General features: G+C 38.2%; 1 protein-coding gene across 1 annotated transcript; it reads right to left on the bottom strand.

Annotated features, from left to right (window-relative positions):
- Positions 1 to 21,395: 21,395 nt before the first annotated feature.
- On the bottom strand, positions 21,396 to 95,214 carry ptch1 (patched 1). Its single transcript, XM_052020157.1, has 24 exons — positions 94,683 to 95,214; positions 93,339 to 93,531; positions 71,075 to 71,264; positions 70,720 to 70,789; positions 70,514 to 70,605; positions 66,640 to 66,838; positions 66,268 to 66,389; positions 65,136 to 65,283; positions 63,238 to 63,369; positions 62,818 to 62,973; positions 60,330 to 60,428; positions 59,046 to 59,171; positions 55,688 to 55,806; positions 53,937 to 54,342; positions 53,035 to 53,347; positions 44,908 to 45,050; positions 43,293 to 43,476; positions 37,438 to 37,718; positions 35,540 to 35,677; positions 31,276 to 31,418; positions 28,872 to 28,971; positions 26,451 to 26,705; positions 24,477 to 24,998; positions 21,396 to 24,218 (listed from the first exon to the last, which is right to left on the bottom strand). Exons 1-23 carry the CDS (start codon positions 94,857 to 94,859, stop codon positions 24,477 to 24,479), a joined length of 4,308 nt encoding a protein of 1,435 aa, XP_051876117.1. The 5' UTR covers positions 94,860 to 95,214; the 3' UTR covers positions 21,396 to 24,218.
- Positions 95,215 to 108,183: the final 12,969 nt, after the last annotated feature.

Below are 108,183 nucleotides of genomic sequence, written 5' to 3'. Positions count from 1 at the left end.
CAGGCAAAAGAACCTAAAGCAATGCCCGCTGGTAGTTAAAATCTGAAATGCACTGCCCGAAGTAATAGTTGAGGCAGATTCAATTGTACCTTTCAAAAAAGAACTGGATAAGTGTCAGAACTATAGAGAGAGGACAGAGAAATAGAACAAACTAGATTGCTGTGGTGTTCAGTCAGTACAGACTTGACGGGCCGCCTTCTATGGTAGTGGCATGATGAGAATGGTTCATATTGGCTTCTTGGAAGATATTAGCCCATCTGCTCCTTCACCATTTCCTCAATCAATTGCCAACAAAACCAGAAAATCACCTGAGCTGGATCAATTTTCCATCTGATCCAGACCCTGCTGTAGCCTTAGACAACCTTCCTCATTATCCACAACACCAACAACTTTTGTGTCATCTGCAAAGTTACTAATCATACCTCCTAGATTTACATCTAAGTCATTTATATCACAAACAACAAGGGTTTCAGTGCTGGTCCCTGAGTACACCATTAGTCAAAGATGTCCATACAGAAAGGTATTCTTCTATCACTATCCTCTGTGTCCTTGACCAAACCAGTTTTGGATCCAATTAGCCAGCTTGCCTTGGATCCCATGTGCGTTAACCTTCTGGATCAGCCTACCATATGAGACCTTGTCAAGTTCCTTACTAAAGTCCATATAGATAATATCTATTGCCCTGCCTTCAGCCATCTTTCTAGTTATCTCCTCAAAAAACTCAATCAAATTAATAAGGCAGGATTTCCCCTGCACAAAGACATGCTGACTACCCTGTTTGGCTCCTACCTATCCAAATAAATCCCCTCCCTTAGGTTTTTCTCTAATAATTTCCTTACCTTTCATTAACTATCTTGAAACTTACAGAATTATGGTCACTTTTCCCAAAGTGTTTCATTTCCTAAGACAAAATGGAGTATTGTCATGTACATACTAGGTACATATTGTCTCAAAAAACTTTCTTGGATGCACTTAGCAAATTCTGCTCTTACCCAAACCTCTTGCATTAAAACAATCCCAGTCAATATTGGGAAGTTTAAAATCTTCCTCTACTATAGCCATATTGTTCTTCCATCTTTCTGTGATTTGCTTATATAACTGTTCCTCTAATTCCCACTGACTATTGGAAGGCATTCAATATAATCCCAGCAAAGTGATTGCCCCTCTCTTACAGCTAAATTCTACCCATGTGATCTCTTTGGACAATCCCTCCATGACATCATCTCTAAGTACTGACTAAGCAGAACCTAATTATGTTCTCTCTAATCAGTAGTGTGAACCCCTCTCCTCTTTTGTATTCCCCTCTGTCACATCTGAAACATCTATACCCCGAAACATTGAGTTGCCAGTCCTCCCTTTCCCTCAACCACGTCTCTCTGATTGCAATAATATCGTAATTCCAAGTACTGATCCATTCTCTGGGCTCGCCTGACTTACTTGTGAGTCTCTATGCATTAAAGTAAATGCAGTTGAGCCTGCTAGCCCTTTGATGACTCCTAATCTGCCTCTGTCTCCTGTGGTCACTGGACTTGCTTGATTTATCTTCCACATTTTTCTCCCCAGCTGCTGCATTGATACTATGCTTCCTACCCCCTGCCTTATTAATTTAAACTCTCCAGAGTAGTGTGAGCAAACCTCCCTTGCAGATTCAGTGCAACCTGTCCTTCTTGTACAGGTCCCACCTACCCCAGAAATGATCTGAATGATCCAAGTACCTAAAACCCTCCCTCCTGCATCAGGTCTTTAGCCACACATTCATCTGTCTTATCCTACTCGTGCAAGCACATGGCATGGGGAGTAATTCAGAGATTATGACCCTGGAGATCCTGCTTTTTAGCCTTTTGCCTGACTCCCTAAACTCACTTTACAGGACCTCATCCCTCGTTCTACCTTTGTCATTAGTACCAATGTGTACTATGACCTCTGGCTGTTCTCCCTCCTCCTTCAGAACATTCTGTACCCAGTCCAAGACATCCCTGACCCTGGCATCAGGGAAGCAACATACCATTCTGGAATCTTGCTCTCAGCCACAGAAGCATCTTTCTGTTCTGGTTACTAATGGGTCCCCCAGCACTACTACTTGCCTAGGCTTTTCCCTCCTCTGCTGTGCTTCAGAGTTAACTGCATTGCCACAAACTCAACTGTGGCTGCTGATTTTCTCTGAGAGGCTATTCCTCCCCAATAGTTTCTAAAATAGTATACCTGTTTGAGAGGGGAATAACCACAGGAAACTCCTGCACTACTTGCCTGCACTTACTACCCTTCCTGGTGGTCACCCATCTCCTTTCTGTACCTGCAGTGTGACCAACTCACTAACCATACTAGCTATGACGTTTTCTGCATCCTGGATGCTCCATAGCAAGTCCAATCACAGCTTCAATTACTCTGTGATTCTCCCTTCACTAGTTCTCCCTTATCAATTCTACCAGTTACATCCTCAAAAGGATGTAATTTTGTTAAGTATGATTTCCCTTTCATAAACCCATGTTGACTTATCCAATCTTATTAATGCTTTCCAGATGTTCTGTTATTACATCTTCTACGATAGATTCTAGCATGTTCCCCATTGTTGATGTTAAGTTTAATGATCTGTAATTCCTAGTTTCTTTTTCTCTCTCCTTTTTAAAATAGTGGAACTATATTTGTCTCCCTCCAAAATGTAGGAACTGCTCCACAATATTAGAAGATTACGACAATGTGGCATGCACTGTTTCCAGGGACACTTCCTTTTATTCTCTCAGATCTAGATTATCAGTCCCCAAAGATTTGCCTGCCTTTAGCCATATTAATCTCCCTAACCCTTTTTATTTCCTAATATTGATTTCTTTCAGTCCCTCTGTCTCTTTAGATTTCCTAATGTATCTGGGAGATTACTTGTGCCATCCTTTGATAAGATAGAACCAAAACATGTCAAATGTAAAGGGAAAGTACACAGTTAATGGCAGGACCCTTAACAGCATTAATGTACAGAGGTATCTTGGGGTCCAAGTCCAGAGGTCCCTGAAAGCGGGCACACAAATTGATAGGGTGGTAAAGAAGGCTTATTAGTCGAGGCATTGAGTTCAAGAATCAGGAGGTCATGTTGCAGCTTTATAAAATTTCAGTAAGGCCACATCTGGAGTATTGCATTCAATTCTGGTCACCCCATTATAGAGAGGATGTGGATGCTTCGGAGAGGCTGCAGAAGAGGTTTATCAGGATGCTGCCTGGATTAGGGGGCATAAGGAGAGGTTGGACAAACTAGGATTGTTTTCTCTGGAGTGGCGGAGGCTGAGGGGAGACCTAATGGAAGTTTATAGAATTATGAGAGGCATAGATAGAGTAGACACCTGGTATCTTTTTCCCAGGGTCGAAATGTCTAATACTAGAAGGCATGCATTTAAGGTGAGAGGGGGAAAGTTCAAAGGAGATAAGCAGGGCACGTTTTTTATACAGAGAGTGGTGAGTGCCTGGAATGCGCTGCCAGTGGTGGTCGTGGAGGCAGATATGATAGAGGTGTTTAAGAAGCTCTTAGATAGGCACATGAATATGCAGAGAATGGAGAGATAAGAACCATATACAGGACTCATTAGCTTAATTAGTTTGGCACAACATCATGGGCTAAAGGGCCTCGTTCTGTGCTGTACTGTTCTATGTGCTTAGTTGTTCTGCCATTGCTTTCTTCCCAACTATAAATTCCCCCATTGCTGACTGTAGGGAACCTACATTTGTTTTCACTAATCTTCTTCTCTTCATTTAGCACCTCCACAATCAGTTTTTATGTTCCCTGCAAGCTCTCTTCATACTCCATCATTCCCCTCTTTATCAATCTTGTTCTCCTTTGCTGAGTTCTAAATTGTTTCCAATCCTTAGGCCTACAGTTTTGTCCGGCAATTATATCTGTCTCACCTTTGGATCTATTACTATCTCTAATTTCCGTAGAAAGTCACATTTCAGGCCACTTTTCCCAATATATTTTTGTGCCAGACAGGAATGAATGATTGTTATAATTCATTTACGCATCCTTTAAATACTACCCATTGCCTATCCACTGTCAACCCGTTTAATAAATCCATTTATGGGGCTTCCTCTTCCCTGTGGTGAGCAGCTGACCCATCTTTGAAGGTGGCTGTGAGAACAAATGATAAGAACCCAATCTTGGTTCACTCCATTCCAACTGGGGGAGCATCCAGATTCAGTGATGACAAGTTATTCTGTTTAGTATGTCTTTCACTGCTCTAATGTGTTGGGGATACACCTATAAGTATCCCTCTTTTGCTATGTAAAACGATGAAAAATCTACTTGTTATCTGATTTTGTTCTCTTGGACAAATTGTAATATTTAGTTTCCAGTGGTGCAGAGTATATAGGAAGGTATTAAAAAGCAAAATTATTTCTGTTTCCATAGTCGTAGCACTGTGGAGTACTTGTTCCATTTCTTAGTTACTAAGAATATGTACATTTTTTAACTTTTATTTTTCTAATAATTTTACTGGCAGATACATAAACATGTTGGCTTCAATAATTTTTCCAAATTTTAAAACATATTTTATGGCATAATCTCTTCTTCTGTGAGCTCTGAGGTGAACTCACTAAATAATATATCGGGGTCCAAGTCAAACATAATGTCCTAGAGCTCCATCCTTTCATTTTACAGTGCTAGTTATAAAGTAATGCTTTAATGTGTTTGTGTGTGGGAGTAGCTGTGGATGTGCTTGTGTGCGGGTTTGTGTTTAGATATTTATAGATCTGTGTGGCTGTATGTGTGAGGTGGTAGGAGAGAGGAGGGAGAAGGAAAGATTAAATTCAGTGAGGTGGCTTTTTTAATTTTAAATTTTGCAGTATTTGGGTTCTCTGACTATCATGTGAACAAAATTACCAACACTCAGGAGCTCCAGCAAACATGGTTGTTTATTCAAATGACTTCTCCAGACTAATCCTGGAAGCTCCTACAAACAATGTTGCAACACAGAAATCTGTCAGCTACCTGACACTGTAGTAAAAAAAGGTAGAATCCTTAAAGTAATAATTATCGCTTTATAACTGATATTATATACAGAACAAATTCTACTAGAACGTAGACACAAGATCACAAAAAAGCTATTAAAACCAACTAAGAGAAACTATAAATGAAAACCAAAAAACTGCAGATGTTAAACATCTGAAATAAAAAACAAAAAGTGTGGAAAACCAGAGCAGATCTAGTAGCTTTGTTGAAAGAGAAACAGTTAATGTTTCAGGTCTGGGACCCTTCATCAGAACTGGGAAAGATAGAAAAACAAGTCAGAAGCAGACAAGGTAGGGCAGGGATGTTTCGAACAAAGGGAGTATCTCTGGTAGAGTGAGAATGGGTTAATGGAGTTAGTTAGAGCAGTTGGAAGCACATTATTTTCACAAACTTTTCCCCTTTTTCCGAAGAGGCATTGGTAGATTGGGAACACTTTTGCAAAGTCTACCCTTACTGCTGCAATATCCTAGGATACATCCTATGAAGCTGGGCAACCTACTCACCTTCAATATTGCCAGCCTCACCATCATCGCCACTTTTTAGATATTTTTGCCTTCTGCCCCCACCAAGTATTCTCTATTTTCGTTGCAAATCTGCCCCACTGTTCCTAATCTCCATATCTCCATTCGTTACTTCAGCCAATGTAAGTACCATCTATGAAGTGAAATTTTCCAATCTTATAAAGGCTTAATAATGTTGTACTAATGTCCTTAAGTTCTATAATAAGTCAGGGTTAAATAATCTGCATTGCACCTAAAGATCAGTAATTGGTATTCTACCAAATCTTATTTATCTGAATTTAAAATATTCATAATTTAACAGCATGATTTCCTGAACCAATACTTCTAGATCACTTTAAGTGATACAATTCTCCTTTGTTTTCAAATAGGGTCTAAATAGATGCCACAGATTCTGAATTGTTTGTGAATATTGCAGAGAAGTTAGAACTCAGCACATGTTAGACCTTCCTATATATCCAGTAAATGGTGTTCTATTGACACAGGAATAAATTTTCTTGGAAACAGCTAGGCAAAGAGCAAACTAGACTGAGGAATGCTTCTAAAAGCACCCTTCTGATGTACCTCCATGCTCACTTTATGGGTGATCCAAAACCTCCCCTTGTAGGGACATGCCTACTAAGAAACTCTTTTCTTTCAGACTAAAGGGTAGTTTGGAACTTGACAATCCAATTGTACATTTTAATGTGAACTTTATTATGGGAGAAGTAATTTCTGTGAAATCCAATTTCCTCAAAAGCATTATTTAGGAAGTATCTTAAAACTTCCAAAACCTAGGAAAATAGAATTGCTTTTATGAATTTCTGATCCCAGGGCACATGTTAGGAATTAGTATGTGGAATTCTACAACATTCACTGCTTTTTAAATGGTTAAGTAAGGAGATGTGTAATAGTGGATCCCACTGTCAGAAGCCACATAGGACATAGTACAGCACAGGATCGGGCCCTTTAGCCCACAAAGTTGTGCTGAACTAATTAAGCTAATATTGCCTAATTAAACTAATCCCTTCTGCCTGCACATGGTCCATATCCCTCCTTTCTCTGTATATTCACGTGCCTACTCAGATCCTCTAATGGGTAAACTTCATCGATGCCGGGTACGAATCATTCATCACAGTTCCATGATGCAGGGTTTTGAGCCAAAACATCGACAATTCCTTTCCCCTCACAGATACTGCTCAACCCGCTGAATTCCTCCAGCAGATTGTTCGTTGCTCCAGATTCCAGCATCTGCAGTCTCTTATGTGCCCTCATATGTACATTTGTTTGACTATAAGCAATGGAACTGAATTTTAGAAATGGAATTCCACATATATTCACTACTACAGTGCACATATGACACAGGATGAATTTCAATGCCAAAAACTTTAATATTAAAGGCTGATTTTAAGTTTTATCTCAGTTACAGGGGTAAATGTGAATCAAAACCTTTCCTAACAATCTAGTTGGTACCTCCCTTTGCCCCCATCTACTCCAGAACCTGAATATCTAACCCAAGTTGATACTTTACACAGTACTGAGACTGCGATGCAAAGTCAGAGGTAATGTTTCTCTAATAAAATGAGAAATAAAAGGTACCTTCTGGCTCTTGAAGTAGATGGAAACAAAACAGTAATCTTTTGTCTCTGGCATTTTTCCACCAACTGGATCCCATTTATCCCCCAGCCAACACTATCCCAAACCTTGTGGTGGCAAATCTTGTATTTTTGTGGGACCTTACTGTGTGTAAATCACTTTACTGTACGTATTTGCCTAGAGTGCATAAGTATCAGCCCTGATAAGCACATTTAAACTTTCCAAAGTCATGTTTGCTGTTACATTAAATGACAATAATAACAAGTACAGCATAATACATAGATTTGCTTTAATCAAAGTTGAAAAAAAGCCCACATAACAGTAATTCCTATTTGAGGAAAATTAATTTAACTTGTGTGAAGAGTTCATTATAATTTGTGATGAGATCTCTAAAATTAGCACTAGAGACAATATTGTTCCAAGTTAATACAGGATGAACAGCAGTCACAATAACAAACCAAGTACCATTTGACTTCCTGCACTACTGCAACAAAGAACTCTTTTACCTATAATAGACATGCATAATGGTTGAAGAGTATGCAAAACAATACAAGTATTCTGAAAATATACAGTGGAAAACAGTAGGAGTGCTCTCATTTCCAAACAAGATGTGGTTGGTAATGACTGCCAGAGCAGTTCACAATTCCCATGAAATTTCACACATAAACTGTAATAAAAAGCTATATCGGACTATAATTTGTCGGAACATGACACCTACTTCCTTCCTCCAGTGGGAGTACTGAATAGGCTGTTACTGCAAACAGAGGCAATTTCATCTTTTTTTCCCCTTTAGTTATCATTTCAACATGTTATATTCTGATTTATAATGATTGGTCATGTCTATCTTGTGAACAAGGCATTAAAGACAAAACAAATGTTCCCAATGACACTTCATTAAGCTTACATACCAACAAATGTGATCTATAATAAAACAGAAAGTAAAGTCAACATTTCAGTTTGATGGCCTTTCATCAGAACCCTGATCCAAGTACTAAGTCAGGCATCATGGTTAACAGCCTCCAGCCATGTGTAGCACTGTGCATAAAGCACGGTCATTTCTCGAAGGGACCAACAATGAAATGGTCTGCTGGTCTCATGTGACAAGAAGTATGTTCTGGCCACAAGCTTAGCTTGTGTTGACCTCAACAAATTGGAATAACTCACCATCCAGGAAAAGTTCATAGATCCACATGTTCCTTCTCTATTTTCTTTTGTTTTACTCTTTTTATAACAAGGTGAAAAGTGTTAGTATATACCAGCAATCTGGTTGACTTTTCACTGCCATCTGAAATGTCCAGCAGATCCCTCAGTTCAGGGGCCAACTAGGAATGGGCAATAAATGACCTTGCTAGCAACATTCAAATCTCATGAATGAATGAGTGAATAAAAGTAGTGTTGACACAAGAGACAGCAGATGCTGGAATCTAGAGCAACACACAAAGGAGCAGGAGGCACTCAGTGAAGAGAAGTGGCACTCAGTGGAGCATCAGTGAGGGGAAATGGACAGTTAATGTTTCAGGTCTGAGAGACAAAGGGGAGATAGCCCGTATAAAAAGGTGGAGGGAAGGGGTGGAGCAAGAGCTGGCAGGTTTCAATTCCAGTTCACATTCCTACACCGACATGTCGGTCCATGGCCTCCTCCACTGCCAGGTCATGGCCAAATGAAAATTAGAGGAACAGCACCTCATATTCCACCTGGGGAGTCTCCAACCCGGCTGCATGAACATCAAATTCTCAGACTTCCAGTAATGACTCCCCTCTATCCCTTTTCCCCTAATTTTCCTTTTTGTTTCTTCTTTCTCTCTCCTGATCCAACTGGCCCTCATCACCCTATGTCTTTCCCCTCCCCCAGCATTCCCCCTGCATCTGCCTATCACCCACACGTTCCTCCCACCAGTTCCCTTCCACACCTCCCTCCCTTTATTCCAGGTTCCTCCATCCTCTCCTATCATATTGCATCAGCTTCAGCCCTTTGTCACTTCCACCTGTCATCTCCCAGCTTCTGACATCATTTCCGCCCTCACCCTGCCTATCACCCCCCTCACCTGGATCCATCTATCACCTGCTAGCTCTTGCTTTCCCTTTCCCTCCACCTTTTTATACTGGCTATCTCCCCCCTTTCCAGTCCAGGTGAAGGGTCTCAACCGAAACGTCGACTGTCCACTTCTCTCCGTAGATGCTGCCTGACCTGCTAAGTTCTTCTAGCACTTTTTGTGTTGTTGCAGGTGGTAGATAGATCCAGGTGAGGGGAGTGATAGGCAGCTGAGGGGGAGGGGGAGGGTGGGAAAGTAAAATGTTATTTTAGTTATCCAGGTGCTGACTTCAGGGGAAGTTCTTTCCAGAGATCAGCAATGCAAAAGCATAATTTTAACAATTATCATGCTGACTTTTCGTCCAAGCATTACAGAACTGAAAGAGAAAAGACAATGAAACTCTATGGAATAAGCTAAATATAACAATAGCTGTGACTGCCACACCACTAGCCTAGAAATTCTATCACATTGTGCAATGCTTTTGTGTACTACCCAATAGAATATTTTTTTTAAATCTTGTTTAAACTAACTGAAATTAGGTACAGGTCCTCTGTGACTATGATGTATTCATACGTCGAGGCCATTGGGCATGTGCAGCCATGGCAACTGATAGAAACTTGAACTCTGAAGCAGATCTGAGTTGGAGAGCTGAGGCCTGCCTTGATATGATGCCTGTCTTGAGGAAATTCCACACTTGCAGGTCCTCCCATATACAGGCTGTCCCTGGGTTATGAACACCTGACTTATGGGCATCATACATATAAATTTAAATTTTTTTATATTTAAATTTTTAAAAAATTTTACTTACAGCTTGGTAACAGGCCCTTCCGGCCCAATGAGTCCACGCTGCCCATTTTAAACCCATATTAACCTACCCGTACATCTTTGGAATGTGGGAGGAAACCGGAGCACCCAGAGGAAACCCACGCAGGCACGGGAGAATGTACAAACTCCTTACAGACAGCAACGGGAATCGAACCCCGATCGCTGGCACTGTAATAGCATCGCGCTAACCGCTACGCTACCATGCCACCCCATACGCTACCGTGCTACTGAGCATATGACTGAGCTCCCATAATATTATTAAATTCAAAATTCCCATGTACATATGTATGTTTAGAAATTGTACTTTATTGTTAGTACATGCTTTTCATGCCATTCTTTACAATACTATGGAGGCATGGTTACCATATTGAGTGAATTTTGTGTATTTTCTGACTTATTCACAAAATTGGCGTGTGGACGCCTGTAAAAATGGAACCCATTCATTATTTGGGAACAGCCACTGAGTTTTTCCGCTGCTCCTCCTGCACATTCTGAGTAGCTTGACTGCTTGCATAGCACACTACACTACTAACCATGGCAAATCTCCTCTGCCTCATCTTGAAGCAGTACTTCCATTTCACTGATGAATCCTTGAACAAAATATTAATACAGAGAATACATTGGGAACAGGATAAAAATGGTTGGAGAACAAATTTTCAAATTCCTGCACGCTGGAATTACATTAGTAGTACCAATGCCCCACCATTACTAAAGAAAATTATTCACCATTGTTGCCCGAACAGTTGTTCAATTATGGAGTGAGACATTTCCAACAAATTAGACTTGCTTTAAATGTATTATTTTAACACATTTGTTATGAAATTTAAAGTTATCTCCTTAACTTATACATTAAAATGCATTATGCATGAAACATTTTCACATGAAAGAATTAGTATTTGTATAAAGTCTTTTATGACCTCTGGAAATCCCAAATGATTATAATGCTGGAAAGAATAGCAACTAAATTTCATCCAGTAAGGTCCCACAAACAACAATGGCATCAACCCTATTAGTAATATTACTTGAATACTACACATTAGTCAAAATTATGACAGAATTCCCCTCTTCTTCTTTCTCCACAGACCTCAGCTTATGGCACCTCAGCTGTAATGCAGAATCTCTGGCTAGGTTACAACTTCAATCTCACTAATGAAATATATTCTTAATGTCTTAATCAAGGCTGAACATAAGACTGCTAACCTTGAACCAAGAGTACCAAACCACTTTTTATGTAGTTCCACTTGGTACAGTTTTCATTAACATCACACTTTCCATACTATTTCTTGAAACACTCAAGTACATAGTCATTGAATCTGATCATTTTAAATTTTATTTTCATTTATTTTTGTAATTTTGGTTCCATGTTTTAGCATCAGCAGAAAATGTATTTTTCTCTATAGATAACTGAATTTTGTGAGAACATATTTTATCTCCCCAGATGTTTTTGAAGGTCAAAGCAACATCAGTTTTACGCTTAAATACACCAGTTTAATTTTATGACATTTCTCTTTTAATTTTTCTCAAGGTAGGTTTGAAACAGGACATGGCGAAGCCAGGCACAATACTTGGCCAACCCAAAATCTATTTGGGGACTTGGCATCTTAAAGTGCTATGAAGGGCAAAAGGCTGCAGCAAACAGATATGGAGATTTTCAGATTATTTGTGTAAATCAGCATGCTTTGAATTTTTTTGCACCTTAATATTCTCCTTTATCTTTCTCCTTAGCCTTGAGGTCATATCTCAACAGAACACCTTCATCTACTTTCTCAGCCAATTAATGAACAATCTTCCTAAAAGTTAAAAACTTTTTGATTCCAAGAACTGGCTTTGTAAATATAGAGTCAAATTACTGATAAGGATTACTGAGACAGGATATACTGATCCAATTTAGTTTTACAATGAGACAATATTTTGCATGGGATTTTTTGACAATCATAGTTGGGAATAAAAGGTATCTGATAAATGTTAACTGTAAAAAAGGAAACTAATTAACATGCAGCTGCAGATGAGCCAGATATTATACTCTGCACTGATGATATTATATTCTTGTTTTTGTGACATGGTTCCATCGATGGTGATAAGGCTTTTGTTGAACTGATAGCCTGTTTGTTCTTAACTACATGAGCAAACCTGGAGGATCCCTCTCCAATCTACCTTCTGCGCTGAGGCATCCAGTGGAATGGCAGAAAAGTGTTCTGCCGCACATTGTGGCATGAGGTTTTCCTGGAAGTACACTCATCTCCACACTGGTTTTGGGTATTCACTGCAACTACAATACATTGCTACTTTAAGAGGCAGTGGCTAATGTCAATATACTTGAAGCTCCTGAAATTGCACCCTCTGTTGAGGCAATCCAATTGATATAAACTATGGCAAAACAACATTAATCCTATTTTCTATTAATAGTTTTCTAACATTGCTGTTTGAAATCAATTATTTTTTTTATTTCAGAAGCTATATTTCAATACATTTCAGAGTTTGCTTCAAGAAATAGTATGAAAAGTGTAATGTCAGCGAAAACTGTATCATGTTCGAATGCCAGTTACCGCATCAAACCTGTTCATTCAGCACAACCAGTATGCGTGGTCATTTTAAATGCTAGTCCAAAACATTTCCAATATTCCAAAATGCCTTAATTCCCTTCCTTTCAACAAACTTGTTAATCTATTGCTCAATATAGACATGATCTCTGGTTTAAAGTATAATTCTGATATCACATCACACAACACTAGGAATGGTAGGATAGAAAAATAAACCTGAAGCAATGATAGGTCTCCTTGTTGTCAACATTTCTTAAGGCAATCAAAAGATACCTTCTGATTTGGGTTTAATGTGATTAGTCCAGTGGCTGCAATTATATCTGGTAATGTTAATCTGCCTTACTGCTTAGCACTACAACACCCTGCTAAATTCACAATGCAGCAGCCAAGAGGAAAATTGCATCAATTGATTTATGTGTTATTTTATAAGATGTGATATTGAAAGTTTAAAAAGTTAGAGGTCAGAACTTTGAAGCCAAAAATTATTTGTTAATATTTGTCAGTAAGAATTTTTAATTGGCTGCTGCCTACATAGATTTAACAGTTTTCATCAACTGGTGGAATTCACCATAGCTTAAGCTTACCTGAGGTTAGCACCAGTGTCAGACTTATTGATGTTAATCATATATCAGAAAGATACGAAATAAAGTCTTCAGTCGACAGAAACCTGATTTCCATTTGCAAATTTCTAAATCAGCCTAGAATTGATCTCTTAAATTCCACCTCACTCATGAGATGGGTTTTAAGGTGTTGTCAATTCCCTGTACAAACTGGATACAGATTAGTTTCGAAACTGTTCCATTTTTAATATTTATTTTCTCTACTATATACCATGACTAACCTTTTAAATTTAAATAGAAAAACTGTGTAGGTGTGCAAAACAGAATTATACTCATGGAGTTTCCCTGTTAAGATCAAGCATTGTGAATAAGAGGGTTCCATGCAGATTTATGTATTAAGTCATATTTCTCAAGGTCTCACTTTAAACAAGACACAATGCAAACTCTATTATCATCTGGGATCAGGAGAGGACATAAGAGGGCAAGGAATTCTGGTGAGCCTGGGCATGGCCCAGCTCTGCTGCCGAACAGAGCTATTAAGCATGATGGGCTGGTTCAGAGAGTAATGTTGACCTGAATATTATTAATAAATGTATTCATGCAAATAAAGAAAAAGTGAAGGAAATGTCACTTTTGCTGTAATCCCTGATTGAATGCCATGTTGGACAGGATCCAGCTGGGCATATTGGGAACTGAGAGAAGACTGTGTCTCCTCCACTTTCTATCACATAGTGACTTTGATATTGTGTAATGGGGATTCTAGCAGAAAAAAAGCTGGAAAGTTTGAAATTCCTTTCTCACCCATTTTAGTGAAAGTACTGACCAATTTATTGAAAAAATATTCCCTTACCAAAAGAGAGAGGAAATTCATTATCTTGCATTAAGCATTTGCATAATAGTATCCCATAAAATAATTACATAATTGAAATGCTTTTGAATTTGTCTCTTCTGACTGAGAATGGAATGAAAATACTGTACTAAAAATTTGAAAATTTTATGAATAAAGTAATATGTTAAAGTAATATTGTATCTATTTAATCAGATTCACAGCATGTACAGACTTGCTTCCAGTTTACAAAATTATACTTTTGATAAAAAAGTTGGCAAAGTATATGAATGCTCTGTCACTACTGATTCAAAAGATCAGCGCAGATAATGAATTTTATCTGGTACAGAACCTAAAGTTAGCTTCCTACTTTTCCTACTAACATCTTGAGGATCTGAAAAATCAAATACAAACAAATCAATTCCATTTTAATCAGTTTCTGAAAATCTGAGTTTCAATTCTCATGGAAATTATAACAGATAATGCATATGAAGCAAGTCAAGACTTGAACTCTGGGTGCTCAAGAGGAAGATATGAAAGCTGCAAACCACTAATGCCAGTGCACTTATATGGAGACTTCCATGTTTTATTTAACCTAGTGCGACTGTGCCATTAAGATAGTAAAAAAAAATTTGGTATAAGCATATTAAATGTTTATGCATTTTGTGCATCAACAAAAGTAGTTTAAAGCTGTGAAAAAACACAGAAAGGCAATTCTTTCAATATTTGCACCAAATTATAAATGAGATTAATTCACAAAGACAGAGGCTCTTGCAAATTATTGCAAATACATACACAAGACAGATGGCATGCTAGATGGGGTCATGAATTATGTGAACACCTTGCAATGACAGCCAATATGTACTGCTCAGTAGTGTAAGAGGAGCAATTGTGAATCAATGGTCTATTTCCTACTTTTTCCCCAATGAAAAAGAATAAATTCTTGCACTTATATAGCTTTTTCATAACTTCATGAAATCATAACTGCATTAGAGCCAATGAAGTACTTCTGAAATGTAGCTGCTGCTGTAATTTTTGCACAGTGGTCTCCAGTACATAGCAATCACTTATTGACCAGAAAATCTGTTCTTTTTACTGATATTAATTGAGGAATAAAAATTAGCCAGCAATAACTGTCAGGTAACCTTGCATATCAACCTGGGGAGCAGATATGTTGCAATGGAAGTGAAAATTGAAAGGTTGTAAGATAGTTCACTGATTCATTCCCATTTTATTCTGATTTGGAAGACCAATTGTACTCCCAACATTAAAAGCTACATGGCAACATAACAGGATGATTCAGATTTCACAGACTATAAGCCATGAAGCAAGAGGCATTTATATGTATTAAACGAAACTGAGATTAACTATGGGTTCAATGAATGTTCTGTGCAGTCAAGTATTTTGATCAAATTATATTGTGTGTATTCTTTCCTTAGTTTGTAATGTATGTTTATTAGTTTGAGGAATGTCTATGGACATTTACAGAATGAAGCACTTTTCAACTGTAGTATCCAGTTGGACCAATCATCATGCCAGTACATAAATAATATGGTAAATTGCACAAGATAAAGGTGCTACCAGACTGTCCCAAACTAATTTGTATCATTCTGTTCCCATATCTGCAAAATGATATCTGCATGATTGTCAAGTTTGCAATTAATGAGGACATACAATTTTAGAAAAGCCGTCACCTGGTCATGGTCCAGTACTTTGTTTTACAGTTGTTTCCTTTACATAGGAAAAATGCACAAAATTATGGAACCATAGAACCATAGAACAATACAGCACAATACAGGCCCTTCGGCCCACCATGTTGTGCCAAACTTCAAACCACACCTAAGACTATCTAACCCCTTCCTCCCATATATCCCTCTATCTTAAATTCCTCCATATGCTTATCTAACAATCTCTTGAACTTGCCCAACGTAGCAGCCTCCACCACCATCCCCAGCAGCGCATTCCATGCACCAACCACTCTCTGGGTGAAAAACCTCCCTCCGACATCTCCCTTGAACTTCCCACCCATTACCTTAAAGCCATGCCCTCTTGTTTTGAGCATTAGTGCCCTGGGAAAGAGGCGCTGGCTGTCCACTCTATCTATTAATATCTTGTATACCTCTATCATGTCTCCCCTCATCCTCCTTCTCTCCAATGGGTAAAGCCCTAGCTCCCTTAGTCTCTCCTCACAATCCATACTCTCTAATCCAGGCAGCATCCTGGTAAATCTCCTCTGCACCCTTTCCAATGCCTCCACATCCTTCTTATAATGAGGTGACCAGAACTGGACACAGTACTTTAAGTGTGGTCTAAGCAGAGTTTTGTAAAGCTGCATCATTACTTCGCAGCTCTTAAACTTGATCCCATGACTTATGAGAGCTAACATCCCATAAGCTTTCTTAACTACCCTATCCACCTGTATGGCAAATTTCAGTGATCTGTGGATATGAACCCCCCAGATCCCTCTGCTCCTCTACACTGCCCAGAATCCTGCCATTTACCTTGTATTCTGCCTTGGAGTTTGTCCTTCCAAAGTGTACTACCTCACACTTCTCTGGATTGAACTCCATCTGCCACTTGTCAGCCCAGCTCTACATCCTATCAATATCCCTCTGTAAGCTTCGACAGCCCTCCACACTATCCACACCACCGATCTTTGTGTCATCTGCAAAATTGCTAACCCACCCTTCCATCCCCTCATCTAAGTCATTAATAAATATCACAAAAAATAGAGGTCCCAGAACCGATCCCTGTGGGACACCACTAGTCACAGCCCTCCAATCCAAATGCACTCCCTGCACCACAACCCTCTGCTTTCTACAGTCAAGCCAATTCTGAATCCACACTGCTAAGCCTCCCTGGATCCCTTGGCCTCTGACCTTCTGAAGAAGCCTACCATGCAGAACCTTGTCAAACGCCTTACTAAAATCCATGTAGACCACATCTACTACACTACCCTCATCAATCTTCCTGGTCACCTCCTCAAAGAACCCTATCAGGCTAGTGAGGCAAGATCTTCCCTTCACAAATCCATGCTGGCTTATTATTTTCTTGGAAAGCAAAGCTTCTGTTGCTTTTATGAATCAGTGCATCAGTGGTAACCTTGAAGAAAAAAGTTGGTTACACAAAATCATAATTCTGTGGTAATTTTTTACAGCTATTGGCCCAGCTCACTAAGTAGAATTTGTTGACAGAATGAGGTCAAGGTGGCATTGTTATAAAGCACAGAATATGAAGCCATTTATTCTCAGGCATCATCAAGTCAGTAACTATATGTCTGAGGACTTAGTGCCTGGAATAAGTTTATATGAGCACTAGACAACTGAGATGCAGTGGTGTCTACTTTTTTTGTCTCTGTAGAAACTGTTCATCCTTATCCAGTTTCATGACTGCCTTCTAAATATCTTTCCGTTGTGTTTACTGCAAATGAAGCAGCTGCTGTCAACTACAGTAATACAAGAAAGGTCTGCAAAAGGGGCCTTTTAATGACCAGATGCAGCAATAAACACAAATAAAACAAGTAATGCACCAAAGATATTGCAGATTCAGGAAAAAAAAGTCTTAGTTTAAGTGCTAAGCTGTTAAATATCAAACTCCTAGAGGCCTGGACAGGAAATCCTAACCGTTGCTGTTTTAAAAGTTCAAACAGAACTAAAAGAGCAAGTAAACAAAAAAATAGATAACTGACTTTAGCATGTAACTAAATATGGTATATCTAAAATAAAGTATAATAGGGATGTTGGGTCAATAAGTTTGTTGAATGAATCAGGCATCAGGATCTGGATGTCCAATTCAGTACCCCAAGTATAAGAAGGCGCTTTAGGAGAACATCATCATTAACTGGGTGAATGACCAACCTATACATCACACTATAAGATAACTTTATTAGTCACATGTACATCAAAACACACAGTGAAATGTACCTTTTGCGTAGAGTGTTCTGGGGGGCAGCCCGCAAGTGTCGCCACACTTCCGGCGCTAAAATAAAGATGGAGTAATTGACTTGAAATATTAATTTCTTCTCTCCATAGATGCTGCCTAACCTGAGTAATTTTAGTTTTTTGGTTTTCACTTTAAAACTGTCCTGGAGGAAGTTCAAATAAGTTCTTCCTACTCTGCATTCTTAAAATAAACATGTTTAATGTGAAGTTATGAACACACACTTCCTTAAGGATTTGCATGTACCCCTTCCGAAAGTTAACAAGTTTATTGTGCTTGTGCATGCACCTTCCCCTGGGAAGATAGGTTGCTGGTACATTTCTGTCCTATAAATACTGTGTAAAACTAGCACCACTGATCCTTAAGTAGAAGATTTACCCAAAATTATGGACAACTGTAATAATTAATTATCCTAGACAAGGAAAATTTGTTCTTTCCCTCACAGCACTGAATAAATACCTTATATCAGTTCCTAATTTTTTTAGACACGTGAACATTAGAAACCTGTGATCAATATTAGAGTGAATCGACTGAAGCAAACGTCAATATATAGAGGGCCCAACTCGGGAGGGTGCAATACTGGACCTTCTCTTAGGGAATGACGTAGGGCAGGTAACTGAAAGAGGCAGTCAGGGAGCACTTTGGCTCTAGTGACCATAATTCTATTAGTTCTAAGATAGTGATGGAAAAGGATAGGACAGGCCCACAGGTTAGAGTCCTAAAGTGGAGCAGGGCTAATTTTGGGGGAATTTGGCAAGATTTTACAGATGTCAACTGGGGAAGCTTGTTTGAAAGGAAAGGAATGAATGGCAAATGGGAGGCTTTTAAGAGTGTGATTTCAAGAGTCCAGGAGCAGCACGTTCCTGTTAGGTGAAGGGTAAACCTGGCAAGTTTAAGGAACCTTAGCTGATGAGAGATATTGAGGCTGTGGTCAAAAAGAAGGAAGCATATATTGTGTTTAGGAGGTTGGGGACGAGTGGATTCCTTAATAACTATAAAAAGATTAAGAATACTCTTAAGACGGAAATCAAGAGGGCATGAGAGGGAATGAGATGGATCTAGCAGGTAAGGTTAAGAAAAATCCCAAGAGGTTCTATAGCTATCTAAAGAGTAAAAGGATGGCTAGGGAGAGAGTAGGTCCCCTTAGAGATAAGCAGGGCTGCCTACGTCTTGAGCTGCAGGAGGTGGGTGAGAATTTTAACAAATATTTCTCCTTGGTGTTTACTGCGGAGAAAATCATGGTTGCTCAAGAGATGAGAGAAACTAGTGGAGATGTTTTGGAGGACATTTGTATTACTAGGGAGGAGGTATTTGCAATCTTGCAGCGCATCAAAGTGGATAAATCCCAAGGGGCTGACCTCAGACTTTGTGCTAGAGAAGTTGCTAGGCCCTTGTGGAGATTTTTGCTTCATCGTCAGCCACTGGTGAAGTTCCCAATGACTGGAAGGTGGCTAATGTTGTTCCGTTGTTTAAGGAAGGTAGTAAGGACAAGCCAGGGAACTACAGGCCGTTTCAGCCTGATGTCAGTAGTGGGGAAGTTACCTGGGGGAATTCTTAGGGACAGGATCTACCAGCATTTGGGTAGACAGAGTCTGATTAGGAGGAGCCAGCATGGCTTTGTGCGTGGAAAGTCATGCTTGACAAACCTTTTAGAGTTTTTTGAAGACGTAACCAAAAAGGTAGATGAGGGTAGGGCAGTGGATGTTGTCTATTTGGACTCTAGCAAGGCCTTGGATAAGGTCCCGCATCACAGGCTGGTTGGGTAGGTTAGGTCCCATTGGAATCCAGGGAGAGTTAGTTAGGTGGATTCAAAATTGGCTCAGAGGTAGGAAACAGAGAGTGATGGTTGAAGGTTGTTTCTTGGAATGGAGGCCGGTGACGAGTGATGTGCCACAGGGTTCGGTGGTGGAACCCTTATTATTCATTACTTACTGTATGTAATGATTTGGATGCGAATGCACAAGGCTCAATCAGTAAGTTTGCAGATGACATGAAAGTAGGAGGTGTTGTTGATAGTGAAGAAGGTTATCATAGATTACAGGGGAACTTGATCAGTTAGGGAAGTGGGCTGAGAAGTGGCAAACGGATTTCAATACAGATAAGTGCGAGGTGATGCATTTTGGAAAGTCAAACCAGCGTAGGACTTATACTCTGAATGGTAGTGTAGACTTACAGACTTAAACTCTGAATGGTAGGGAGTGTAATGGAACAGAGGCACCTAGGAGCACAAGTACATAATTCATTGAAAGCGGTGTCACAGGTAGACAGGGTGGTTTTAAAGGCGTTTAGCACACTGGGCTTCATCAGTCAGGGCATTGAATATAGCAGTTGAGACATTATGTTCAGTTGTATAAGTTGTTGGTGAGGCCGCACTTGGACTACTGTGTACAGTTTTGGTCACCCTGTTATAGGAAAGACGTGGTTAAACTGGAAAGAGTGCAGAGAAGATTTACAAGGATGTTGCCAGGACTGGAGGGCCTGAGTTATAGGGAGAGGTTGGCCAGGCTAGGTCTTTATTTCTTGGAGTGTAGGAGAATGAGGGATCATCTTGGAGGTGTATAAAATCATGAGGGTCATAGACAAGATGGATGGTAACAGTCTTTTCCCCTGGATAGGGGAGTCCAAAACTAGGGGGCATAGATTTAGGGTGAGGGGGAAAGATTTTAAAGGGACTTGAGGGGCAACTTTTTCCACACAGAGGGTGGTGAGTGTATGGAACGAGCTGCCAGAGGAAGTGGTTGAGGCAGGTTCAATAGTATCATTTATGAAGCATTTGGATAGGTACATGAAGGGGCGGGGCTTAGAGGGATATGGGCCGAATGGAAGAAATTGGGACTAGATGGGTGGGCACCATGGTCGGTATGGACTCGTTGGGCTGAAGGACCTGTATCCGTGCCGTGTTGCTTTATGACATCAGACATCTCAGCATTAAACAATATGCACATTGTTACTGATGCACCTGAGCTTGTATAGTGTGAACTGTATGAATGCATTGATTGCAAATAAAAAATATTTTCAATGAAATAATTTGCAAAAACAGGATCAGTGCAGTTAGAGTGCTTCAAGATAAAACTGGGACAATTGTGTCGGTGATTTGGCCCTTTTATATGCATAATCCTCTGAAAATGGAAGCAAGAGCTGGAAATCAACCCATTTTCAGGAAAAAGGGGATCCTAATGTTACATCCCTTTTATTCAGGCAACTAGTCCTTTAAATCAGATTATAACATCCTCATGGGTGCAATTTCCTTCAATATGAAGTATTGTTAATACCTGGGGGATGAAGGACAGAGGTGAGATCAGCCAAAATTCTGGTCACCTCTGACATTCTGCTGATTTGTCTTTTACAACTGCACACTGCAACCAGGCATTCTTACAATTGCTTGCCTAACCCAACCCAAAAGAAATTCTCAGGGACCATACAGTTTGGATGAATGAATAAACTGTTTTTGGTGCCAGATGCATGTTTTCTAACCTGAATTCCCCCTAACAAATCATGTGGTATGTAACTGTAAATTCAAAACATTGAAACAGAAACCAAGTATCAAGGACACCATACCAAAAGGTAAGTTATATTATTTTTATTTGTTAGAAATTCTATCAGTGTTTGAACATTAATATTTAGGGAGCACAATATCCATTTCCCATGATGCAAAATGGATAAAATACACAAGGCACGTTTTCCATGGAAATCAAAACCAAATTATGAAACATTTCGAATAGTTGCTTTCTTTTTAACACTGTAAAACATCTTCTCCAATTGTAAGTTATAATGAAAGTGTGCATTGAAACTGTCTCAGTTACGATCCAACACAATGGTATCATTACATATAAACTCTTTAAAAATATACTTCTGTCAAAAGACTTGATGACTACTATGTACACTACAAAAATAAATTTTCATATAAATAAATTATATGGCATACATTTATCTTTGTAACTGAAATGACACAAACTCACCCCTACCAACACTGGCAGGCGATGAAACCCAGTTTGAATATTTTTCCTTTTGCATCCTCATACTAAAATCTACGTTCTTAATGTAACTGTTATATATCTTTCCTATTTAGTTATTAACATTAGTAAGCACTTTATACAGATTAAAATCCATTACAAAGTAAAACATTACTGTAATAGTGTTTCAAACAGAAAAAAATCCCTGCATTTTTGTTATAAACTGGCATACAAATTCTGTAAGAAACAATCTTATGATACAAAAATATAAATATCACAAAAAATACAATTTTTCTTAAAAACATAGTTGCCAGCCATTGAGAAATTCTCCCTTTGCCAGTATGACTATAGGAGAAAATGTCTACATTGTGCAGAAGCAGCAGACAGTGGAGGAGGGAGAGGAGAAAATACACAAACATATATCTGCTTTTGATAGACTCTGTGCTATTAAACAAGTAGGGGGAGAAAAATAACTGGTGAGAATTGATGTACGCCAAGGCAAAAGCAGTGGGAAGCCACTCTGAACTTTTGACACCATTTACACTATGGCAGCTGAAGTTAGTTCCAATTAACACCATACAATTTTTTTTGTGAATTCTGGATGATAATGGGTCACCGCAAGTGCCATATTGAATATCACACACTTTTCAATGCCAGAGGTTTTTTTTTAAGTGTATAAAAAAAGGCAATTAAGGTTAACCCTTAGTGTGCTAATGGCAGTAGCTTATTTCAACATTTAAAAGAGAAGACAAACTCAGCTTACCTGAAACACAATTTGGCATCATCTGTTACTTCAATCAAAGTGGCATAATTGAAAAAGATACACATAATTCAATTTCAACTTTTAGTGTTAGTATTTAGTTTGGCTGTTCATTATAAACCTTTCCTAATTTTCCTTTCCATAAATCTAAGTTAGGGAGATGTATAAATGGTGGTAGATCCAAAATCCATTACATACTATTGGCATGAATTACTCCAATTTTTTTTAATGAACATATTCTTGTTAATTGTATGGAATCCCCTTGTATGTTATCTTAATGCATTTAATTATGTAGTTATTGTTAATGGATTAATAGATGCATTCACAACATGAACAGATTAATTTTACGTGAATGTCTGTTACAAATATTATAAAGGCAATTTTATCTTATCAATGGTCATTCACTTTCACAAAAAAAAGCCTAAATGAGGCATCTGAATAGTCATTAACTGACTATTATGCTTCAAACTCTGTTGTCAATTTGATTTTGGAACATTAATCAGAAAGAAAACGATATACCAGCAGTCACGACCTAAGGATCCCTCTAAACACTATAGCCAAAGAAATACTTCTGAAGTGCAATTGCTGTTGGAATGTAAGAATTCCTTGTAATTTTTTCATATGATACATTTATACATACAAAAAAATTAATTGAGGTTGCTTTTGGAGAATTATGACCTTGCCTGCCCACCTGGTTTGAGTACAATGATGCCAAACATGTATTACAGCAGATGAATTTAACATTAATATAAACCAGTGTTTTTAAGGGATAGTTCCCATGCATCTCCCTACATATTTACAAATAATGATGGAATTGGAGTTGATCCTCCTTTCACAAGTTTACTTGGCTGGGTGTATTTTTACAAATATACAAATCTTTGCTAATGAGAACAGTGTATGAGCTTAATGGTGGGAATTTTGCAAAAACATAAATTGACAATAAATAAAAAAAATTAAAAACTGTCGCTTTGTTAGTCTGACAGTTAGAAATTGCAGATACAGTTTATCATTCGAAGAATCCGAGGGTGTCAATAAATATACACATACACACACACACACACACTAAGGGTTAAATTAAAACAACAAGGACATGTATAATACACCGCAAAAGAGTCAAATAACTACAACTATCAAGGTCATAAAGATTAACGTGCTTTTCTTCATATCTGGTCATTTTAAGAACCACGCATAGCGTGTTTGAAAGTTAACAGTGACATTTTATACTACCACAGATCTGTGATATACAAAATTAAAATATTTTAACAAAATGTGTACCTTTACAAAAAATCCTATCACATGAGCAATATTTGCATAGAATAATTATACAATTATACAATATTTCAAGCAGCAGCAACATATGCTGACATTTATGACTAAATTAAGCTTAAATGTGGCACAGATAAACAGATCAATGTACATAACATATGGATCACACAAAATTGTTCCCAATCCATTCACAGGAGTTTTACAACTCCTAAAATTATACTACTTTACATTGTACATTTGTATAATACATATGTGTACATCCTTTAAATATTATAGAGAAGCAATATTTAACAAACAATACAATAGATTAACAGTTACAGTAAACTGTTTTCACAATTCAGGATCGCCTGTATTCATAGCCTGCAGCTTCAAGAATCAGACTATGCAAATTAATTGTTTTCCCATCTTTGGCCATCTGTACATCATAAATTCCATACTAGAAAAAGTAAAAGAAAGCAAAACTATTAGGTGATGATAACAATACTTTCACATCACATAAAATATATACTGTGGTTTTCAGACTGTCATCTTTCTCAAGCCCAATGGGATTTACTAATACAAATTCTACCTTCTAGAAGAAACCAGGAATTGTTTTCCTTTTCTATTTAATGTAATTAAGAAGATGGCAGATCAACAATCCAAAATATTTTTAAACAATATTGCATCTTTCACTGAACTTCCCTCCGAAACTTACCTAATGTGTTCTGTTTCCATTGCTCTGTGTTTCACATTCAACGTCCTCCAACTCTAAAACTTCCACCTTTGAGTCCCTTTCATAATGTGCATCAAAGGGCACATGAGGATCAACAAATGCTCCTTCAGTTTCACTGTACTCCTCATAATGTGGGCATCCTCCAAATACATTTTGGCTGGGGATTGGAGGATGGACGGCAACAGTAACCGAGGCTGTGGCAGTCACAGTAGTGATAGGCTGGCAGTATGTTGGTGCAGAAACACCACTGGCAGTGAATGTTGGATTCCTAGTCTTATGGAAATGTGACCTATGATTTGAATGATCATTATTGCTGAGTCTGGGATGCCCTTCATGAGCAGTTTCAAAAGCGTCCACGCGCGGTCTGTAAGGAGGCGGTCGAAACCCCTCCCTTGCCTCCAAACTGTGGTCCCTACAATTCCTCCAGGATTGCTGGTGTTTGATGTTCTGTGCAGGTGGTGCCCTTGGTCTTGGTCGATGGAATCTGGATTCTGGCTGAACAACCTGAAGATAAAATGAATTATCAATGGTACGGAATTATTCACAATAACAATGCAAAAATTCACCCTCCCTCTGAGTGAAGAAATTTCTCTTTATCTCAGTTCAAAATGGCCCACCCTTTATTGTGAGTCTGTGACCCCCTATTTAAAGCCACCAGCCGGGGGAGAAACAATCCACATATACTCTTTCGAGCCCATTAAGACATCTGTGCATTCCAATGAGATCACTTCTCATTCTTCTAAACTTTAGAGAATAGGGGTCTAGCCGACTTAATCTCTCCTTGTATGATAAATGTGTCATCCTAGGAATCAGCCTAGTTAATCTTCACAGCACTCTATCCATAGCAAAAATATCCCCCTTTAGATAAGGAGACCAAAGAATATGGAAATAAAAAACCTACAGACGCTGGAATTCTGAAATAAACAGAGAAAGTGCTGCAAACATTTAGTAGGTCAGACAGCACCCATGGAAAGAGAAACAGTTCTAACTTCATGTCTTTACTCCAGGTATGGTCTCATCAAGGCCCTACATAATCAGACTAAAGTGCCTTTATTCTTAAAACTCAAATCCTTTTGCAACAAACGTCCACATAACATTGGCCTTCCTAATAGCTTGCTGCATCTGCAAGGTAGGTTTTAGTGACTTGTGTTATAGGTATATCCAGGTCCCTTTGAACATCAACTTTTCCCAATCTCATACCTTTGCAAAAAATACTCAGCACTTTTTTTTAAAAAACTGAAATGGATAATCCCATGTTTTACACACACTGTACTCTGTCTGCCACATTGCTATACACACACTCAGCATGCATACATCTCCTTGAAGCCTCTTTGAATGTTCATGGCTACTCACATTCCCACTTAGTTTCATGTTATCAGCAAACTTGGAAATGTTACATTTAGTGCCCTCAGCCAAATGAATGATATAGATTATGAATAGTTAGAACTGAAGAATCAATCCTGGTGATATCCCACAACTTACAGCCCTTACCTCTTTACCACTTTGTCTTCTATTGATCAACCAGCTCTCAATTCATGCTAGTAATATTACCCTATGCTCTGTTCTTGCTTACTAACCTCCTGTGTGAGATCTTATCAAAAGGCTTCCAAAAATTTAAATACATCACATTCACTAATTCTCCCTCATCTACAACACCAGAAACATCCTCAAAGAACTCCAATAGATTAGTCAATCACAATTTCCCTTCACAGATGCAGGTTGATCCTGTACCATCAGATTAGTATTTTCCAAATGTCTTGATGTCACATCCTTTATCATAGATTCCAGGCCAACAGGTTTTGAATTCCCCCTTTTTCTCTCTCCCTTCTTTGTTAAATGGTGGGGGTCACATTTGCTACTCTCCAATTTATTGGAACCATTCCAGAATCTATATAGCTCTGAAAGAAGACAATACAGCAAAGGATGTTATTTTTTCCAAAAATTAGCTTCACTTACTGTAGACCTGGGGAAGACAGGATTTTCAGTTGCTTCCACCATAATTTGATGTGGTGGTGCAGTAGAACTGAGATTGGATTCATAATGTTTAAGTTCTTCACTAATCCCAGAAACTGTAGTTTGAGAGCTGAATTCAGAATCTGAAGAATCAGATCCATTATTCCCTTGTTCAGGTGGAACTGCAAACCTCACAACTCGAGGTGGTGGCTCTGGTGATGGAGTAGGCAACCTTGTTCTTCCATCGGAAGGTGAGATCTATGGACAAAAGTGTGAGGAATGATTAGTGTCCCGGGAAATTTTTCTCACTATTATAGTAGGTTATAGTGAGGTGAAATAAAACAAGGAAATGTTTGAAATATTCAGCTGATGAGGCAGCAACAGAGTTAATAATTCAATTGATGACCAGAACTAGAAAAACTTGAGAATAAAATGGTGGAAGGGCAGAGAGAATGAAACGCGGTTTGTGAATGGGTGGAGACTAAGAGAATTGAACGACACATGTAGTGCTGGTGCTGGCTGAAGGATAATGGCAACAGTTAATGATCAACAAAAGCTGGAAATGTGTGATACGAGGCTGGAATGGCTGATAACGTGAAAAAGTTGAATTCATAAGACCTAAAACTTTTAGCACTTTCTCTCTTCCACAGAAACTACCTGACCTACAGAGTTTTTACATGTGAAACATTAGATGGGAAAAACATAATAAATAGAAATAATTAAATGATTTAGGATCTTTGAAATTGGATAAATTGCTAGCCCCAGTTGAAATATGTCCCAAATTGTTGAGAAGCAAGGGAGGAAGATATAGAAGTTCTTGGCATCATTTTTCAGATCTCCTGTTCTACAGGAATGGTGCCAAAGGAATTGTGGTTGATAACTTTGTACGAGTTACAGGCCAGTTAGTTTATCTTTGTTGGTGAACAAGATATTAAGAAAATGCCAAGGGACAATATAAACCTTTATTTCAAAAGGCATGGATAAAATAGGGATAGTTAGCACTGATTAGTTCAAAATCCTGTCTGACCAAATAGGCTGAATTTTTTTTTGAGGTAACAAAGAGTTTCAGTGAGGATTAGTAAGAGAGACTGGTGGGTCAAAACAAGAACCAGAGGAGGATTTTCTTGAGCAAGAATGAATAGGCATCAGTTGTGAAAGGGAAGAGTGACAATGAACAAGAAAACTCAAATTGACTCAAAGGAGTCAGTACGGATAGATGAGCAAGTAGGAAAGATCATGGGAGCAAAACCTCAGTCTCATGGAAGAGATTATCTTGGGAAGAGAAGGGGGTTGATGAGGGAGAAATTGCAAAGTGATAAAGGCTCAGTATTTAATTAGCTGGGCAATGTTCTGTTGGACAAGGTGCAGATAATTGCATTCTCATCTTCAGGACAGAAGACAGCAAGATTTGAGCAGCTAGGCTTGCACTCCAATACAAGCCTGGGGCAATGCTGCACTCTTAGGTGAGATAATAATCTAGGGACTCCATCTGCTTTCTAGATTTTAAACACTAGTATTTTGAAAAGCAGGGAAATTATCTCCAGTACTCTGGCCAACACTCACCCCTTAATCAGCAACACTAAAAAAAGCTGGCCATTAACACATTGCTACTTTTGGGAGATTACAACATGCATACCGACTGCTCTGCTTTCTACATTACTATCATGACTACATTTCAAAACTGGCTGTTAAGTGCTTTGGGTTATTCTTAGATTGGGGAAGGTACTATATTCCTGTTGTGGATGGAGAGGGAGCAGAAGAGGGATAAATGGAGGCACTTGCATGATGATCTGGATTTCGGAAACAAAGATATCCGTGAGTTCTACTTGTGTGAAATTTGAGAAGTGCAGGGACAGAGAAAGGAAGAAGGTTTAAGGGGTTGCTTTGCTCTCATTCATCAACAGAATGAGCTTGGGATTGGTTTGACTAACTAGTAAGACAATGGAAAGTCAAACATGGCAATTGATGGCAACATCAATTATGTACGAAGTACGCTCAAGTTTCCTTCCTCAGTTGACCAAGCCACCGTTTGATAATGTTGACATTTTCCTGGTGATATGAATCTAGATATGGGGGTCAAAAATGCACTTGGTGCTCTATGGATCTGTTCAAGCTAGCATTTAAATCCTCATAAAAGCTTTCTCTTGTAGATTTTGCATTCCAGCAAAAATTCATTATCTGCATCTGTGTGGCTTCCTGGTAAGCCACATTTTTATGGTATAAATTCACTAATCCTAGTGCCATGCTTTAAGATTGCATGGGTCAGAGATCAGGCTACAACACTGTTGTGCTGGTTTTCTGGCTTTGCTTCCTTCAAGCTTGCCTCTGGTGAGAATACAGTATTAGCAAGTTTACCTTCATTCCAAAATAAACTCATTAAAAGTATGTATAGCATAGTTATCATGAAGAAAATGATAAACCTACCTCTGGAAGTGGTCCAAAGTAGGATAGCAGCACCGGAAGCAAGACTAATCCATTGAGAACACCCAGAATGGTTAAAATAGCTAGGACTGCAAAGAAGTACCTGTAATAATTGTAAAGAACAGCGCAATTAATTTCAAGAAACTCCTTAAAATGCAAATCATTTTCACATATAAAACCAAACCTTAGTGTTCAAAGAAAATATCACAGCAATTATTTACCTTTCACATCACTGAGGCTATATCCTACAACAACAGTGTTAGTTGACCAAAAGAAGAGAAGAGTAGATTAGTTTGTTAATTATATTGACAAACAGTATGGACTGTTATTCATGAAGTTTGTTACACACACAGAAGAATATGGAACGTGAATTGAATGACTAAACAAGTTCAAACAACATGCACAATGAAAGAAGCCCTATTACCTTAACCCCAGCAGAAGCAAAAACAATAAAGGGTGCAGAACTTAAACTATTTAGTCTAGAGGCAGGGGAAGCAAAGTCTCAGGCAGCTAATCCACTGTGAAACACTGCTATATCTCACAAAATAATCACTAATTAACTCTATAGTGCATCATCTCACAACACTAATCAAAACTTCTAACCTACACCACTCAGAGATGCTGAATTGTAGTTTGACCAAATAGCTCAAATTGGAATGCATTATAGAGCATGAACCAGGATTCTGCTGCAAAGTGCTACCAATTCAACAGGAAGATTCTAGCACTGTATTTCATAAGAGCAGTTCATAATAGTAAAACTGCACTACAAACTAAATCTTTTGTAGTATAATTTAGCATCTATGAATACTCTTGTTTTGCATCAGGCATCTCAAACATACAAGTGTCCAAATGGTTATCATTCCACTGCTTAAGGTTATTTTCCAGGAATCTTCATGAATGCAAAGGTAAACTTTTAACCAAAAGAGAATATCTTACTCTTTGGTATTCATTCTAGCTAGGAGAAAGCCTTGTAGATACACTTATGAATAAAGGCTTCAAGGGCATTGGATAAGGCTTTAAAGGACATAGATAAGGATCAATCTAATGTCTCATTATACAGCAGCACAGTTAGTTTTACTATGTCCAAATGCAAATTTTTCTTTGTAAAATAAAGATTATATCAAGCAGCAGTGACCACTTGCCTTTTAAACCATCAATGATATCCATTTGTGATTTTGTTAGCCACATGCAGACTTTATCATTATAACCCAATATAAATCATATCATACAAGATATATTTTGATCCACTGTCTTACATTATTACAAGCAAAAAAGGTATTTTGTCTGTTCATTTCAAATGTATTGCAAATATAAGCCAACTTTGTCATTTGGCTCATTGGCTGCTCGAGTTTGAAAACTAGCTAAAGCTGCTATTGGGCCCCATTCCCAGCCTTGCAACTAAATCCTGTGTTTATTTTGTATTTCACTTATAAAAGCGTGCACAGACCAAGCGCAATTCTGCTGCAGCTAAATGAGGCAAAGGCGAAAAATTCAACAGGATTCTCTCTTTAAAATAAATAAACTACAAAAGATTTAATCCATAATTAGAATTCAATTATATAATTTCATCTATAATTAGAGAAAAGGCTCCAGCTCCCTAATAAGTCCAGTTGCAGAACTGAGCTTTACTGTACATGCATCAGGCATCTCAAACATACAAGTGTCCAAATGGTTATCCATTCCACTGCTTAAGGTTATTTTCCAGGAATCTTCATGAATGCAAAGGTAAACTTTTAACCAAAAGAGAATATCTTACTCTTTGGTATTCATTCTAGCTAGGAGAAGCCTTGTAGATACACTTATGAATAAAGGCTTCAAGGCATTGGATAAGGCTTTAAAGGACATAGATAAGGATCAATCTAATGTCTCATTGTACAGCAGCGCAGTTAGTCTTACTACGTCCAAATGCAAATTGGACGTAGTTTTACCGTTCATATATAATCCGCTATCTCACTGTTTGGGATTCCTGATGGTTCAGCATCTGGCTCATCAGATAAAGTTTGCCATGCTCTTTTCCAGCTCATTGGGGCCCTGCTTCCTATACTTCCTTTCAATTCACTGGGGCCCTGGCAAGTTAGAAGGAAGCACTGGAACCCAAGCCCCAGCATATTGGAATCAATCATTCATTTCCCATTGTTGGAATTATAAGATCATAACAGACTTGACATAAAAGGTTAAACAGCAAATGGGGTAAAATAAGTCCTAATTGGTAACCATTATGTACACATCAGTTTTAAAAAAATACATTTTAGCCTATAAATTATCAGAAAGTAAGGTTTAACAGCAAAACAGTTTACAATATCACTGACAAAACATTACAAGATTTAAAATGAGATGACCATGCAGTTCAAAAGGAACATGGAAAATGAGGTACAGAACTTACGGCACTAAATAAATAGCTTCTTACCGTACAATGAAGTCAAATTCAGACCCAGCAAGCATGAGAACTCCAAGAAGAGTTGACACAGCTCCATCCAGCACAGGTGCAAACATGTGCTCCAGTGCAAGAACTGCCCGCCTATTTTTGTCTCCTATGGCGGTTAAAAAAGCCTGTGTGTGATAAAGTCAATGCAATTAAATGTGGTATTTACTGAAGTACATTAAATCAAATCTATAAAGCTCAATGGCTCAGCAGCTACTATGATTATGCCTAACAAACTAAATATCTTGGGTACATTTTAACTAAACAAGAAAAAAAACATCCTTCTTATTTAACTATTTTTATCCAACTATGTCCAAGAATTTAAAAATAGAGGAGTACAATTTATTTAACTTTTTTGGGTTTTTATGGATCTTAGTTATGGTGAATGGTTAGGAGGCTGTTCAACCCAGAATATTTGTGCATTACACAAAAAATGTACATTTGATATTTTGTAACTGTAAAATAAGATGACAGATAACATCCATGTAGTGACTCCTTAATTCTATCATTTGAAATGTTTCCTTTTTCTCACCATTAAATAAACCAAGCATTATTTAAGTTGATTGTTATTTATGATTTCACTCTGACAAACAATGTTTTACTTGGAGTACTAGGACAACAATTTTCAAAGGGCCATCCTCAGTCACATCTAACCTTATTCAGAGAATGTGCTTTAAAAGTCAGATCCTACTATACTGAACATATTCTGACTCGTATATTCCTGGAATATCAAATGAGCACATTGCACCACTATGTTAACCCGAAATATGATTTTACTTTTATTAAAACCTGCAATTAAACTTCCATTTAGTGAGGACATTATTTCTTTACTTCTTTGAATAAACTTTTTCAAAGACGGATTTCCTCCAGGCACATCCCCAAACCGATACATGAAGATTTTTGTCCAGTTTAAGAGGAGATTCCAATTTAACCTACTTCACAGTCATATTCAAATTAAATATATTTGTTACCTGAAAATAACTAAAACACCTTTTTCGTATTTTTATGTATCAAACTATAACCATCAATTTTTCTATTAAGAATTCCTACAAGCAAGTTGTTCAGGAAAATTCACAGATTTTTACGTGTCTTTAATCCTGAGAATATAGTTGCTCAGAGTGGCTTGCGGCAAAGCTGTATACATGAGAAACAAGGGACTGCAGATGCTGCAATCTAGATGAAAAACACTATGATACTGGAGGGACTCAGCAGGTCAGGCAGCATCCATGGAGAAAAGCAGGTGGTCAACGTTTCGGGTCAGAGAGGACGGGTTACACCTGAACCTGAGGGCGGCCAATATCCTTGCAGCCAGGTTCACTAGGGTGGTTCAGGGGGGTTTAAACTAGATTGTGAGGGGGAAGGGAACCGGAGGAGTAGGTCAGAGGAAGAAGGGGATGGGGAAAAGTCAGATCTGACAGGTAGAGAGGCTTTGAGGAAGGAGAAGCAGAGTACAGGCTATAAAAGTAGTAAGGCAGATGGGCTAAAATGCATTTACTTAAATGCAAGAAGCATCAGGAATAAGGCAGATGAACTGAAAGCTTGGATAAGTACATGGGACTACGATATTATGGCTATTACAGAGACATGGCTGGCATCAGGGCAGGAATGGATATTGAATATTCCTGGTTTTCAGTGTTTCAAAAGGGATGGGGGGGGGGGACGAAGAGGAGAAGGGGTGGCGATACTGGTCAGGGACACTGTTACAGCTGCAGAAAGGGTAGATAATGTAGAAGGATCCTCTCTAGAGTCAATATGGGTGGAAGTTAGGAACAAGAAAGGAGCAGTTACCCTCCTGGGAGTATTCTAATAGGCTCCCCGGTAGCAGTAGGGACACTGAAGAGCAGATTGGGAGGCAGTTTTTGGAAAGATGCGAAAATAACAGGGTTATTATAATGGGAGACTTCAACTTTCCAAATATTGATTGGCACCTACTTAGTGCCAAAGGTTTAGACGGGGTGGAGTTTGTTAAGTGTGTCCAGGATGGATTCCTGACACAGTATGTTGACAGGCCGACTAGAGGGAATGCCATATTAGATCTAGTTTTGGGTAATGAACCGGGACAGGTGACAGATCTATCAGTGGGTGAGCATTTGGGGGTCAGTGACCATTGTTCCATAACCTTTAGAATTGTCATGGACAGGGATAGGAGCAAAGAGGACAGGAAGATATTTAATTGGGGAAAGGCAAATTATGAGGCTATAAGGCGAGAACTTGGGAGTATAAATTGGGATGACATTTTTGAAGGGAAATGTACTATGGAGATGTGGTCGATGTTCAGGGATCTTTTGCAGGATGTTAGGGATAAATTTGTCCTGGTGAAGCAAAGAAGGAATGGCAGGGTGAAGGAACCGTGGGTGACGAGAGAGATGGAACAACTTGTTAGGAAGAAGGCGGCAGCATACATAAGGTGTAAGCAGCAAGGATCAGACAGGACTCATGAGGAATATAGAGTAGCAAGGAAGGAACTTAAAAAAGGGCTGAGGGGAGCAAGAAGGGGACATGAAAAGGCTTTGGCGAGTAGGGTTAAGGAGAATCCCAAGGCTTTTTTCTCGTACATAAAGAGCAGAAGGATGGCTAGAGTAAAGGTAGGTCCGATTAAAGACAAAGGTGGGAGGATGTGCCTGGAAGCTGTGGAAGTGGGTGAGGTTCTCAATGAATACTTCTCTTCAGTATTCACCAAGGAGAAGGGTCTTGATGATGCTGAGGACAGTGTGATAAGGGTAATGTTCTATAGTATGTAGATATCAAGAGAGAGGATGTGTTGGAATTGTTAGAAAATATTAGGACAGATAAGTCCCCGGGATCTGACAGAATATTCCCCAGGCTGCTTCGTGAGGCGAGGGAGGAGATTGCTGAACCGTTGGTTAGGATCTTTGAATCCTCGCTGTCCACGGGGATGGTACTGGAGAATTGGAGGGTGGTGAATTTTGCCCCCTTATTCAAAAAAGGTAGTAGGGATAGTCCAGGGAATTACAGACCAATGAGCCTTACGTCTGTGGTGAGTAAGCTGTTAGAAAAGATTCTAAGAGATAGGATCTATGAGCATTTAGAGCATCATGGACTGATTAGGGACAGCCAGCATGGCTTTGTGAAGGGAAGATCTTGCCTCACAAGCCTGATAGGGTTCTTTGAGGTGATCAGGAAGATTGATGAGGGTAGTGCAGTGGATGTGGTCTACATGGATTTTAGTAAGGCGTTTGATAAGGTTCCGCATGGTAGGCTTCTTCAGAAGGTCAGAGGCCAAGCGATCCAGGGAGTCTTGGCCGTGTGGATTCAGAATTGGCTTGCCTGTAGAGAGCAGAGGGTTGTGGTGGAGGGCTGTGACTAGTGGTGTCCCACAGGGATCGGTTCCGGGACCTCTATTTTTTGTGATATTTATTAATGACTTAGATGAGGGGGTGCAGGGGTGGGTTAGCAAGTTTGCAGATGACACAAAGATCGGTGGTGTTGTGGATAGTGTGGAGGGCTGTCGAAGCTTACAGAGGGATATTGATAGGATGCAGAGCTGGGCTGACAAGTGGCAGATGGAGTTCAATCCAGAGAAGTGTGAGGTAGTACACTTTGGAAGGACAAACTCCGAGGCGGAGTACAAGGTAAATGGCAGGATTCTGGGCAGTGTAGAGGAGCAGAGGGATCTGGGGGTTCATATCCACAGATCACTGAAAGTTGCCTCACAGGTAGGTAGCGTAGTTAAGGAAGCTTATGGGATGTTAGCTTTCATAAGTCGTGGGATCGAGTTTAAGAGCCGCAGTGGACGGCCAGCACCTCTTTCCCAAGGCACCAATGCTCAAAACAAGAGGATGTGGCTTTAAGGTAATGGGTGGGAAGTTCAAGGGAGATGTCAGAGGGAGGTTTATCACCCAGAGAGTGGTTGGTGCATGGAATGCGCTGCCTGGGGTGGTGGTGGAGGCTGATACGTTGGACAAGTTCAAGAGGTTGTTAGATAAGCATATGGAGGAATTTAAGATAGAGGGATATGTGGGAGGAAGGGGTTAGATAGTCTTAGGTGTGGTTTGAAGGACGGCACAAGGTGGGCCGAAGGGCCCGTATTTTGCTGTACTGTTCTATGGTTCAGGTCCTGAAGAAGGGTCCTGACCAGAAATGTTGAACGTCTGCTTTTTTTTCCCCCACAGATGCTGCCTGGCCTGCTGAGTTCCTCCAGCATCATAGTGTTTTCCTTCAAGCTGTCTACACTGGGTGCATTCTATTTTGACAAAAGCAGAAGTAAATGGAAGGACCTTTTACATACCAGAGCAACGTGAACAGTGAATTCCACCCCGATTCCAACAGAGGCAATGAGGATCACTACAGGAACTGCACTCAGTTTTATTCCAATGAGGCCCATCATTCCAAAAAGTTCCACTGTCATCAGTGCTAGGACCAACACCTAAATGGGGTTTTAAAAAAACATCAAAATATGTCGGCTTGCTATGGTAATTTTGTAACTTGACTGGATATACCTTTTCACAACAACGACGACATATACAAATTTGATGTTAAGCTCTTCAAAAAGAAAAATGAGTTTTTCAAAAGCAATTTGAAATGTTCTACGAAGAGACTTTTAAAACCTCATATTTTTGAGTTTGACAGACTCTAATGGCATTCTCTACATGAGGCAGCAAGCAAATCCCTTATTTTGCAAACACTGTGCCTCCATTATCATACTGCAAATATTTGAAATTTATACTTAACTCTTATTCACCAACAATCCACACTTGACAGTACCTTTAACTTATAGCAGTTCATAAAAGGTGAATTAATTTAAAAAATGACAGAGCCAAAGATGATATTAAGGAGTGTGATAAAAAGCCTGTGGGCCAATGAGCTCAGAACTAATCGTTTAGGATGTGGACTGTAGGTTTATGGATGAGCTGAGGTTTATGGAGGGTGGATGATGAAAGGTCTGCCCGAGGACCACTAAAATGGTTGAGTCTGGAGCAAGTTAAAACATGGATCAGTGTCAACAGCAGATTGGCTGAGGCAGAAGCAGAGAAAGACAACATTACAGAGATGGTGTCTGTGATGGAAGGGATGTGAAGTTGGGGAAGCTCAGCTTAGAATTAAATAATTTGTGAAATCTTTGTACAATACACCCATATTGCCATGGTACAGCATGGTAAATGAAGAATAGGAATGGGGAGCAAAGATGGAGCTTTCTGGATCTCCAGAGTTGCAGAACCAAGAGGAGTGTGTGCAAGATTCTCTGGCCACAGATGAATAGATGACGTTGCAACTGGATGATTGTTACCCTTGTGGCTGAAGAGAGGCAAGCAAGGAGGATGCTGTGGTCATCTGTGTTGTGCAGGGGCAAAAACCTAATTGCAGAGATTCAGAAAGTAATCTAGATCATCCTAAATACTTTGTAAGTGAAGATGAATCTGGGTGTACAAAAAGCCTCCAAAGACCAGAATGCCTTTATTGGCTGATGAGTCTCAAATTACTGGAGTCTCTTTTCTCCTTCAAAAAGAAATTAGCCAAGTTTGAGTTTAAACTAAACAATTAAATTGAGACAAAGTCATGACTTTTTTCCATCTAGCTGTAAAACAAAGAAAATATATATGCCAATAGAAATAGTTGATAAATCTACACAGAATTTCAATGATGTTTCATAGTGAAAAGCAAAATCCAAATGCAAAATATTTTCCTCTTAGGTTCTGACTAACTAATCTATTTAAGAGGGACCTGCAGTGTTTGGTCTGAAAGCATTTTAAATTTTAATGAAATTAAAGGTAATATCTTAGATCACTGAACACTCCATCCAACATGTTGCATACTAAACGTTTTCCTTCATAAAACATACTGGCATACACAAAGTTTGCGACAGTGTCAGTTAATTAGTTCACATCTGGTACTATTAACAACCTCTAATGCTTCCACCAATTTTGATCTTACCCTGAAGTTAGTCAAAGCAAGAGCACATTTATTTCTTCAGGTGACATTCTCCTTGCTAAACTTGAAACTAACTCTTAGTTTTTCTTTCCACTGATTAAATTTTCACCCGTCGTCAACTTTCCAAGCCGAATAAACATCTCATGGATGATGTCACAGGCATACCCCACCAGAGGCCCAGACATAAACAAAACCTTTCTCGACTAAAGAGCTATACCAAAAGGAATTCAGCAGTAACAAAGCTCCTTCTAAACTTACAATGATCCCAGCCGTCCACGGGTTCAAGAGGAAAAGGGCACACACCAGGAAAGTACAAGCCAAGACCACGCTGATGGCTAGCAGCAGCCAATGTCGGAGCCCAACGTATTGTTCCCAGAAGAGAAATGGATATCCATTTGGATAACTGGCAAGTCCTTGGTTAGTGAAGTTGCTGCAGATATTTCTGACTTTTTCAATAGCTTCAACAAAGTCCGATGTTTCACGCAGTACATTGAGGTAGAAAGGAAACTGGGCATATTCAATGGGCTCAGCTGCTGGAACTAAAGAAAATAAACCAGTTTACATTTTAAAAAAAACTCACATTTTCATTGCTATCTGCATTGTGCAAATGAGAATTATTTATGTGTAGATTCATTCTACTATTGTAAATCAGAATTACTCAGCAAGTAAAAATTTCCTAAGCCTACAAAGAAATAACTGTCCCTACAGTTCAGATCAGGTCCAAGTTCAGTCCCTAAGCCTGTGCCAAGTTTGCTAATCTTAGCCAAGCTCTTGAGCTTATGCAATCAGTAGCAAAGCTCCTGGATGGAAGTGAAAAGATCTTATTTCTGATTGCTATACATTTCCTCCTGATGTTAGTGCCTATGTGACAGAATGAAGACAGAATTAGGGAAAGGAGGATAAATAATTAGAACGGGAGTGAAATTGAACTTTGAGCAGGGCATGAAACAGGGAATAGCTGATTTAGGGGGAAAAAAAAAATCAGATGCACCATGGCAAGTAATCCACAAGTTGGTTCTGCAATTGCACCCTTGCCAAATTTCAGAATCACCCCCAATCATTCCTTTCTAGTTAGCTTTACAGCATCAATCAAACTGCTGCATTATTATTGTAGCAACCTTCTTTTTGCCCTTTGGTAAAACATTGAAACTTGAAAGTGAAAACTTTTCAGCTAAAGATACCTACCTGGCCCCCCAAAAATAAAAAGTGGAACAAATTGTTCTATCGTTTAAAACCAATGTGCTATAAAACTCAACTCCTCCACTCCACAATGCATTGCAAAACTAATCATACAAGAGTTTCTTGCCAGTATAATCATTATAAAATCTATACACGTGATGTAAATAACATTTGTAAGGAAAAAATCAATATATTTCTAAAATATAATAACCACGTTTCGTATTTTATATACAGAATCAGTTTTTTGAGTCCAGATGAGGTTTACGTCTGGGTGGCCTCAGTGGCATAAAATTTAAATATTCAGACCTAATTAACTGGTGAAACTAAGTTTGATCATAAAACATGACAATTAAGCCTTCGTTAGAAAATCAAAATGCAAAAATCTCTATAGTTGCATGTCTAACTGTGTTTTTATTTAACCAAGTACCTTTCCTTTCTTTTTAAATACAAGACTTTTATCAAAAAAAGAATCCCCAACAAAACCAGCATTTAGTTTTTGCTGCTGTGTGTTCCAAACCCTGCAGGGTCATTCAACTGACTTGCTAAACATGATTTGCCCTATTATAATCTCAACTATAAATTTTCATTAAGACAAGACTTGGCTGGCTGCCACCAGGCTCCAGGGTTTGGAATACAGTGAAACTTCATTATCCAATCACGTTTTCAAGAGCTCACTCGGCAGACCAATAACCTCAACTAGCAAGCAGTCACATAACTGAAACCTGAATGGAAATTAAATCAATCCAAGTTCCCTCCTCGAGACATAAAGGACCCCCCTCCCTGGCCAATACTCCACAGAATTATCGTGATGAAGCACAGGTGTGCAAGAACCCACATACTGGTATCATATCATTGACTAATGGTTATGGAAAAGCCTTTACAGTCTGTGGAGGGAATAATACATGTTCCTTTTCTACAGGAAATAAAATGAATTCTAGAACAAAAATACACATGTAATATTTTCCCTCACTTGACCTTCAGCTTTCTTTTTGTAACAGTGATAGGGTTTACATAGAAGTTGAGTTATTTTTGAAAATAGAATTTAGGCAGGGGCACCAGAATGCAATTCTGTGCATTCTTTTTAAATGATTCATTTACTATATTATGATAAGAAAATAATATTTTAGAAATAACTATGATGGACTTCATTAAAGGTTTTCCTGTCATTTTCCACACCTTGCTCCAATTTACAATTTCTAAGCTCCCCAAGGCATTACAATTCTATAATAAGTTCCAGGTTTCACTATTATTATAATGTCAAGATCATCGGATTCACTGTCATAACATCACAAAAACATCAATAACTTTGAGAATTCTGTGCCTGCATAGTATATAGTGAAGTCCCAAAGTTTTTAATCAGTGGTTCATCCTTTCTCTTTTGATTACTTTTTTTAAAATCACCCTTCATGAGAAAGCAGTTCAAGTTGATATGAATGGGGTATTCATAAACTAGCCTAGGTATAAATACCCTAAAAATGTAAAGCTTCGTTGCATGAAATTTCAGCAAGTTTGTAATGATGTACTATCTACAAGGAGGATGGTAACACCTACAATCATTTGGAGTCTCTCAAAGCATCTTTGTCAGCACCTCCCAAACATGCAACCTCTACTGCCCAAGAAGGACAAGAGCAGGCTCCACTATGAGTTACATACCATCCTGACTTGAAAGTACATAATCACACCTTTATTGTCACTTGCCCTGATTGCTGGAAATTCCTACTTAACAATGTGGGAGCACTTCCAGCAGGAGGATTGTAGCTGTTCAAGAAGGTGGCTTACCATTGCCTGCTCTTAGGATGAGGGATTTTGTTGAACAGTAATTACGGGTTTTGTTTTTCAGTTATGGGATATGGTCATTCCTGGGAAGACCACCTTTCTTTCCACCCCTCCCTGTTTGTCCTTGAGAAAGTGGTTAGCCACTGTCTTGACAGGTTCAGTCCTTATGGTGAAAGTGGTTGAACTATTTTTAAAAAAAAGCTCTGCAAAATATTTTTTAAAAACTTTAGTAAAAGTTGTGCTATTCCCTTCATGGTTCGATGTCTATGACAATTCTTTAATGGAGCAGGCTGCTCAGTAAGTTTATTGACATCACAGCTCTGGATACTCAGAATCCCTTTGAAATGACAGCTGATAGAAACTGACATTGCACATAATCAAAGAAGAAATAGGAGCAGGAGTAGGCCATTTGACCTCTTGTGCTTGTTTCACCATTCACTAAAATAATGGCTGACCCTTGCACCTCAGTGCCACTTTGCTGTACTAACCCCACTTTTTAGAACAGCATATTTGTTCCTGGGATGTGAGCATTGCTGGATATGCCAGCATTCATTGTCCAAGCTTAACTGTCCCTGAACTGAGGAAGCAGTTAAGAGTCAACAACATCGATGTGTCTAGTGTTACATATAGGCCACAAGAGAAAAGGACAGCAGATTCCCCTCCTTCAAGGACATTAGTGAACTAGATGGGTTTTTGCAATAAGCCAATAGCTTCATGGTTGCTGATACTGAGATACTGATAGCTTTAATTCCACGTTTATTTAATTATCCAAATTTAAATTTCCCAGCTACTATGTGCGACTGAAACACATCTCTGACTCGATGGTCCAGAATTCTGACTGCTAGTCTAGTAACCTAACCACTATGCTAACAGTACTCCTTGATTCTCTTAAAATCTTTCCATCTAGTCTTAATCAAGGACAGCAACTAGACCTCAATATCCCTGTTGGGTAGACAATTCCAAAAATCCATTACCCTCTCAATGAAGGTTTCTTCTCATAGAACATAGAACAATTACAGCACAATTCAGGCCCTTCAGCCCACAAAGCTGTGCCGAACATGTCCCTACCCTAGAAATTACTAGGCTGACCCATAGCCCTCTATTTTACTCAGCTCCATATACCTATCTAACAGTCTTTTGAAAGAACCTATCGTATCCACCTCCACCACCGTTTCCGGCAGCCCATTCCATGCACTCACCACTCTCTGAGTAAAAAACTTACCCCTGACATCTCCTCTGTATCTACTCCCCAGCACCTTAAATCTATGTCCTCTTGTGGCCACCAGTTCAGCCCTGGGGAAAAGCCTCTGACTATCTACCCTATCAATACCTCTCACCATCTTATACACCTCAATCAGGTCCCCCCTCATCCTCTGTTTCTCCAAGGAGAAAAGGCCGAGTTCCCTCAATCTGCCTCAATTCTCTCCTGAATGGCTGATCCTTTATTTTGAGACTGTGACCATTGCTTCTAGGCACCACAGATGTAGCAAAAAAATTATCTACTCCTGGTCAAGCCCTGTAAGAATGAAATCACCCCTCATTCTTCTAAATTCAAGACAAGATAAATTCAGTTAGCTTAAGATCTCCTGATATGATGTATTCCCAGGAATTCATCTGGTGATCCTTTGCTACACTCTTTCTATCACAATTTTAACCTTCCTAGAGACAAGAAAAACTCCTTAATGAATACACAATCTACATTAGACCAGCAACCATAAAAAATGAAACTAAAACATGATGATTTCTAATGATAAAAATCATTTGCTTAGCCAGGCTGCAGATATTTTATAGCAAGTTTCACCCTATTTTGTAGTGTCAGTGTTGGCTTAGTTTCCAGTATTTCTACTTCCAAGATAGTGAGTTCAAGTCCCACTCCAGTGAGGTATAAAAGCCAATTTTATATTTTGATGCATTTCTGAGTAAACGCAACATTGGCAGTCTGGCCGTCATTTGGATGAGATGTTAAGCTGGTTTCCCATCTCCTCTGAAGTAGACAAAGAAAGGCATAACAAAAATGTTAAAATATTGTAAATGCCCAGACGACTCAGAGCCCATTGTCTATCACTTTGATTTCCAAACTGACCTCTCCGTTTGTGGCCCCTTGCCACAAGAATTGTGTCCAACATAAGCTTGAGGAATAGCATCTCACCTTCCATCTGGGCACACTGCAGCCTTCTGGACTCATTTCTGAATTCTACAACTTTAGGTAACCCGCTTTCTCTGTTCATAGCAAAACTTCCCATTTCTACTCTAAGTCATCCATTTATGATATTGGTTTAGATTTCTCTCTCCATTTGCAGTCGGACCTGCTGGGCATGTCCTCCAAATCCTACATTTTGCATCTTTTTACATTGCTTTGCCTGTATTCCTACTCTCTAACTGTCCTCACCTCACAGCTTTTATTCCATTTTTCTCCTATTAACCTTCAACCATATGACCTCTACAACTTATCCCCATGGCAATCCTGGCTTCACCCTATTAGAGATATTCCCTTCATCCTATCTATCCTTCCCTCAACTTCTCTGCAACTTTAAACTAAGTTGTTTTCTCTCTTTTCCAGTTCTGCTGAGGGGTCTTCGACCTGAAATGTCAACTCTGGTTCTCTTTCCACACCCACTGCCTGTCCTGAGTGTTTGCAGCATTTTCTTTTTGTTTTAAAGCACTTTTCAAAGAAGAACAGGTGAATTATTCCTAGCCAAAATTTATCCTTCTGTTATCATCACTTCACAGCTTATCAAGTCATTATGCCATTGCCAGACATCAGTTGTCAAGGGTTAAATAAAGACAAGTACTCTCCATGTTCCCTGGAATCTTGCAGTGAATGAGCAAGTGACATCATCATGTATTGGTATCAAACAAAATGTGTAATTCTACCAACAGTGGTGTAGAGGTAAAATTAAGTGTCAAGTGGAAGACTGATAAGATCCTGCTCATTTAAGATTTTCTCCACATATACACTGAATTTTTTGGTCCCTGCTTTTTTTTCTTTGTCTTAATCTGATTTTGATCTAAAAATAACACTTTTTTTGGGAAAAAAAACTGGCACGACAAAACTGAACTTAAAAGATCTTTAATTACAACTACACAATGGGCTAGAGAAAATGATTGAGTTTAAGAAATTAGGTCCAAAACAAGAGAAGGAAAAACAGTGGACTTACTTCTAAGTGCAGTTTCTGGCCTGTTGTCTGCCTTGTCGTGAACCCATTCAGGAGGATGCGGCCGAATGTTTGCTTGAGAGGCAGCATAGGCCACAGGGTCATTACTGACCCAGGCAGTCAGGTAGATATAAAAAGCATTGGGGTTGATGATTCCATCAGCATTCACTAATCGCTGTTTAGTCAACTGCAATAAGATGAGAAACTGCTTAGATTACAGTATTTTTCTTTTGTTTTTCTTTCATTAACATACCTTACAGCCACAGGGTAAAAGAACAACCACCATAATCCTCACATAAAGCAGTCTTGCTGTCAAAGGGAATGTATTACAACCAAATTTTACTTTAATTAAAGCTTCAAAATATATCACAAATTCAACAGCGTGTAGTATTACATATATAAAAAAAATATTTGTAGCAATATAATAGTTAGAAAAACCTAAAAAGAGAATGAAAGAAAATTTGGCAAGAGTCCCTATGCACGTCTGTGTGCAGTTAACCTCTGTTGTTAACGCCAAAGGAAATGCCACCCAGCAAATGGGGGAGAGCTATAAAAATAAAACAACATCTGTACAAATTTTGCTAGCACTTGCTTCATCTGACCTGTGTATATTCAGATAATGCACCACGCCTAAAAACAGACAGAAGCAGAATCCTGCTTGGATCACCCGTGGAGCAATCTTCTTTAGAATGTTCATCTCAGACAGAAAACAGCATGGATTTTAATGTTAAAAAGAGTTGCTTTTGTTGCCAAAATTTACACATTTTGGAGGGGGAAATGAAAAGTTAAATGAAATATATGGAAAATGTACAGTTTATCTTCTAAGTGCACTTGTCATGTTCTGCTTTTAGTTTTTCCTTTGAATGACAGAAGTACTGAAAAAATATTTGATTCACAAGCTCTGGATTCAATTAATCCACAGGATACTCAACAACTGTACGTCTTCAGCTGTATATGGAATCAAACAGTGCGGCTAGCAACCCCTGTGGGCATGGCACACTTTTCTCCCTCCCAGGCGCAGGAAATTACATCAGAAGTTACATTCCCAACACTTGGTCCCACCAGCTACACCTGGTAAAGAATGAACTACTGTATTTAGAGCTTACTAGGGTAAATGTTCATTCAGGATAACTCTAAATCAGTATTTTGTGTCTTAATTCTTACAGTGTTAACGGGTATGCTGTAGCCTGCAGTAAAGCAACATGTTTTACACCACATAATAATTTTAAACAATGTACTCTGTAAAACTGTCACCTTGAATATAGTGGAGAAGGTAGAGAATAAGCAGAACTACTCTCAGAACATTATTGATGGTACTTTGCCAAAAAAAAGGCAAAAAAGACAAATGGCTAGAACGAGAAACTAATTGCTTTTTCAGTGCTTAGTACTATTTCCACTGAGACTTCACATTTGTAATGAAAGCAGACAATAAAAAATTGCAATTCTGTAATCTTGTGTGCAAAAACCATGTGGAGAAATAATGTATTACTACAAAAGGGGCCACAAAATTGTTTGAGGAATTTTGGGTTCACACTCAGCAACTCAAAAGGCAAAAGAAATTTGGCTATTTTTTCACTCATCAATAAAGCAGGTGTTAATTTTTTTTGTAAACCCTTACCCGACTTAAGTCAATTGGCTTGTGCCTATTGCCAGTCTGAATTAGCAACTTGTATGCCAGAACACCATCATCAGACCCATTTTTGTAATTGTTGTGAGTAATCTTTCCAGCTTTCCATTCTCTATCAAAGGTGTCTTGCAGACCTGGTTGCCAAGAGGTTGAAACATTTTGTAAATAACAAATAATTTGCAATTCCAAAACATGTTATTTTTCACATAAGGCACTTAAATTAATGAAATGACTTCTTAGAATAACTCAGACACACACCCACACACAAATATATATTATAAATATATATCAATTACAAGGGGAGGCATGAAAATGTGAAACAACTTTCTGCATAACTGTCTTTTTTTGTAGATGAAAAGAAAGCTTATTGTTTAAAAGTTTTAATCATTTTGACTGCTGAGACCACAGTCCATTCCTGTTTAAAATGGCAAGACCTGTCATTTACATCTGTAAATGAGTCATTCCTATAGTTAACATAAGATGTAGGCTTTGAAATTTATATGATTGAAAATGCATTTTTGGTTGGACTGAAATGTGGTAACAACCACTTCCATGTCATTTCACTTCACTCCAGAAATTCAATAGGCCATTTCCCAAGGGGGTCATGCTTGTGCATTTGACACCAGTTCAGAAATTGGCAGTTAGTAATTGAAAATACCCCCAACACAAAGGTTAGGCTAGAGAAGAACATTAGTCTGAATCACAATCCTGATCTTTAGCAACAATGATTGCTGAAAACAATGTTAGTACAGATATAAAATTAAAATAGCCTTGACTACAGATTGCCATGAGGCTGAATAGCTTACAAAAATGAGACAAGAGACTGCAGATGCTGAAATCTGGAGCCAAAAAAAACAAACTACTGGACCTGCTGAGTTCCTCCAATTTGATTTTTGAACAGTTTGCAAGTTTGCTTGTTTGGACTCATCCATGAAAAGAACGCGCAAGATTAAAGGGCTACTGTTGCACTTGGAGCTTTAACCCACCAGAAATTACCATGATCAAGAGATGCAAATAATGAATACAGCAGCACTATTACAAGAGATTTATAATAAGGAATATTTTTAGTGTATAATTAGAATTCTGCATACAGAAAGCTTACTATCTCAGGTGGAACATTTTGAAAAGATTCAGAATACCACCAAGGGTTTCAGAATTGGAGGGTAAATGCATGTCACAGAAAATCCCCGAGTAGGAGAATTGGACAGGATAGGGTGGGGTTGGGTCAGGGAGGTGGGGAGCTTTCTTCAGTGATATGTGCCCACCTATAAAGCCAGGAGATCATAGAATTGTTACAGCACTAAAGGAGGCCATCCAGCCCATCATCCCAATGCCACTCTCTACCAGAGGTGGTCTCTAATCCATTCATTGACACTTTCTTCATCACCTTGGAATTTTTCTCCACCATATTTGCATCCAATTCCCTTTTCCAAGGTCACATTGGAACCTGCCTCCACCACATCTGCATGCAGTGCATTCCAGATTCCAACTACAAGCTGTGAAAAAAATGTTTTTCCTCATGTCACTCTTTATTCTCTTCCCCATTATTTATATAAATGTGATCTCTAGTCCTCGGCCCCTCCACCAAATAGAATGGCCTCCCACTATCCACTCTGTCCAGATGCTTCATTATTTTATATACTTTCAATCAAATCCAGAGAAACAATAATTTATCCTTGTACCTGTAGTCCCTCATCTCAGTAACCATTCTCGTAATGTTTTCTGAACCCGCTCTAATGCCTTCACATCCTTCCAATAATTTGGTGACCAGAATTTTGTAAAGTTTCAGCATAAGTTCCTTGCTTTTATACTCCATGCCCCTATTAATGAAGTGCCTTATTAACTGCTTTCTCAACCTCCTCCACCACCTTCAATGATTTATCCACACACAGCCCAGGTCCCTCTATTCCCATAACCCTTTTAGAACAGTATCCTTCATTCTATTTTGCTTCTTCTCTTTCTTCTTACCAAAATGCATATTTCTCTACATTTCACTTCTTCTGCCACACATCATTAAATGCAAGTCTTAAAAAACAATGGCCTCAAACAGTAATCCCTAGAGAACACCACTACTTCACCTTCCTCCAGTCTGAAAAACTATCAATCATTCATCATGACTCCCTGTTGTTTATTACTCAGCCAACTTCACATCCATGCCATCAATGTCGCTTTAATGCCACGTGTTTCAAACTTGCTACAAGCCCCGAGCCCAACCTTTTCGGGTTTTGATATAAATTATCAATTCCTTTCCCCTCACAGATGCTGCTTGTCCTGCCAAGTTCCTCCAGCTGATTGTTTGTGGCTATAAGCCTGTTATATGGGACCTCATCAGAAGCCTTTTCAAGTCCATATACATCACATTGATGGCATTACCCTCATCAACTCTACCAGTTACCTCATCAGAAAATTCTGTTTTAAATGGCTAAACATAATTTGCCATTAATAAATCCATGCTGGCTTGCCTTATTCCATTTTTCTCCAAGTAGCTACTAATCCTGCCCTGGATCAATGTTTCTAAAAGGTTTCTCACCACGGAGGTCAAAGTGACTGGCTTGTAGTTGCAGGGCTTATCATTACTCCATTCATTGAACAAGGGAGTAACATGTACTACTCTCCAGCACTTTGACACCATCCCTGTATCCAAAGAGCTTTGGCACATTAACATCAAACCTCTCCATTTCCTCCTATACTTCCCTTAAAATTCTAGGATTGGCTTTCCTCCAATTAATTATTTTTCACTTTGGCTTCCTCCTTGTCCTTTTCTGTGAGCTAACCCAAGTCTTGGTGCACTTGATCCTCCTCACTGCCTGGGAACCCAATTCAACAACTGACTCCTTCCTTATTGGACCAGAAAAATACTGCTCTAGAAGACCATCCTGGACATATTTTAGAGACTCTCCAACTTCTCTGCCTTTAACCCAATAACTATCCCAGTTTACACTGGAATAATTAAAGTCCCCCCACTATAACTACACTTTTTGCTCTCCCCCAACAGCTTAGTTCAGATAAATTCAACAGCTTTACAAATTGAGAGACATAGATATACACAGATTGGTGAAGAAATTTAGAGAGATGATTCTTTAGAAACTACTTAATATTAAAACCTTTGAGTCCTGAATACATGTTCCTTGAAGTTATAGCATTATAAAGCTCAACATAGCACTACAGGGTTTTCATGAGGCTATTTGAAAGGAGTGCAAATCCAGCTGCTTTGGTTAATAGTTGTTAAAATACCAAAAAATAAACTTCACATGTTAAAATTTTCATTATATATTTTCAGCATCACCAGTACCAAAGTACTTATTCTGCCCCCAAATGTTTAAAAGACTGCAGTGTTAAAAGGCAGAGGTTCCATTTTAATCCAGTTCACCCACTGGGCGTGATCCCACACACCAATCTCACCTCATGCCCCTTCCATCCACCTCTCACTTCAACCTTTCCTTCTGCTCTCCACAATTATAACTACTAACGTTTGACACAAGAAGGCTGCCCACTCTGCCCAATTTAAAATGCAACTTACATCCCAATGATGTCACCAGGCATGCTAGCTACTTAGACCACTGACCATCTGAGAGGCGCACAGACACAGATCTCAGTGAAACTTGGATGGAAGCATCATTGACAAAGGAGGGATCAGTAACTTTTGCTTTTTAAAGGTTCCTTGGAAATAGCTGCCTCTTTTGGCCTCATAAGATGATCCTCAGCCTCCCGTGCCCTTGATCATCTCATCCTTGTCTATAATTTGTGATTTTTTTCCTCACATAGAGACTCCCTCCATGCCTCCCCAATTTTCTCCCCACACCTCACTGAACAACATTGATAGCCTTGGGCACTTGTTGCTGTTGATTCCCTGCACACGATTGAGATAGATGGGTCACCAGCAGCTTCAGTCTCCAAAACCTCCAACCTCATTTTCAATATTTAATATGTCTTTACGCTCTCTGCACGCATCCTCCTTTATGGTTACAGGTTTTAACAAAAACTTGGTGCAGACTAGTGTGTGCTTGATAATCACAGCAACTTTTTCTAACAGCAATATTACACTACTAGGTTTCACAGAACAGGCTGGAGGAAAATGTGTACAGCACAGGGAGAAAACAGTATGAACATCCAAGTTAAAAAGAAAAAGGAACTCAGCCGTTCCTCGAGCACAGCATGAGTTAGCACTGTGTCCTCAATTCATTCCATCTGTTTGACTTGGGCAGCACTTACAAGTCGTGAGATCTGTTGCCAGCACGTGTAAAGATCACAGCCAACACCTATTCATTCTGAACTGCTATTTTCCTCTGCACCCTTTTAAAAAAGCACCGAAGATCAGTGGCTGTTCTAAGCAGGTAATTTGGATCAGATTTGGAACAGGAAGCCACAACCCTGTACAACGAGCCTCTGTGTGAGCAGATGACAAACCGCATACCCGACATTTAGACCCACCTCACAGCTGCACTGAAGCTGTAATCAAAACCATCATTACAGATCTGATAGGTTAACTACAGCTGTAAGGAGATAAGGGTAAAGGAGCCAGGCACAAATGCCATTGCCTGAGGGCTGAGCTTGCTCATTCCAGATTGGGAAAAAACTCCCACGTAGACTTGCAGACTCCAACCTAAAACAAACTGGTTTGAAACAATGGCAAGAGCTTCAAAAGCACACACAGCACACCTGCCAAACTTGATGCACATTCCCAGACATGCCTTGGAATGAAGAGGAACCAATTCGTAAATACCACCTAGGTGATTTCAAAGCACTCCACTCAGTGTGGCCTTAGTTTGCACACATGCTTTCAAAGCTTAGTTTCCCTAAATAATAATCACGCAACTGGATTATCTTCTAGCCCATCAACACAAATACCTACTGGCACTACAGTAATGAACACGTGTGTCCAATCAATAATAAAAGATAGCTGCCCAGAAATTGGACACCACAGGGCTCTTTTCCCAGCATCATGTGATTTTTAATTTTTCATTTTTAATCTGGAATGAATCGTATTTGGAATCATCTCCAGATGAAAATGACAACCTTTGCAAAATTGGATGAGGCATTTCTTGTAGTGATCCACACTGGTATGTCTGACCTTTAGGGACACAGATGCCCATCCAATTGCAAGACAAGTTTGACATTGCACCATTTACCTATCACCAACCAAAATCAGAGTTTTCACATCAAGAGAATGACATTCACATGAAACAAGGAGCACATCCCACAGGGGTCATCAATAGGATGGGCATTCAGTGGTGTTCATTCTGACATCGATGTGTAGCACAGAGCATTTGGCAGCTTTGTTTTACAATACTCAAGATACATGTAAACTCACTATTTGGTCCATTATTAGACTTATTTTAAAAAATGAAAAACAAATGTGCAACACGCTACAAACTGCTTCACAGATCATCTCACAACATTGGGGTGGTGACACTCATGTATCGGTCTCCATCGGAATAGACAATCACAAATGGGGTGAGGGGAAAGGCTAGTCACACACACAACATACCTAAATGGGTACACCTCTAACAGCCCAAACAGTCTTTCATTATTTTAAGAGACCAGAACACTTAGGGGCGAAAAAAGACACTTCCTAATTTTATCATGAATTACAATAGAAAAGACTCAAAATTATTTGTGCAGTCCAGCTCAGTTCATAAAGACAATCTTTCCTCCTCTTGCAGTCAAAGGTTGATGAATGGTTTTGATGCCATTCATTACAATCCTGTTACACCTTCTTGTTCTTACCACTCTTCTATTATCTACCTACCACTGTCATTATGAATCAGAGTCTTCATTGGCCACAGCTCCTAATCTGGCAATACTATCACAATACCACAATTCCCACCAGAAATCATAGCAGAATTCAAAACCAGAAGGAAGAGGCAATTTCTAATAGGAACCAGGAGTGGCAAATCAGTTAGTGAGACAGAATTAAGAGATGAATGAAAACAGAAATATCATGGAGTTGATGAAACCAAATGACTTTTACAGGTTTACCAGCAAAACGAGCAGGTTCACACCTAAAATGGATTAATCTCAATCAGTTAATCTGCATTGATGCACACACGGAAGCACAGTTTCCAACAGGGGTCACTAGATATTGATAAAAGGCAGGCTCTGTCTGATCTTTCTCCTTTCAGATTAGAGGTGCTGGGCCATCTGTCACAACCACAGAGTTGCAAATGGTTTTGTTTGTAGTGGCATATGCAGTTGTTGATGAAAATTTCATAACTCAGCATTTAGTAGGCAAATATCAACAATTATGTCAAAATTACACCCAACAGTTAATGAGACAGGCACTTGATATGTCATTCTCAAATGACTATATAGCTACAGAACATGTGGAAATATTGAAAACATTTGTTCTTCCTCTACAAAAAAATTCTACAATTTTTCAATTAAAAATTATACAGGCTATCCCCAGTTTAAGAACACCAAAAGCCTAATGTACTTGTACAAGTTCATTCCTATGAACTAGCTTCTCCTCTCTCTTTCCACTTTGTAATGGTTCTTTCTTATCAGTTTTATGTGGTTTTGATGCTATTCATTACAATACTGTGGCGATTTTATTTTCTGATAAAATCAACATGGACGTCTGCAAAAACAGAACCCACTTGTTACCTGGGGACATCCTGTATGTTACTGTATCATCCACTTGCTTATATGGCTTCTGAAAATTTATACCTTTTTAAAGAAATCAGTTATACTGTCTTGACTCTCTCTCTTACTATCTTCCAGAAACACGTTTGCAATAGAAACTTTCTCTCCTCTAGCAGGGTTCCCATGACAGGTCATTAACTGTTTCGCTCTCCAAAAATGCTGCCCAATCTGCTCAATATTGCCAGTACTTCGCGTCTGGATGTCAGATTTCCAGCATCTGCACTATTTGGCTGTGCACAATTAGATGGAAATACAAAATCTTGCCTATAATAAAAAAATAAGGGGAAATCTAGGTTCAAGCACCTTGTAATAAAATGGTTTAGTTTCCTCCTGATTAAGAATATACAGCAGATATTACCAGCTTGTGTAGGCATTCATGCAAACATGAAAAGGAAGAAATCTGTTGCACTGCATCTGCAAGGTATTGAAAATATACAGTGAAAGCAGATGGGTTTTACATCTTAAACTAGTTCTAAACTATCTGAATAGCCTTGCAAAGATGAAGCATCTACCTACTCCAAACAAGGCAATCATCCTAAGGGAGGCAAATGGTCAGTGGTTGTCATCTAGTCATACAGTGGGAAACAGGCCTTCAGTTCACTGGGTCTGCACTGACCATCAAGTAACCACCTTTAAAAATCCCAGTGTTCATAAGGAGTTATGATATGTCCTAGTGTGTCAGAAGTACCCACCAGATGAAAGTCAGACCATCTTCCCTTTTAGAGCTATTCATAGGGAACGCCAATGAAAAATTACAGAACAAGCCATGTGCGGTGGGGGTGGACGGAGGGGTAGTGGGGGGCACAGAGGGGTGGTGGTAACTACGTGTTAATGCTGAGGTGTGGCCGAACACTCCTTGGCTGGGCTATTCCTATTGCACTTTCCAGAATTATTTTCTGGGGGTGAGTGTCCAAGATACATCTTTTGCAGCACAGAGAATCCCCATTGAAAGGCAAATCAGTACAAGTCGTCCAAGCCCACAAACTCCAGCCAACCTAATAGCAGAATGAGCACTTAGCACGCAGAATGAAACATACTCTTTTGTAACAGATTTTTGATGTCCAGCAATCTTCGGAAGATTTTGACTGACATTCTACATTAAGGATCAAGGGTGACCTGCTTGTCCTTAAAAAAGCCTTTCTCATGATTCTACCAAACATAATTGGACATTGGAATAAATTACTTTGTTCTAATAAGAACTACATATCATTTACAACTTGTATTTATGTGGTGCTTTTAGCACAGTAGAACATCAAGAAACAGAATGAAACAAAAATCAATAGCATATTCATACAAATATCAATTGGAAATTCTTCTTCATTATGTGGTAAAAGCTCATACATATATGCAGATCCTGTTGTTGGCTATGTATTTCTATTAGGTGCTTTTTTGAAACTTGTACAATTTCTAGTGAATTTTTAATTCATCTACCCTAATCCATAATTTAAAATAAGAGAAAATGATCACTGTTCTTACCTTGTAACCAGTCACGAAAATAGTGCAGCCACATTCTTGGAAGTTCTCCATTTTCTTCCAATAAAATGAATTTCACATTTCTGAAGCTTTTGTGCAGCTGATACAGCAGATATTGGGCATTTGGATAGTCTGTTTCTTCTTTAGTTACAATGTACATGTTGTAGAAAGAGAAGTATTTAAACTGTGCTGCAATAAAGTCATATTCTCGTGTGTCACGTGGAACAATGTCTGTAAGATCCAGTCCATCTCTGACTGTTGTAGTTCCATAGAGACTGATCCCAAGTAAACCCAAAAAGAGAAATATGACTGCAATCTGTGATAAAGGAAAAAAAGGAGTCACATTAAGAAATACACAAAATTCACATAGAGGAATCTGCAAAAAACTATTTAAGGCAGTATTTTGTCACAGTCCAAATAAATTATATAACCAACACTAGTGATAATTGATACAAAAAAAATTAACTGGTGATATATTCATAAGCAATGATAAAATTTATTATTTCATTTGCAGGTTAGATCTCTCTATTCCTCTAAACTTTTATGAATTAATGCAAGTCTCCCCCTCATATTTTCAAAATGTGCACAATTTCACTGTATCAGTCTGAGATCTGTCAAATTCATTGGTTTGTCTATGGCTTGCAATACTGTTCACAATTAACCAATCATCTTCCTCCATCTGTATACATTGTTAATCTTCCTTGAAGTAGTTGCAGTATCTTCACATTTCTGAATGGAATGAAAATCGCAAAGGTTTACGAAACTACTGCCCAGGAAGCAAAGATCAAAATTTCTTACTTCATCTCCCCATGTGGCTATATACAGATATTTTATTGTAATATTCTTTTAAATATTACTGCAACAAACAGCATATAAACAAAAAGGGGTTTGATTCTAGTACTCACCTTTGTTGTTGGTTTTAGCAATAGCGGTGCGTAATGTTTTTCAGCAAAAGAAGAGAGAGTCCATTTAGTGCAGGGTGGATCTACACAATTATTACTGGGGTCTGTAAACTGGGACAGAAGATCCCGGGTTGAACTGGCAGTATCTGGACTCTGAGTGGTAAGTGAATCTTGCGTTGTTGGAGTGACTGGCTGAACGGAAATCTCAGAGCGAGGTTCTGCAGTTGTATAATACGCCTGGGTATGAGGATCATATTCTGTGCGCAACTGGACTGTCGACTGCATGGTAATTTGGGTCTCGTGGGTAAAATTTTGATTGACGTAAGGTGGTGGTGGTTGACGAGGATGGTTGTCATTCGTATCTCTATAAGCTTGTGGCTCAATCTGAATCACTCGGTTGGCACAAGGACTGAAAGAAAGAAGAAAAAAATTAATGTGATGGCAGTGCAGTTATCACATTCAGTTCAACTGTCATTTAATTTCTTACATCTTTCATTCTGCATGGAACTCCAAGGATTACCTAACATGCACCAGCACATTACACTGAATTCTGGGCTTTTTCTATTGGTGCAGTGGAAGAAGTCAGGGACAATCTCCTACATTTAAGTCTGATTATCCTGATACAAAAGGTCAAGGAAGTGTTTAATGGTGGCTGAAGGGCTAATAAAACTAGCCCACTTAAAAAAATGGACAGACCAAAACATTCTCTTCTGACTCACTGCAAACCAGCTACGCCCTCTATATAACCCAAAAAAACTTGAACTGGATTTTAACTTAGGAGTCAGGGAAGGAGTATGGGGCTGATTTAAGGTCAGGAAACTGAGAGAACTGGGTATTCTGCAGGACCTGCCAACTTTAACAGCAGATTCTGATGACCATTTTAAAGTCTTTACTTCAAGCCAATCACCAGCCAGACCGAGAGGCTGAAGTGTTGAGTGGAGGGATGGATGGACTGGAGAGACTGAGCATTGGTGGGGGAGGGGGCTGGCAAGAAAAAGTTAGGAGTTCTGAGCCAGGCAATAATGAAATGAATTGGTTGAGGTCAGGATTTTTACATTTTAGCTTCCTAGTAGATCCTGACACCCCAGTATTTGGGGGTTAAAGATCCCTCCAATGTGAGAGAAATGTACAGTAATCCATTAACTTGCAAAAGGTCACAATGTTATGGTGAGGCAACCAAATAAACCAGGTGGCCTTCAGCTTTACTGCAATGCCAAAACCAAACTCTGGGTCATCCATGATCTACTATGTGAAGATTCCGTACTAATTTTGCTGCAACTGAACATCATTTAAATTGAATGCCATATTTGCCTTGCTGCTCTAGAATCAAGATCTTAGTTGTTATTCAGAATTGCTGATTATAGATGCTTTTCCCTCAGTTTCAACTAGGAATCCTACATAATCTTTCTAGATCAATGTTACTAAATAAGAATTCTGTAAAATGGCTTGACAAATTTAAGCATTTAAATATGAATGGAATTAATCAGTTCTACTAAAATGCATGGGAAAAATCAGTAATTCTCTCCTGCAGACCATAACTTTCTGATTTATCTCTTACTTTTTTCAGGGCCAAGAGTTTATTGCTCTTCAGACAATTGTGCTTCCAGTAAATTATTCCGTCAAAAAGCACTATAAAAACTCATTCTTGCTGCACTTCTCAATAAAAGCAGCATTGCAAAGCTATAGGGTCTTTTATTTACATACCACAGAACCTCAAGAAACTTAGAAAATTTAACTTTTTGGTTGCTTCCTACCTTGTAAAACAGCAGAGGATGTCAAGCCTCCTCTCCTCCCTGCGATAAAGGTCCATACTGAGAATGGCAGGGAAGATGAGCAGAACCATAGCAAAGTTAAAGACCACAACAACAGCAGCCTGAAAACAGAATTGAAAAGTAGTCCATTTGAGAAAAGACAGACATAGTGATGAAAGTATCTGCACACATGTGTACTACACATGAAGTTAGACATAACTTAAACTTTTAAAGACAGGACTTAAAAATGTTGAAGAACAAAAGGTTTACATTATCCTTTGAAGGGCAATTTCCATAATTACAACTCAAATTAACAAAATCACAACCATTCATGAAAGACTGAGTATTTTTTCTTCACGAGAATACTGAACGCTATATTAAAAGAAAATTCTTAAAAACCATTCTCAAAAATCTCTATTCTCTTTAAAATGGGGCTGTGTTGACTTTGTTTTTGCCTTTTATCATTTGTTATTTGTAATTTAGTGTGCCTTATCCAAATCTTTGGATTTATTACTAAATGCAACTTACACAGCATTTATCAACAAGTACAAAAGACTGGAGTCAAAACTCCATGTACTAATGTGCTCTGCGCCACAACTAAACAATAAGAACAACTGTGAAAGGGTAGCGCTGGTGTGAACAGCAACACTGTCTCTACAAACCTGTGATTCCTTTCCCTCAATCTACAGGCTACCTACAATAAATATCACAATCATATTTGCAATTGTGTGTTTTCATGGCTTAAGCGTAAAACTGTTTCTGACTTTGCTTCTTAAATACACATCAACCCCAAATGTAAAATCAATTGTCCCTGTTTTTCCCAGCAAAATTTTTAAAACTGTATTTCTTTTCTTTTGAGACAATGTTTCAGTGCAGCTCTAAAGGGAAAAAAAATGTGATATCCTTTAAACGCATTTTCTATATAAAATTAACAACTTTGAAAGTGATAGGGATTAAGCTTTAAACCAAATGAATTCATGTCTCTGTGGTTTCAAACACAGCATCTATTCTCACTTTTTCAGAATTCAAATAAATCAAACAACTCAAATATGCATCATCAATAAGCCGTTCATAGAGAAACCAGTTACTTCATGCTAAGGTTAAAAAGAATGAAAGCCTGTGCATGAGATCCACAAAGAGAAGCCAGCATGACTGGTTGGTGGGGCCCAGTCCAAGGTACAGGCTGTATATGCCATTCCCGGTGGACCACCCAGAGAGCATGGGTATACTGCATAGCCAGAGGTGATGAGCAGATGATGAGGCCTGTCATCCACAGTTCCCACCTTACTTCTGCCTGCTTGCAACTCTGCTAGATCCTCCTTTTGTTGTTCTTTCAATACCCTGTTCTTAACTGCTGGAACAGCTTTTCTTCAGAGTGCAATTCTATTTGTCATACAATCAAGGCAGGGGTCTACAAAGGTTAAGGAATTGGGGAAGGGGGCTATGTAGGTCATTCACTGCACTTACTCAATCTGCCACAATTGTGCCAAGGATTTCACCACCACCACCCCCCACCCCCCACTTCAATGCACTCCAAGGTTTTCCAATGAATGCTAAACATACTATAAAATTGTATACAAATGCATTTAGAAGTGCTTCATCCAGTCTTCTTTACAGGCCTGTGCAAGTTCCACAAAATTACCAAGCTAGATCTGATTAGCTTAAAATACACTACCACACTGTTTGTCAACTGTAACACCATAACCTGATCAAACATAGATTTGTTACATAATCAACAATACAAAAGGAGAAAACTATATCAAACATTCCAAGAGAATAACAGTGGGGAAAAAAGAAACCACTGGCATGCAAGACTGAAAGCAGACTGCATTCACAAGAGCTAATCAGGAAACCATTTATTCTCCCTCAGCAACCGGATTGCTTTACAGATACTGGGCCTCAAAAGACATGGATGCTTTGATAATTATCTCACGTTGTCTTAAGGAAAAGGTTAAAGTCAACTCCCTTTCTGACCATATAAAATCAATGGGGGAATTACTACTCTTTATTAAATCATAGGGGAAAAAAGAGAAACCAAAATGGAAAATGAGAAACGTTGCTTTCTGTTTTAAAGGTCCATTCAGTGCTACTAAACGTGTCTTTGGCAAGCCAATCAAATTGATTTGAAGAGGTGGTTTGGTAACTCAAATCTATATCATCAAGATGAGAAGGGTGAGCATTTGTTTCTGATCAGTCTATTATGACAGCCCATTTTATGCAATGCTTTATATAAAAAAAAGCCCCCAAAATTTTGTGCCCCTCTCCAATTCAAACCTGTGACTGTAACCAAATGGTCACATTATCACTCTTGGTTTCAAATAACTAACTTTGTGTCTTTGTATCTTGCTGCTGTGATATTATCCCAAGATTCATGAAAAATTACAACCCTTCACTTCTGTTGGGGAGGTTTTAGATCAAACAGCATGAAAAATGAATGGAGACACAGGTTATGAAAAGCAAAAATGCTCTTCTGAAATAGTACAGTTAATCTCCACTGCAAATGTTAACTGACCTCATAAATTGTTTCCATGTTAAGCTAGAGCAATTATGCATCCAATAAGCAATATTGAAAATGAATAAGATCCTCCCGATGTCAACACATCAGCTAACTGGCAAGATCTACCTTTGATGTTTCTGGATTTGATAAAAAGCTACTTGAAACAAAAAAAAGTTATACTTAGCTCTTGCACATTTTTACAACATGGGTTTTTAGCTCAGATTATTGTGAATTCATTGGGCTCCTGGCCCAATTATCCAGATACTTTATTGGCAGTCAGATTATTGTAAAAAAAATTATTTTGCAGGCATGCAGAGAAAGAAGATTACTTCAAAGTGTCTAGAAAGATAAAAGTTAAATTATAATTCTAACTGAATTCAATTTGACCCTCAGCAATAAAAGCAACTGACAACAAAAATAAATATACAAAGTATTTCAGTCTCAGTGTTTATAGTTCTGGCAATTAAAGCATTGTTATGTCATTAAACACTGACCACATTCAAATGGCAAAACATGACCAAAGTTTCATGACAACTGCAAACGTATGAGAAGCAGGACTACCATAGTAAGCTGCTGAGTAAAGCCTTCTCTGCTATACTTCTGTCTGCTCCTTGACAATTTCGTGCATTTCAGCTATACATTTTCAACCGAAAGATAACTAGTGAGTAGTTTTAAACTTACTATAGTAACAGAATTGATAAAAGTGAAATTCACCCGAGCAATTTGTTGTTTATTGTTGCTCAGAATTCCTTTTGTTTTACACAATTTCTCTGACTATATTTTCATACAACATAATACTTAGTTCACTCATTACATGTATATGACTTTTAATACAATCCTTCTGAATAGTATTGTTTCACATACTTGTAAGGAAAAGGCTCGTAGGGCAGGAATAGGTATTAAAGCAGCCATGAAAAAGGCAGTCACATTGCTGATGGAAGTAAGGGCTACACTTGCTCCAGTTCTCTTTAAACATTCTCCTGTTCGGTCCTGTGGGAGATAAGTGAAAGAATTTCCAAACACAATTATGATGGTTATTCCTCAAAAATATTAAATGATAGAACATATTAAAATTAATACACTCTTTCTGAATACATGGATAAAAAGTACAGCACTGGTACTGTTCAGAAAAAGTAACATTAGTGAATGAAGGGAGTTTAGATTACCATCTTGGCTTTGGAAGCCAATGTTATTCAAATACTATACTAATTACAATCAACTTTCCAATTTAGAAACTGGAAAAGTTTTTTTTAAAACTTTGTTTCAAGATACCATTCATGTTAACTCTTTAAAGGCTGTAGCCACCATACCAAAGATACATACACTGCTCTTAAAAAACACATTTGGTTTTATAGGCTGATAGCTCACAAAACTGAATGGACATCATTTTTGAAGTCATAAGCTCCTCTTTATGTCAGAAATTCTGCGGATGCAGAACAGCAACCTTAGCCTCCTCCACTGTATGAAAACAGTTAACTCCTTTAAGGTAATCTAATTTTATGATAAATCTTTCCTTCGGGAAAAAATACATCCCAATACTATTGTGCTGAGGAAGCAGAGAGTTCATTTTTTTCATTAAAGCCAAACAATCCACGTTATTGATACAATTATTCCTGTGGAACTGTTGGCATATCTGCAGGGCTATAAACACAGGTGCTACCCCTCTTTTTATACATAAATAAGGGTGCAGCAATAAAATACAGGACCACACACTAAGTCAGTCTGTCATTCAAAACCAAAAGGACAATATTTTTCTTCCAAAGAAACTGTTTACTATCTGAAACCACTTTAAAGCAACTGCAGAAGCATGATGCTTCAAGCTTGCTAACAAAGAAACTGAAAAGTCAATCTCATTTTGGGAGAGGTGTGGTTAGGTTAGGGGCAGGTGCAGAGAAGAGGTAACAAACCAAATGGAATAGAAAGTTCTTTTTGACCACCACTGTGGAGCTGCAGAGGCCCACACCCAAGATAAAGATTAAACATGTCCTTTGTTACAATTAAAATACTGACGACTACTTTCTATCCAAAGTACAGATTGCAAATAAAACACGTTAACTTGTTCTAAAATACTATTGTATGATTAGAAATAAAACAAAAGTAAACAGATTTCAAAATGATTATCAGTTTCCAACAAGTTCTTTCTCTTACCTCAAATGGAATTCTTTTATTATGTCCTGTTTCACTGAACGCATGCGCCAAGAGGAAGACATCATCCACTCCAACACCAAGAGCAAGAAAAGGCAAAACCTGCAGAACACAGCACACCAATAACATCTCAATTCACTAAACACGAATTTCAGATGCTGAATTAATAATCTATTAATGCAGTTGCCAATATTTTAACTGATATCACTGGTAAACTGAATAAACAATTGTCACTGAATACTTTTATTGTATATTTTATTCCATGAAGTGCTTGCAACACTTAATAATTCAATGCAAAAACCAACAGACCTTGGGAATCAAAATTCTGATCTGCCTGCTTTGCTGGCAGAAGTACTGTAGAGCAAGCTGTATGTGTGCCCAAGTTGTCAACATTATCGTATACTGCAGGGACAAAGTCATTTGTGTAGACAGATCAGGCAACTAAGGTACCCAGAGAGCACACATGTAGAGTCCATCATGATCCAGCAGCAGATAGCTCAAAATAACCCTGCAAGGTTATGTCTGAATCTTTCAATGTGGCAGAAGATTAAGAGTCCCCTAAATCTTCGATCTCCTGAGAAATGCTTGAATTTAGTGACAAGTAACGATGTTTGCTAACAGTTTGGTACCGTTCTTATCTGGCAAGAGTTCTGCTGAGGTGTTAGAGGGATGTGCTGGACAAATTCCAGATGTGATACAGGAACTCTCCCAAACACACCCCAATGATATGGGGTGCGGGGGAGGGGGAATGTGGATTGATGATTTTCCCCACGGCCTCCCATACCTGAAATATGGGACGGAATCTCAGACGAACCAGGTTCCACCCCATTCTCTGGCCTTCTGTCCGGAGATCCACTGGGGTTCCTTAATGTTTAAGTATTAAGAATCAGTACTTTGAGACATTTTTCTATGTCAAAGGTGCTATATAAAGGTGCTATATAAATGAAGATGTTGCTGCAGTAGCAGTAATGAAGACATTAAACTCAAAAAAATATGCATTACAAGAGTCAGGACATTTATTCCATTAGCATTTAATCTCATTGTCATCCTCAATAACACACTGTACATTTCTTGACTTGTAAAGTTTAAGATTTGGAAATTAAATTGTGTGTTTAGATTTCAAAGGAACTAATTTACACAAAGGTTATGCTTTGAGTCAATAATTGAACTGCTAGTGCTACATTGTTCGATAAACAATATGCAGTGATACCAAAATGACCAAAGCAACATGAACATAGTGATGTAAAATTTTACTGTCATAGTTAGTGACAAAATAAACTGTCCCCCGGGTAAGAGTACTTCAGAGTCACCAGTTCAAGCAAATCTATGGCAATACTCCTTGGTTTACTCCAGATGTAATCAAAACACTGCTACAAGGTCAAAGATAGCCACAGTCTATGACTCATTCTATTTAAGGGTTTCATTTGTCTTCAGTGATAAAAATCAAAACAATTTTCTTATGAGTAATGGCTTTACTGATTACTATTCATGTCTATTATCTGTGACTATTATCTATGATAAGGAGACTACTATCTATGATGTGGCTTCTAGCTGATCTGCCATGTTAACCTAGATAGCCCGTTGAAAGTTAGGTTTACTATTATGCTGCTGAAAATAAGGGGAGACTGTTTGGGAATAAAAATGCTGGATTCTGGTTCATTGATGCTGCTCTCCTTGTATCTAAACGAAGCAAGCATCAGAATAAACACTTTTTCTATTTGGCATTCAAAATATCTAAAAAAGACAGCAATACTCTGAGCAGGAATATGTTACTTTGTCACATTGCATGACCCAAATGATTTTGAAAACGCAAGTTTTAATTTTTAATTTTGGCAGTTTTGAAACAGAACCCAGATATGGAAATTAAAAAGGCTTACAAATTCTGTTCAGGATAAGATTACATAAAGAGCAAGCACTCAGAACATTAGGTACCTAGCTCTGAAAGCAACCTATTTAATTCCCTTTCCTGAAAATATATTCTTTACATGATTGTATTTTAAGTTTCTCCAAGGAGCCGTTCAAGTAATCCAACTGCTGAGTGAAACACTGCAGTAAATGTGTTCTGCTGACATTTTTGGGTCACATCTACTTCTTTGTACTTGTGACATTTTCAAGAGTGCTTTAAAAAAAAACTCAAATTTTCTTAAAGAATCACTGGAAAATCTAAAATTCAGCAGAGTGTCCTCTAATGAATCAAACTGCAAAGTTACTGCGCTGTCAACAGTGGTTGGCTCCAATACTCCAATAGGATTTTAGCTGTTGAGTTTGCTGAATGAAAGGAAAACCTAGCCTTATCTACTCTGTAGACAGAGTATCATGCAGCTTGGAGAAGCCAACATCAGGTTATTAATCAATTTACTCTCCAAAATAAAAAATTGATCTGTGGGACACCCCATGGAATAAATTACTTCTAATGGATATCACAACATAGCATTAGTAAATATGACTGACGAGGTAAATTTTTCACAAATTACTTGACTTTATATTATACCTGAGTTGTTGCAGCATTAAAGGAAATTCCAATCAAAGAACAAAGGCCCAATCCTGCAGCCACTGACAGTGCAACCAACAAGACACCTGCTAGCCCAACAGCACCCTGGGACTTGGCACAGTCCCATCGTAGCATGGTTAAACAGGCATAGGCAAGCTGCAAGCAGAACAAGGAAGAAACAAACATTGAAATCCAAATTATTCTGATGTTTTTCAAACAAGAAATTACTTAAATTCATTTCTGAATCAATCACCACAATAAATTCATACAATTGTCCCACTCACACACACGAATGCCATAAACTGTGATAATTTTATGAGGCTGCGCATAACCAGTGCTTAATTAGCAAACATTATTTTTGAGTGATAAGCAGTGTTGTTACTTGCATAGCTACACCTTGAGATGCATAGAATGACTTGCCATTAAAAGATAGCCACCAGCGACTCGTATAACACTGACACTGGAAAATGACTTGAGGATGTCCTCGAGGGTAGTAGTAGAGAACGAAAGAACCTTTTGGGTCGAATTCTGTGCAACACTTTGATGGACAACCTGCAATAACAGCGTAATATAAAAGAAACTTGGAAAGCAGATATTGATTTGATTATAAAGAAGCATTTTCGGTGAAAATTCTGTTCAAATTCTATAGCTTTCTTGTAGCAGAAGCATAAAAAGATGTGAAAAAAATTACATCATTTAAAAACTAATTAATTAAAACTGAACATTCAGAGCTTCCACATTATACATGAGATAATTTTTGAAGTGTGCACCCACCCTAAGTAATACCAGAAAATGAGATAAACTACTGCATATTTGTCACCTTCGTTTAACTGCAATCCTGATTTACAGACATTTAATGAACCTCCTATTCTGCCTGTATGCAAAACAATCTTTGTTTCTTTTTCCCCCACCAATAGTAAAAGTCACAGCTTAGGCAATTCATCAAGTTCTTCTTCACTCAACAAAAAAAAATTCTTCAGAGCTCCTCATTCACGCTTCATTGGCTGGCCAGCACAGAGGGTCACAGGCTGCTTTACAAAGGTCACTGCCCGGGAAACAAATGCCAGATGATGTCACATGACCCTAGCAATGGGACTGCAGCTGTGAGAAGAATCTGTGCCTAGCTAATGTTTTCCAGACACCTTTTTTTTAATAAACAGAGTAACAATCACAGTGGGCGACTGTTGCTCAATTCAGTGTAGGCTTTGTTTGTTTCCATATTATGCTAGTAAATGCAGTTGCAAACAAATATTATTGTAAATATGTTTGAAATTTTAACGTCTGTTTGCATTAAACATGTATACGCCATAGGTAGTATTGTAAAGAAAAACTATACTGATGATTCTGAATCCCAACAGGTTTACCTCAAATCATGCACTGCATAGCATAGAAGTAAAAAAAAACTGTGCAAGCAAAAAGAGACAGAAGCAGGCTGCACTGCAGGAAGCCACATCTGGAGGCTAAATTGACCATTTGACAGACACATCCTTCCTATTACACATAGCCTTACATGCAAGGTTTTCTAAACTGAAATGCATCTTATTTCCAACACACTATTTAAAAAGAAAAATACACAAAAGCTCATATGGGATTTTTTAACTTCAGGACTGGAATTTTAAAGATTTCATAATTTTTGATTCATATTCTGGAGGGTTTTATTTTGTTTAGTAAGGCCAGGTAATTTTGGTTACTAAAAATTACTGGAAACACATTAACTTTCAGGTTCTATTATAAATCGCAGCCAAATAGGTTAAAACAATAAATAATCCTTGTACATAGTCTTTCGTTGCTGGTCATCATTTTTTTTTAACCAGTTATCTAGGCATATCACTGACTAGTGTATTGTGCAAAAACAAACATGATTTGTCATTAATTTAAGCACATCTGAAAACTGTTTTCTTAATGCAAAATGAAAGTTTGACACAATATATTGCTGTAAAAACCATAAAACTGAATGTTTAAGTCAGTCTTTGGGCATGTTCTCCCTATTAATGGAAAAAAAGTTAAAGCCCTACTTAAGAATTATCATAGGGCAGTTTTGTACAAAAGAGCTGGAAAAAGTGCAAATCTCTGATAAATGTTTCAAAGTATTCATACACCATATCTTTCTCTGAAGTGCATTGACTGGTTTTGTGTAGCACTAACACAGCAATCATATTGCACACAGCAAGAGTGAACAATGATATAAACAAATCAGTGATGAACAGCAAATAAATACAGTAGTAGTTGCCCCTTCTAAGATGTTAGTTACATGCTGATGTTAGTTACAGGTTTCAGCATGTACAAATAACAACTATTACTGCTTCTTTCCAGTTTACCTCAACATATTTCCTTTGCCAGGCCTCTAGAATGGCTGCAGCTTTGTCCAGATTCCAGTTGATATCCGAAACGTAGTAATAACCCTTGAAGTGCTCATACATCTGCTTGGGGGTCATTAACTGAAACATGGTCTGGAAAGCCTGGGCACTGAAGACAGGCACAGGGAGACGGGGGATGGGGACAAAAATAAACATCATCAACTCAGTTTACAAAGTTATAAATGAAAAGCTCAAGATATTCTAGCTACTTTTCTCCACCCTCTAAAAATCTGACTTTTTCATTTTAGTGACTTGTAAATAAACATTCAAATGCATGACCACAGATTTTTTTTGTGGTAGAGAAAGAATTGCATTTTATTTGACAGTTAGCTGTCCTGTTTATTACTAATTAGTTGACTGAATTCTATATAGTATGAAGTAAAAGTAAACACCACTCGAAATTATACTTTTTTTTAAGGGGCAAGGTACTTATTGTTTTCCTCCTTTTTCAATGCTTACTTCTTTCATGCTCTTTCATTAACAAACAATGTCTCTAAGGCAGAAAGCCATAACTGAGGACAGGATGATCATCGTCAATAGTGATCCAATCTTGATATTCAGATAAAAATAAAATGGGATTCAAGCAGGAGAAGGAAACCCCCATCCCTTTATAAGCATCGACTTCTCTGGTCCATCGAAGTCTATGACTAAGGATACTAGATTGCACCCTTTTTCAATTTTAATACAACATCCACCCTACCCAAGTAATAAGTCATATAGAAGGCATCTGTTGGATCCATCCAGGATAAAAGATTGAAAATAAGCATGCATATAATTATTTTATAAACTCCTTTAAATACAATAGAAATCTGACCATTTTAGAAAACTTTCTTCCTTTACTAAAAAGCAAAGATTCATTGGTGGTCCACTAAATATCTATAATTTGGGCTATTATCATGGCAAACCTTTCTAATTTTAACAAAAAAAAATTATTGGAGCGCTTCCTTTCTCCCATTTGCTTTGTGAATATTTAGAGCATGGAATGAGGTCCTGAGACAAGAACATCTCATATGCATACAATCCTGTAATTTAAGTTAATTATAACCTGGTTTGTGTAAAATGGTTCCTCTGCCATTCTGGTTCAGTTGCTTACCTGCGAAGTTTTCCGCTGCTGTTCTTGGTGGTACCGCCTAATATTAGCTCCTCTTGCCAATGCATGTACTTTTTAGACAGGCCCTGGCAACCACCACTTAATACATGGGCAATATCAAGGGGCTGTAAATATAAGCAGCATCATCAGGCATATGATTATATAACCACAATATGATTATGTGACTAACTCGAGAGAGAGTTCATTAGAATTTTCAGTTCTAATAGCAGTTTATTACCTTTGGTACAGCAGCACTTGAGAAAGATAATTAAGTTAGATGCAAGTTTAAAATCCATTAATAAATACACATTAATCCTGACTTAAAAGAAACGACTGTACAGAAACACAAGTCGAATATCTACAGTTACTGCTTACTGTTGTTGAGTTTTTGTTAGGCGCAGTATATGGGCAGTCGGGATCTGCAGGGTTTAGGCAAGGGCGATCCATGTAACCACGTCCCACACCAGCTTTGGTCAGCATTTCTTCCCAAATATCCACCTCATGCTTTAAGTTCTTTAACTCCTCCAGGAATTCTAAGGGGTCAAGATTTGTCCATTGCAACTGTGGCTTCCCTCTGTCAAGAAATAAATTGCATCTTTAAGTAAACTTTCACTAGAGATAGCTGCTGCTTATGAACTTACTTTGGCAATTTGTGTTTTACTATTTCACCATAGGTCAAAAAATAACAAATAGCTCAATCATTTGGGAGGCACAGTGGCGCAGCAAGTAGAGTTTCAGCAATACAGGTTCAATCTGACCTCCAGTGCTGCTGCGTAGTCTTTGCATGTCCCCCACGTGACCACATGGGTTTCCTCTGGTTGCCTCAATTTCCTCCCACATTCCAAAAGAGATGATGTTGCTAGGTTAATTGGCCATAGTAAATTGCCGCTAGTGTAGCTGCAATCTGGGAAAGAAAGAATCTGGGAGGAGTTGATAGGAATGTGAAGAGAATAGGTTACAGGGAAAGTTAGTTGGGGGAATGGGATTGCTCTATGAGTAGGTATAGACTCATTGGGCAAAAATCATTTCCTATCTTGTAAGGGGACATGGTATGAAGTAACTGGCTCAAACACTCATAAGACCATTAACACTAGAAAATGCAAGGCAATTAAATTAACTCAATTTATTCAAAAAAATCTACATTACACAGAACTCTCCCATATCCCTCACAGATAGTCTTCTTCACTGAAATTAATAGATTTGCTGCACCAGTGCCAAGTCTGACCTTATAGAGGTCCAGCACCCAGAGTTTCCAGTATAATTGCAGAAAGCTGCAGGAAGTCCGCGTCTGCTACTAGACTCCACGAGTCTGACATTAGAGCGCAGACAGACTGACAGTGACAAGGACCTCTCAGGATGTTGGGAACATCCACATTTTCATGAGTGAGCCTCAGAAGTCACATGGATTGTCAATCTAGCCTGCCTAAATGTAGTACACTGCCAGTATAAATTAATTGTTTTTGCTTAAATATTCTTAATAGTTTAATGTTTTTAAGTGTTTTAACTTTCATTTTTAATAATTTCTGCTTTTTTAATTATTGGTTTTAGGAGTTTAATTTGAGCTATTATTAAAACATTCAGAAACATTCAAGGTTCTTGAAAGGTTTGACAGTTGACTAAACCTGAGGACATGGCTGAAGTTTTTTTTAAGCTGTTTCACAGGCTTGTTGTAGCATTACATATTGTGCAAAGTCATTTGAGAATTAAATTAGTGGATCTGGTAAATGTATGTCCAGGCCTATAGAATAGGTTAGAAACTAAAGGGGATGGTTCACCACTGGTAGCAAGTTCAGTCATATTGTATTGCACATGAAGAGGGCTAGGATTTCATGTTAGCAGAGGATGCCCGGTCTCCAGCTATAGTCAAATTTCTATTCTGTTTGTAGCAACAAAAAGCAATGTTAAAATAAAAAGCGATTTCATAATTTTCACTGCCAAACAGAAAACTAATTAATAGAGTATTGGAATTTTTAAAAAGTGGCAAATTAATAACACCGAATTTACCACTTAGCTGTTAAATTTAAAATCTATTCCACCATCTTCTGCTGTAAATTTTAGCAATACATTTAGTCTGGTATTTTCAATCACATTCAATGAAGCTTAACAATCAAGTTTAATAACTGTGAAATTAATATCATAAATACAATATTTTAAAGAGATTAGACATGATATTCAAAGAATGACTGCATATAATATCATAATTCACTGTATCATTGGAAAAACAAAATTTTAAAAAAGTGTTTTTTGAAGAATTCTTGAGAGGGCTCAGTGTTGTTAAAGGGTTGAAAAGGTGATATTCAGGTCTTGTGGTACTCGATTAATTTCAATTTTTGATCTGCATCAAGAGGGAGGCTAATGCATTTCCCAGGAGACGTTATAGAAATTCAGATGAACTCTACCACCTCCTGGCAGCTTCCAGCAGCAGTGAAGGGCTACAAGTCCACCCTCTACCATACACCAGACTTAGGTGAGAACCAAGAACAATAAAATTAGTAAGTTGTTAAAAAAAATCCTCCCAAAATTAAAGGATGTTGAGGACGAAAATGTGAACATTTATATGTTGGAACACAAGTTCTACTATGGTATTCGTATTTCTTCAAACCTGATCCATGTAAACACCAAAAATTTGGATGGTTTCATCCTCAGAAAATTATTAAATAATTCTTTTCCACAAGGTTTCATCCATTTAATATAAAGAATAAAGTCATATATTTTAACCAGATAAGCTCTTCCAAATTCTGCCTTTACACTACCTTGGCTAATACCGAGAGATAAATTAGTTATAAATATGAACGTTCTGCCAGCCTGCATACACCAGTTTTTTCTGCCATAAGCTGTCATTTTTACACATTGACAGGGTAAGAAAATAGCATCCGACTGAATCAACAGATCATGACATAATGTCTTCTGTATTACAATAATAAAAGCTGTTTTTATTCTCGAATCATGGTACCTTACCTTTATTACTGCTAATGATACCTTACTTCTTTATGCTCTTTGACAACCTGGCAATTGACCAACATCCCCCCCTTCTGAATTTCTTCCTGCTGCTGACAGATTAGAGAAGCTTTTGGCTGGGTTACTTTGTGGTTCAAACCACATTGTATCTGCCTACCCAGGCTTGAGTTATTATTTCAATTCTCCCAACCAGAAAACACAAAACCCTTATTTACAATTCAATTTTTACATTATCAGTCCCTTGTCCCTGCCTACCTTTACAACAAGTCTCCAGCCACAGAGGGGTAAAAAAACATGATTTGAGTTGGCAATCAGAATTTTGTAAATCTATACATTCTGTGAGTAAACCACGAAACCTAACTGACTGATAAACAGCCACATGTGAGAAAATATGTTTTCATTACTCTCTGCTAATTGATGTCAGCAGCCAAATGTCTTTGTTGATTGATGGGAACGGGTAGTAGAACAGAGACAAATGTCACCAAATTATTAGCTATGCAAACCAAGTAGAAAGGTTGTAGGGTAAATATTCGTTCAAGCCCCACTTTGGGTGACACCAGGAGACCTGATCCTTGCACAAAAAATGGCCCTTGAACCAGTTAATTGGCTAAACTGCTGGTTCTTGTCAGGATGGCATTGAAGAAATGAACACCAGGCCACTTGCCTTGTCAGTGATCAGGAGGGTTTGAGTGGTTGTCAAGTGCTATTTGGAATACCATAGACTTGGGGAGCAGGCCTATTTCTCCTGGATCAACAGCAGAAGTCAGTGAAGAACAGGTGCTGAGCCTATCATGGTGCACCATGTCTGATTTCTCCATGACTGGTGAAAAGCCTACACTCTCAAGGATTCTAATACCATCTGCTTAAAATATAGCCCAACTCTGTTTAGGTCTCTTTGGAGAACAAGGTCTTAGTCCCTTAAAGTAGGTGTCATTGCACCCATTTTTGCCTTTAAAGTAAGCACATCATGGTTCCAGTCTTAACTTTACTGTTTAAAAATGTTAGCTCGAGGCATAGCTAAATAAACATTGATAATGGTATAAAGGTGGAAGTTGATAAATCAGCAGAGCCTCCTGGTTCTAAAGTTTTTGCCCTCACAACAATGATGGAACTCATAAAAGTTTTGAACGTATTTATGGACTGTTTTATACTTTGTAGTTTGTTTTGCCTTTTAAATGATCCATATACATTTTTAGTAAAAATATAAACTATGAACAAGAAAACTCACAAGATATTAGCTAAAAATCCAAAAGGTAACACTTATAACTGAAGGCAATTAAAATTTACTTACGGTAGGTAGACTGTTCCTAATTGTAATCTAGCACCTTCCCAGAAACAGTCCAAGGGTGTGATTATTAGACAAGGATACAATTTTTCGATAAGCTGATAAAAACAGAAGGATCACTCAGCTTAATGACGATAGCAATTATCAAAAGTGAAGTAAAATTATATTACTTTGCATAATAGTTTTACATTTTAACAGTGACCGAATCTCACCTGGTCCATCCAACCCGTTTCTGTTACAAGTGCTCCTGATTTATAACATAAGTGGTCTAAGGTCCACGGTCTAAAGGAAAAAAGGGAAATAAAGACCAAAAAGTATTAAAACACGTACACAAGATAAAAATGTGCGTGCAGGAAGATTAGAGGGCAATTCAACAAAATGTCTGGACTAGACTTCACAGACTTGAAAATGTAGCACTTAAATACATTTTCCAGTTCGAGTCAAATTTCTTGGAAGAACAAAGATTTCCTTTGAGATGGGGAAATAAAGTTCTTCACGCAAGGTAGATAACATTGAGAGAGCAAGGTAGATAACATTGAGAGATGTAATTAATTCAACGTGACTTACTTGTTGTACAAATAAACTTGCACTCTGCTGGCTTTAAGTGCAGAGTCAAGATGTTGCTGCAGTGCTTCAACTGTTAGAATATTAGCACCTTCCTCAGGTGGTGTTTGAATCATGATCTGCGGATTGAACATGGCCTCCTCTCCTATCTTCTCTCGTGTGTATGATAATTCTCGACTCACTCTGCCACCAACTAAGGAAAAATACACTAAAATTACTTACTAATATTGGAATACAAAATGCATACAATTTCATAGTTAATGATTACCCATAAATTTAATTTAATTTCGTAATTCACATTTTAATCAGCACACATTGCTGCATTTCTAATGCAACCCATGACTGATTTTGTCATAACTCCTTATAGTATTAAGAAAAACAGTGGGAATAAAAATTGCTCAATTAAGAAAATAAGAATTAAAAATAAATTTACATCAATGCTGTTGGCATTAGATTCAGATTGGCCTAAATTCATGGGTATTCCATATCTATGTAGGCCTTGCAACAAAATAAGCTCAGAATAAAGCAACAAATGGTCATTCCCCATTCCAAATAGCAGTTATACATAGGTAGCCATGTCCATTATTTGCATGTTCCTGAAAGATGCATGCCACAGGCAAAAATCATATTCAAAATAGCTATACAAACTTCTCAGACCTTACTTTACATATATAGCTAAATTCCATGACCAGATTACTGTCTCATGCCTTCCTTCAACACATCATAATTCTTCTTAAAATGTTTTCCAAAAAGCCCATCAAATTACTGTCATCCTTTTTTTGCTTTGGCATTGTACTGCTTGGGAGGATCAGAGAGCTTGGATGAGATTGCATTCCACCAGCACAGCCTTTTCTTTAAATTACTGCGAAGCAAACAGGGCAGGTTCTATAATAGAAATGCAATCCACCCCACCCATTTTATTTTCTCCATTATACCTAGAGAAATTTTAATGGTCAGGTGGTTTACCCCAATGTCTCTTGCCAAATCATAAATACAGCACTTCAGCACTAACATCCACTTAATTACGCTTATTTACTTTTCAAGATATCTTCATAGTTACATATAAAGCCATCAGTTTATAATCCAGACAATTCAGCACCTTGAAGGAACCAACTAAAAATCCTCAATTTATTTGAATATATGCAGCTTGGATATTAACCACCCATTATGTAAATTGGTACACTTCTAAAGTTGATTGCAAGAAGGAAGTCTTATGGTCTTGCATTTATTTTTAAAATAAAACCTTTGTTGTAGGCATGTACAGAGTGAGCATAGAGACATTTCAAATTTCATAATGCTAAGAAATATTGCATCTGCAGCTTCAAAATGCAGATAGATTCTGTAGAATATAGAAAATGCATTATAGTTTTAGTTTCTAAAAATTGCATATATTCCAGGTTTTTGTTTCATTTTATTGAAAATCTTAAATATGTTTGTACTTTCTATACATAAAAGTTAATTGTCAAGTTTTTACATCAACATTAAAAATTAAACTACTTTTCTAAATATTTATAACTATCATTTCCAATTTCAACATTTGCTTGTCAGTTTGTTGATGAATCAATAATTTATCTGAAATCTTATTTGTCATTTTTCTTAGTAACAGTAAGTTATAATGTCCAAAGTTTAAACAAGATATTTTTAATTTTATAATGATTAAATTTGTCATTTACATTCTTTAAAATTTTACTTTATATTCCCAGTCTCTATAAAAGAACTGTCAACTACATTCATGTAGTTTACAAATTTTGCCAGCATGTAATAGGAGAAAAATAAGTTTTTTGTCTCCCTGTGAATATTTGGGAGCTTCAAACGAATTTCAACCTAACCAGAGAATAGGGTCTCCAAGATGCATTTTAGGATAACTGCATTTTTCTATTATAATGCTTATATAAGGTATAAGGTATAAAGTATCTTTATTAGTCACATGTACATGGAAACACACAGTGAAATGCACCTTTTGCGTCGAGTGTTCTGGGGGCAGCCCGCAAGTGTCGCCACACTTCCAGCGCCAGCATAGCATGCCCACAACTTCCTAACCCGTACGTCTTTGGAATGTGGGAGGAAACCGGAGCACCCGGAGGAAACCCATGCAGACACGGGGAGAACGTACAAACTCCTTACAGACAGTGGCGGGAATTGAACCCAGGCCACTGGTGCTGTAATAGCATTATGCTAACCACTACACTACAGTGCCTGCCACGGAAGTTGTAATTTAGTTACCATTTTAAAATGGGAGTGAAGATTATATCGGGAATGGATTTCTTTTCTCTCCAAAACGTTGTCAGTCCTAGATATTCATACTGGATGATTTCAGATCCAAAGATCTGTTGCAATGTTCCTGAAACCACATAGTCTCACTTACCAATACTTCTAAATCACTCTGAAGTAGTCCTGGAATTTGAAATCCTAGCACAGTGTCAGACTCCAGTCTGCTATCAATCTCTTTCCTGATAGTACCAACTGAAAGAACATACCTTTTCATTGGAAACACACGACTGATTATGAGCAGCACCACCAGGATGCTCCTGTGTGTTGGATGTTTCAATATTCTCTACATTCAGATGAATGCAGCTATTAAGTACATCGTTAGCTCAGAATTTTTAATCAGTTTATCGGCTTCTTCTTCTGAGGGAGTCTGTGAAGATTGAGGATGACCTCTTCCAACTTTTTTTTGGGTTACAAGGTGCTTATTGAGGCCGATGTGGAAACAGCAGACTCTTCCGCAGGTGATAGCTGATGGGGTTGGTGGATGGATAGTTTGAGGTGGTCAGATGATAAGAGGCATAGATCCAGTGGACAGTCAGAGACTTTTTTCCAGTGCGACAACGGCTAACATGAGGGGACATAATTTTAAGGTGATTGGTGGAAGGTAAAAGGGGGATGTCAGGGGTGTTTTTTTACACAGAGAGTGGTGGGTGCATGGAACGCACTGCCAGAAGAGGTTCTGGGGGCAGATACATTAGGAGCATTTAAGAGGCTCTTAGATTGACACATGAGTGATAGAAAAATAGGGGGCTATGTGGAAGGGAAGGGTTAGATAGATCTTAAAGCAGGATAAAATGTCGGCACAACATTGTGGGCCGAAGGGCTTGTACTGTGCTGTAGTGTTCTATATGTTCTATGGTCTATATGTTCTATGGTCCATTCCTTATGCAAGGCCTCTGTGTGCTCATTTACATGAATTTAAAATTATTAATACCATCCCAAATGCTCCTCTACTTTGAGTGCTCATGGAGCAGATTCCCAGGAGCCAGTGGGGATGTTGCCATTTTTCAAGGAGGGTTTGAGCACATGCCTGAATCTTTTCCTCTGTCTGCCTGGTCATCTCTTCGCATGACTGAGCTCAGCAAAGAGTGTATTTTGCGAGCCTAGGACTAGGAATGTGAACAACATGCTCTGCTCAATATATCCAATTGGGTACAACGTGGGACTCAATACTGAGGAGATTGGCCTGGGAGAGGACACTGATGTTGATTTGCTTATCATTCCAGTGAATTTGTGGACAGCCTTGGTGTCATTTTTCCAGTGCCTTGAGATGCCTGCTGTAAATCATCCAGGCCTCCGAAGAACATGGAAGGGCAGAAATTATTGCTACCCCGGAGACGATGAGTTTTACGATGTTATGGATGTTGAGAGCAAGGGCCAGCCTCTAGTATACTTCATTGAACGAACCAGCAGTGGCTTGGAGCTCATATATACTGTAGCTTGTCTTCTAAGCTTTGGGTGACCTTGGTCCTGGAGTATAGTTGCTGAAGGTTGAACGGTTTCTCTTTAGTTCTGAAGATTAGTAGCACTCCCACAGGAAATTTGTTGGAGGTGAAATGCAACCTTGTGGTCAGATAGATTCAGAAAATCATTGGGCACTGTTGCAGCATTTGAGATGTTAAACTAAGGGCCCAACTGCCCGCTCAGAATGACAGAAGTTCTCATGTCAACACTCACAAATTTTTTTTTGTGTCTTTGCTTCTATATACTGTTTAATCAACATCAGTAAAACAGATGATCTGAATATTATCACGTTGTGATTTCTGGGAGCTCACTACTTGAAAACTGGCTGTTGCATTTCCTACATTACAAGAATGACAGCAGCTCCAAGAACTTCATTAGGTGAAATCTAACCAGTTTCACTGTAGCCATTCCTTTGGAGTTAAATATTCCTCAAAAACTGATATTTTCCAGAATACTACATTAATCAAACTTGGTAAACCTGGGAATTTATGTCTGAAAGTCTTCTACCTAAGAATTTTATTACAAGAGAAACATACAACATGCAGACTAGAAACAACATTTCAGTACTAAACAACACAATGAATCCTCATATTAAGATTTGATTTTTAACCAAATATGCGTTATTACATAGCCTGGAAGATCTTTGAAATGAGCACACACTCAAAAATGAGTGAGAAATCATAGAAAGGTTAAAAAAACTGAGAAATGACGTTACCGATTGTTTGCATTTTGCAAAACAGGTGTGAAAGGATGAAAAGGATTAACTCTGTAGGGACAAATAATTTATTCATAGTGTTAATGACAGGCTAATTCATACCAAGGACCAGGTATGAAAAGATCTAGATTTTATTTTTATTTAAAATCCAGGTTAGTTAAGGTTTACAGAATTTTTTTGCAGAGCAAGTGACAGTAAATCAAGATTCATTGCACTGGTAAATTAGACAGAAAGTGAATATTTTAAATTCCAGGATAATAAATAGATTAATAATGTATAAACTAAGAAAAAAAGTTCCTGCCACTATCTCTCTCATGACCATTTATATGAGTTTTGGTTAAAGGTGAAATTGTGACAATATGCTCATGATTGGCGAGTCATGTCTCCGAAGTGTGGCCTGAAAAAAAACAGTGGAAGCATGCAAATGGTCAACTAATTTGTTAAATAAAGTAATGTAAAATGTTGTTTTCTGCACAACGAATCATTGTCATCCAAAAACAAAACAGCACAATTTTGGCATCAGAACGCTGCAAGTTATCCTCACAACAGGTAAGATAAACAAAATGAGTTAGAGATATTCAGCATTCACTATAATAAGCTATTTTCTTTACTTCAAATCTAAATTACTGTAGGGACCTGGAAAGTAATTTTGTGCACCACATGCCATTATTTCCCATCATGACAATTACTTCCTGGTTCTCATTAATCACTATATTGTGAAACTTGAACTGCATGTCTTTTTTACTACTCTCAACCTTAATTTTCCATTTCTGTAAAGAGTTAGGCTTTGCAGTAGTAATCAGCATTTTGCAAAAGGAGCCCAAAGTGATTCACTTACACAATTCATTAACAATCACCCACACAGAGCTTCCATTACTCCAGCAATGAGACAGTCTGCGCTAGTGCTTAGTATCAGTACTGCTGTAACATTTTCCAGCACCACCATCAGCCTAATCAAAGAAAAACTGAAAGCTGAAAGAGAGCCTGACATCCATATGGATAAAGTATTGCCTAATAAGATATGTTAAATCCTCAGCAGGGTCAGGACAAAAAAAACTTCAACTGCAGAAGCTAGCCTTTCATTCAATACCAAAGGTACTCTATTAGGAATTTTTGCTTGAGATGATATTTCCTTTTGGGATAAATGGAATTTAACACTAATTTGCATCAAAGACAAATCCTGACCAGGACAAGCAAGTCATTCTTCATCGTTTCTCAAAATGACCAACTGTTTACTATAAACAGTAGTTATTATTTCCCAAACAAGCTGCTGTCAAATTCCATTAGAGATCTGAAGAGGTTGGATAGTTGATCAATGTTATATGACATTGCCTTCACACTTGGAAAAAGGAAAATTCTGAATCCCACTATTTGAATACACTATACAATCACACAAGCAATTGACTCCACAGTCTTGGCCCCTCTGATTGCACTATGCAGTATTTTTGGTGCAATTAACCACAAAATGTACAGAGGTACCCAATAGCAATTTATGGTCTTCCAGTGCAAGATTTCAATAAATATCCTGTACTTTTGTTACTTTCAAATGAAAGTAAATCTTAAATCCAGCACAGACATTTTCATCAAGAGTTACAAATTCATAATTTTGGATGTTTTAAACTGGATTGTCTTGTCCATCTTATGACATCTAATTTTATATAGACCAAAACAATGAAAGGACGGGAGCAGAAACAAAATTTGGAGCAATGATAAAGTAAATATTAGTACAAGGTGGACAGGATGTGGTGCTTCGAAGCTGGAAGATAGTATCGATGGTCCATAATGTTTATGATATTTCTTTAAGTCAACCCAAGCCAAACAGTATTTAATTTAAACACTCTTCATTTCCCACTTAACATTGCACTTGACAGACCAGGAATTGGTGGTGGGGAATAAAGAGTGGCTTTTGCTGCTCAGGATTTTAATAGAGGAATTCTGAAGTGCAGACATGCTCGTTGGTAACATGGAAGTTTTAAAGTTGCTGTCAATGATTCTCTGCTCCTCAATACAATGTACTGTTTTGTAGTATTTACTAGTATAATATGCAAAAATCTGCCAAAACCTTCAAATTATATACTTCGCATTGTTTAAAAAACCCTGAAAATGTATACATTTGTGCAAGGGGCTTTTAAAGTGTACTAAGCAATAAAACCACTTGGGTCCTAAAGGAAAGCTGATTTTACATGTGAACTGTCATTCTCTCATTTTTCAAAAATCAAAGATTTTCTTAAATAATAATTTATTTTTAAACATAATCAGAAACTGCTCAAAGTACTTGGGTCAGGCAACATCTGCAGAGAACCGAAACAGTTTCTCTCTCCGCAGAGGCAGCCATACCTGCTGAATCTTGCCAACGTTTTCTGTTATTTCAGATTTCCAGCATCTGCAGTTTTTTTGCTTTTCAATTTTATTTTAATAGTTTTTGTTATTATAGTTATTTTATTTGTTCTCTACAAAACATTTTTGAAAGTTACTTAAAATTAATGGTACAGAAAAGCAGACCACATAGCGATATTTTCAGTGCTAGGTGTCTGAAAATCTATTCTTTTCCTGGAATGGTTCATGATCATAAACATTTCAGGGTCAAATTGTGCCACTCTGGTAATTCCACAGGGTACTTCCAGATGAGATTCAAGATTGCTGTGGGAAAACACCTCAAATACACAATCCCCCGTCACTTAGTGCCAAACCCACAATACCGATAACCACCCAACAACCTCACTGATTGGTACAGTCTCCAACACTGCCAACCCACCCAACAACCCCCACTCCCTTACAAAGTCCCCAACTCTCCAAATGGCACACTTCCCAACTTCACCTGGCCCCTATTCCAGCCCTGATCTCTCACCCCAACCCCCATCACCCCATATGGGGCACCTGAATAGTAGAAATCACAATCCCAGGATGATCTCAAATCAGATTTCTCACCCTTCCCCAAATGAAATTCAACAATTAAAGTAAATTGATGCAAGTGTTATCTTGCACAGCTATTTAAGTTACATTATGTGCATTTCAATGTATTTACACTTATTGAAGCCATATTGAACTTCATTGATTCTAATCACTGAAAAATATTTATTGGGTACTACTTCTTACGAATTTAATAGTTTGCCATTCCCTAGAATTGGACACATTTTTAATAGACCCAGATTATCTCACAACCACCAGGAGGCAATTCAGCCCAGTTAATCCATCAATCCCATTCCCCAATTTATTTCCTTGTAACCTATTCTCTCTCACATGGCTTGATTTCTCCTATCACTCATCTACGCCAAATGCAATTTACAATGTCCAACTAACCAAACTACACTTAACTTAGCCACAAGAGTCTGAGGCTCCACAATGCATTGGGCTGATTACCTTATGCTATTTAAAATGTGATAGAAGGTCACCAGTTTAAAAATCACTCTGTGGTTTGTGTAACGAAGCTTTCTCTCATGTTTTTATCTCCTTACAATATTGTTTATCAGCAGAGGATGATCAACTTTTTTCTTCTACACCTACCTTTCCTAATTCCACAGGTTTCAGCTTACTAAGTGTTTTTTTGCTGTTTAATGTTTTTTCAGACATGAACACAAAATCATTAAACTTCAGCTCAAATGTGCAGAATAATCAAAGTGTGTGAACATGGGCCTCTCTCTTAAAAACCAAATTTTTCAGCATATACTATGTTATATGTCAAAGAACAATTATAAATTAAGGCTGTAAGTGATAAGACCAGATTGATTTTCACACTACAAAATGATCATGGGCCCATAATAACATCTGAAATGAAACACCGCATCCTTACTTTGAAAACCAGTTGGCCCAAATATCTAACAAGGGCATCCTTTCAATTGCCTTTACTGCCCTATCTTCTTCTTGCCCTGTAACCCACCTCCTTTTCATTCTAGCCCATCCTCATCAAGCTCATCTTCCTTCTGGCTTCATGACAACATTACCAATATAGTCTTCATTATTCAACTTCCCTTACTTGCCCCAGCCCGGTCAGCCCAGTAAATGGTTCCTGTTCGTGGGCACTGTTCTACTCTATTTGAAAATCATAATTCCTTCCTCAAAAATTGCACTCTTGACCCCTCTCTTGTCACCAACTACAACCTTGCCTCTCCCACAAATCTGTTTAAAACCCTAGAATACAATTTGTACACCAGTGAATAGAACCATAATTCCCCAGCTCTTTGACATCTTGGAATCAATGACCTACAAAGCTTCCTTCATTGTCAAGCTCTCTAGAATTGCCGTTGCTCGTTTCCAGTCACATCTGTCCAACTGCAACCAGAACATCTTTTATCAATGGCTTCCCTTCCCACACCCATAATGTGTAATTTTGGAATTCCTTCCAGGACGAATCCTAGGCTCCTTCCTCATTCTCATCTATATGCAAACCAGAAAAATAGAAGCAGCTTCCACTTGTTATTGGCACCTATAACAAGGCAAGTTCATGCATCAGAACAAAATGAACACAATGTTGACAATGCATCAGTGGTACTCGCCCAAAACCAAAAGGTGAGGGACTAGAATCATTCATATTAATCAGCACTCCATTACAAAGAGGAATTTCAACTCTCTGATGTACTCTGTCATTTCACAAACTCCAAGGTCAAGAGTTAACTTACAGGTACTGCCTCAAGTGCAGTCATTTGTATTGAAAGATATTATGACATGAATTAATAATAAGTGTTCAGGAAACTCCTTAAATAAGCATTGCAGTAATAATTTACTTCAATAAATTGTAATGAAAGGATTGAGTCCTGGATTACATAAACATTCTAGTTCTGTTTTAAACTACAATATGGCTTTAGCCATTTCACTTATTGGCCAAATTAAAGCACTGTTGAAAATGCTATGGTTTAATGAAACAATTTAATACCATCTGCTGTTTTCACCATCTGTTGCTGTGAAGTTTTACTCAAAACTGTTTTGCATTGGTGCAGAACTTCAAAATTTCTTTTCATATTCACTCTCCGCCAATCCTGATCAGGTCAAGTCAACATTTCCTAATGTGTAAATCTCAATGATGCCACTGCCTGCATGGTGTCATTGCTTATGTCAACCGTGGTAGTGCCGTTAAAAGTCATTCAAGCAAACCTCCATGTTGTATTTCTGAATTAAGGTTGGAAATAACTTTTTCCCCTCAATATAATGCCATGCTTTTTTTTCCCTGTGGTAACCATGGAATTTGCAATTTAATACTTGAATATTCCACCTGCCATTCATGAGCTTACTTGGACAATTTCAGCAACACCAGGACAAGTTTTCTGCCACCCTCAGGCATAAAAGGTATCTAAAGTAGAACAACTTTTAAATGAATGAACTGAGTGCCCAATCTCACCTATACTGCGAGGCACAAAACTGAGTATCAACACAGGATAAGAATAAAATCAGAAAGTGAAGCCCTACTGATCTGTATTACTGGCTGGCCAACAGCAGCATTAATGGTGATAAAAACACCAACTTTACCTTCTTTATTACAGAGTGTTAAAATACCAATCCCCATTCCTAAAATGGCACGAGTGGGGGGGGGGGGGGGGGGGGGGGGGGGTGATGCGGTGGGGGAGAAGAGTATATGTTTAGTTAGAATCTCCTTTTCCACTCTAGTTCAACACCAACAACAGAAACTTCAAAATTAATCACATTCTCAATGTCGTTGATACAGGATATAGAACAGCACAGTACAGGCCCTTCAGCCCACAACGTTGTGCCGACATTTTATCCTGCTCTAAGATCTAACCCTTCCCTCCCACATAGCTCCCCATTTCTCTATCATTCATGTGTCTATCTAAGAGTCCCTTAAATGTCCCTAATGTATCTGCCCCCACAACCTCTGCCAGCAGTGCATTCCATGCACCCACTGCTCTGTGTAAAATAACTTATCCCTGACATCCCCCTTGTATCTTCTTCCAATCACCTTAAAATTATGTCCCCTTGTGTTAGCCATTGTCACCCTGGAAAAAAGACTCTGAGTGTCCACTCGATCTATGCCTCATCATCTTGTACACCTCTATCAAGTCACCTCTCATCCTCCTTTTCTCCAAAGAGAAAAGCCCCAGCTCACTCAACCTATCCTCATAAGGCATAATATAAATGCAGTCCAAGATCTTTGGACCTGCTCTACCAGCATAAGTTTAGCAAAACTAGCACTGATGATTCCATCTTCAAACCCTGCTCAAGTTTAAAGTTGGGGATTAGTTGATTTTTATTCTGATTGTGATGTCTTAAACACTATGATTTTATACTGCTGGAGGAGGGACAGTAAAATGGGACTGCAGGCAGGTCTGGCAACCCTCAAGAAAATAAAAATTGATCAGGTCTGGGATCAGATATCTGTTATATTACCAGATTTCTGATTGCGATGCTGGGCTGGGCAAGCCGGGACCCCTGGAAGGCCTCATTTTTGCCACTGAATAGACCTGCACACGGAATTCATCATTGTGCCCAATCTGTTCCTCAATGGAGAATCTAAAGTCAGAAGAATTTTAATGGATAGAACTGTCCCCCCAACACCACCACTCCAGTTCCCAGGCTACTCTGATACTTATGTTTGGGGCAAACAAAATCCTTGCTCCACCACATCCCATTTCAATTACCAACAAGTAAGAATCCAAGTGAAAACTGGGTCTTGGATGATGTTCCACTTCACTCATGCTTCTACAACTAACTTCCAACTCAGCAGTGCCATTTGAGGTCCATATTCCTTCAGTCAACATAATGTGAAATTGAAAAGAATTCATCTTTACCATCTACACAACATTAACATACCACTATGGGTGAAGCAGCACTATTCAAGAGCATTATTAAGAGTATGCACTTTGATATCAAAAATAAAGATAAATGTTTCAGCTTTCTTTCCTGAAGGAGACAAATCAGGTTGGTTACCATCCTATGGATGCTGGTACTTTCTGATACCATGCATAAACTAGTTCAATACTGACGCTTAGCTGAACTAATTCTGCCGTCAGTCAAAGTTCAGACACGCCCACTTTCCAGCAGGTGTTTCTGATCACAAGCAGGAAACTTGGTTTGATTTTATTTTCCACCTTAACTGCTGGCTTGGAGACCAACTGCAGAGTCTGCTTAACTGGATCACTTAACTCAGCAAAGATCAGAGATCAGACTTGAAAGCTTGGTCTACCCGACTGTGCACCCCACCACTCAGTGCATTTACTCACTGCAGCAACATAGAACTGAAGATGACAGTTTTGTAGAATTCAATTTTAAGAATTTGGTTGAATTATATATTATAGTAAACATTCACAATCGTAAAACTATGAAAAATTAACTTTTGCATTCCCTTTCAAAAATATATTTGATTTCTTTTGTTGACAACATTAAGCATCAAAAGAATTAGAATTGAAGTCAAAAGGAAGAAAAAAAAGATTTACTTCAAACATTTACACTTTTAGACACAATTAGTTTTGCAGAGTGTCTCAGGAAACACAGCCACTAGTTTAAGGCTGCAACTTCATGTCAATACACTCACTTCTGTTGCGTCACACTGACCCCATGCCTCTTTTGAAGCTGACATCACCAATCAGTTCTAAACAGGCCTCACCTCTCAGCAACAAAGTCTCTTTTCATTGGTTTTCCACTGTAGGCCACATGGGCAAACACAATGGCCGCCTCCAGCTTCACACAAGCTCCCCAGTCTGTATGGATCATTTTGGAGTGATTTATAACCAACACTTTTCCTTCTGCATCTGTGCAGGGAAACACACATCACTGGGGGCCACTTTCATGATTTTGTTGCGACTAGGATTAGTTGGATTAGGGACTGACTCATAAGGACCCCCTGCAGCTATGAGGAAGTTTCATCGCAGGATCAGTGTGATGCTAACTATTCTCCACCACCAACACCACAAGTCTGTCATAAAATATATACAAAAGTAAAAACTGCATGAACAATTTATAACAAATGATGGATTCCACTGAAATATCTGTTTATATTCTCTTAATGTTTGTTTCCTTGTCATGGAGCATGAAACTTGCACTCAGTTTTCCAATCAAATTAATAAAAATGTTCGAAGAAATATTTTAAAGAAGAAAAAAATGTTTTAAATGTTTACAAGCAGTTTCTTTCACACTTCATTCCAAATTAAAATAGTTGCTACTTTTCAAAAGTATTTCACAAACTTAAAGCCTTTTAGAAATTGAAATAGGTGCAACACTGCTTGGAAATTCTGATGAAAAATAGTCATCGATGAACAAATACAGGGATGCACTGAAGGTGGAAATTCACTGAAGAAAAGAGAAACTTTTGGAGCAATCATGATGTTTTCCAAAGTGTTATATGTTATACTTCTTTTGCTCTTCTCTCTCGTTCTTTTTCTCCTCTCTTCTGTTTAGTGCATTCACTATCAAAAGAAAGGGGGTAAGCAATGGAGGCTTTGACCTGCAGCTGTAACACAATACTTTCACACAGCCCTGTCGACCCCCTGACATAAATTTTACACCGCAGCTGGCATTTACACACTTAACATTTCCATATGTATAGCGTGGTCTGTGCTAATTATGCTAATCACCTGTCTAACTCTCCACAGCGAAAAATGGTTGTATTTAGCAGTCCACTGCTTACAAATACAGCTTACTGTGTGGCTGAAATGTACATTCAGACAACCCTGAATGGTAAGATTTTTCCACGTTGCTGGCTTCATTCAGACTGGAGAAAAATTTATTCAAGTCAACTGGTTTCGGCCTGCAACAAAAAAGTTACGAGAAAAAAGTGAGTGTGCTCCTGCCCTAACATTCTAAGTCTGCTTGCAAGCAAAATGATAAATCAATTGGTGTGGGAAACAAACGAAGAGATATATTTTGCAAGGCATGTGAAACTGTTGCCTTAAAAAAATAAAAACTACTAGGTCCACCCATTTCTTCCCAAGATCTCAAACATGAAAAACGTTTGTTTCTCTTACAGCAGGTATTGAAACAGAGGAAAAACTTGAGAGAAATCAACTCTTCTATTATAACAGAGAGAATAAATTAATTACCACTCAACAATAAAAGAATTTTAAACTTGTCAAAGATAATTTGCTATAACCATTTTTTTGAATTCTGAAGGAATAAAAACACTTATACCTTTAAAGAGAAAATGATACACATTTTGAGGTCCTTACATATTACTCACCTGCAGTGTTTGCTGATGAATAAATCAAATAAATAGCATGTACATGGATGTAACAGCATGACTGTTGCTTTTCAAATTTATTTTTTTACATCAAAGACTTTGAACAGTTTTAAACTGGATAATTCACTTTGAAGAAAACTTCTAGCAGAAATACATATTGTTACTAGAATTTGAAAATTTCTTACAGGTAATAAACTTTTTCAACAGTGAGACAATTACATTTGACCTAGATTCTACTTGATTTTAAATTCAGTTGCAGTTCTTTGGCAGTCCAGGGCCTTATAATAATTCAAATGTTCACTGTCAGTTTTGTTCCAAAACCTGGCTCTGCAGCCAAAACAGAAATAACACTACAACTACTGTGGTCATTTCACAGCAGAGAGGTTTTTTTTAAAAGGGTGGGGGGGGGGGGGTGGTGGCTGTGGGGGGTAGTGCGATGGAGGTTTAGACCACCCTGATTCCATGGCACAGTACTGTGTTTACATTGCAGTGCTTGATTGTGTAATACATATGGCATTTTTGGGCAGGATTCCTGAGCCTCGGGCCAAAAGTCTTTTAGTAATACTATTTTAAAAACTGTATACTAGCCATTTATTTTCTTTTTCCTTTTGGAAGACTTCTATTTGGAATATTTATCACTAAGCACGATAGCATCAACCACTTTGCCCTCTATTCCATCAAAAATGGGCTTAAAGTACTTTTTAATCTAATTTAATCATAAACACATAACACTGAAACATCTTAATCTACATATATAGCAGGCCAATCTGTTGCCAAAACACATTCTCAAAAATGTAACAACATGTAATTGACCAGTTCCTTTCAACCACCAATATCTCAGCACAAGGTCCAAATTTATCTGGACAAAGTTAATCCCAAAGCAGGACAATGAAAACAGAATGGAAATAAAGGCATAATCTATGTTTTTCAATTTGAGATCAGCTGTGGCCAAGATGTAGCGAGTATCCTGGTGGACATAGTCTATCAGCAGGTCACAGGGAGGTCAGCTTTGAAGGAGAAATCCAAATGAAATATAAACATGGCATCGTGGAAACCAGACAAATCTCCCATAGCTTTGTCCAGCCTGCACTAATCTAGGCATCAGCTGTGGAGCAAAATCTAAACAAATGGATCACTCAGTTCATACATCTGGAAGCTGTCTTATTTTAGTCTTCAAGCACAGAAATGTACAGTTTAAACAGTGGTCCAGCACACAAAAAATTTTTTTTAAAAAGCATGCTTGGATGCAAGCATCTTGTTGAATTAATATTAAAATTTACATACATTGTTCTGGGCTGTCCAATGCTGTACAGAGGGGGGCTTTGTATTTGTCAGACACAGTGCTTTTTATCAAGTGCATATTATGCAAAGTGAGATATTCAATCATAACACAATATTGAGGAATTTTCTTACGATTCCTCACACAATGTGCATTTCTGCCACACTTAAATGTTACTTCACTGACCCATTTTACATTAACACAAAATATAGAGTATGATAGTGTAATAGTTGTGTTACTGGACTAGCCCCTCGAGTTCTGGACCATTGATCCAGAAACATGCATTCAATCCCCACAAATGGCAGCTGGGAAATTTAAAATTGAGTAATTTAATAAATCTGCAATTAAAAGAAGTTTCAGTGACGATGATAATGAAACTACCAGATTGTTGTAAAAGCCACCATATGGTTCACTAATGTCCTTTGAGGACAAAAATCTTCCAATGTTATGCATTCCGGCTTTTACATAGCTGCAGATCCGCAAATGTGATTTGACTCATAACTGCATCGTCAGTTCAGGGGCAATTAGGGATGGACAATAAATGCCAGTATTTCCAGTAACATCCACATTTGGTGAATGAAAATAACCTTAGGAATGCAGCAGATGCTAATTCAAAACACAAGTATTTAAAATATCTAGATTATTGATTTACAGCAGTGAAAGCACTTTTTGATGAGTGAATTTTCCAGTATGTTACTAAACTGTAAGGTGCAAAATATTAAAATGTTATACCATAATCTAGCTGAAGACATTCCTGTTTACAAGTGTTAAAAAAAGATTAATGTTTCAACTTTGAACTCCAAACTAGAAACGACTATGATATATTACAGCTTCTTGATTAGTTTGACCAGTTAAGGCAGCTAAATCTATTTAAAAAAGCCTCAAGGCCGTGAACTAATAATCTGACCTCAATGTGCTAGTCAATACTAGTCAAATTATTTATTACAGCAGCTATAGAAAAAATTAACAACCTTTTAAAATGATAATAAATAACATTTTTTTAAATCAAAGGTTAGCATTTCATATGCTCAAGATTCCATTTTTGGAACTGCCCATTTATTAACAGTTTACTGAACTGTTGGCCATTATTTCAACCAACAATTCCCTGGGTCAAAAGAGCTTTCTTTGATCCAAGGGCATCTCTGAAGAACTGAAAGTATTAATGAATGTAACTTTGAAATTGCAAAGCTGTCAACTGTTCAAAATCCACTAGTATGAACTGTATACCATTGTGGAATAAAAAATGGGGGGGGGGGGGAATCAAGCACTAGTACAAACATTGGTAAATGGGACTAGCTTGAATGGGCTTCTTGGTTGGCATGGATCAGTTGGGCCGAAGGGTCTGTTTCCGTGCTGTATGACTCTATGACTATGACACTCTACAACTGTGTGTCCTCCAAATGTAGACTCCTACAAGAAGAACTTTTATATTGTCTTTCACAAAATGAAACTTTCCAGGTACTGTACAGGATTTAGGGATTCAGAAAACTTAAACAAGAGGAATAGATGTTTGGGAAAATGATTTGTACAGTGTTCAAATCTTGATTTCACATGCTGATGCTTTTATAGCTCAATGCTAAAAATTACTTTGCATCTCAATTAAAATGTAAAGCAACTATTTCTACCCTTCATATACTAGATGCAATGTCACATTTTAAATACTGGTTGTGACTTTTGGTGCCTTGCCTATATACTAGAATAAGTACTTAGGAGAAAAGTAACTGGAGAAAAGTTCTGGGATTTGGGGGTGAGAATTTTTTTTTGGTTCAGAACCTTAAAGAGTAACAATCTAATCACTAGCCATAAAAGCCATTGAAGTCAATGGAAAAGAATTTGTAGGAGTACAACCAGCAGCCAAGATACTCATGTGAAATTAGTATTCACATCCACAGGTGAATCTCATCCTCTTAGAGATGATGCTTCAATTGAGATTAAGATGAATGTGACCCAAATCATTAAAATGCTGAGGAGCATACAAAACATAGATAACAGCAGTTCTGATGAAGGGTCATTGAAATGTTAATTTTGTTCCTCTCTTCATAGAGTGCTGTTTCATCTGCTGAGCGCTTCCAACTCTTTCTGGTTTTATTTCAGATTTCCAGTATCTGCAGCTTTTTTTGATTTTCAATAGATATCAGCAGGGAGTTTGGCCAGCACTGAAAATGCAGTGCCAATTTGAAATAAACAAGCCTGAAACAAGACCAAAGAACGGAAGAATTCTACTCTGCCCCAGCCACAACACTCTTCAGGTCTACCAGGCATGCAAAAGCAACAGCTAGTGAATACATTTCTGAGTACACACCTGGAATTTGGAATAGAATTTGAGGTTACATGTTTACATACACATTGACATGATCAGCAGCACTAAGAATATAAAAATATATTTGCTCACATTCATATAGCTCTGGAGACCTGTTATATACTTGTCTCAGAAAACTGAATTCTCCAAAATTTGGTGTTGGAAATTGAATTGGGACATTCTACAGTCAGATGCCTGTAATTTGAACAATGGGTGCATGGATGATCATCAAAAATGTGAGGTTAAGAAAGTAACTTATTATGCATTCAGCTGCATTAAGTTTGCATACTGTCATGTCAGTGCTGCCCATATGACTAGTGTTAATGTTTATAGCATGCTAGGGCTTAGTTACATGTAACTACACTCCTAATTGATTGTATTCAATTTTGTTAATGCTGACTGCCATGCCACAAATTAGGATGTATGTCTAGGTTTATTTTGCACAATAAATAAAAGCCATGTACACTTTCAATGTTACTATACCTTTGGTTTTGAATCAATTATTTCTGGTAAATTCAGGTAGATTGTTCCACAAAACTGGGAAGCACAGTAAAGAGCAATATTAAAACAAAAAGAAAATCCTAACCATTAAATTCACTTCACGGTGACATGGTGTTGTGGATAGGAGGATCTTGGAACTGCTGGGAATATCAATAAAGAACAATTAGTAAGTTTCCTAAGAGGAACCTAACCATTAAATTTATAACATAGCAACATAATGTTGTGCAAGGGAAGATCCTGGACCTGGGAGACCTCATTTGTCAAATAGTTTGCTTACACTGAGATAGAGATGACATGCTGTAGGCAAGAGTATTATAGGAGAGTTTGGGGACTATGCATGCAAAACTCTTGATGGAGTGAAGTTGGAAATATTTGAAAAAACAATTTATTCTATAATAGTCTGTGAAAGACATGGCCTCAATGTGCCTCGGGGTCACTTTTCTCATTTTGTTCATAACCTGCTCCCAAATGTGTTGTAATTTAGACACGTAGTCACTGATTAATGTAACAATGTAATTTTAAACTTTTTTTTAACCAATGTAGAGCATTTTACTATTTTAGAATGATGATCAAATAGTACTTTTATTGCTGAAATGTTATGATTAGTACACAGTAGCAGAAAAAAAACAGCAATAACCAATACAGAAAACAACCAAATACAAGTTAACTGCAAGGTGCAAGGATCCTAATTTGAAATATTCTTTTAAGATCAGTTATATTTATTAATGACATCTAGTTCCAGAAGTAAACAAGTCTATACAATGCAGGATAAAGGATACAGTGTGTCTTAGTATGATATGGCACATGATTTGGTCAATGAGGTCCCCCTCCTAGAACATATTATTAAACAAATACAGAACAACTTTAAGTACATTTCTTCATTTTTCAGGAAGTGAGTATTGCTGGCATGGCCAGCCCTTTTATTACTTATCTTTAATTGCCCTTAAGAAAGTGATGGAGAGCCACCCCTTTTTGGGATTCTGCAGTCCTTCTGGTGAATGAACCCTCAGTGTTATTTGGTCAGGAGTTGTAGGGTTTCGACGTAGCAATGATGCATAAATAAAATACTCCCATGTCAGGATGCTGCACAACTTGGAGGGGAATCTGTAGTTGGTGGTGTTCCTACGTACCCATTACCCTTGTCCTTCTCAACGTTAAGAGTTTGCAGGTTGGGAAGTGCTGTCAGAGTAATCAAGATGAGTAACTGTAGTGCCCTTTGAAGGCAGCACACACTATAGCAATGGTCCAATGGTGGTAGATGAAATGCCCAGCAAGTGGTCCCAGATAGTGTCAAGCTCAAATCTTGTTGAGTGCTGCACTCATCCAAGTGGGGAGCACTGCACCCTGTTCTTAACTGTTTCCTTTTAAAGTGGTAAAGTCTTCATGTGTCAGGAATTACTCCCCCCCAGAATACCCAGTCTTTGATTTAACTGTTTGTATCATGGCCTTTTACAACAATTCCAATGCACTGGAAAGCAAGAGGCTGCAGAGAGCAGTGGAACAGCCCGGTCCATTGAAAAGGCAGCATCTATCATCAAGGATCCCTACCATATGGGTTATGCCCTCTTCTCGTTACAGCAGGTACAGAAGTCTTAAGTCCCAAACCACCAGGTTCAAGAATACTACTTCTCTATAACAAATCAGCTTCTTGAACTGACCTGCACAACCCTAATCCTACCTCAGCAACAGAACACCACAGACCACCTTCTGCAATATTATGGACTTGTCTCTGTTTTTTTGCACCAATGTGTCTTTTTTTCCCTCTCTTTACTGTCTTATATAATTTATGTATATTTTACACATAATTTTATGTTTTGTGTGTTGTCTGAACTCATGTACCTATGACGCTGCTACAAGCAAGTTTTTCATTGTACCTGTACCTCACCGTACTTGTGCACATGACAATAAACTTAACTTGATCTTGCAGCAATAGTATTTAAGTGACTGCTGTAGCTGAGTTTCTGGTCAATGGTGACTGCCAGGATGCTATTGGTGGGGACTCAGCAATGGTAATACCATTGAATATCCAGAGGTGGTGAAAGACTCTTTTTGCAGATAGTCATTGCTAGTTGTGTGGCATAAATATTTGTTCTTTTTATTAACAAGGGTGTTTGTGCTGAGGGTTTCAATTAGATAAGATGATCTAAACAAGTTTTTTTATATATAAAAAGGACAGCAGCAGTTTCAGGTACAATATAAACAGTGATATTTAATATACATTCTTTTTTTTATATCAATCGACATGTAAAAAGCTGAACAGAAGAAAAATCTTTTTTTTAAAAGCAAGCCTAAGAGTTCCTTCGATTCTAGTAACAAATGACATTAAAGTTTCCCATAGAGAGTAACTATGTAACAAGGTAGTAGAGAGTAACAAGGTAGAACAAAATTCTCTTCTTAGTGTTGACCATGCCACATTGCTCAAGGGTTCCAGTTAGTGAACTGAACTGGAAACTGTACACACACTGATGCAGCAAGTATTGGTGGAGATGCAATGGCTAAGAAAGAAGATTTATGAAGCCGAGAAAGTTGTTCCAAAAGGTCAATTATGATGATCACATTAAACTTCTTCTCAACAAATTTTATCCTTATCTGTGTGTAGGACTGTTCATAACTTCATATAAATTACACATTTATTCACTTCTATAAGACTCTCAAGTTTGTTGAGAGAAAATGGAAATTTTCCAGCATCCTAATGCATTTGGAGAGATTCACATTCCTTTAGAAACCAAAACCTTGTGAATGTTAAATACATTAAAAATTGTTTTCATCCATGCTTCTTCAAAAGGGCTGATACTGTACAAGTTTCTTGATATGCATATATAAATACATATGCATTACTATCATGAAATATGAGAATCTGGTAAACAACTATAACGATTGCTTTAAACATTTCTATAACAAATAGTTAAAACATAAATTGGCTAAAATGATTTTGCATTCTAACAACAAGTGTTTTGTTTTAAATGAAACCAGGAGATGATCTCATCAACAAGATATATTTACAGTATTTCATCAGCACCTGGTGATCTGTGGACCAAACTAAGACCAATCATAAGACAAATTAGTTTTACGCTGAAATGTTGCAAAGCTCTTTGATCAAAAATTGATAGACTGAAGCTTGTAAAATATCATTGTTGATATTTTTTCCCTGTCACTTCATACTCCAAATTTTGCAAACCAAGTTAGTTGGTCCCTTTACAGAACCCAACCTCCCACACCCTCCCATCACCTGCATAACTCCTCCCTCTGTTCAGTTCTTTGCTCTGTATTGCCTTCTGTTTATACATTTAACCACAGAAATATGCAACTGCTGCTCTTTTAGTTTATTTGTGCAGTGCCCATGTTCGTGACCAAAGAGTTACACACTCCACTGAGAACACACACAGCTACACAAGATTCCTGCTGCTGTCAGCCATTTGGGGAGGGGGAGGGAAGACAGAGGGACAAAGGCAATATGTGAAGCAAATGAGAAGGCAAAAACCATAAAAAAGCATAGCAAAAAAACTTTTGAGTTTAAATACGTGAAAATATAGGATAAAGTTTATTAGAATCAACTTTGCTTTTATATTAAAACGAATATAATTTAGTATGAGTAATCCTTTTGAGATAATAGTAAATATTTTAAAAACTCAAATAAAATTACTTCAATATATTACTCTACTCATCTTAAATAAAATCTTTTCCCCACATAACATATTCACAGGCTCCCCAATCTTTATTGAGCACTGCATGTCAAACATTTGACAGCATTTGGATAAACAATGTTTTCATTTCCCCCGCTAAACAATAAAAACTGTTCACTTGCAGTATTAAAAAGTTCAATAACTGTATTTCAGTTCGTAAACTACTCACGCATCAATTAACAATTCACCATTTTAGCCCCATTGTTTTTAATCACTATAATGTAGATCAAGGCTCACAAAATCTTTAATTGAACTTAACTTCCTCCCACAAAAATGCACTACTTATAGAAAACTCCCTTTTTTAATGCAATACTAACTGCAATTACATTAAACATACGTCACCTCCCGCTAGCTTACATTAATCTACTTTGCAAACATGCGTTCCAGTCTGTACGACTTCACTTTTTTCCTGAGACAAATGTTTTTTTGAAAGTTGAAAGCTGTCCAAAACAGGACCACACACACACACACACACACACACACTCTCTCTCTCTCTCTCTCTCGCTCACTCACTCACAGAGCGCTGCAGCGATCACACTCTGCTGCTGGGGGCACTCACAAAATGGCGGCTTTGACAAGCTCCACTTCTTAAAAAAAACTTTAATCCCCCCCCCAACCCCCTCCCCCAATTCCCCGCCAAACAAGGTGCCGCAAATCACTCTCCTCACCCCCCCCCCAAACCAACACCAGACTCCGTGAGCTTTACACAAACGTAGAAATTCATCATAAAGGATTACAGCAACTTCTTTGTAACTTTTGCTTGGCTCTTGGCCAAACAGACATACAATAAACAATCCCACTCCGGTATGATGTTTCTTCATCTCTTCCCCCCCCCCCCATTTTTTTGGTAGCGTTCATTCGCTGTTTTAAAGTTGGATTCGGTTTAATAAAACAAACTCTCCCGGGGGGGGGGGGGGGGGGGATAGAAAGGTCTTACCTTCCACCCAGAGCTCCTCGACATCGGTTTCTAGATTAGCAGCCCTTAATCCTACTGCGAACGCCCCAAATATTAACAGGCCCACAACGAAGAACTTTCCACAGTTCCTTTGAATGTAACAGCCCAGATTAAAAAACAGTTTCTGAAATTTAGCTCGAAGCCACAACGGTGCTTTCCTTCCAGTAGCCTTTCCCTAAAATAAAAGAAAAGACACTTGAGAATCTGAGGGAACTCATCGGACAATTGCATCCTTAAAGAGACAGCACTCCTTTCAATTGACGATTTCGAGTTGCAACAATAGTCTTTCTGTGAGAAAGTGAAGCTTTAAACCCATGCTTTTAATTAAACTAGCGCCATTAAACAATTTTCACTGCCCATTGGATTATATCATATTACGTATTGTGTTACTAAAGGTGACGGCAAGTCTCTACAGCGACTGTCACTTCATCTGTCTAAATTGCAATCCAACCTGCAGTGGTGACAGACTAGAGGGAGTGAAATACTGTTGCAAAAGGGATTGGTATTTCATGCTTTGCAATCCATTGGTATATTTTTTTTTAATGCAAATGAACTAAGAGGGCAGGAGAAATGCATGCAAATATTATTATATGAAGAAAAATAAAAGTTAAACCCCGAAAGGATCAACGTGTTAAATTTTCGTAATCAATATATTCAAGTAACGACCAGATTTATTGGGGCAACAACTAATGGGATACATAGTAGCAAAGAGTGCATCCACGTGGTTGCTCTGCTGTAACATCATAAGCTGGAGTAATTCATTTCCATAGCAGTATCAGGACGCTGTGATCTGAATTAGGAAGTGAAGCAGCCATCTGAGAGTTACGACAATATTTGCGAACGGAAGAGGGAGCCACATGGATTTCAGCTTATAACTCTACTCTGAACAGATACGATCGCTTAAAGAATGTTTCGCTTTTTGTTTACTTTAAAACTTAAAGCATGCAGCCAGGATTTTGCAGTTTTTAGTATCTTTTAAAGAGAAGCCGGATTCCTCATTGCTGTAAAGCATTTCCACGCAAAAACATGGCGAGTTAAAGAAACAAGAAATCCCACACACACATCCAAGTGAGTCGATGCTCCCTCCGTGCTACTTGGACTGCAGTAACTGTGGAAACACCGCCTGGGAGAGCTGAGCTTTGTTTACTCTCGCTTTAAACTTTCACTTCTACAGGCTGCTCAGTGATAACACCGGGAACATGCATCGATGCAGCGGCGAATAGCTCCCACTCTACCGCTCATGGATAAGAATGGGGAACACAAAAGGCCCCCAGTGCACGAAAAAAGAAGCAAAAATAGAGAGGGTTTTACAAACTGGAAATGCACCTTTGAGATCTGATCCAGCGCAAAGGCAGCATCGCAATAGCTCGGCCGTTCCAGATAATCTAAAACCGCTGTCGGATGCCGCAGGTTTCTCCTTATCCTCCTCCTGTTTTGCTGAACATGGTCCTCCTCCTCCTCCTCTGTCCTTCGGCGCTCCGTAATGTTAACAGCCGAGGCCATGTTGTTGATGGGACTTGGGCAGTATAATCACACACCGTCTTAGGTTCCACCAAACGGGCACTTTAATCCTCAACAAAGTAGACGCTGCCTGGCAAACTTCATACTCCTCGTAGCGATGGCGAGTCAAAGTTTGCGCCTTCCATTCCCACATTTCGCGATCTGGGGGATCCTGGCGTTCTTCTACATTCACGGGGCACAGTGCGCTTTAAAAGAGATCGGAGAGGGCAGCTTGGAAACGTTCACCTTCTTGCAGAGACTCGGGGATTTACCCGCACCGATCACTCGCTTGAACCATTCTGTGCAACAGGCCCTAGAGCTCGGTGAGCCTTGATTCAATAGGGAAAAAAAGCCTCTCTCTCCATTTAGGGGGGGGGGGGGGGGGGGGGGAAGGAAAGCAAAAACCCGCCTCCAGGGCCGTCAGATGGCTGGGAGAAGGCTTGTATTGCTTGGCTCTGATTGGCTGAGGAAGGCTGAAATTACTCAGCAAACACGACTATTATTAGCTGCTTAGCAACAGCTCACCAAAGTAGAGAGACCACCCAGGCTGTGAATGCATCCATCCCCACTTCAGGGGAGCCGCGGTTCGGCTGAAAGAAATCATAGCCCTTCACTCCCGTCACCGTGTCTCTCGCTCTTTTGCACGCACTTAGTAAAACAACTTTTATATTTTAAACAGACATACAATTTAGATATTTTTCATATAACAGCAGATCGGGGTTTCTGCAGATTACAGGGAGGCAGATACTCGCGAGTGGTTTGAAGACTTTTTTTTGAACTATTTACTCTTGTTTAAATGAAAATCCTTTATCTTGGCCTCGAGTTGTATCAAATGCTGGGAGGTCTCAGCTGAATTAGCAGGCTTCCACGAATAATGACAATCCTTGGATCGTGCAGTGGGAAGTGCGAGATTTGTGTGTGTGTGCGCGCACGTTTTCTTCCAAAACCATAAGTAGCTGCTCTTTCTCAAACCACGCAAGTGAAAATATATAAACTTTTAAAACTCGCCCACAATAAATGGGAAAGGCATCCGAGTGGATATAAATCTTTGGAAAATGATTAAACGTTATTTCTTGTTCCCTATCTCGGACTTTAGAGACAAATCGGGCTATCTTTCATTTTTTAATCATAGAAATCCCGCACATCCCTCCCTCCGCCCCCGCACAAACCACCCATACACATTTTCATTTTATTCATTGAGAGATAGGGGAGTTTCACTGGGGTCATGTGACCGGCGTACCCAGGGCGACGCGCTGCAACAATGTGAGAATGGCTGAATTACAGTAGTATCAAAGGAAGAAAACAAAATCCTCAGTGGTCCTGTCAAACCCCATCAGGATCAATGTGATTTGCATGGATAATTAACAGACTTCTGTTAATTTCTAGAAGGGAAAGGGGTGGTAGGGGATAGGATGAGGAAAGGAAACCTGCTAAGTTGAATTTCACATTCATGTGCGCCTGTGCGTAAAGAATCTGAGGCAAGCCTGCATTCCTAACAAGATCTATCCATTTGCCGTCATTCCGTACTATAAGGTACATCCATTTATACGGCGCCTTTCAAAACATTTTAAAGCGCTTTACAGCCATTGAAGGTGTAATCGCTGCTTTAATGCAAGAAACGCAGCAGCCAACTTGCGCACAGTAAGCTCCCACAAAGACTATGATAACGGCCAGATCATCTGTTTTCCAGAATGTTGAACGAGACGAAAATACCGGCGAGGACACAAGAATAACTGCGCTGTTTTTTTCTCTGAAACATTGGTATGAAATATTTTACATTTACTTGGGAGAACAGACAGAAACTCTCTTTAATTTGTCATCCGATAGACGGCATCCCTAATAGAACAGTATCTTTTCGGTACTGCATTGGCGAGTCAGCCTAGATCTTGTACGCAAATCTCCAGAGTGGGATTTCAACTTTCTGACGCAATCTACTGACCCGCAGCACACACGGTGGAACATTTGTTAACTCGCTGGGTGAAAGTTTGAAGGGGTATACGCCACTTCAGGAAGACTCTGTTTACCCCGATCATTTTGTTCGGTGTCAAAGTATATCAAGGCCCTAAATTGGTCTTGTTGGTAGAGGGTCATAGAGATATTCAGCACTCAGCCCACCATGTCTATGCCGAACATCAAGTACCCATCTATACTGATCCCATTTACCATATATAGTCTTATCAAGCCAATGCTATAAGGTTATACAAGGTGTTATAATAAATGCATATTTAAATTGGGTTACAGTAAATAATTCTGGGAGTAGAAATCGTACAGTAGAAAGCTGAAATCAGAGTATATAGGTTACGTGCAGTTTTTCGAGTGGGTGTATGGAATTGTTTATTCATGATTTCTAACATTTTCATGAAATCACATGGCGGTAGATTAACATTACATAATCATCAGAAAAATTATTAATTTAACCAATAATGTCATACTTCATAAAATCAGACTTAGATTCAGATTTTGACGTCAGTACCACTTACCATCAATTGACCACACTTTTCTCAACAAAGCATTTTGGCGACAGTATTAAATATGAACAGACTTAATTTATACAACAAATGTCAACTACTTTCTCAACTTTACATGAAAACAAATACCTTAACTTTGAGCAATTATATTTCATAATCTCTATGCATGTTTCCAATCATTAAGTCTCATTCACCAGTCTAAATACAAATATTATCTATCACATTTCGCTGTAGCTGAATCATTAAAACACAAATTAACGGCTATTTCATCTTCGTTCATTTCAATCCAATTCCACTGTATTTACCTCCATCATACAGATATATAGCGAATATATAGTATTTTCTTTGATTAGTATTAACTTTGGTATTTGGTTCGTGAATGCAAGTATGGTCTCTATTATAAATTTGATCTGTAAATACATAGATTGATAATGTGTTCAATTTGCATCTGTCTGGTGTGAAATGTAATCAACGTCATACCCCTAAACGTAATCTTAGAATTAATACATTTATGACTGTACCGCTCTCCCGAAGTACATCATACACTGCGCCCCTTAGAGGACCCAAATGGCATTGCAATGAAGCTGGAAGATTGATGAATTGGTCAACATGCAATCTAAATTCTGAATTAACATTTACTACCACAACAGCTGTTTTTGTTCAAGATGGGTTTTATGTTCTCTAGGTTTGTGTATGTAAATATAATTTAATCCTTTGTTTGCGCATTTTGGTATCCCGTTTATAATAAACATTTATAAATATCAAATATCACAACAGATGAAACGTGATAGAATAAAATAATGTTCAATTCAAGAGATAAATGTAATCCGGACAGACCTCAATGGTGATAATTTTGCACATTAATAGATTCAAGAAAAGTAAAATTCATTTATCCTTTTAAATGGATGCCCTGTTTGCGAATTTTAAATTACACTCAAAATGTGTGTTTTCTCCGTATCGGAACTATCATGAAAATAAAATCAATTTACTTTGTCGGTGGTCTACAAATAGCATGATTTAATTGTGTTAGCACGTTTTGTTAATTTAAAACTTAATAAGCCTAACCAGAAAGGTTTTATTAACTGAGACTAACATTAGCACAATGCCAAAATGAGAAATATGTTTGCTATCTTGACAGAAATAGGAATTATTATGTTTTACCTAATATCAATCAAAAGTTGCTGCAGACCTCACCTTCATGCATCCATTATTAACTATCACTGATTATACGCACATAGGCGATAAGTAAGGCATTTGGTAGGTGGTAAAACATAATGGCACCAAATGTTCGGGGGCTCCATTTAACTTTTTTATAAAGATGCCATATCAAAATTTCTTCCTATTTATTAGGAGTGGTTGTTCTATTTTAAAGAAAAAAGTTTAAAAGGGCGGTGCATTTTAATCTTGTCTCCATAGTTAACTGCTTTAAAGGCATAGGGAATGGATGGAGTACATTTGGCATGTAATTGCCTTGCTTCTGTATGGCTGCAGAGAAAGGAAGAAGTGTGAGCTCAAACTTTCAACTTGGGTGGTCAGCTATGGATGCCCTCAATTTGCCTCATTACTAATGCATGCGAGTGTTCCATTCCGAAGCGATAATGTTGTTCGTAATCAATCTAGCCTTATTTACATTTGGAAGCATTGTTGTCTTTAATATGCATGCCTTGTTCATGTAAACGGCGTTCGACGACCGGTTGGGTTAACTTCAACAAATCATTATGGGTCTCCCCATATAGTCAGGATCTTTTTTTTCAAATGGATTTAATCAATTTCATTTGTCATTTGAGTGTTATAGAGTATTTTGCATCTCCAACGTTTGACCCTTTCCTTCTGCAATAGTAATTTATATTGCACCAAATGTTCGGTGTCCATTGAATCAACCATTTAATGTACATTAAAAGGATATCCACGATTTACCTCACGCAAAATTTTAACCTCATTTTGTTATTTCTCATTTAACATTATAGTTAGGTGGACAATACATAATTCAATATCCTGCATTGTTCCATGTTTAATTTTTCAACATCATTATCTGATTTGGCGAACTCCACCACGTTTTATGCTTTACTTTTACAGGAATGATTATTATCTTTTTGACTGTTATGACACAAGTTTTACTAATCTATCCAGATGTTTATATTTTAAAAAAATAAGGAGTATTTTGAATTATTACCCGTTTCCCTTAAACATTTCCATCCATCCATCCATCCATCCATCCATCTACAATGCCCTGGTTCTCCACTCTTCCATTCATGCTGTCACTAGTTTATAGATTTTAATGTATTTAAGTACTTTCTTCTGGCATATGGAGAATGCAGATAGATATGCACCCATGACACGTTCCGACATCACATCTCACAGCAAACTTTTCCAAATCCAACAAATACAGGTTTTTCATCTTTATGGTTTACAGCCTCCATTCATTTCTAAGCGGACATGGCGCCAACGGTATAGGAAGCGCAGGCTCTGTAAATTACTCTCTGATTGACATGAATCACTCAACCCATTTTCGATTGCAATAAACGTGAACGAAATAGGACTTTCCACACTGCTTCTGAGCTCGTACCAAGTGTATCGCTGGAACTATATGTTGTATCCGCCGGAAATGTACATTATATATATATATATATATGTTTAGCTTCATTTGTGTGCTGAACACTGGCTTTAGTTCTCGAACACTGAAGGAAAAGGCATCACCTTAATTCACCTCTAAATTGCAACAAATTTTACATTTTCAATGTTGCTGATTTTGCCAAGACTAATTGATTGGTCAGTTTGTGAAAGGTGTTTTCAATTTTCTTTGAACTAATTTCAGTTAACAGATTTTTCAACTGAAGTTGACGTTGTCCTCCAATGTGCTTTAATCTTCAAACACAGCACACAGTAGTTTTTCTTGTAACTGGTTTCAATATGTCAAGCCTCCCCTCTGCTTCTCCCACACACGATGGGGGGAAAAGTACTACTCACAAAAACTGTCAAAATAATGCAACTAATTACCCCTGATCGAGCTGAAAGAGAAGTGCATTGCATGCTGCCGGGAGCAGGGATACCGAATTAGGGATAGAACACACGGACATATATATGTCGACAAACTCACACAATTCTGCTTTCAGTAAGTAAGTTTAATCATTTCAGGGGCCATTCATTTGACAGCCTAGCATCACGTCTTGTCGAACACGATTGGCGACACGATCCTTTGACCTACTGCTGTAGCAACAAATTTATTAGATATATAGGCGTGAGAAATGAAAGGAAGTAAAACAATTCCGCCTCATTGTACTCACCCTTTGACTCTGCTAATCCGGTTTACACCTCACGCCTACATCACTCAATAGGACTATTACCAGCAAAAAATAAAGGGGGGGGGGGAGGAATACTGAAGTCTAAGAGGGAAAACTATTTAAGCGAAAATGAAAAAGATTAAGACATTCATTTACACGCGCCGCTTTTCCCCACTCATTTTCATGGTGGAAGTTCCTTTTTCAAATGGCCACGGTTTAAATATAATTATCAGGTTTCATTTTATACTTCAGTCTTTGATCCGAAATAAATGATTTTAAGAACTTTTTTTTCTTTGTGAGGAATCACTCTGCGTTATAAATCACAGTTTGGATTACGTTTATCGACCGGCTCACTGTATAGACCCTGATTTAAGTCGCATTTAAGTTTAAACTACTACATTGCTGGAAATAGAGCAAATAATAAAGTACTATATACATTGGCACCTCACTATCGGATGTGGATTAAAGAAAACGGCAATCGTACAGCACGCCACGCTATTTACAGAAGATCAGCTGAAGAAAAATATAGATGTATTTTATTCCTGCTAAGAGACAGCAGCGATCAGAGATTTCTTTTTGTCCCAGAGGTGCATCTCTAGAAGAATTGCACTAAACGGAAGCTGGGGGCGACCTCTCGGAGCGTGAAAATGAATTCGAGGGATCCTCAGGACCCCCAGCTCTGTCACCTTTTCCATTAACCCCCCGTCTGTTTCAGCAACCAGTCAAGCCAAACTTGAGTATTTCGAATAGAATCAAACAGCAAAATCACCTCGGATCTATATCAACGCTGTTATACCACCCAACCATAATAATCCCACTATTAGCTACAGAAGCAGAGGCTAAAATAACTGTATCAGTAACATAACGAGCTTATGCCATCTGCCAAGAGTTCACTCCAAGACTCTGCGGTCTCTATGTGTTCTAATCAAAGGTAACTTTACTTACCATCTTTCTCGAGCTTCCCCTGTATGACCGTGCTGGTCTTGATTTGCGTTGTATTTTCAGGAGCTAAAAGATGTTATTTTCCCACAAAATTAAAAAAAAATGATTTTAAAGGAACAGGGATTGTAATAATCCTGCTAGGTTGCAGTCATTCTGCTGTGTGCTGGAAGGTCTCACAATTACATGCCTGTTTCTATTAAGCAGCGCGGTCTTCGAGGTGGGTGGTCTGCTCTCAATAGGCAGGACCTGTCACCATCACGTGACTACCCAACACCACCACCGCCCCCCTTGCACAATAAACTAAACTTAAATCTAAACTAAACTAGCTTGCTATCAGTCCTGTGTAAACACTCAGTACAGAGCAAACCATAAGAAACCACGTACTGTTCTCAGACGCTGTGAGATCCAGACGAAGCTTTCTGAAATATTGACAACTAGAAAAGGAGATTATTTATCCACTGTTTGACATGCCACCAAGTAATTCTTTGTGAGAAGTGATAAATAAATGGTAATATATTGGGTGGAGAAACAATTGTTATATAAACACGACTGATTTCAAAAGATGAAATTGCGTAATTGTATACTTTGCATTAATACGTTTGACAAAGACAGTCATTTTGTTCATCTTTTATAAGAGCAATTGAAATACCCCAAAATGTTGGTCAATAAAAAAGATTGCGATAGGCATTAATACGTGAACATGTAGCCACATTCCATCCAGGCACTGCATTCGCAAGGAAAACGATCTTACTGCGCTCTGATACAATTCTTTAAAGCAGTTTAGGTGTTTTAGGAGTTAAATAATTTATCATGATATCATTGCTTAAAATGTACATCTTTGGTAATGCGAAGGGCGGAGGTGAGGAAAGGTGAATAACACAATGCGACGAAGACGCAAGATTCGGGGGGAAAAGATGCACTGCAAATGGGATATGGTGAAGAAAAGATGCGAGAAAGAAAGAGATACGGGAAGAGAACGAGACATCGAGTAACAATACACGAAAGGCAGAAAATAACTCTGTCAGAAATAATGAGACACCAAGACAGAAACACTGAATGAAGCGGAGAGCCACACAGCAAATATAGATCTTTTGCAAGTGTGTGTGTGTGTGTCTGAGAAGGGTGATGTTGTCCAGGGGAGAGGTTGGAGAAGAGATGGGATGGCTAAGGAGACTGAGGCAGCGAGACAAGTAATGGGGTTGAAAATGCGGGTGGAAAAGAAATCCAGTATAAAAGCATCCAGTAATACATCCATATGCAATATGTAATAATTGGTTTATTTTGCCTTAGATTAGCTTCTACCTATGCGGTAGAGTCAAGTTATAAAGAGCTAATTGCATACCAGCCATTCTTGATATTTATGTTGTGTTAGTTGCTTGCGGATGTACAATAGATACCACACGGATTGCTGCCCCTGCAAACTTAGTCCGCGCTCGGCAGCAATCAATACTGCCAATTTTGATCATCGCAAGAAACGGACAGTGTATGACATTGTATCTGTTCATTTTCCAAATGATTTTATGTTATAAAGAAAAGGAAATTCATTTTGTGGTTCGTTTAAAGATTTAAACTTATTATTTTAGCCACTGAGAACTTTCTTCACTTGGGAAATTGAAGACTCCGCAGATGCCGGAGGATGTTTTGAGCTGCTTTAATTGCAGTTTTTCCTTCCAGACGAGAAGACGAAGATGGAAGACCAGGCGGGTGGGGGGAATGCTAGTCTAAACCTAATGAAAGAATCTATTTCATTGAGAGTAATCCCGTCCATTAAATTTTTGAGACGCTCAGGTTTTTATTTGGGAATGCAGACTTTATTAGTTTTTGGGACATTCATTAAAGTAACAAAAGAACCTTAATGCCAATAAACGCAAACAGTAATCTTTGAATATCTGTAAATAATATTGCTCAGTAGCAAAATAATGGTCAACCGGGGTGGTCACATGGAAGCAGATTATAGTAACAATTCAGAGAGAAGTTGATATAGATACTTCCACATTGGGGGAAATCATTTTCGAATAACAATAACATTATGGAAGGAATATCTTGGTTCATGTTTCACCATTCTGTTAAATGAAGGTAACTTGCTGAAGTTAGTGGAAGTTGGAATTCTTCCCTCCAACCAATCCCCCTTGCAAAAAAAAAACTCCTTGGGTTTGGAGACACAGGGCAGACTTGGGCCCTTTCCCAGGATGGGGAGCAAATGGGACCAGTTTGGTTCATGCCTCCTGGCTGGGATTTGCTAACTGACTGAGTGAGATATAATTCTCCTGAGAATGTGGCACCCCGGGTTTAATTAATTTATGTAAAATCATCATTTACTTTCCCTCAATAAATGGGCATTGTGTTGCAAGGCAGCTGACACATGTATGGAGATTGAATTTAAGCAATTCATCACTTTCAGATGTATTGCTTTCTTCCAATACACTCCAGGGTATGGCCTCCGTGAAATGCATATAAATGCAGACAGAGTTTAGCCTTGCTCTATATCTGCTTAACTATCCTTTGCCTAAAATGCCTCACTGAATTTTACTGAACATGGTAACTCATTTAGCCCATTATCCTATAGAAGAACTTTGAGGACGTTCTGATGATTTCTAACTTTCATTAAGCACCAGCAAATAGATGTTATGGTGGACACAGTAAATCTGGTTGTTGAGTTGTACAATTTAGCACAAGTCAAATGATAGGACATGCATTGGTACTGGGTATTATTTTACTCATTAGCATAGGCTGACCTAACGTAAGTAAGCCAAAAATGTTTTAATTTGTTCTTGGTCATAGACTAAACACCACTGGCAAGGTTGTTTGAATGAATCACACATGTAGATGTTTCCATTCTACGCACACACACATAGGTGTTATCATTTTGCGCACATGTAGGTGTTACAAAAGATCAATAGTGAACCAACTGAGTTTTTAGGACAATCCATTAACTTTCACAGTTATTCTTGTCAGTGCTAGCCCACCTGACATATTCCATTTATTTTATAGCTTATCATGTGGTTGGGAAATGTGGCCCTGATGTAGCAGTTAAGAAGCAGTTAAAGTTAGATTAAGCTTCTTTGAGTATGTAATGTGTTGTTAATGGTAAGGCTGTACCATAACTGGCAGACCACCATACTTAAACAGACTGTGTCACCATATCATAATTTTCACAGAAAATAAAGAATTAGAAAGAAATACCATGTACAGTAACTCAAAGGCACTGTGTGGACTAATTTCTGTCTAGAAGCAGTTAACAGGACGGCATTCAATAGAAGAAGTCTATCTTTTGCTTGATTGCCAGATATTTTTCTTGTCCATTGTTGCACACCTATTTGTAAGAAAAAGAGAAGGCTGAAAAGTGACTTAAAATTATAAGGGATTCCCTAAGGTGGATGTAATGAAGGCATTTACACTTGCGGCAAAACTCCAAAATTAGGGGCCATAAATATAAGATAATTGCTAATAAATTCAGTACAGAGTGTAGAAGGGTCTACTTTATTCAGTGAGTGGTGAGAATGTGGAACTTACCACCATGTAGAAGTGAAAGACAGAGATATTTAAGCAGAAATTAGATTTAAAAAAATAATGTTGTATTGATAGCTTGAGATTAGATAAGATGGGAAGGAAGCTCACATGGAGCATGTCAACATTTGTTTCCATTTTGCTACTATTGTACAATCCAATCCCTGTCTTGAGCCAAGTGTCCTAAAGCTTAATAAATTGTTATTCATTCTTTCTCAGCTCAAGCACGCCTCTACATCATTCACAATCCTCAGAAATCTCTCAACAATCCCATTCTCACACATACCTTTCTTCTTGAACACGTTTTCCTTAATGACACAAATATAACTTAAAACCCTGAATAGCTGTTAAGATGGTGTACTAGACCTCCCACCATTTCCATCCACATTGAACTCTCCTTTCAAAATGATTTATGGCATGTTCATAAACAAATGAAAATGTATCAGTTTGTAAAATGGATGCTGTCTAATTTTTTTTAAAAAATCATCAGTTTATTACATTTTCACAAGTATGCTAAAAATCAAAATTCATTAGTTTTTCTGAAGGGTTTTATGTAGATGAAGATTACTCTCTGCCCCTTATTCAGCATGCTCAAGTGCATTAACTTCATTTCATTTGCTACTGACACTTACAGTCATTAAATCACCTTTGACCAATGTTTGGAAGTAATTGGAAAATAAAAACATTGCTAAATGCTAGTAATTCAGTAAAAAAAAGTACTTGGATAAGCTAATTAAAACATTTATTATGATGCATGAATCCATTTGCAGTGGATTTTAATGAAACAAAATTTTCATGCGATTTTTTTTCTCACCAAGTCACAGTTCTTTTCAAAAGAATTCAAATTTATGTTGCTGTTATAAAGCTGTGTTAAATCAATCTTGGCCACCTTGTGCCAATATTTAGATAAAAATGCATATAAGCATTTGATTTTCATTTATGTGATGCAAATGTGAGGAATACTTACTGTTTGGCTGGATGGGTGCAGCCAGCAACATTTAACAACTATTTGCACTTCCAGAAAGAAGTAGATTGATGTCTCAACTATCTCCTCCATAACTAAGGTACCATTATATACTTACTACAGGATCCACTGCAGTGATCTGTCAATTCTTCTTCTGCATATAATTTAGGCTGAGATTAGAAACAAACCCCTTTCAAAATCCTACATCTGAGAATGGAACCACAAACATCCTGCATTCTTACCTTACCTTGCAGTAAAGTGTTTGTGAATACTTCTGAAATCATAGGTATCTGCTCAATATATTGAAGTCACTGCAGATATGCTGCGTTAAGATCCCTTGCAGCAATGTGTTAGGCAATGCAGAATGGAGCAAGTGGCGACTCTATGGAGTAAAACTCCCAAGGACAGAGAACTAAAGTATAGTAGCTTCTCTCATGAATGTTATTCATGAGGTTGTAGCAACCTAGATCTTCGATTTATAGTTGGCTCCTAATTCTGGATTATTCAGTTTAGGGGATTGGTTATTTGTTAGGGGGCTTTGTACTCCATAGTGATGGTCAATGATCTAATCTAGAAGAAATACTAATCACAATATGGCAGGAGATACCTACTCCCATGATGTTAGCGCATCCGTTAAACTCAATGAATCCCCTAGAAGGACTCAGAAAGTGCCAGATAACAACCACAAGCTGACCTGCCAAATTGGGATCTGAAGTTCCTGCAGTACTTGCTAGACCATTTTATGACTCAGCATGAAAAAATACACGGTGAATTAATCCCATGGGGCATCCACTGAGGACAAGAAGTCTGCCACTGCCTTTACTTCACTCACCAAGGGAATAATATATTTGGAAGCAGAGGAACACACTAAACTTGACACAATGTTGACATGTCAGGAAGGAAAATGGAATATCCTAAACCCTGATTAACAGGGAAATAAAGTGAATGTAATTTATTTTGGTAATCTTTTGCATTTTCTCTATCTTTGTGGGATGGTACTGCGTAAGGTAGACAGAGTAAAATCAGCTTTGTGTCGAAAATAGACTCATTGAGTTATACAGCACAGAAGCAGGCCCTTCAGCCCAACTTGTCCATGCCAGCCAAGTTGCCCATCTGAGCTAGTCCCATTTGCCTGTGTTTGGCCCATATCCCTCTAAGCCTCTCCTATCCACGTACTAGTAGCTGTTAAATGTTGTAATTGTACCCTCTTTACCATTTCTTCTGGCAGCTTGTTCCACATACCACAACGCTCTATGTGAAAAAGTTGCCCTTTTAAATCTTTCTGCTCTCACCTTAAATCTATGCCCTCTAGTTTTAGATTTCTCAACCCTGGGAAAAGGACTGTGACCATTCATCTTAATTATGCCCTCCATGATTTTAGAAACCTCAGCCTCCTTCACTCCAGGGAAAGCAGCCTCAGCCTATCCAGTCTCTCATTATAACTCAAGCCCTCCAGTCCTGGTAACATCATTGTGAATTGTTTCTGTGCCCTTTCCAGTTTAATGACATACTTCCTACAGCTAGGCAACCAGAACTGCAAACAATACTCGAAATGTGGTCTCACCAACATCTTGTACAATGTAACATGATATCCCAACTCTTGTATTCAGTGCCCCGATCGATGAAGGCAAGCATGCCAGAAACCTTCTTCACCATCCTGTCGCCACGGCAGGAAACTATGTACTTGTATCCCTAGGTCTCTCTGTTCTACAACATTCTCCAAGGCCCTGCCTTTTACTGTGTAAGTCCTGCCCTGGTTTAACTTACCAAAATGCAACTCATTGGTTCTTAATAGGGGGCCCTATTTTCTCCATTTCGCTCTTAATATAGTTACAGAATCTTTTTGGAATCTCCTTTACATTTTCTGCTAAAGCTGATTTCTCTCTTAAGGTACCCCTGTATCTCTTATACTCCTCAAGGGATTCTCTTGATCCCAGCTGCCTGTTCCCGACATATGCCTCCTTATTTTTTCCTCATCAGAGCTTGAATATCCCTCATGAATCAGGTTCCCTAATCCTGCCAACCTTGCCTTTCACTTTAACAGGAACATGCTGGCCCTGAACTCTCCCTATCTCACTTTTAAAAGCCTCCCACTTGCCAGACGTCCCCTTACCTGCAAACAGCCCCTCCCAGTCAACTTTTGCCTGTTCCTATCAAACACCATC

This window comes from Pristis pectinata, chromosome 7, assembly GCF_009764475.1.
Source record: "Pristis pectinata isolate sPriPec2 chromosome 7, sPriPec2.1.pri, whole genome shotgun sequence".
NCBI classification, from domain to species: domain Eukaryota; kingdom Metazoa; phylum Chordata; class Chondrichthyes; order Rhinopristiformes; family Pristidae; genus Pristis; species Pristis pectinata.
Note: the sequence above shows the minus strand (reverse complement) of the source record. Positions and strands in the feature narration are given on the sequence as shown.

Coding starts and splice junctions, on each gene's coding strand:
- ptch1 (XM_052020157.1), bottom strand. CDS start 94,859: ATGGCCTCGGCTGTTAACATTACGGAGCGCCGAAGGACAGAGGAGGAG. Junction 70,606..70,719: donor AAACGGGTTGGATGGACCAG/GTGAGATTCGGT, acceptor TGTTTTTATCAG/CTTATCGAAAAATTGTATCC. Junction 63,370..65,135: donor GGCAAAGGAAATATGTTGAG/GTAAACTGGAAA, acceptor CTGTTATTGCAG/GTTGTCCATCAAAGTGTTGC.